The sequence below is a fragment of the Podarcis gaigeae genome, assembly GCF_964106915.1.
Source record: "Podarcis gaigeae genome assembly, chromosome: 7".
Classification (NCBI taxonomy): Eukaryota; Metazoa; Chordata; class Lepidosauria; order Squamata; family Lacertidae; genus Podarcis; species Podarcis gaigeae.
This window is the reverse complement of record NC_139683.1, coordinates 26,283,412-26,427,590: the sequence shown is the minus strand read 5'-3', so window position 1 is coordinate 26,427,590 and position 144,179 is coordinate 26,283,412. Positions and strand designations below refer to the sequence as shown.

At 42.2% G+C, this 144,179-nt stretch overlaps 1 protein-coding gene and 2 long non-coding RNA genes across 7 annotated transcripts; 1 reads left to right on the top strand and 2 right to left on the bottom strand.

Annotated features, from left to right (window-relative positions):
* The first annotated feature begins 52,864 nt into the window (after positions 1-52,864).
* LOC310848729 lies at positions 52,865-63,630 on the top strand. The gene is made up of 3 exons (XR_014566556.1): positions 52,865-52,930; positions 54,912-55,041; positions 59,063-63,630. It is a non-coding gene; the product is annotated as an uncharacterized lncRNA (long non-coding RNA).
* Positions 61,918-110,525, bottom strand: TRIQK (triple QxxK/R motif containing). 5 transcript variants are annotated; one of them, XM_083748144.1, is made up of 5 exons: positions 109,629-109,755; positions 106,707-106,893; positions 94,210-94,290; positions 73,776-73,861; positions 61,918-64,762 (listed from the first exon to the last, which is right to left on the bottom strand). In XM_083748144.1, exons 3-5 carry the CDS (start codon positions 94,268-94,270, stop codon positions 64,649-64,651), a joined length of 261 nt encoding a protein of 86 aa, XP_083604270.1. In that variant the 5' UTR covers positions 94,271-94,290; positions 106,707-106,893; positions 109,629-109,755; the 3' UTR covers positions 61,918-64,648. The 5 variants fall into 5 exon arrangements, with proteins under 5 accessions (XP_083604270.1, XP_083604272.1, XP_083604269.1 ...); XM_083748146.1 differs by lacking the exon at positions 106,707-106,893 and adding an exon at positions 98,559-98,690 and having other exon boundaries at positions 109,629-109,647; XM_083748143.1 differs by lacking the exons at positions 106,707-106,893; positions 109,629-109,755 and adding an exon at positions 110,092-110,525.
* On the bottom strand, positions 82,773-93,860 carry LOC310848749. Its single transcript, XR_014566580.1, has 2 exons — positions 86,133-93,860; positions 82,773-82,904 (listed from the first exon to the last, which is right to left on the bottom strand). It is a non-coding gene; the product is annotated as an uncharacterized lncRNA (long non-coding RNA).
* Positions 110,526-144,179: the final 33,654 nt, after the last annotated feature.

Genomic DNA, 144,179 nt, shown 5'->3' with positions numbered 1-144,179 from the left:
CTTAGGGCAGAAATTCCTAGATCTCAAAACAAGTCATTCTCCACTGGTAGTGGCTGCAGCAAGGGAAAACGAACACATCAATGAACCTTAGAATTGCCAAATGATTTGCGGAGTATTTTGCTCGAAGCTTCACCCAGCGTTAAATTTTAGCTTCCCCCTCCCCCTTGTGCCCCCTTTAAAATGCGGGTTAGTGTTAGTCTTGATTTCTATCAATAGTGTATGTGTATTATATGACAGATGTATTTTGCCAGTTGTGGGTTTTTTTTAAGAAATAATAATAATGGTTTCACAGTCTCTCCCCTTGATTCTTTTAAACTTTCTGCAGAAGAACTGTGGTCAATAGCACACTCTCTTACAATGTGATGATTATAGACATCTATCTTGCTGGAAGGCAAATTGATTCAAACATGGGGAAAAAACACTTTAGGGGCGCTGGCTGGCTTGTTCTCTGAGCCAGCCTAGTTCAGCTTACAAACACCAAAACGCTTCTTGAATAAGAAGTGATCGATATCAGGCATCGTGTAATTTTGGTTCAAATCACCTGACTATGTCACAATGCTCATATCAATTTAGTTACTTTTTCTCGGTCAAATGACAGCTTAACCTTGGATTGACTAATCCGTTTACATGCTAGAGACACCTATTATGTGACTACAGTATCTGAAACTAAAACAGAATAGGAGAAGCTACCTTTCCCAAGCCAAGTCAATGATTGATATAATGATATTTCATGGTATATATATATATATATATATGGAGGTTTTGGTGTCCTCGGGTGTCTTCCCGTGTAAAAGTTGGGGTGTCTAGGCGACGTTTCGACGAAGTCTCACTCGTCATCTTCAGGCTGGTGCTTTCGGCTTCTTGTTACTGGAACAGAGCGGGATCTCAATGTTTGAGTTCCTATAAATACTGTAGAGGGGGTGTGGTGTCTAGCCTCCAATGTTCTGGGCAGAGAGGAAGTTCCCAGGCTAGTGTGCCTTTTCTTCTTTTGTTCCTTAATTACTTGAGAGATACCTTGAGTGATTTCTTGAGTGATATCCTGAGTACCACTTAGGTGGGTCATTAGGTGTGGATTAGTTGCTAAAGTCTTTGTGTCTTGACCTCTTGAACTTTGTGAAGAGTTTTCCTGAGAAGATGGCTGTATTGCACTTAGTTGTGCTTTGGCTTGGCTTCGTGTATAGGGGCGAGCTGTGGTTTTGTGGCTTGTGTCAGCCAGATCTGTGTAGGGATTGCAGGGGGGTGCAGCATCCGGAGGTGCCACCATGGATTGGCTACTGGATGGTGTCAGTAATTCATCTGTGGAGAGGGTCTGGGTTTGGGTCTGGTGTGGTTGATTGGTGTTGGCGTTCTGTGTGCCTCTGGATCTGGTGTCAGTTTTTGTGGGGAGGGCTAATTTCCAGATGTCTGGCAAGCGGGATGTGTCGTCACGCTTGTTCATGTTGTGAGGGTGTTTCTCTATCTCGATGGCTTCCATGATTATTCTCTTGTGGTGATGTTCCGTGTTAAAGAGCAATTTGGAATCTGCAAAATTAATTTCGTGTCCTGTTTCTTTCATGTGTTGGAAAAGAGAGGAAGTTTTTTCTTCTTTTTTGACGGCATTCTTGTGTTCTGCGATACGTGCATTTATTCGTCTGTTTGTTTGTCCAATGTACGTGGCTGGGCAGACTTTGCAGGGTATTTCATAGATCCCTTGGTTTTCCAACTGGATTTTATCCTTGGGGTTTCTGAGGATATTGGCTATTTTTTGGTTGGTGCAAAAGGCTGTTTTGATATTGTGTTTATGGAGGATTTTGCTAATTTTATCTGTAGTGCCCTTGATATAAGGAAGGAGGGCCATGCCATTGTTTTCTTCTGTGTCTTGGTTTTTGGGGGGTGTTTCCTTTTGGATTAGCTTCGTAATCCTGTTTTGCTGGTATCCACTGGCAATTAACACATTTGAGAGATTCTGTAACTCAGTTGTCAAGTGGTCTTTGTCAGCCAGGCGTTTGGTTCTGGAGATGAGAGTCTTGGCTACGGAGTTTATTTGTGCAGGGTGGTGGTGTGATTGTGCATGTAAGTAGCGGTTGGTGTGTGTTTTTTTCTGGTAGATAGTGTGTCCTAGGGAGCCATCAGGTTTTTTGTAGATTAGGACGTCAAGGAAGGGAAGTTGGTTGTTGGCTTCTATTTCCATAGTGAATTGTATTTTGGGGTGTAAGTTGTTGAGATGTGTGAGGAAGCTATCCAGTTTTTCCTTCCCGTGTGGCCAAATTACAAAGGTGTCGTCAACATATCTGAGCCAAAGTTTGGGTTTGTGTTCTGACTTGTCTAAAGCATTGGTTTCAAAGTGTTCCATGTACAGGTTTGCGATGACCGGTGAGAGGGGTGATCCCATAGGTGCTCCTTCTATCTGTTTGAAACGTCGAAACGTCGCCTAGACACCCCAACTTTTACACGGGAAGACACCCGAGGACACCAAAACCTGCATTCCTGTACCCGTGAAAATCTACGAAAGCAAATATATATATATATATATATATATATATATGCAGGTTTTGGTGTCCTCGGGTGTCTTCCCGTGTAAAAGTTGGGGTGTCTAGGCGACGTTTCGACGAGGTCTCACTCGTCATCTTCAGGCTGGTGCTTTCGGCTTCTTGTTACTGGAACAGAGCGGGATCTCAATGTTTGAGTTCCTATAAATACTGTAGAGGGGGTGTGGTGTCTAGCCTCCAATGTTCTGGGCTAGACACCACACCCCCTCTACAGTATTTATAGGAACTCAAACATTGAGATCCCGCTCTGTTCCAGTAACAAGAAGCCGAAAGCACCAGCCTGAAGATGACGAGTGAGACCTCGTCGAAACGTCGCCTAGACACCCCAACTTTTACACGGGAAGACACCCGAGGACACCAAAACCTGCATTCCTGTACCCGTGAAAATCTACGAAAGCAAATATATATATATATATATACTATTTGCAGGAAAACATATTACACTGCCCACTTTATTGCATATTGTACAATTGTACAATTATTGTACAGTTAGGATCACCTTCTCAAAGGAAGATTTCGAATAACTGAGTTGAACCCAAGATTGGTCACACTCAGGGAAGTCAGTTCTGGCAACTCTCAGCTGGGTGCCACTGCCATTCTAAGAGAAGGAGGGAGGTGTTCATAGTGTGTTCCAGCACCTCTTTTTCTAGACAATTAGCAATGGTCTTGTTCATAGTCGACCCACTGAAATCCATGGGCATGACTAACAATCTCAGTGGGTCTGTTCTGAGTAAAACTAAGTGAGATACAATTCTTTGATTTTTCCTATGCTAGGGAAAACTGACGTGAAAATATCAAAATGCACATTAAAACAATAGTTTTTTTTGTTCATCTGAAATGCTACAAAGCGTAGAAAAGGACAGAAAATATGAATAATTCCCATTCAGGCAGTTCATTTCTTTTAAATGATTTAACTTTTCCCATGAAGGAATTATGAACCTCCAGAAGTTCAGTCAGTTGTCAGCAGTAAAGCAACCTGCTCCCTTCAGAAATGAGCGGAATACACTCTTACATCTCTTTGAGGTGGGGTTTGGTTTTTTCATTTTTGTTTTAGAAACAACCCCTGAGTCACAAGGAATGTTCCGGTACATGACTTTGTTCACAGTCTCAGAGTCTGGAGAATTTTCTCTCCTCATAGTAAAGGGATTTTTGATCCTGTAATTTAAAGGCAATTCAGCAAATTATGGGCACGAAACAAAGAAAAAAACAGGGAAGCAAAAACAACTCCAGAGTTGTTAGTTTACTGTTCAAACAGATGTTTCCTTTTCCAGTTTTAATATCAGCCAGAAGCTGATATTCTAATCAGATGAAGTGTTTTCTCTGTGTGAAGGAGGTTGACTTGGGGCATGGTGTGACATTTCAGACTTGCCGGAAAGTACGTTTGGACAGAAAATGCACACTTAGAAAGCAGGGGTGTTGGTCTTTGGAGGAAGGTGCAAGGTATAAATAATAATGATAATAAGTGGGGAACAAATAAATAGACAAATCAGAGTGATATGGGGGGCTCCTCTCCATCCTTCAGTCGAAGCATGACGTCAATAAACCCCTTTTCAGAATTATTTAACAGCAGTAGCTTATCAAAACCAGCTTTATTTGGGAACTTGCCGTTCTGATTCAGACTGAGAAAATCACTACGGCAAGCAGTGTGAGTGAAAATCTATGCTGGATAGAGAAAGAAAGAGACAAGGAAGGAAGAGGGGGGTGGGGTGGAGAGAGAGACAGAGAGAGACCAATGCCTCTGGGGTCAGACAGAGCAAGGCCTTGGAGATTCTGCAGAGCAATGAAAGTCACTTTGAACTCGATTCCAGAATAACTGGAAACCAGACAAGGTGCCTAAAGATAGGGGGGCGGTCATGTAGTGCTGTTGCCTTGCATATGAAAGAGGCTAAGCAGCTGCAGTTAAGAAATACTTCATTCTACAGAGCTGGGATTTGGGCAAAACCTTGTGGTACGAAGAACAATAACCAGGGTGAGATGAGATGAAAGCCTGCTTGAAGTTTCAGGGAGGAAAGAACATCAAGGTTTCCTAAGCACAGGAGAAATTATAGACCACGTCCTCCTCTGGAAAATGTCAGCCAAGCTCAACTGAGGTCTGCATCAAACAGAGCCACTTTGATTCATGCCAGTTGAAGATATTAGACACTCACAGGCTATTTGAGAGGCAATGGAAGACAGTAAGCAGGGCATTTATCCAAATGAAGATGTAACACACAGGAATGGGAAGGTAATTCAGGGGAATGGCAGGAATCTGCACCATTTTGAGGAATAACTGGTATGGAACACCTGGCATTTAGCTGGGATTCCTGCTTTGCAGGGAGTTGGCAACTCTAAGATTCTATGATTCTATGATCTGCCAAGGCAAGGAGTCAAGTGCCTGGGTAGTAACCTCTTGGCAGTTGCATTTTACAATCTGCTACCAGAGAAGATAAAGAAGCAGATTTTATAAATCTAGTAGTGTGATTATATTATTCTGAGTTTTTTGGGCACCTCACAACAATTTCACCAAATCCTGCTCCCTTTAAACAAACAAACAAACAGTGAAAAGAACAGGAAGTAAGATTAACTAACTGATATGTTGTGAATTGTTAAGACTGGGTTGATTTAAAGTTGTGGTATCGATATATTACAGAAAGATCCATATGCTGATTTTTCTGTAGTTCCTGGGATCTTAAAGGATGATGGTTACATCAGTTAATAGCAAATCACTCTGTGCCTCATGTTAGAACTGAGCCAAAGCATTTGGCAGCAATGGTTTTTATTGAAAACTGGAGGGAGAGGCAGGGCGATTGGAAATGAAGAAAGCAAAGCGATGGGAAGAACATATTTCATGGGTTCCACCACCTTCTTTTCCATCAATGCCTCTGTGAAGATGTTACAGCAGTGATAGCCAATCTTGGCCCTCCAGCTGTTTTGGGGACTACAACTCTGATCATCCCTAGCTAACAGGACCCGTGGTCAGGGATGATGGGAACTGTAGTCCCAAAACAGCTGGAGGGCCAAGTTTGGCCATCACTGGGTTGCAGCCTTTCTCTAACCCATGGGGATGCACAGCACTGAAGTGATGGCCCAAGCATGGGAAATGTCAGGAATCCCAGATTTTGAGGCAGACAAGAAGGTGAGGCAATGGAGGATCAGCACCTTGGAGAGTGACCAAGGTGTGGGTTTCAGGACCTGCAACTGAGACAGAACGTGCAAGTTGTCTCAGAAGTGTCCTGGAGCAACTGGCAGGTTTTTATTGCCTGCACTAAGTATTTATTGACTAGAGGCCCAATCTGCATGCTGAATTTGACTAGTTAGTGAACTGGCGCCTTATTCTGATGCTATTGGCTTCTTCTTGGTCCTACTGTTCCAAGCTGTAGGGATATTTACTCAGGGCTCCTCTGATCCTTTGAGGAATCTGTGGACCAGTCATTGGAGTCTGGTGGCAGATGTGTCTCAGATTTCAGGGGAGGAGTTGGCTATGCGTGAGATGGACCAGGGAACAGAGCTGTGCACCAGATTCAGACAAATCCCAAATCCCAAAAAGTCACTACTGCTTGTCCCAGTAAGCTTCCCAGCCCAATTTCTTTTTCTTTTCTTGTTTTAGTTTTTCTCCTTTCCCTGAGTACAATTACTGAAATGCCTCCCTAGTTTCACAGCCCGTAAATGGAGCCAAGAAAGCAGGAGCTATTTTCAGCTCAGTACTAAGAGGACTCAATCTTGAATGCGTGAACCACCTCCATCCACAGTGTTCTGCTGAAGTGCTATGAGGTGATGTGCAAAAGAGATAAATGATGGGCATTTTGCTTTCTCCCACTTTCTCAACTTTCCAGTGCTAAATTCATTTTGCTGCATTTCTGCGATTTTATTTTATTTTAAAGTCCTTGTGGAAATTTGTCAGCATCTTAGCATGCATTTCTCTAATATACACATAATATACACTAATATACCCTAATACATATACTTTTGTACACTTTGGGGGTGGGACAAGAACAGCAAATTTCAAAGGCTTTTTGTTTGTGCATTATTTGTGAAATAAGTAAATTTGTACTAAAAAGTGAACTGAGCCACAATAGTTATTCTATGGCTGGTGCTGGATTTGTGATAGTTTTTTCACCCGTATCAAGTCACCAGTTAATATTGTAACTGACAGAGATGAGCTAGAGCAGGCTTACTCAAACTTGGCCCTCCAGATGTTTTGAGACCACAATTCCCAACATCCCTGACCACTGGTCCTGCTAGCTAGGGATCATGGGAGTTGTAGGCCAAGGTTGAGGGAGCCTGAGCTAGAGCAACTACCTCACTTCTTCGTACCTATTAAGAAATCAGAGTCGTTCTACCCTTCAAGGCCCTCAGTCACCTGGAGGTCCTCCTTAGCACGATGCCTTAAAATGGTGGACCTGGTCTGGACAGCATAGGTCAAGTTCTGAAGGTAGGGCACGGATAAAAAAAAACGTTTTCCAATTTATGAATCCAGTCTTTGGGCAGCCCAAGGGTTATCCAGGGAGATCGTGTTAAAAATTATATTGCTGGCAAGTTAGCAGTGAAAGGATGGTTTAAATGATTCATCCCTGATTATGCTTGATGACTAATGAAATTAAAAGATGACTTCTGTTAATGGAGCATGATGTCTCGGTGTCACAGGAAGAGTAGGAAGAAGGCATGTGTGGCAGAATGCCAAAGAAGATGTCAACTCTCTCATATTTCACTTTGCAAGTGAAAAAAATCTTTTATTGCCAGTTGTAGAAAACTCTTGTAATTATTGCCAGTTGCAGAAAACTCTTGTAAGAGAATATGGGAAATGTGGAAAGAAATGACAAGATCATAGGAATCTTTATAGCATTTGATTTGTTTGCAATAACACTTCTTGCTCAAGGCAAGGATGTGAAAAGTATTCCAATGTGGTGGAAATAAACACAAATACACACACAAATATTTTGCATACTAAGGCTTCCTGAGAATGAAGATTGTCATTCAACACCATAAACTGTGTTTCAAAACTTTCTGGAAATCCGATACTCACACACAACCTTTATAAAGGGGCCATGAAAGGAGAATGCAGAGATGAGTTCTTCATGAGTAGGTGGCATACTAGAATCTGACCGGTGGCTTTGACTGAAAAGTGCAAGCAACAGTTTAGGTTGGCTTTGAGTGACCTACAACAGAACACCTTCCTAGGAAAATAGTTTTTCCTTCATTTCCTATGTGGATTCTAATAGAGTTAGCCCTCATCCTCCCATTCTGCAGAGGTCTTTTTCGAGAGATTCGCCTACTTGCTGACAACAGGAGCTAACATTGTAAGGGTTTGCAGAAGAGCTTGGCGCGTTTGACTTTTATGTATTGTTGCATTGTGAGCGACGGACTCTGTAACCCAAGATTTGAACGTTATTCATTAAGTTTGTATTACCTTTGAAAAACATCTTTTAAAAAGGATGCAAGTAAATGCTAAATAAAATAAAATAATGCAACGTGATGAGAGGCAGTGTGGTATTGTGGTTAGAATGCTGGGCTTGGAGCTGAGAGACCAAGGTTCAGATCCCTGTTTGGTTATGCAGCTCAGTACCTCTCAGTTGTGGGGATTGTTGTGGGGGTTAAATGATGAGGGGGAGAACTGTGTATGCTACCTTAAGCTCCTGGGGGGGGGAATGGTGGGATATAAATGCAATAAATAAATAACAGGTGACCAGGGTTTGAAAAAGAAAGTCAAATCCCCACCACCAATGGTCATATGGTGTTAGTTGCATACTTCTTTTTCAGTGACCTAGATGAATATCTTAAGCTGGTAGCAATCATCATGTACAAATCTAATAAGCTATTTTTAAAGGTACCTGGATATTTAAGTGATGGATCTACCCATTATGTTTCAGTTAAAGTTGCCCTTTTTAAATAAAAAGAAGGGAGGGAGATCATAACAAAGCTAGAAAGTTCATAAAATAAAATATCACAGCCACCTAGGATAATTAAAACAAGTGACGTAAATGGTTTATGTATTAGCAGTATATAAATCTTCTTGCATGAACGTTTGTGTGATCTTCAGCCAGCACTGCTACAGTTGTGGGTACTTCTCTCTGGAACATGACACAAGTGGATACCGATCTCAAAATGAAAATGGAAATCTCTAGGCCATTAGGTCAGCGCCATTCTAATGATGACATTAAGCAGAAAGTCTTCTCCCCCTCCATTCCTGACTCTTGCATGTAACAGACTTCTTCCCTTCGTGTTAGCACTAGTCATTTGACCAAGAGGGTACCATAAATTTGAAACTTGGGAATCCTTTGTGATGGGGAAGGAGGGTTTGGGGAAATCATTTCCACATTGTATTTCCATATTCAGAGCAATTGTTAAAAATAATAACATGAAACTAGCATGATGATCTGGAGGCCTCTTATGCACCAGTAGGGCGGCCATATGGACTACATTACAGAGGACAGCTCTCTGTTTGAGGGAGTCTTCTCTTTGAAGGACTGTCAGATCCAACTGCAGCTTAGAGATAAATAACCCTAAGAGGGGAGAGCAGTGGCCTTGTGTCTGTCCATCAAAAGCACCAAGACAGCGGCCAGAGCAAGCAAATGGGTCATCTAGTTACACTCTCCCCCAGTAGAATGAGATATACTGCATTTCAGTTTCAGATATTGTAAGCGTTTCTAAATCTGCATATATACACACATAATGTTACACAAAAACAAAACAAAAACCTGCCCTCATGCATTATGGTCTTCAAACAAAATCATCCCGAAGGTCCAGGCCACAGAGAGGTTAGGCTGGCCTCAGCTAGAGCCAGGGCTTTTTCGGCTGTGGCTCCGATCTGGTGGAACTCTCTGTCACAAGAGACTAGGGCCCTGCAGGACTTGACATCTTTCTGCAGGGCCGGCAAGACAGAGCTGTTCCACCAGGCCTTTGGCCAGGGCACAGCCTGACTCCCTCCTTTGGCAATCTTCACAGAACTTTAGCCTAATGGTTGCCATCAATTTGAGTTGAATTAATTTTAATGAAATGATTTTAGAATGTTGTATTATTTTATTGTTGTTAGCCACCCTGAGGCCGGCTTCAGCTGGGGAGGGTGGGATATAAATAAAAATTATTATTATTATTATTATTAGTGATGCATTTTGGGTGCAATGAGCAAGGGGCCTCTCTATATGCCAGGCCACTGGCGAGTTGGCAGCAGAGGCAGTAAAAATGTGAAATTCCATTTCTTCCAAGGCAAAGTAATATCACTTTGAACATATGTGAATGAAAAGTTCATCTCCATTGAAAACTTCCTTTTTAAAAAAGAAACAGAGAGCTGCAGGGCACCAGTTGCTCTGCGATGATAATTTACACATTTTACACAGTATTGCATTGCTATCCCTTAGCAAATGCATAGTTGCTATGGCAACCACCATATCATATGATCTGAATGCTATTTCTAAGATTTTATTAAAAAAAAATCTTAAAGGACCAGACTACATTTCCTAAAAAGACTAGAAAGAGAGATTGTAAGGCACATGTTTGTTTTTTTTAACCAGCAGCAACCATTTTAAACCAGCTTTGTTAGTCTCTTCCCTGAGATGTGGAGTCAAGGTCAAACTCTGCAATTGGTAGAGCTGGTCAATAGATTTGAAGGGGTACTATTTGCCCCTCGCCAGCCCATTTCAAAGTGGCACAAGGGGCCTGTGGACCTTCAGATGATGTTGAACTGCAACTCCCATTGACCATATCATCAGGATCTGAATTAAAGGTAAAGTTAAAGGGACCCCTGACCGTTAGGTCCAGTCGTGGCCGACTCTAGGGTTGCGGCTTTATTGGCCGAGGGAGCCTGCGTACAGCTTCCGGGTCATGTGGCCAACATGACTAAGCCGCTTCTGGCGAACCAGAACAGTGCATGGAAACGCCGTTTACCTTCCCGCTGGAGCGGTACCTATTTATCTACTTGCACTTTGACGTGCTTTCGAACTGCTAGGTTGGCAGGAACTGGGACCAAGCAACGGGAGCTCACCCCGTCACGGGGATTTGAACCTCCAACCTTCTGATCGGCAAGTCCTAGGCTCTGTGGTTTAACCCACAGCACCACCCACTTAGCTAAAATGGCCCCCTAAAATCCTCTATGCTGTTATTCATGGGAAAGGAAATGTGAGCAGAGGGTGGTAACTTTTCAGAATATTCATAGACAGGGCTAGAGTTGACTGATATGTGTAATACTCTGCATATCTCCACCTTGCAACCGAAGACTTTAATTTTGTTTGCCTCCCCTGAAACAAATTTTGAGGACTCCCACAAGAATGTTAAAGGAAGAGGCTTTAAAACAGAGCAAAAACTAAACAGGGCCAGCAGTTCTTTACTGGGCAGCCATTTCTAGAGCAGAGAGACCCAAGGCTGCATTTCTGACTATATTGGTCATCATAACTGGAATGGAAGAAGAAGAAAAATCCCCCCTAATGAAAAACATGTTTTCAACATTTACCAAAAATAAATAAATTAAAAAGAACAACCCGAAAGCTTGGAAGGCTTCAGCATCAGAAATCTCATGTAATCTTTAAATGCTTCTATAATTACACACATCTGCATCATTGTATACAGATGTTTGCGATTATGTGAGTGTATTATTAGAACAAGGGAAGCAAACAAAGCGGAATACTGAGCTCGCCAGCACGTAACTGGCCAGCGTGACAGTTCAGAGAAGCAATACCTTAAAGGAAGTTCTGTTTATCTTGAGTAGGATTAACAGGGCAGAACCCTAACCAGCTCTAACACAACACCTGACTGGCCACATAGCCATGGCTGATTTGCATTTATGCTGGGATGGCTAGCCACGAAAAGAGTTCTACAGAATGTTATAGATTTGCTGGATGGAACTTGTAAGTGAGCACAGCCAATCAGTCTTTATGACTGGTCCTTTGTGTGGATGAGCCAAAGATAATATTTGACTGCAGGGCTGGGAAACCTGTGGCTCTCCATATGCTGTTGAACTACAGCTCCCATAAGCCCCAGTCAACATGGCCAAGGGTCAGGGATGATGGGAGTTGGAGTCCCGCAAGATCTAGAGCGCCCCACCAACCTCGCTCTTGCTATAATGCAGGGTTTCTCGAACTTAGGTTTCCAGCTGTTTTGGATTACAACTCCCATCATCCCTAGCAAGCAGGACCAGTGGTCAGGGATGATGGGAACTGTACTCCAAAAACAGCTGGAGACCCAAGTTTGAGAAACCCAGACAATTAATTGTTCATAAATAGTGATGCATGAAGAGCATATTTTGCAGCAGTCATGCCTCTTCTTCTTCTTCTTCTTCATATCAAGGCCTTTGATTGGTTTCATGTGTAGGGTTATTGTGCTCTGTGGTCACAGCCATGCCATCCATTTAAAGCACTCTTATGTCTCTTTAAGAGTTATGGACTCCCCCACAGAATCCCAGGAACTGTAAGTTTTTAAGCATGCTGACCTCACAGATCTACAGTTCCCAGCACTCTCAATCAGTGTTTTTTTCTGGGGGTATGCAGGGGTATGCATACCCTTAAACATTTTGTGAATCTTTGTACTTTTGTCCATTTACTTTATTTATTTTTCCCAATTTGAACAATAAAATTGTGATTTTCTTGAGTCAAAATGAGAGTACCCCGCAAACATTTTTAAAGAAAAAAACCACTGTCCTCAATGTACTACATTTCCCAGAATTGTTCATGACTGTTAAAGTGACATAATATAGCTTTAAACGGACTATGTGGATGAGACCTGTAACCTCTTAAGTTCCTTTCCTTTGCAGATTTTGATGAGAAGAATTGTTTGAGCTGCCTTTATTCATCCAGATTGTCTGCTACTATATACCCTTTTTGGATATATACCTGCATGTCAGATATTTCCAATAGATATATTTAGCCATATTCAGGCTTCAGTTCTGAAGTTGCCTTGGAGTGCCCTGGAAGACATCTCAGCTTTTGTGGGCTAATTTAAAGTGGTCAAGGGATGCTAGTGGTTTGTTTTGTTTTGTTTTGTTTTGTTTTGTTTTGTTTTGTTTTGTTTTGTTTTACTCTCAAGGGATCAATGTTCTAATGTGCTGCTTTCCTGGCAATCTCTAGCCAGGCTGGGGAAAATCTTGAACCACAGTTGTAGATTTTAGTCTTCTTTCTTTCTTTTGGTTAGGGGTTCCAGAATTGTATGCCTGTCTTTTGTTACCCTTTATGGTTTTCTAATCCCACTTCAGACATTCAGCTTGGACACACGGGGGCAAAACTGTATTTTTGTGATTGTTAAGTTTTTTTAAAAACTGTTTTTACTGCTGCATTTTAAGTTGCTGTTGCTTCATTTTCAAAACCTACAATGAAGTTACGATAACAGTCTGGTGAGAACTTTAAAATAAAATGAAAATGAAAACTGTGGGGAGAAAAACCCTGGGTTCACAGCCATTACAACAGAAAACAAAGTGCATTCTCAAGAGACTACACAATAATAAGTTACAACAAAAACCAGCCTGATAAAAAAAGAATACAAAGGAAATATTATGAATACCAAATAAAGTCATATCTCATCAGGACATGCCAGCCCCATGATTGACCTGTCATATAAATAACAAATGGCCACCAAATTGAGGGAAATTCCATAGGTTTAGCTACACCCTGAGATACTCTTAATATATCACACACACACCCCAAAAAATAAGGATACAGAAAAAATGTGATAACTCCTTCCAGCCCTGTGGTATGATATGAGCAACTACTATAACAGAAATTGTATGTGTTCCATATTCAACCCCTCGAAGGATTGATAAAAGACATAATTTGGGTCTAAAGGCACCAATACACCTTTGAATACCATATGCTGAGAACTGTAGGCGAGGAGAGTGCTGCTGTGCTCATCAGTTTGCAGAAATCCCATGAGCCATTGTGGGTACAGAGTGCTGGAGACGCAGGTGGTGCTGCTGTTTAAAGCACTGAGCCTCTTGGGCTTACTGATCAGAAGGTCAGCGGTTTGAATCCCTGTGACGGGGTGAGCTCCCGTTGCTCTGTCCCAGCTTCTGCCAACCTAGCAGTTCGAAAGCATGCCAGTACAAGTAGATAAATAGGTACCGAAGGTAAACGGCATTCTGGCATCCGTCAGTGTCCCATTGTGCCAGAAGCAGTTTAGTCATGCTGGCCACATGACCTGGAAAGCTGTCTGTGGATAAACGCCGGCTCCCTCGGCCTGAAAGCGAGATGATCGCCACAACCCCATAGTTGCCTTTGACTGGACTTAACCATCCAGGGGTCCTTTACCTTTACCTTACCTTACAGAATGCTGCACTAGATGAGTCTTTGGCCTGATGCACCAAGGCTCTTCTTTGGTTGTTTTGTTGTTGTTGTTGAATTCAGCTTTCCCCAAGCCTGGTGCCCTTTGGTTGAGGCTGATGCGAGTTGTAGTCCACAACACCCAGAGGGCTCCATGTTGGGAAAGGCTCGTTCAGTGTGCATCAGTTCATTCTGCCCATTGACACAATCACTGGTGGCATTCTCCTCCTCCTCATTTTTTATTCAGATCCACAAGCTCAAGTTTGTTTAATGGCACCACAGAAGCATCTGTTACCGAAAACGCTGCAGCCCCTTGTGGGAGTGGCCACGTAATTCTTCAAAAGCACAGTATGGTCCCCATCAATGCAAGGCTGCACAGTGCCCTGCTTCTTCAATATCATCCTGGGAGAAACCATGTGAATAATGCCGCTACTGTCTTCAGGATCAAGATGGAAAATGAAATGAGACACTCTCGGCTTTCATCTCGATCAATTAAATTTTAATACGTTACAAGGCGAGATAGCAGCAGGTTGCACTATTCAATTTAATGTGCCTGTTCAAAATTCCACAGTAGGCTTCCCAAAAAGAAAAAAGCACGTCAGTCTACAGTATATAGAATAACTTTCTGTTTGAGCCTCTTTTGGTATAATGTGGCATTTTGTTTTGCACGAGGCTGTGTTATGAGAGGCATGCTGTAAAAATGTAGAGATGTTGCCAATAATTAGGCAGCTGGGTGGCCCACAAATCTTCTCCATTACACTCTTGTTTTCTTGCCAGTTCTCCATGTTCTCTTCTGAAAGAATGTTTTGTTTGTGTTTACACAGCCCTTGCAGGCAGAATGAATAAAGCCCCTTTCCCCCCTCTCCCAGCTTTCCCCACTTCACTTGGAAGATCTTTCAGCTTTCACATTTATAGACTTTGAAAGAGACTGAGCTCGGGAGAGCCTGGTTTGATCTAAAATTTAGCTTCTAGTTCATCTGGGCCTCATCTGAAGGGGGTTTGCATCCCATTCCCAGCACCAGGACTCCAGCATCGTTTGTGACACCATGAGGCCCCCTGAAGGACCTCTTGAAGAACATGCAGAACTTCCCCTGAGGACTGCCAGATAAATCATTTTCTCACCATTCTCTTCCTACCTGACTCCAACTCTCCCCTTTTCTGAAAAGCTCTCTCCCTACCTGGAATTTCTGACTCATGAAGTTAAGATAGAGGGGTTCTTGCAAACCCATATTTTAGATGAACTTCTGTGGAAGTCAAAACAAAAAAAATTCCTTCCAGTAGCACCTTAAAGACCAACTAAGTCAGTTCTTGGTATGAGCTTTCGTGTGCATGCACACTTCTTCAGATACACTGAAACAGAAGTTTCCAGACCCTTCTATATAGTGAGAAGGTGGGGAGGGGTATTACTCAGAAGGCTGGTGGGAATGGGTGATTGGCAGATAGCTGTGATGAGCCTGTTGACGACTCTTAACGACTGCAATAGGTCTTACAGGAAGAAGCAAGGGGTGAAAAGGTGAAAAATGGCTTTGTCATGTATAATGAGATAAGAATCCAAGGTCTTTGTTCAGGCCAGGTTTCTCCATGGTTTTAAGTTTGGTGATAAGTTGTAATTCAGCAGCTTCTCTTTCCAGTCTATTTCTGAAATTCCTTTGTAGTAAAACAGCTACTTTGAGATCTTGTATAGAATGTCCTGGGAGATTGAAATGTTCTCCTACTGGTTTCTCTGTCTTGTGATTCCTGATGTCTGATTTATGTCCGTTTATTCTTTGGCGTAAGGTCTGGCCTGTTTGTCCAATATAGAGAGCTGAAGGACACTGTTGGCATTTGATGGCATACACAATGTTAGACGATGAGCAATTAAATAGTCCCGAGATGGTATGTGTGATGTTGTTGGGGCCAGTAATGGTGTTGTCCGGGTGTATGTGGCAGCAAAGTTGGCATCTGGGTTTATTGCAGGCTCTGGTGCCAGTGTCCGTGTTAGGTCTGGTTGTAGTATTATTGTGGGTTAGGAGTTGTTTAAGACTGGGTGGCTGTCTGTAGGCAATGAAAGGTCTTCCTCCCAGAGCTTGAGAAAGAGAACTGTCATTGTCCAGGAGAGGTTGTAGATCTCTGATGATGCGTTGTACTGTTTTAATTTGGGAGCTGTATGTGATGACTAGAGGTGTTCTGTTATTTTCTTTTTTGGGTCTGTCTTGCAGCAAGTTCTCTCTGGGTATCAGTCTGGCTCTGTTGATCTGTTGTCTAACTTCATCTGTTGGGTATTTTAGTTCTAAAAAGGTTTGCTGTAGATCTCTTAGGTGAGAGTCTCTGTCTGTAGAATTGGAACAGATGCGGCTGTAACGTAGTGCCTGGCTATATACAATGGACTGTTTGGTATGTTTGGGATGGTAGCTAGAGGCATGTAGATATGTTTGTCGGTCAGTTGGTTTACGGTATAAGGTGGTGTCTATGTGCCCATCCTGTATTTTTATAGTAGTGTCCAAAAAATGTATTTCTTGCATAGATTGATTCATAGTTAGGTTGATTGTGGGGTGAAAATCATTGAATTTCTGGTGGAAGGTGTTCAGGGTCTGTTGACCATGTGTCCAGATGATAAAAATATCGTCAATGTATCGCAGGTACAAGAGAGGTTTGAGTGGGTAGGAGTTTAGGAAAGTGGAAGTGTATCTCAAATCCTCTTGTAAGATTCCCAAATGCATTGATTAATGGAAGTATGATGTTTATTTACTATTAAAGCACTTATGGTAAACTCTACATCGAAAAGTCCCAGGGCAGAAATGCTCAAACAAAAGCAAGTTAACAACATAAACTGACATGGTATTAAGGTTAAACAAAGAACAATGAAATGAGATCCATGATTCAAGCAGAAAAAGAGGCAGCAAACAGGGAGTCCGATTTCCCAGTGCTCCTCATTCATCCCCAGAGACTTGGGTAAAGAGGTGCGCCTTCACCTGGCCGTATCATCTTTGCTCTCAGCACAAAGTGTGGTTTGGGACAACGTGCAGTGCACACCAGCCACTCACAGCCCTTCAGGCATATCTGAAGGAGCGTCTCCACCCCCATCATTCAGCCTGGACACTGAGGTCCAGCACTGAGGGCCTTCAGAAGGTTCCCTCACTGCAAGAAGCCAAGTTACAGGGAACCAGGCAGAGGGCCTTCTTGGTAGTGGCGCCTGCCCTGTGGAACACCCTCCCACTAAATTTCAAAGAGAACAACAACTACCAGACTTATAGAAGACATCTGAAGGCAGCCCTGTTTAGGAGAGCTTTAAATGTTTGATGCATTACTGTATTTTAATATTTTGTTGGAGGCCTCCCAGAGTAATATATGATTTCACAACTTTCCCCCAACTGTTAAGTTCTGCATTACATTTGAGCTTTGACACAACTCAAAAGCCCCTTCTGAAACTATAGTGGAACTGAGTGCAAATGTCCATGTTATTTGCTTCCCAAAAAAAATCTGTTTGCGAATAATATGGAAATGAGTGCTGAACTTCTGCTATATTCCACTATGGTTCCAGTATATTCCACGATAGTTGTAGGGGTTTCTTCTTCTTTTTTTCATTTACAAAAATTGAAATGAAATCACTACCACTACTACTGTTGCTTCTGGATTCAAAGAGAGCAGTGCTGCTTTGATGGGAAAGTGGATATCTACATATCACGGACATACCATTAAACTTGTCAGGTGCTACTAGGCCTTTTTATTCCATTCAAGCACTTTTCCTTTTATTGCCTACCCTTTAACAAGATTATGGAAATGATTTGGCAGTAGTCAAGCTGTAGCTATAGATACTTGTTCAGAGTAAATAATAAAAGCATTTTATCAGAATTGCTGCCATTTTTCAGTTGAGGGAGGCATGTGTTTCATAAATACGTTTCCCTCCTCTGTGCCCTGTCTTAGGTGAACCATCTCTAATTTCGTTACATTGATAGGTGGCAGTTGTAGCTGGCTTCCTAACCACATTAACAGATGAATAAGGTCGTAATTTTCAGAGCAGTTTGCAAATAGGGACAAAGTGGATTGGTATGAGATTGCAACCTAGTAAGAATGGATTTTGCAGGAGACGATGGGAAAACATGTTAGTTATGCAGTAATTTGATATATAAAATACACCTTAAGCAAAACTAATCTGGGGCAGGAAATAAAATCCACACTGTTCATATGGAAACTCTCTTGGTAAAGTATAGCCTGCAGACAGGGTTAGAGGATTAGTCGACTCCTCAGTCAATCGGCCATAGATTGCGTCTACAAAATGCTACCTATCAGACTGTAGAAAACCTTAGCAGTTTAGGTATGCACCTAGATAAATGGTTTCATAAACTTACTTAGAATATAAATTCAGTTCCATGAAGCAGCACAGTCCCCACATAGGGAATTAAAGTACACACACATTTGCAACAGGTTTTGAGAATCATTTGATTTTCAAAAACTCTCTAAAAGATTTTAATCCCAAAGACAAATGTTTAAATTTTTCAGATGGTAGAACAGGATGATGGACTCATTGTACTGGGAGGTGAGAAATACGCATACATGCTTTTGTCCAGTGAAATATAAGCTTGTCTCTGTCATCTGAATTCAAAACATGTCCCTATAATACTTTAGCTGAAGCAAAGATAGAAGGTGTGCCAGTCCCTATCTAGAGAGCCAGTTAAACACACGCTCCACTCAGAAGATCCTGCAGGCGGGGCATATCCTTCATTTATGGAGGAAATGGAAAATGTGATTTGTATCAGGCATCACTGCCAAATATTTGGGGCTGCTCCTCTCCCCAAGCCAAGATTCTGTAATGCAATATTTCCTCAACCTGAGGTGGTTTTGGAAGAAGTACACATTGACAAAGAGCATGGAGCTGCCATTAAAAAATAAATAAACCCATCAATTCCTACACAATGCCTAACTTAACTTATGCCTTTTCCTGTCATCGTTGCAATATTGGTTTCCTTGCCCCATCAGCAGCAGCCAATGATGTAGAACAGTGGCTTGGAGTAGAATTTACCAGATGTTGTAGAGAGGCAGGCAGGAGGGGAAGCCAAGATGGCAGCCCTCTGTTCCTTGTCCAATGGGCAGTTCTGCCCATACTGACGCACACTCATTTGCCCTTCTTCACATAGTTAAACCATGGAACTCGCTCCCACAGGGGGCAGTGATGACCACCAATGTAGAATCATAGAGTTGGAAGAGACCACGAGAGTCATCTAGTCCAACCCTCTGCAATGCAGAATCTTGTGGCCAATGTGGGGCTCAAACCCACAACCATGAGATTAAGAGTCTCATGCTCTACTGAGTGAGCTACAGTAGCTTGGACGGCTTTCAAAGAGGACTGGACAAATTAGCAAAAGATAAGGATGTTGTTGTTCACATTTATAACTCATGTTTTGTCCAACAAGCTCAAGTGGTATACACAACTCTCTCCACTCTCAATTTTTTTGCTCACAACAACCGTATGAGTTCGGTTAGGCTGAGAGATTGGGACTAGCCCAAGGTCCGTCAACGAGCTTCACAGCTGTGGGGATTTGAACCCAGATCTCTCAAGTCCTAGTCCAACACTCAAACCACTACACCACACTGGCTCTCATTGCCTACTAGTCCTGAGGGCTAGCTGTGGTTGGAGGCAATAATGCTTCTGAATACCAGTTGCTGGAAACTACAGGAGGGGAGAGCGCTTTTATGCTCAAATCCTGCTTGCTGGTTTCCCATAGGCATCTGAGTAGCCACTATGAGAACAGGATGCTGGACTAAGTGGGCTTGATCCAGCAGGCTCTTCTTGCTTTATTAAGTTCTTACATGGTCGTAATGTGGCAAGTCTCAAGACATGTGAATCTGACCAAAGAGCAGCTTTCCAGTGGGTAACATTAAATTCCAAAAGTAGCATGGGATCAAGCAAAGCCACTGTAGCTAGTAGTCCCTGATAGCCTAATCTTCCTTTAATTTGTCTAGCCCTCTTTTAAATACATCCAAGCCAGTAGCCATCACTGCCTCTTGTGAGAGCAGATTCCACAGTTCAGCTATGCACTGTGTTGTTGTTTTTCCAATCTGCAAAACGCACCATCTCAGTTGCCCAGCCACCTCACACTGAAAACTTGCCGGTGCCGGCAACTTAGTGAGGAGACAGAACTGAGCAGAATGAAGTTTCCCTTATTAAATTGAGTTCTAATACACACAGAAGTGTTTGCTACATGCCTGGAGAGGACAGAAATGAACAGGAGACAGTGTTATTAAGTGCTTATTATTCAAGCACTGGTACTAAGAAAAAAACTAACAACCAGGTAGCAAAATTCCGCCTTTTTATGTGCAGACACGGGTACAACTGACTTTGCTGAAGGTGTTGTGTGTGCTACAATTTCTCTTCCTGCACTTTGGACCATATCTGCTTCCATCATGACTTATGGAGACAGGAGACAGGCACCCAGCTTTGTAGCAATATTCACATTTTTTTAAAAAAGGGTTTATATTCTACCTTTCATCACACATGATCTTGAAGAGGGTAAAATATAAAGTAAAATATAATATATAAAAACATACTTTTAAATACAGTAGCTTGTATCCATCCTGCCAGCAAAGCTGTTTCTGTTTGAGCAGAGACTTCGCTCCTTGTCTCCTCCCCCCTCCACACACACCCTAATTGTAGTAGATCCCTGTTTCTCTCACCGAGGGATATAATTCCCAAAGTACTTTAACAATCAATTACTCTTCCCAGGGAACTCTGGGAATTGTTGCTCTCCGAGGGTCTCCTCACAACTCACAGTACCCTTAACTGACTACCGTTCCCAGGATCCTTTGGGGCAAGCCATGACTGTTTAAAGTGGTATGATACTGCTTCAAATGTATAGTGCAAATGGGGGACTAAGACAGTAGTGGAGGAACTGCTAGGAACTGCCTGCCAGTGGTAAATGCAGCTCGTAGCAAAAGCGGGTGGGACAACAGACAAAAGACAGAGGCTTCCACACAGAGAAATGGGGTGTGGTCAGGGAGTGAGGGAATGGTCTCTATTCAAGAACCAGAAGAGCTTGAAGGGCCCCCTGGCCTAAGACACACACACACACACACTCCTGAGAGATAGCGACTAGTTCAGCTTATTATCTGAGTTGGGATTTGAACCCACAACTCCATTTTTGACACATATTCTCCTTTGCTTCCTACATTTTATGCTCAGAGGCCTAGGAGGTGGCCAGCTGAGTGTCTTATCAGGACCTGTAAAGGCTAGCTTCATTTCTTCTCACGGATATGCCACCCATCCACACAACCAGGACAATCCAGTTTCTCCTTTCCTTCCACAATTGCAAGATCTGACAATCAAATTGTGACTGTTGCCATGTTGTTTAGTCAACTTTGCTTCTGCCCCAAGCTGGACCTGACACTCTGCTCCTGGGATGCTGCGGTGCCTTGACTTGCTTATCATAGAATAGTTGGAAGGGACCCTGAGGACCATCTTCTCCAACCCCCTTCAATGCAGGAATATGCAGTTCTCTCATAAGGTGTTATCAGCGCCATGCTCTATCCAACTGAGCAATGAGGGGGTTCTTCAGATTTTAGGCCAAGGGTCCCCAAACTAAGGCCCGCGGGCCCGATAAGGCCCAAGGGACTTGTTGATCCGGCCCGTGGCAGGCCCCCCCCCGCCCGCTGCCACCACCCGCTCTTACCAGTGCTGCGCTGTGCAGCTGCCCACTTCCAGGTCGGAGGAGCACCGGAAATAGCTTGTGAGAATGCTCAAGCATTATTTGCGCATGCACAAGCGTTATTTCTGGTGCACATCTGAGTCAGAGGAGGCCCGTGCACATGCACACAAGCTATTTCCGGTGCTCCTCCAACCCGGAAGTGCGCCAGAAATAGTGTGTGCACACGTGTATGGGCACGAGCTCCCCCGCCCTCTGGCCCACTGTGCAATTGGTGCTGGAGACACCAGCCCAAGGCACAGTAAGTTTACTGACCCCCGTTTTAAGCTCTTAAGAACAACTGAAAAATACACTTACGACACAGGATGCTCGCCAAACAAGCAGGGGACTTTAAAACCTCATTGTTTGTGCATTAACTAAAGTGTAAACAACAACACCACCATTATTCCATTATCTAGCATTATAATGAACCTAAAGTGCCTACTTCATAACTATTGTCGATAGGAAATGAACCAAAGCGACAACTTTAATTGAAAATGTGAAATATAACTCTTAATGAAATGAAAACATCCTTTCATCACTCTAGGACGGGAGTAATGCCCTGCTACTTATTTTGCAAAGCGAAGAGTTAAACACATATTGACGCTTGAATTAAGAATATGCGATAAGGGTCACAAGCAGAGGTGGAACGACTATGAAAATTACCAGCTTTCGATTAGTAAAAAAATATGTTGCCCCTTTTAAGAGTCTGTTGTAAAATCTGCTACAGTTGGAAGGAAAACCATCACAGAAGACAAGCTCCCACTACTTATAAGCTGCACGCTCCTCTGTGACAGCAATTAACATTCTGAGTGCAGTTGCCCAGTGTCAAGAGTGCTTTCTCAGCGTATTACACACTGCCTTGCACTTTTGCATTACAAGATAACCGATTTAAGTGTTGTGTGAATAACAGCCTGGTTTTAATATATGGAATGATACAATTCACGGAGGACAAGCCTATCAGTGGCTACCGGTCTTGATGGTTATGTTCCACCTCAGAAGCAATATGCCTTTGAATACCAGCTGTTGGGAAACTCAGGTGGGAAGAATGCTGTAGAGGTCAATCCAGCTTTTGAGTTTCCATGAAGCATCTTGCTGGTGATGTAAGAACAGGACGGCATAGATGGGCCTCTGATCTGATCCAGCAGGGATCTTCTTACAGACTTACAGATTATATATGGGGCTTGTCAACCTGGGAAGGTAGCCTATCCAGGAGAAGGAAAACTCTGATCCTAAACCTCCTCTGCCTAATGGCTGTAAACGTTTGTCAGAAAAGCTTCAGGAGTAAACCCCAATGAACCATGGGAATGTTGTGGATAGTAGGAGAGGATACACTGATTAAATATTATCCTTCCTCACTCACACTAGTGAGCTGGTAGCAGAATACATTCCCCTGTATATTTCAGGAAGCTAGTTGGTAGATTCGTCTAAATCTCTTGAGTTAAGCAATCCAGTCTGGTTTGCCCAGATTGGATTTGTTCCTGGTAAATTCTCCTTTGTTCCCTCTTAAAAAGAATAAAGACACAACACTCTTTTCTTAAAAGAAATAAGAAGTTTACTAACATTCAGTTCACAGTATGATCCTGAAGGCAGGCTTTAGCTTCTGGTTACAGGAGAGAGTGTGGGTTTATCCCATATGGGGGATTGAGCCCATGTGCTGCTGGCTGAGAGCCAGCACACAGCAAAAGCATCAAGATGGTATAAAGCAAAGTGAGAGAAAGATGGCTGCATGACCAGCCCTTTTATGGGGTCTCCCAGGGTCATGCCCATCTACCTGGTCACATGCAGGGGGAGGATGCTCCAGACCAGGTGTCACAGGAAGTCCTCCTAGCTGGAGTAACATCCCCCTGTGTGTCCACTCTGGGCAAACAGGAAATGTTGCACTTGACTGCTTATGTTACATCGCACAGGAACAGCCTTGAGGGATATCTCTGCAGGAGAAGGAAAGGCTAAGAAGTAAACCGTACACAAATCCAGAGTGAAGTCCCAAAGACGGTTGGATGGCGTATTGTATGCCTCCTTCCGGCAACTCCTGCAGCTAAGCTGGTGTCAAACATATTACTCTGATTTCCTTTGGACCACATCACTGAGGTTGAGGGGGTCTTGACATCTGAGCAGCCCAGAACCTCCATATATACTGCCCAGGTTGTGCCCCAGAGAGGTCACTTTGGTGCAGCAAACATTGCCATTTCATTTGCTGCCTCAGGGAAGATATTTGGCCCATTATTCCATTGTCAGAATCCAAATCTTATAAAGCAGGAGCTGATTTGTTTTTAAACACTCCAGCTTGCCACTGTAGTTGGGATTCCACTCCCAGAAATGCTGCCCGCAATACACACAGTGGCAGTCCCATTAAAACAAACTTAAATGTACAATTTAAATGCCCCTCTCTCTTTTGTGTAGCAAAACCTTTTAAAAGTAACATTGCTATGGGTTGTATCCAGTGCTTTTTGGGTGGGGGTAAAAATTGAGGTGCTGGTACCCATTTATGGATAAAAGTGTCATGAAAGCCAGCAGAAAAAGGCTGCCAGGAGGATCAAAAGGAAAGGTACCGGTACTCCATACCAATGAGTACTGCCATAAAAAATTAGTCATAAGTTAGTCATGAAACCCATTACTTTCAAATGGGTCTGCACTCTGAGTGTGACTTTAATACAGCCCAATGAGATTCCGTTCGTTTATGTACGTGGTTAAACTTTGTGATCTAAGGAGGAAAAGCCTGGGGAGATCTTTCAAAAACACTGCTTTCTGTTCCAAGTTCTTCTATTTTAACTTTCCCTACCAATTTCCACATGAAACAAAATATCTAGTCATATGTAAGTTAATAAAGTGAACACAAGGGAGACGTACCTCCAAATTAGAGCCAGACCATGAATAATGGAGCAGGAATCTGCCTGGAACAGGGGACCAGCTCTTGACAAAGCCTGTACTCTCTCCATCTCAGCCCTTTGGGGGAGTTTTATTTTTGCAGGGAGGGGGTTCTGGAAAAGCTTCAGGAGCTACAAGAAAAACTTTCAACCTGACATACCCTCTCTGGGTGGAAATGGCTCCTGTTTTAATTCAGCACAGATGTGCATGTGCGTTTGTGTCTTCTTTAATGAAAGCGTTATGGTTACGCAGCTGCACGGATGGGACAAACATTTTTTAAAAGGGATAAATTATTCAGAATGCTTTATTTGCTTCATACAATTATTCTTAACCTTTGCCTGAGTATACCCTAAAGCTGACTACCGTGCCATTTACGATTGCTTGTCTCTTGCATCTCTGGAGCTAATCCTGCAACCTCTTATTCCATTAACATCAGGGGGAACAAAGGATGTTCAACACCCTCATGCAGGGCGTTAAGCACCTTGTAAGATTGAGGCTGCTGGAAATCAGGGTAAAAATAAAGAGGGAGGAGAAAAAATTAAAGGACAGAGGGGTTGTGAAGGACCTGAAGAGGAACCTATAGCACCGTAGCCTGATCCTTTCCCAGGAGAGTCACCTTCCTCTCCTGCTTTCCTCTGATAACTTTTGGCCTCACTTCTAAGAATGCCGTGTGGTTTTAACAATATTCACACACAGAGATTCGCACACCCAGCCACGATCCATTCCTTAAAAGCATCTTATTCCAAGTCTCTGTCTTGCACTATAGGAGGGTCCGCTTGGCTACGTCCCAACAAACCTGACTATATAAGAGGCAACACCTGGCTTTGTTGTTAGAACATGCAAAAGTTGTGAGTGCCAGGGTGGAGTAGTGGTTACAGTGTCAGACTAGGACATTGGAGACCAGGGTTCAGATCCTCACTTGGCCATGTTAACGGAGAAATCTGAGGGCTCCCTTAGACAAAAAAACAAGGACACCAGCCAGGAATACCAGAGCAAAACAGCAGCCAGTAGGCTTGGTCTTTATTGAAGACTGTCGCGACAGGACTCCCACCTGCCACAAGGTGGGACAAGATGGAAGCCCTGGACAAAAGAAGACCCCAACTTTTATTCCCAGGCTTTTCCTCCTTAGATCACAAAGTTTAACAAGTTACATAAAGGAACGAAATCTCATTGGGCTGCATTAAAGTCACACTTTTATTAGCTACTAATCCCCCATGCTGCACCCCTAAGACTACATCATAACTACACCATGACTACACCATTGACACATCACAAAGAGGAGGGGTTCAGGGAGGAGTTGTGGTGGTAATCTGAGTGTCTTGTCACTGGTCCAGTTCCTCCTTTCCCCCTCCCAATGATTACATTCCTGAGGACAAAGAGGAGTTCACTGTTTCCTGCCCCCAGAGGGAAGGGCTGGTCACTGTTCTTTGTTTCAGTCCGTACTGAATCCACTTCCATATGCAGGTCCTTTGTGAGTGTGTTGATCTTCTGTCTAGGACCATCAAGGTTGGCATGCCAACTGGGTAGGGCTCACTGTGGACATGTTGGTACGCTTGGGGGATTGTGGCTGCCTTGTGTCATGTCTCCCCCCTTTGAACGTCCTTTCTTCATGGTGTAAAATAAAAGTGGAACGGTACAGATCCGATGTACGGCTGACTTTCTATGAATTTATAACAGAAGCGCCGCGTAGGTCGTGTGTGAGTGTGTGTGTGTGTGTCGTGTTTGTACAAACTGAATGATTTGGGGGGGGGGGGAGGTCCTGCAACAGCCATGAAGCTCACTTGGTGACCTTGGACCATTCACTGTCTCTCAGCCTAAACTTCCCCACATGGTTGTTGTGGAGTTTAAATGAGGAAGGGAGAACCATGTACGCCAACCTGAGCTCCTTGGAGAACAGGGGGGTTGTAAATGCAATGAATAAATAAACAAAATACTTCAGGGATAGGGCTCTCAAGAGGCTGCCCGGGCCAAACAGAGCAGTACAACACCCCCACTCTTGGACATTCAAATAATGCTGTCTTTCTTTTTATTATTATTATTTAATCCCACCAGTTTTCTGTCTTGCCTCTTCCTCCCGAAGGAGTTCAAAGCAGCTAACTACATAAATATACTCATAAATTTAAGAATTAAAAAATAATAATCAAAAGATCGTTACCCATGGTTTGAACATCGGACAGCAACGAAGCCAGTGACAGCACTTCTTGTATCTCAAAAGGCCTGAGCAGATTAAAAGAAAAAGGAAGAAAAGTTATACTCTTGCCAGTAAATGCTCATTTCCACTGGAGATTTGGAATTATATGCCAGGGAATTCTGCAAGGTTAATATTTGTTGACATTTTTAAAGAATTCATGTAAAAGGCTGACAAAAATCCTCTCATAAACTTCAAAAGAAATGCAGACAATCGGGTGCTGTCAGAGCGCTCAATTTTTTTTAACAATAGGAAGAAAAGCCAAAATGAAGAAGAAGAAAGATAAAAGGAATACGGACAACTACAATAAAATGAGACTATGTGAGCAGAAGAGGTTTAAAGTTATTCTCCAGAAAATTGCTCCGAATGAATTTCATCATTCTTGTTACAAATGTGTTTTTCTGACACTTTAATTATGAAGAAACTATTCCTGAAACACACAAAATGAGCCGAAGCTGCCATACATTTAAGTAAAAGGCTATCACATCTCCATATTACCAAATTCACAGTGCAATTCAAATTAAATGGCATTTTATTGTGGCGGGATGAAATGAGCATTGCAAAAATGAAAAAAGAGAGAAAGGGGTAATATAGAAGTACAAGGAACATTCTAATCATTTTATTTCATACCTTCAAAAATAAGAACTAGTGGAAATGAGAAACTAGGAACCACCTTGCAAAAGTAATGAATATATTGCTCTCCATATAACCACATACAAAAAAGAGCCTTTATCTGTTTGCAAATGGCCCAATATGCACTGTGGAAATATAATGATGAGACCCTCATTATCTGTGGTGGGTAGGCAACAAGTTTCTATTACCTGAGTGTGCCTCCTGTTTAAATAATAATACACTGACTCATCCATATGTTCAGCTCATTGTACTGTTGAACACCCTTGTCCAGCCTATTTAATACTGAATCTTACCATGGTAGTTTTGTTCCAGAAAGGAAAGCCAGCAAGTACATTCAAAATATTTCAATTTCCTTGTTTGCGTGTGTATTTTGTGCAACGGAGTGCTACCACCAGTAGCGGCTGGCTGAGCAGAGTGCATGGCAAAGGTCACTTACCAGTAACTGAAGAGGAGAGGCTATGGGAAGGTTGGCATAATGAGGGCACAGTGGCAGAAGCATCTGATTGGCTCCCAGTGAGAGCCAGTGTGGTGTGGTTAAGAGCGGTAGACTCGTAATCTGGTGAATAGGGTTCGCGTCTCTGCTCCTCCACATGCAGCTGCTGGTCACCTTAGGCTAGTCACGCTTCTCTGAAGTCTCTCAGCCCCACTCACTTCACAGAGTGTTTGTTGTGGGGGAGGAAGGGAAAGGAGAATGTTAGCGGCTTTGAGGCTCCTTTGGGAAGTGATAAAGCAGGATATCAAATCCAAACTCTTCTTCTTCCCACACTGCTTCACATACACCCCTCTCATTTCCCAGTAGTAAACTGGGGAGGCCAGATAAGCAACAAGGCCCCACCCCAACCTGCTAGCCCCTCCAGGTTACCATTTAAAATACTGGTGTGAAGTGGGAACCCCATGAAAGGGGGAAAGTATCCAACCTAGCCTGACTTAAAAAAAAAATAATTCTGTGATTTTCTCCATGCTGAACTGTCACAAATAAAGCACTGAACGTCTTCCGATCACCTCATTCACCTGCCAGAGCAAGGAAAAGTTGTCCATTACTCTGGCGCTGTGGCAGATCAGTGACAAGACATCTGCAGTGTGACTCCTAAGATATGGTGCTTCTCACCATACAAAGCAACCCAGATCCTGAAGTAATCATCTGAGGCTCTTCATGAGAGATCCAGAGGGTGGCAACATGAGAAAGGGCCTTTTCTGTGGTGGCTCCTGGTTTGTGGAATGCTCTCTCCAAGGAGGCTCACCTGGCACCTTCTTTGCATATAGTTAGGCGAAACATTTCTCTGTGACCAGGACTTTGGCTGATTAACACTCTATGGCCTTTTAAATGTGTCTGTGGGAGGCGAGTTATTAGTTTGTTTTGTTTTGTCGTATGTTTTGTGTTCTCATTTTGTATTTTTGTGTTGTGAGCCACCCTGTGATCTTCGGATGAAGGGTGGTATAGCCATTTAATGAATAAATCATCACTCAGGCTCTGGGGGAAAAGCTGTTCTCTGTGTGAGGTTGGGGCTGCATGGATGCGTTGGCAACAGTACTTAATTGGCTCCACCAGTGTTCTCATGCAGTTTCAACCTCATTGCTACCTCACCCGTTCTTGCCAGCTCTGCCATACTAAGAAAGCTGTTCCTGAGGTAAACACAAAGGCTGTTCCTGTCAATTTCATCCATATCCCCCCCATGGTGTCTTTTCCACTAGTTTTAAATATGCCTTCTTAGGAGCAATGTTTCCCCCCACATCTTGGTGATGAAAGTTTCACTTGAAAATACACTGTTGTCTTTTTAAGAAGCCAAGAGCGCCATTCTTACACAATGCCTCTGATTTTAGTTAAAAATAGCACGTTTAGGCTGCAATCCATGGGAGCAAGACTCAATTAACACAATCAGACTTCGCTCCAAGTAAACATGCAAAGGATCAATTCAGTTCTCTGCATTTTCACATCAGTTGAGATTTATTTATTTTTTAAAAAAAGAAAGTCCTCATGAAAATTCATTAGCATTTCAGTGCCTTCAATATTCAAGGGTGTAACTTTTTCAGAGAGCACACCTGTCGTTCATCTGTCACAGCTGTATCACCCTTGCCTTCTCCACTTTCGACTGGACATTTTTGTGTGTGCAATTTGGCCTGATGTACATATTTTAGCAAAGCAATTTTTCCTAATAAAATGCATCTGTGTGTGTTTATTTTTTGTTAGTAATTGATGCATTTATGTGCACATTCTACCGTATTCTGTGCGTTTTTGTCCATGTTACCCAGCTGGAGAATGGCTCTGCAAAATTCAGGTAAGTGCACTTTTTGAAGAATGGCTGTGCTTTTTTTCACATAAAATGTGAATTTCGTATGTCTGCTTTTAAATGCGAATGGAATCAAATCTCTAGTGGGCAATAAAGTTTTACCATTGTGACTGTCCCAGGTTTGAAGTGTCAAAGGAGGCGTCTTTGTTAGCATTGACCTGCCACCTGGTGATGTCACAGAATTTGCCAATTACGTCCTGGCTGCTGTGACCCATCACTCATTGCCTGGAAAGCCTCAACATCCTCCACCAGGCAGTAGAGCTTTCACACCTCAACTGAAATCCCTCGACTGAAACCCCACAGCAATAAGTCAACCAGGCAGATGACGCTGTAAAACCTAAAAGAAATTCTTCAGTGTAATCCAATCACTGTTTACTCGCTCCAAGGCATGTTGCCTTCCTGTTTCAGGGAAGGTAGTCCGTAAGGAAACAACTATCAAATTGGAAGGGCCATGTAAACAGAAGCACAAGTCTCGGAGCCATCATTTATCAGTTAAGGTAGCCATGTATCCTCCTTTACAGAAGGCAGTCCACTAATACAGTAGAGGAAGAGATGCACTTGGGAAGACAAAGAAGGGGACAGATGAATGTGTTGTGTGGCAGGAGAGAGTGAGGGAGGGAGTGTGTGTGTGTGTGTGTGTGTGGAGAGAGAGAGAGAGAGAGAGAGAGAGAGAGAGAGAGAGAGAGAGAGAGAGTATGTTTGTCTTGGTATTGGGGAAAGCCGCTTGGTGTAATTAGAAGAAAAAGAAGAGTTTGGACTTGATATCCCGCTTTATCACTACCCTAAGGAGTCTCAAAGCGGCTAACAATCTCCTTTCCCTTCCTCCCCCACAACAAACACTCTGTGAGGTGAGTGAGGCTGAGAGACCTCAGAGAAGTGTGACTAGCCCAGGGTTACCCAGCAGCTGCATGTGGAGGAGCAGGGAATCGAACCCGGTTCACCAGATTACGAGTCAACTGCTCTTAACCACTACACCACACTGGCAACAACATCACTGTGTGTGGTGTGTGGCAGGGGGGTTTATATTTTGCGGGCTTACAATCAGAGCCAGCAGAACATACCTGAATTCCTGGGGTGATGGAGAGTAGCAATGGCTGTACTCACTCTCATATTGTGTTAATCTTCTGCAGAAGAATGATCATCTGTTCGAAAGGCTGTCTGGTCCAAGTCCTGTTCAAAGATGAAGAACCATAAGGAGGGAGATCAGAGGTGATGAAGTTGCCCATCAACAGTTAGCAGCTGGTCTGCAGACTGAGTAGGCACACAAGTCACAATCTACCCTAATATGGTAAGATGTACTGTGTTTAAATTATAGTAATTATTTCTAAATTTGCATAAATATGTATAAATTGTCATTGAATGATATTGTGCACATCTATAACCACCTCTCTCTCTCTCTCTCTCTCTCTCTCTCTCTCTCTCTCTCTCTCTCTTCTGATGCATTTCCTCTCTTTGGGCGAGGTGCAACTGGTCATCCTATTATCAGCTGAGAGAGGGCTTAGAGAAGGACATGGCTGAAATGCACAATGTGGTGTCCAATATGAAGTTAACATCCCAGAACCCCTGCCTTTCTTGTACATTGTCTAGGCAGTTCACACTGATTTTCAATTCTCACCTCAGCTTGTTCAAAGCCTGCCCTTATCTGAAGGCTGAACAGCGGCCAAACAACAACCAATTAAGAAAGAAACAGGATACGAGCCATCAAATCAACCTTTTCACACAGATCTTGGAAAATTAAGCACAATCCAAAAATAATTCAACCATAAATAGCAAACTTGAAGAGAGGCCTGCTTAGAGGAGCGAGGTAGGGTGAAGGATGGAGAAAGTTCTGCATGACCCACACTGAAGTTCCAGAGTTGAATCTGCTCCAGGTTTGCAGTATGATGATATCTAGAATATTATTAATCATATTATGTAACAGAGCCAGCCAGTACTGCTTGGAGAGATCCATTGATTAGAATGCCCTGAACTGGCCCTGTCACTAGGAAGAGGGAGTCAGTTCTTAAACAAGGCAGCTATGTATGGAAGTAGACGTTCTTTCTGATATTTTGGCCACAAGCCTTGTGAAGTTACGTAAAGGCACCTTGAATTGGACCTTGATGTGAACAGGCAGACAATTGAGCCCTTTTAAAATTGGCACATCATTAATAAACCAGACCTTACCAGTCCAAACTCAAGCAGCCATATTCTATACCAGTTGAAGCTTCTGAGTTATCTCCAAGGGCAGGCCCACATATAAGGTATTGCAGTAATCCAACCAGGAGGTTACCAGAACATGGATCACTATGGCCAAACTGTTGTAGAAATGTCTTGTGCGCAGGAGTGTCTCCCATTTACTGCAGCTACCACACACTAAACCACACAGCAGAAAAAATTGCATGCTGCTCTAGGTGTGTATTGTCCTGGGACACATTCCTAGAATGGATCAAAAGCATGGGGATTGTTGAAACACTTGCCTTTCACATAAGAAATACTCAAGCTCAGTCTTTAGCACCTTTAGTTAAAATGGTCTCACGTGAGAAAACTAGGTGTAGCCGCTTCATAAGCTATTGCATATATGCTATACAGTGGAACCTCAGGTTAAGTACTTAATTCGTTCCGGAGGTCCGTACTTAACCTGAAACTGTTCTTAACCTGAAGCACCACTTTTGCTAATGGGGCCTCCTGCTGCCACCGCGCCGCCAGAGCACGATTTCTGTTTTCATCCTGAAGCAAAGTTCTTAACCTGAGGTACTATTTCTGGGTTAGCGGAGTCTGTAACCTGAAGCGTCTGTAGCCCGAGGTACCACTGTACTACATATGCATATAGTTAGCCTCCCATCTTGAATTAGGAGCAAGGGATTTCATATAAGGTATTTTAACTGGCTAGAAATCTGGCACCTCTCTGTTTCAAAACTTAAACATTGAATAAGAGACACACAAAAAATCCCTTTTGTAAAATGCTTGGGAATATATATTGCAGATATGTTGAGCCGTAACTGTGACCTCCCCCATACGCACCCTGCAATGCAATTATTTCATCAGTGCTTTCAAATATAAACAATAAAACAAGAGCACATTAATCAAAGATATTGATCAACCTCAAATGAGAGCCTGTGTGAATACATAATTGCATCATAAATCAATCAGCCTTTCTATGAAGCTACAAATTCAATATTGTGCTCAAGAAACAACAATTATGAGTATCTAAATGTTTGGCTGAGAACTGAAGTGATTTTGGATTGAGGAGCCTTTTTTTCAAAGAAATTTGTGCCCTAACAGTCCGATACTTTTCATCCTCTGACCCATTCATCTGTTCCTTCCATCTTATTGCCAGATCCTGCAAACTCAACCTTTCCCTGCTGGTGGGCAAGGATGTCTGCATCTACATGCATTTGCTAAGAGTGGTGGGTTGCACTCTGACCTTACCATATAAAGCTAGCTCAGTGTGTGCAGGCTGGCAGTTCGCAGGGCACACAGATGGGGAGGAGGACTGCTGCTGCTCTTATGCCCCCCCCCCACTAAAACACGTTCCCAGCTCAAGTGGAGGGGTCTATGGTTATTTATTGTGTGGCTGTTTTGTATGCTGTGACTGCTATGTTGTGACCTGCCCTGAGGTCTATGGATGAAGGGTGGTATAACAACCACAACAACAGGGGAGACAGGCAGTCATAGACTCATTCAATCACCCACAATGTGGGAAGCCCATTGGTTGGCACCACCAAGCCATTTTCAGTGGGTGACCTTGCAATTTTGCTTGTTTCTGTCAGGAGCTCAGCCTACACTCGAGTCGGACCCTGGCAGAGACACATGCCCAGCTGGCATGTTCTCTCCCTCCTGGTTGATCGGTCTGGAGCTTCAAAAGCTTCCTTCAGCCCAAACATCACCGCGACCAATGCCAACCGACACCGGCACACTTAGGGATCTGCAGAGACTTCGCAGCTTTCGTGACAGACTTCAGGAACTCAGCATTTTGGCTAATCTACTTTATTTACATATAAACACACACGGAGCACTGCAACATGGCTCCCTCTCTCTCTAGCATCAGACAAAGGACAATAGTCCCACTTCACAGAACACAGTAACACAAACATCCTGTCTCTGTCACTTCCCGCTCTGTGGAGTCAAAACATATACCGTCCTGTGATAGACAACAATCCCGTGACTGCAATCATGGAGCAGGAATTCTAACAGTTTCTAGCAACTCCACACTCCTCCTCAGTCTCCTTTCCACACAGATATCCCTATGCGCCAAATCAGCATGCCAGAGGAGCCAAGTGTGAAGACTCTTCTAAGTGACTGAGAGGTTGCTATTTCATGTTGATTGGCTCTTAGAAGGCAGACTGGGGCCCAGGGGGAAAAAACACAGAGTGTCAATGACTCCCTGTGACCCTGGAGGACACCTTTGTCATACACATAGCTCAGGGCATGGTGCTGTTTTCCACTGCCCTGTCCTGCCTCCTAGGGTACGTACCCTCTTTTGACACCCCCACTCCAAAATCCACCATTGGCATCCTTCACAAACTACTGTTCCCAGGATTTTTGGGTGAAAGCCATAACTGTTTAAAGTGGTACAGTACTGCATATGGGCCCTCCATCAGCAGTTCATTCTGTCCTGCTTGCAGGGGTGCCAACTTGAATAAAATATGGGGGGTATATATGCCCCACCCCACATGACATGGTGTACACACACCATTTGAATTCCAGTGCCCATCAACTTTGGGGGACAGCCCCCTCAAATATTTTATGGGGGGCAAAGGGACCTTGGGCTCTAGGAGTTGGCTCCTATGCCTCCCTGGACACCTTTTGGGGCCCTGCCCTTTACAAGTTGTTTTCTTAAATATTGCTTGTAATTCTGCAAACCTTGGAATTTCCCCAAGCCTATTGATACTTCCTCTTGTTCAAGGGGCTTCTGAGAAGCTCAGGTCAACTAAAATTCCGAATGAAATTCAAGAACTTCAAGGTGATCTTAGCTCTAGCAAAGAAATGTTTCCTTGCTCTTCTACGCATGTTTGGCATGCTAGAATAGCATGTGTGTTTAGCATCACAAATAAAAATGCCAAACATGAGGCGCCAGGTGAAATATGTCAGTAGCTCACACCTCTTGGTTTTTATTTGGAGAAGTACTAATTGACACAGTTATTCAAAATCTTTTTTTAAGTTGTTAATTTGCATGGGCTATGCATCTGTTTATCTCTTGGTGCAAATTTTTAAATCACTGTAAACTACAATTATCTCAAATTAGGTGTGGAGAGTTTCCAAGAATAAATATCCAGTTGGGCTCATTTTATTTTCTCCCCAAAAAGAAAAGAAAAGAAAAGAAAGCGCAGCTAAAATGTGTGCACAAAATGGCTTGTGGGTGGCTTATTTGTGAAAGAGTCACTTTTTAACAAATTATGTGCTTTCAGAGGTGGCTTAACCACTAGGTAAATTAGATGGCTGCATAGGGCAGAAAAATTAAAGGGCAGAAAAATTCAAAAGGTGGAAAACGATAGAGCCAGCAATCGCCAATCCTGATAGCCTTTGTTATCCAGAATCCTGGGGAAATGGAACCATTTTATCCTGACAAGCCTCCTGAGTGGGTCTTGCAGGGAGGAGAGGGAGATCCTCAGAAACAATGTCTTCATCTGCCCCAGCTGTAACAAAACATGTCTCTCCCATATCGGTCTCTACAGCAACTTTCCAACAGCTTGACTTCCCCTGCAAAGGCACTCTCCTCCGTTCTCTCCTGAGTCAGATGGGTGCCAACCAACTCAGCCTTTCCCAAGATGGTGCTGTCGCAAATTATTGTTGGAATTACAGCTCCCATCATCAGCCCAAGACAGTGATAGCAGTGGGTGGGGATTGGAGGGAGTTGTGGTCCAAAATCTCTCAAGGGCAAGCCACTTGAAGAACCTGAGAAAACCCTCACCTTCAAGTCCTGTGAGAGATGCATGGCAGACATATGCCTGTTCATTCAGAATTAACCCCCGTTTTGTCCACAGCAATGGCGCCTTCTCCCTTCCAAATAAAGGATGTTTAGAGTTGCAAACTCTCTGAAGGCAACAAGGGGGCAGTCTTCAGCCCACTGGTGTGGTTGTGTTGTGAAGCCTCTGGAACTCACCAAGACTCACTTTACCAACTGCACTGGCTCCCGGTGGAGTACAGGGTCACGTTTAAGGTGCTGGTTTTGACCTTTAAAGCCCTATGTGGCTTAGGACCCTCGTACCTATGGGACGGCCTCTCCTGGTATGCTCCGCGGAGGACCTTAAAGACCACAAATGACAACACTTTGGAGGTCCCAGGTCTCAAGGTGGTTAGATTGGTTTCAACTAGGGCCAGGGCCTTTTCATTACTGGCCCGACTTGGTGGAACGCTCTGTCACAAGAGACTAGGGCCCTGCAGGACTTGACATCTTTCCGCAGGGCCTGCAAGACAGAGCTGTTCCGCCTGGCCTTTGGTTTGGACTCAGTCTGACCCTTATGTTTCCCTCCCCTTATGGTTTTGATTTATGGGCTACTTTTAAAATGAGGCTGCATTTTAAATTGCATTTTAACCTGTATTTTATATTGGTGGGGTTTTTTCCTATTATTTTTTTTATTGTAATTTTACTGGTGTTGGCCGCCCTGAGCCGGGGAGGGTGGGATTATTATTATTATTATTATTATTATTATTATTATTATTATTATTGCTTAAGGGAGTGCAGCTGGTGGTCGCAGCCTGCCCAGTTCAGAAATGATGTTTTTTACAGGTGGGGGGAATGTAAACCACCCCTGCAGGTAGGAACACCACTCCTTGTGCTGGTTCTCTCATACTGAGGCCATCTCCATCTCCTCTCTCTTCACTTTGTTATGCTGGGCGAGGGGGGGGTTGCATGTCCCCCACCCTGAGCTGCTGCCAGTGTGCCTCTGTCTTTCAGTGGGTAGGTTCAGTAAGTACCAATCTTTCAGTACCCAATACAGTGCCCAGTACCGGCACTCCAGAGTTTGTCTATAGGGCAAAATACTGCTGTGTGCATTCATCGTATAACAGTACTCACAGATGATCACCCAACGGTTGGAGTGCGTCTCAGATGAGATTTCAGCATTGTGTATGAAACCAGTCCAAGCCAATAAGTTGCAAAACTGATACGTTCCAATGGTTTTGGATCACAGATCTGATCAGCCCCAGGCAGAGCGGTCACCTACTAAATCAGATACAGATAGGTAGCCGTGTTGGTCTGCCATAGTCAAAACAAAAAAATTCCTTCCAGTAGCACCTTAAAGACCAACTAAGTTAGTTCTTGGTATGAACTTTCGTGTGCATGCACACTTCTTCAGATAGCTTCTTCAGATAGATGGTATCTGAAGAAGTGTGCATGCACACGAAAGCTCATACCAAGAACTAACTTAGTTGGTCTTTAAGGTGCTGCTGGAAGGAATTCTACTAAATCAGAGTTGGCCAATATGGTGCCCCATATTGATTAGCCCCAGCCAGCCTGGCCAGTGGTCTGGGATGATGGGTGTTGTAATCTATCCCTGTACTAAATAAACAGTGAAGGAGGCGAGTTCTCCATTTGCTCGCAGCACTATTGAGTATGGTGATTTTCTTTGAAATGTAAGGATTAAATTATTTATGCATTTTATAAAGCTTCCTTTTCTATTATATCCGGCTTGCTGTGTATAGGCTTAACTGAAACGGGTCTTGCTTCTTTCTCTCCCCCTTAAAAACACACACACCCCTGAATGGTATAATTCAAAGCCTTTAAAATATTGAGGAAGTCTCGCTTCATGTGTCTTATTTTTGTATTTCCCAATATTTCCAGTCCACTTTTCAGCCCAGAAACCTCTGAATGCATATTAATAGAAAGGCAAAAGAAAAGAACAATTTAACACAACGTACTGAAAACAGTAAAATCATAAGCACAGCAGGCTAAACATTCAAAGGCTTTTTTTAAAAAAAAAAGCACACATGAAAGCAACACAGAGCAGAACACTGTTAAAAAAACATTCAGAATAAAATCACAAGTGCTACTGCTCAGTTTAAAAAAAGAAAACCACCTTTAAATGTAAGAATGAAGTTTTGATTTGTCTCCTGAATATTCACCATGAAAACACCATGTGGGTCATTTTGAGAAGGAAATTCCACCTGCCCAGTGCCACCACTGAAAAGACCCTGTCTCCAGTTGTCACTCAAACTGAAGTACACCAGGCCCCCTTGGGAGAACAGCCTCTGAGAAGATTCTCAGTTCTTGAGGAGATTCATCCAGAATGCATTGGATATAGAAGGAATTTCTGATCATGTCAGATGATTGTCCCCTTCATTGCAGATTTTCAGGTGGTTGTTAAGACCATAGTCAGCCAGGTTTGGGGTTTCTTTTAATACCCTCCTGCTTGTGGATTTGTTTTGTTTGGTCCATACTACTGCTCTCAGTTTTCATGATATTGCCACTTCCAGACAACCTGTTTATTGACCTTCCATCCAAAGATAAACAATGTTGACTATTTATTGAGCATTTGTTCTGATTTGTTGGCAGGGAGATAATTCGACATAGAATCAAACAATTATTACCCCACTCTTTCTAGTTCATTTCCCATCACTCTCCTTATTGCAAAAAAACTGATTTTTTTTTTGGGGGGGGGGGAGAACAGATTTGTTGTGCAAGAGTGCTTGCACACCATGAATTTGCTGGTATGTGATTGAATGCCCCCCACCCTCAAAAATAGCCACAACCTGGAAGCATCCTTTGATTAATAAATCACATTTTGAGGGATAGAAAACATTATACATAGGGTTTTTTATATAAAAGTAATGCATAAACCAACGTCCACAATCTATGTAGAAAACATATTTAATTCCGTTTGTTCATTTATTCAATTCCAATTGCAGCATATCAGCATGAGCAAGTTAAGAGTGCAGCCCTGCACAGGTGTACTTCTAAATGCCCGTTAAGTTAATGAGCCTTACTTCTGAGTAGACACACACAGGATTGCACTGCCTATTTTCATGGCCAAAGGCAATTCAAAAGCCAAATGGTTTAAACTAACCTCCCTCCCTCAAAACGAATAGTTACACCATTGATGTGAGAATGGCCCTAAAGGAAACAGCAGAGCCAATCGTTTCACCCCATTCATTATCTTCTTAGTAATCTATCCTATTATAAATCCAGCTCTTTGTAGACTTCAGACTCTCTTTTTCTTCCATCCCCCATGCCTGGAGCTAAAGCTATTGCCATTGTCCCTCTCTCTGACAGCAAAATAGCTCTCTGTTTTTTAAGAAATCTGAGCCTTGGTAAATTACAGAACAAAGGTGGAGGTTGGCTTAGTGAAGCTGTCCACTAATTTAATATTTATTTCAGTTCAATCTTATGTACGTCTACTTAGAAGTAAGCTCCACTGAGCTCAACGAGACTTACTCCCAGGTATGTGCATACAAGATTGCATGCAGCATTAGGAGATTATCAGCCTTGGACTCAATCAATTAATCAGCCACTTTTAATTATATTTACATATTACTATATTTCAGTATCAGGGCTTTTCTATATTGAGAAAGCTCTGATCACACGAGGACACCTGGCTTCCCATCAGCACTGCACTTCATGAGAAATAATCATGGGATCTAGGTGAGCCACATGATCAGTTCTTCGATACGATATCTTTATTGTCATTGTCCCATACGGAACAATGAAATTGAAAATCTACATAAAACATTCAAAAACCCCTAAAAACTCTGAAACCCCATTTTAAAATACACTATACTATAGAGACTCCTTATGCTGCGTTTAGAACCAGAATTGCATTTGCGTAGAAACTGTTTCTCAGGTGGCTAGTCCTGGTCTTTATAACCCTATACCTTCTTCCGGAAGGCAGAAGCTGAAAGAGATCATTTCCGGGGTATCCTGCGCTATCTCTGCAGCTTTCTTATGGCACCTGACAGCATAGATTCCATACTGTTAAGTTGTGGGTGAACATATCAGACAACACAGTGATTCTTCAAACAGCTCTTGTTTATTCACAGGCCAGAACAGAACTGAACTGAAGGGTTCAGTCAGCCTGCTTATATAGAGCTCCAGTACAACGTAACTGTAACAATTTTCTAAAACTATCCAATCACTGAACGCCACTTTCGATCCCTTATTTGCATAACTATCTACAGTTTCCCCTGCTGGCCCAGGGTGAGAACTTCAGTACATAACACATACCTTACCAATAGAATGTGGGGGTCAGTCACTGGGTATCGGGTTTCCATAAGCTAGCCTGCCACACTGAATATCATACATTAACAGTGGCTGTAGAAAAACTGACGCTCTGAGGTTGGCCTCCACATCACGCTAGTAATTTATAGAAGCTCTGATCATGTGGGTTACTTCGGGTCTCTTGATTATTTGCATCTCTGTTAGACAGATAAACATGTGTTGTCCTCTGTCAATAATCCCTCAGCACTTAGGAAGCTTTATAGTTAATTCCAGCGGAAGCCAAGTTGTGGTCAGAATGATTTATTGCCACAATCAAATTCATTCACACATCATGCAGTCTTTATCTAACACGTTCTGCTGAAAGCTCACCCATATGCCCTTGAGAATTAAGCTATCTCGCGAATAATTTCTGAAGATTTTCTTTTCTGCTGCAATTAAAAGCCCATTTTACATACAGTAGTCATCTCATTTTTGTAATTATTTTCAAACAGTTGCCAGTTGCTTATATATTTATCCTGGAGCCACCTTACTATTCCCTGCTGGAACGCCGCATATGCAGAAATGAATCCTTTGAATAGTGTAGTGACAAATTTTATTCTGATATATCTATCTGGAGCCTGACTAAATCTCATTGGAATTAATTTGGCAGAAAGTCTAAATCTGTGTTCTGTTCATTGTTGGGTAGAGGAAGAAGAGATCAATTAATCAGTATATCGAGCAGCAGAGCAAGGCCATTATATTATGGCCTGATAGTCAAATGACTTCACACATGTATCCCCTGTATCTGACACCCTTGTATTTGGGGATGGAGGCAGTTCAAAAGATACAGCCAACAAATGTCTTTGGCAGCATAATACCCTAATCTAAAATAGGGATGTGGGAGACGGTGCAAAAGGTTCACATTTGAAGGTGAATCGACCTAATTCACAATACGCAAACCAAAACACAGTTGTCCTTCAAAAAATTCTGAATTTTTCAGCGCAGTTCTCCAGCCAGATAATGTGTACAAAAAAATTATATACTAGGGTGGAGAGCACATGAAATCCATATCGTTGCCGGTTCGTTTGTGTCTAAATGTAGCTAATTACATATGAAAGTACAGTGTAGGGGAGGAGTGTAATCAATTAATTAAAAAACTAAATACAACCAAAACCAGATTTTAAAAACTCAAAGAAAGTCTACCATCAGCCAAGTGTTGCTTATGCATAGCAATTTATCCCATGATAATGGCACCCAAGCAGTAAGCCAAATTTCAAGTGCCTTAAATAAAGGGTACTTAGTAGCACCCATTTTAGCTTTGCCATGACTATGCCTCCCTGGCTTATTTGGACCAGTAGCAACCAGAATCTGCCCTATTCTCATGCAGACTGTCAGGTAGCATGGCCCAGTGATCCTGCCACTCAAAAAAGTACTATGGAAAGCAACCTGATCCCGAGGGGGTTAAATAACAGGCCTTCATTCAGAGGAAAATTTTAAATGGCAGAGTTCTTAAAATAGCACTCACAAGCATACAAATTAGTCCTTGAAGCCTGACTTTTATTTTTAATGAGTTTCCAGGTATGATTGCAACAAGCCTCCTATTTAACAAGCAGAAGCTGATATCCCAGCTGTGTAATGTTCGAATGTCCCTCAACAAAAGAGAGTTGAGAGAGAGAGAGAGAGAGAGAGAGAGAGAGAAAGAGAGAGAGAGAGAGAGTGAGAGAGAGACTGCATACAAAAGGATAATGAAAGGATCTATGTCAAAGTTCGCCCACCGAGCACCTGCACATCAGAGACCCATGAAACTTTTTACCACCTTCTTCCCTCCCAGATAAATACCTGCTACCCAATGATTCTCATTGCCGGTCTCTACATACCTGGTAAATTAACCAAAACTGTTGCTTGAAAGCCTGGAGGAAAACAACAGTGGCCACACAAGTGACCTCGCTTTGTGGCGAAAAGGCAAAACGATCTGCCTGGGAAGATCTAATTAGAAGCAATTAGCTAGTAGCCAGGTGAAACAGGTCACACACGGACTGCTCCCCTCCTCTCTCTTTGCAGTGATCAATAGATGTAGTTCTTTAAAATATTTTTTTATTATTAATTTGCAAGAAACAGTCTGTAAGCACCAACACAACATTATCAAAGCAATTAGTTTCCCCTCTCCCACCCCTCCCCCAGAACAAAAGACGGATACAACAAATTTTCCCATAAATCTATATGTGTAGTTGGCGGGTGCCAGTCATCAGGATGTTCATTTGAAAACAAGTGCCATTTTTTTCAGAAAAATTGTCCATAACAGTAGCGTCATTCAGGGTGTGTACTATCTTAGTTAGTTTCTCAGACAAAGAGATTGTTACCATTGTGTGATGTGCAGATGATCAACTCTTTTCTGGGTTGTTGTTGTTTTTACTATGAGCAATCATGCCACTACCAGAAGAAAAGTGATAAGTTCCTTGCACAATAATTGAAGTTGAGAGTCTTTTTAAATTGTTAATAAACCTAGGTATGGGTTGCATTGTACATCCTGATATTTAATTCTGCTTATTTCTGTCTTCTTGAGGTAGATGTGGTGGGTTTTTAATTTACTTGTTTTTAAATTAAGAGAATAAAATCAGCTATATTTTCACATGAATTATTTTATGTTCATTACTTCAATATTTATGTGCAATTTTATTTATTTACTTTATTCGAAAACTCAAAGCTTTGTGTCTCTCATTTCCCTGAGTGTTTCAGGTCTGTACAAAGACCCATGAGAGTTGTACACCCACACAGTTTATGCTACGACAGCAGTTGTATAATGAAAATGGGCTGGTGTCTGTTTTTCCCCCCAATTTAAATTAAAGCTACCTTTAATTTGCAATTTTAATATACTGTAAAAGATTATTATACAGCAGCAAGCTTGCCAAAGGAGATCTTTAATTTTAGTGTGAAGAAGGTCTTCTGTGAATGAATGTGACACCAGAGAAGGGAAACAGACAAAATCAAATGAAACACATTATGAATGTATAATAATTTCATACACCATAAATTCTTCTAAAGAAAGTTAGCTTTTCAAAAGAGAACTTAGCTATGGCAGACTTTCATGATTCCCCCACCAAAAAACCCTAACCCCACCCAGTAGATAAGAGTTGCTATATTTATTTTTTTAAAAAATAAAAAATTACAGTGTAGTTTTAAAATACAGTGGTACCTCAGGTTAAGAACTTAATTCATTCCGGAGGTCCATTCTTAACCTGAAACTGTTCCTAACCTGAGGTACTACTTTAGCTAATGGGGCCTCCCGCTGCCGCCGTGCAATTTCTGTTCTCATCCTGAAGCAAAGTTCTTAACCCGAGGTGATATTTCTGGGGTAACAGAGTCTGTAACCTGAAGCATCTGTAACCTGAAGCGCCTGTAACCCGAGGTACCACTGTATGTATTTTATTGGTGTTGGGGTGGCAGTAATATTATACAGGCATGTGCATTTCATAAGACCCTTTCCCAGATACGACATGGGATGGAGCAGGAATTTGGTTCCATTTGCATTTTCCTGCGAACTTACATGATCTGCACTTTCCCAAACAATACACAAACTGTTTTGGAACAAGTTCTGTTAGTAAAGCTTTGGAACCATATTTTTGGTCTGGATAATTCCCCCCCCCCCAAGAGTCAGTTTTTATTCATCCTATGCTTCAAGCTGTGCAATATTAATAACTGCAATGGAGGATGCTGTCCCATTGGCAGAATTGAAGCAAGATTCAGTTGCTAATCCAGTACATGGAAAGGGGTGGGCAGGTTACCAACTTGTTTGGGTTTTTTTGCCTCAATGTCAGGGACCGTGCTGAGGAGGGCTGCACTAAGGAGGAATGGTGGGAGCCTCCCCCCCCCCCCCCGCTCCAGATCTGGATCCTGAATCTTCCCAGGAGCAGGAGGACAGTATAGATTTGGAACAGTGGTTTGCAGAGGGGCATTGTTCAGAAGGCAGAAGCTGGGAAATACTGGATGGGGAGCAGCTAGGAGAAGAAACACTAGGAGAGAGAAAGTTAACAGATTCACTGTCTCTGGAAAGCATTCATCCGCTCTCCCCAAAGTCAATAAGAGCTGAGAAAGTGGCAGAACAGAAAGCACACAAAGCACAGAGGGGACAGGCTCAGATTACAAAACGTAGCAGTGACATGGAATAATAGGGACGTAAGGGGGTGGGGTAGACAGTATCTTAACAAGCAGAGACATCACCTTGCCAACAAAGGTCTGTGTAGTTAAAGCCATGGTTTTCCCAGTAGTGATGTGTGGAAGCGAGAGCTGGACCATAAAGAAGGCTGATCGCCAAAGAATTGATGCTTTTGAATTATGGTGCTGGAGGAGACTCTTGAGAGTCCCATGGACTGCAAGAAGATCAAACCGATCCATTCTGAAGGAAATCAGCCCTGAGTGCTCACTGGAAGGACAGATCCTGAAGCTGAGACTCCAATACTTTGGCCACCTCATGAGAAGAGAAGACTCCCCGAAAAAGACCCTGATGTTGGGAAAGATGGAGGGCACAAGGAGAAGGGGACGACCGAGGATGAGATGGTTGGACGGTGTTCTCGAAGCTACAAACATGAGTCTGACCAAACTGCGGGAGGCAGTGGAAGACAGGAGTGCCTGGCGTGCTCTGGTCCATGGGGTCACAAAGAGTCGGACACGACTAAACGACTAAACAACAACAAGGGGGGGGGATTCTTAATTGGGAGCACTGCCATTTCTAGGCATGTTTTTTGTTCTCTCGTTGTGATTATTAAAGCTTTTAACTGGTAAGACGACTCCTTTTCCTTTGTTCTGTTTATCTCCTGCCATGGAGAGAGGAAGCTGATTTCCTGAAGCCTGACACTCAAGCAGCAAAATTTCTTGGGCTGGTCTTGCTTCAGAAATTGACAGAAGGCTCCTGGCTATGGCCTGGGCTGGTACCAAGGATGCTGATCCTGAATGCCAGCTTTGATTTCCCCTAGATCCCATGGGGTTACCTGCACGTGGCATTTCTCTTTAAACCTAAAAATCACTTATTTGCACCATTTCCCATTCAGCTATATGTACACGCATGCAGATGCCAGATTCCACACTTGTGTAGCCCTCGACTTCACTGGGATTTAAATAACCTAATGTTGCACGGGATTGCAGCCCGCAATTATTTCCCGACTAAAACAGTTCAGCTATTTTATTCTTTCAGCATATACTGTGTAAACACTATTTATTTCCATTCTCTCACTTTTAAAATTCAGTTGTCAACCAAGCACTGAGGTGCTATAGTCAACTGGTGCTTCAATTAACACCTTATTAACTTCCAGCAGTTTAGCTGGGAGCACTGGACCTTCCCTTCGATTTTCTAATTCGAAATTATACATTACATCATTCTTTTAAATGGTACTTTCCCAGCAAACGCCATTTGGCAATCTGCACACAGCTATTCTTTATGCCAGTACATTTTGCATCCTTCTCTGGAAAGAAGTTCTTTGAACATTTCTGTTAGCGTTGCACAATTATGTGTATGTTACAAAGTATTATGTAAAATGCTCAATCTACCTCCATTTGTATTTGTCATGGGCATGCTATTGTAAACCTCCATTTAAAAGAAAATGAATTCAAGGGCAGTATAAAATGTTTATTCTATTCTGTTTTGAATAAATGTAGGTCTAGGTACCATAGAACACTTTTAGAATCAATGGTTTTTTTGGGGTGAAATCATAGGCTATGGCCCCTTATTTGTCATAGTCTTCTTTAGACTTTCATAATATTTATAAAAGCAATTTGTGATAAAAGGGTGGTACTCAATGATAGTCCTACTCCAAGTAGACCCACTGAAGTTAATAAACATGACTTAGTTTCATTAAGTAGAGTCTTTCTGAGCAGGACTTAGTGGAATACAACCCATAGTTTATAAATAGTTTCCCACCAATATTTTGGATTTTTAAGGGGGAAGGGAGTTTCATAAATGTCTGAGAATTGAAAACCTGCCTTCAGGTTCATATACAGCATATTCATATTCAGTTAGAAGAGGGGACCCTAAATTAATGGGGGGGAAATAGCCAAAGATGTGGGTGACGCCTTACAGGGTTGTTGTAAAGCAAAGGGGTGGGGAATCTTTTCTGGCTGATGTACCAGATTTTATTCTTCTTTATCCCAGCAAGCCAAGTGGGTGGAAGCACACAGTGGTCAGTCACCTGACACGATATGTTTGACTGTTTGCAAAAGGGCTTTCAAACAGCCCCGTGCTGCTCTTTGAACCTCCCATTTTCAAAGTAGTTTCAAACAGCAGTGTGAGTCTCTTTGAAAGCCTTCCAAGGAGGGGAAAATCTTTAGCCGTGGTTTCAGTGGAAATTGCTTTCCGCTTCCAGAGCAAGGTGTGACCTCACTACAATGGTGCCCCCTACCTATAAAACCCAGCTAGTATGTGCTCTATCTTCTGGTGGTAGCCAAAAACAGTTCCCTTTCTGCCAGCCTTTGGATAGGCTTTTGAATATTTAGAACAGATATGACAGATGGATGTCTTAATGATATGTTTTAATTGTATTTTCTGGTAATTTTGTTTTTATATTGTTGAGATCTGTTCTGGCATCACTTGTGATGAGGGACAGAGTATGAAGTCTAAAAATAAAAAATAAAGTAATAACAACACTCTTGTTTCCCTTGGTTGTTTCCGTATCCGCATATTCCAACGAGTGTCAATAGTTTTGTTAGGAATGGTCCTTGTTATGGTGGAAGCGAGGAGAGTGACAGCTTTTAGCATTATATTTAATAGGCATGGTGGCAAATGTATGCTCTCTAAGTTTTGCTCCAGGGGATTTGGAACAACTCCTGTAGCTGAAATTAAGAGGGATACTAAATGAGCTCTGTTGACATCCTTTATTTCCAACATAGTATGGGGGACTTTTCTTGTTGTTTTGTTCCTAAAGTTATATGTGAGAGGTATTTTAATATCTATCATAATGGCTGCTTTAGGGCAGGCATCCCCAACCTTCGGCCCACCAGATGTTTTGGACTACAGTTCCCATCATCCCTCACGACTGGTCCTGTTAGCTAGGGATCATAGGAGTTGTAGGCCAAAACATCTGGAGGGCCGCAGATTGGGAATGCCTGTTTTAGAGCTTCTGTTTCCCAGAATTTTATATGGTCGATAGGAACCTAGTGTTTATCTGACGTAATAGGAGGAAATGTCTAGTAAACCGAAAACACATTTCTAGCCTCTTTTCATTGCCATACCTTCAAAACAAGCCTTCCCAGTCATAATAGTTTTGTGATATATATGTTAGATCATTGGTGCTGATATCTGTTATTAGTTCTGTCATGAGATCTGCACTCCACAACATCGTCACTCCATAACAGATCAGGCTCTCAAGACTTTCCCTGGAAAACCATAATCGGCTAGGTGTGCAAGAATGGTTGCTTACCATTTCAGGTCTTTATTTTCCACCTGATATTCAACATTCCATAGCATGCTCAGCCCCACCCATCAAAAAATACAATGGGGAGACTGAAACTGCCTCAGCCCCTAGGAGTCTATGTCTATGTTAATGTCTCATTTCTATTGAAAAGGATATCAGGAGCCAGCCAATTTAATTGGATTGTCCCACTCAGGCTTCTGTCACACCACAAACCTATCACGGTGTCAAGCAAATCCAGTGTACACACAGAGATTGAAGAAACATCTGGGTTGATCATAATTCCGTCCCATTCCCTAGTCATGTTATCATTCACCTCATGGTCAGGTTAAAATAATAATAATAGCAATACGAGAGAGAGAGAGAGAGAGAGAGAGAGAGAGAGAGAGAGAGAGAGAACGAGACAGAGGGCAGCTGCTCTCAACTCAAAATGCACAACAGTGGAGAACCCCCTCAGGAGAAGTTCTGACACCAAGGACTTTTACCTCATTGACAGCACAACACAGCTTGTCTGCTTGGCTGCTGCTCTCAGAAAAAGAAATGGCAAAGGTTCAGGCCGTTAAAGGCGTGATTGATGGGTGCTGTCAGTCCCTACCTGTCAGCCTGCTGTAATGGCAGGAATGAGCAACCCTCCAGGGACTCGGCCCTTTGCAACACAGCCACCAATCCCTTTCGATGAGAGTATAATATCTGGTTGCCACTCCCCTCCCCCGCAGCAAGTGGCAGGCTGCTTCACAGGCTGCAGAAGAACAAAATAAGTCACTCTAGTCATGGTGATGCCAGGAAAGAGGCTTCCTGTGGGAGTACAAATAAGTCACTTAGAACACACAAGGCAGAAGGTTCGGGACAGATAAAGGGAAGCCTTTCTCTACATGGTATATTATTACAGAATTCATTGGCATAAGATGTGGTGTCAGCAGCTACATGACTTAAAGGTAAAGGTAAAGGGACCCCTGACCATTAGGTCCAGTCATGGACGACTCTGGGGTTCATAGCTGTCAACTTTTCCCTTTTCTTGCGAAGAATCCTATTCAGAATAAGGGAATTTCCCTTTAAAAAAGGGACAGCTATGCTGGGGTTGTGGCGCTCATCTCTCTTTATTGGCCAAGGGAGCTGGTGTACAGCTTCCAGGTCATGTGGCCAGCATGACTAGACTGCTTCTGGTGAACCAGAGCAGCAAACGGAAACGCCGTTTACCTTCCCGCCGGAGTGATACCTATTTATCTACTTGCACTTCAATGTGTTTTCAAACTGCTAAGTTGGCAGGCACAGGGACTGAGCAACGGGAGCTCACCCCAAATTCATAGAGGATGGCACTTGAAAGGCATTTATTTTGCATTTCCTTACATATCCTGCCTTCCTTCTAAATCTAATATTGAGATAAAAAATCTCCATTTAGGAGGCTTGTTGAAAGAGGGACATCTTCAGCGGGCTCCAAAAAGGAAATGCCTGTCTGATAGCCCAACATAGCTCAGTTGGTACACCATGAGACTCTTAATCTCAGGGTTGTGGGTTTGAGTCCCACACTGAGCAAAATATTACTGCATTGCAGGTGGTTGGACTAGAGTTGTGGTCCCTTCCAGCTCTATGATTCTATATATAATGGGAGGGGTTCCAAATGATGGGCAGCTCCACACTAAAGGCCAGATTCTGACCTGGTGAAGAAAAGATCTCTTGCTAGGATGGTATTTGCAGGATTCCCTCTCCTGCAGAATGAAGCGATCAGTTAGGCATGTGAGGGATAAGACAATATCACAGGTATCCTGGTTCTTAGCTGCATGGGGCTTTGTACACCAGTCCAACACCTTGAATTTAACCCGGTAGCTAACTGGCAGACAGTGTTGTTATTTCTTGGTTACAGACTGCTGTTAAATCGCAATACCCATGGGCCCAAAACATAAAATGCAAACCCAATGAATCAGGAAACAGTCATCTTAAAGCAAAAGCATGTTGTTGTTGTTTAGTCGTTTAGTCGTGTCTGACTCTTCGTGACCCCATGGACCAGAGCATGCCAGGCACTTCTGTCTTCCACTGCCTCCTGCAGTTTGGTCAAACTCATGCTGGTAGCTTCAATAACACTGTCCAACCAACTCGTCCTCTGTCATCCCCCTCTCCTTGTGCCCTCCATCTTTCCCAACATCAGGGTCTTTTCCAGGGAGTCTTCTCTTCTCATGAGGTGGCCAAAGTATTGGAGCCTCAGCTTCAGGATCTGTCCTTCCAGTGAGCACTCAGGGCTGATTTCCTTCAGAATGGATAGGTTTGATCTTCTTGCAGTCCATGGGACTCTCAAGAGTCTCCTCCAGCGCCATAATTCGAAAGCATAAATTCTTCAGCTATCAGCCTTCTGAGCCTTCTAATCCAAAGCATAATTCAGCTCAAAAAACCATAATACAGCAGGGAATAAAAACATTCTAAGTCACAGTCCACCATCTCTGGATATTCCAAAGGTTTTGGTGAATGGATACATGAATGGAAGTTCAGCACTGAAGATGCCCTCTGCGTCTCAAGAGGCAAGGAATTCCATAAGAGAGAAGGTCCTGTTCCAGGCCACCAATATAAGCAGGACTTCCTCTGAAGACCTTAAAGACTGAGCGGGCGGATAACAGGAAGAGGTGCTCCTTCAAGCTATTTGGACCCAAGCCATTTAGGACCTTATACAATAACCAACTCTGCGCTACAAAGATGCAGAAGGCTGGCAACATCAACCCCACCATTTGGGAATCCCTTGCAGACCACAGTGCCTAGATACAGGCAGTCAGGACACAGTAGTGACCAGAGGAGGAGTGCAGAAAGAAGAAACGCCATGGTACATCTGCAGCAGCACAACCAATCTGCCCAAGCTGCAACAAAACATGACTCTCCTGTGTCAGGCTCTACAGCCACAGCAGGTGCTGAGACCTTCTAACAGTTTGATTTCACTCCTCCATTGTCGCCCAAGACAGAAGGAAGCCAGCAGAAACATCAGAACCTTGAAATGAATCTGGAAGTGTATCAGCATGTGGTTCCCAGGCATTGACAAGACCTAGACTTTCTTAGGATTCAGTAAGGAGGTGGCTTCCTGTACCCTGAGACTAGGCATCAAAGGCAATGCACCAATTGGAGACAGAAAACAATGAGGAATAGCTTTTGTTTGCTTGTGGGCTTCGCCAAGGTGTTAAGCTGGCTACAGTCAGAAAGAGAATGCTGAATGAGATAAACTTATGGGTTGATCCACCAGGAACTGTATAGCATGTCCTAAGGATATTCACCTGCCTTAAAAAATATATATCAAGAAAGAGCACCACAACCAAGAAAGAGCTTTCATGTAGAAGAGTTAACTCTACAAAAGATTCAGGCAATAGACATTCAAATTCAAAGATGTGCTCCAGTGACTTCAGGTATTTCACAATTGTGAGTCTTTAGGGCAGAAAACCATCTCATTTTTATGTCTGCATTAAACCATTACCCATCTGGTGCTCTTGAGGTAGGGTGTAGCGTAGATCAGAAATAAACTTTTAAAACTGAGAATAAAATACCAGCGGAAGATCTGTTTATTCCATTGTGCACATATCAGAAGCAATCTGTGAGTAGGGTTTTTAATCATTCTGATTTCTCCTAAACTCAGGGTAACCATTGCAGCTGCCCAGCCAGCTCCCAGAGTTGTTGCTCTGTGGGGTTTTTTTTGGGGGGGGTTGCAGCCCACTAGTCTGCACATCTGGATTATCCTGCTTTAAAAAGGAGCGTTGAATTTTGAAAGATACAAATAAGTCTTGCATCAAAATGATTCCACAGCTCCCTAAGTTAATTAAATGCTAATTTTCTAGTGAGGTGACAACAATGGCAGGGACCTGTTATCAGCATGGTAGCTGGTGCCAGCAACCAATGAGAGAGCTTGTGCTATTATTAAACCCCATTCCTACATTAATTAATTACCTTCACAGCTGTATTATTCAGAAGTGGGACAGCAGTGTGGATGGTAGTTAAAGAGGAAAAATATACATTATTAGCAGTCATTTGTGATAGTTATTGTTTCTATGACCTTGTTGTTCTCAAAACCTCTTGTGTGTTTGCATTCCTGTAGTGCTGCTTTAGAAAGAGCCATCCAGGGAAAACTCTCCTAAGTATAGGCTTCCTCTTGCTAAAGCCATTTCCGCAACTTAAGAACTGGGTACATGAGTGGAATGTTAATTAAGGGCAAGCTATTTCCCTGAAATGTGTGCATGTGGGGAAAATAACTGAGGAAGGACCTCTCCCTCATTTCCCTCACAATCCAGGGGCAGGGACAAGGTAGATGTAAGCTTATCAATCTGGGCTGTCAAAGGCAAGAAGACCAGCCCACCTTCTAAACAGCAGAATAACAAGTGACCAATGAAACCAAATTTAAGATAGCAGAATGCAATAATAATAATGCATTGCAAATATTTGTTAAGATTAAATAGGCAAGAACAAAAGTTAACTTGCAGGTCCGTTGTGTTACGGAGAAGAGGGCCAGATCAGAGACTACAACTTTTCTACAATCACCTATGAACTGTACTATTCCATGTATAAGACGAGGTGTTTTTTTCTTAGAAAATTGTGCGTAAGTGACCGGCGGGTGAGAGATTTTCGGCAACCCCCCCCCTAAAAAAAAGCTCAAGAACTCTGTGCAATCGTCCCCCACAAAACTCCACAACTCTGGGCAATCTCCCCCCATTTTTCTAATTTGGAGTCCCCCAAAATAGGGGGCATCTTATACACAGGGGCGGGTTATACATGGAAAACAACAGTATGTCCATTAGAGAGTGGGAGAGAGATTGCATCTTATCTCTCCACCCGCTCTGTGCTGGGATGCACGAATCACACCAGTGGCATGCAGTGATTTTTTTTCATAGGGGAACAGTTAGGGCCAGAGGCACTGACTTGCGAGGGCAATTGGGGTGGGGAATGCGAGCCAGACCTCACAACGTCTCAACGTCACATGTATGAGCATTTTGCCCCACTCCCTAAGCCAGGCAGAGGCTTCCCAGGCTTTGGGAAGGAGGTGCCATGCTTTAATACTTTAATACTCTAAGACAGAGGGCCTTCTTAGTAGTGGCACCCACCCTGTGGAATGCCCTCCTATCAGATGTCAAGGAAATAAACAACTATCTGACTTTTAGAAGACATCTGAAGACAGCCCTGTTTAGGGAAGTTTTTAATGTTTGATGCTTTATCATATTTTTAATATTCTGTTGGGAGCTGCCCAGAGTGGCTGGGGAAACCCAGCCAGATGGGTGGGGTATAAATGATTATTTTATTTTATTTTATTTTATTATTTTATTTATTTTACTGGGAACATTCAGGGGACAAGCCTAGTCCACTGACCGCACACCACTGTCTCACACTAGTTCTTGTCTGTGTCACTTTTGCATGTGTTCACTCATTCATCTGTCCCTGCTTGTTTCTGCATTAATCTGTGAATATATTAATCTGTTATATAGGATTTTTACTAAAGTTTTTCATAATACAATACAATATAGAAAACTAAACTAAACTTTAAAAGCTACAAAGAAATGCAAAAAGGATAAGTTGAATATGGAGTCCTTTCTGAAATCTTACTGCCCACAGATGGTAGTAGGCCTTCCCAGCTCTCACCTGGGATCTTCCATTTCTCCTCCCAGCCTCTCACTCTGGGAGACCAACTTTTTCCTGCCTCCCACCCAGGGCCCTCCATCAACCAGCTACCACCCACACAGAGTCAGCATAACCAACTAAGGCAAACAGAGTTATGTAAATTGGATAATATATGCAGGCAAGCCCACATTAGCCCTATTCAAGGATACAACTGCATTATGTATAAAGACACAAGGAGAAGCAAAGGTACCCTACTTTTCCATGTATAAGACTATGTTTTTTCTTTAAAAATCATTATAAAAAGTGGTGGGCGTTTGATTAGTTGCTGTTGCAGCTGTCAGTGGCTATTGTGCATGTTATTGGTTGCTGTGTCAATGGGTGGTGTTGATTGGCCGATGCTTTGGCAATTGGAAGGCAATTGGCAGCTTCTGCCTGCGATGGGACAGGCGGGAGGCGGATTTTGTGATGCATGCGGGTGAGTGATTTTTGGCAATCCCTCAACAATCCTGGGTAATCCCCCCCCCAAAAAAAATTTCAACAACTCTGTGCCATCTCCCCCTGTTTTCTTAAATTTGAGTCTCCAAAAATAGGGGGGCGTCTTATAAATGGGGGCGTCTTATAGACGGAAAAGTATGGTATATTGCCAAGTCCTGTCCCCTGTGACACATCATTGTCACACTGTTTAGAGCCCTCCAAAAATTTGAGGGTGAAGGTCTGAAGAAGGGAGCCACTACTACTTATAGAGGCTCCCTCCACAATACAAAACCCTAATTGTGAAGGGCTCTAAATCATATGGAGAACCCTCAGATTCATGGAGGGCTCTAAAATGTGTGGGAATGATGAACTGGAGGGGGTGGGGCTTTTTTGTTTCTCGATGCACAGGGAGGAACCTAAATAGGGATTTTGTCCGGGGCACTTGGTTGGGATATAGCATCGTTTTGGTCCCCCCCCCCCAACTTTAGACAGAGTGGAAGAAAATAAATCAAGTTCTGCTTCCATTTCAATCAATTGCAAAATGATGCTATGTGCTAATGATATAACAATATTTGCCCCAGGGAATTTTTAAAGAACATTATTCGCCTGGTTTCGACTGGCACATCTAGTTAAACTGGTGGTAAATGCTTTCAAACCAAGAATGTTTTTCTATCTATTATCTTAGCAATACCAGTCCAGACATCGTAAGCAACAGGTAGGGCACACCTGTAACAATTCCTTGGAGTGCTCTACGCAGCAGATGTAATGATGTTCCATAAATGAATTCAAAAACCTGCCAGGATAATAAAGCTGTAATGTGAAAATCATGCTTGAAACTCTTGTTTTGTTTTTTATATATATATATATATATATATATATATATATATATATATATATATCCTACTTGCTTGTTCAACTCACATAAATATTTTTGAAAGCCTCTTCTTACAAACTGCAACAGAGAACAAGAGCAAGCATCTGATACACCTTTATTAATTCATTCCTATAGCTGCAGTGGCATTGCAGGTCTGTCTTATTTGCCCCAGTTCCTAGCTGCCAATATGATAATTTGCATTTATGTACAGGCAGCAACCGTTTTAAGCGTGCCTGATATGGGGGCAACTGCACACGCAGGTATTGCACTGAGCCCGGTAGTGACATAAAAATGCCACAAAAAGGGGATGAACGGGCTGGCGCAGAGGCGAAATGAGGTGTTTGCAGGCTTTTTCAACAGTGTTCCAAATATACACGCTTTCACTTAAACATGCTGTGCCTTGGAACCTAACCCTCACATAAACTGGGAGTTGCCTGTAGCACATTTTCTTTTGAGGCATCTGAGAAATGAGACGTAAGAACTTTGTAATTCTGGGATTAAGCTGCTTCTGTCACTACCTAGTTACAGATGCCCTTGTATTTTAAAATAACAGAAGGTGGTTGGGATGGGGGGGGGGAGAAGATTTTCCAACGTAGAGTGAGATTGTAGCAGTGTTGAGCAATGATTATTACATTTTGTTTCTCACTGGCGGTTTTATTAATTCTTTTTAAGGTACTGATTTTGGCAGGGTTTGTATCTTCTTATGAAACCGTCTTTCGTGCAGATGGCATCAAACTAAAACATGCACAATCAGACCCTGTATTTTAGATATCCACCTCTTCCTAGATTTATTGAAAATCAGGTCTGGTCTGGTCAGACACAGACGTGGAATCTGGAGTGAAGCCAAACTGCATAGTTTTGACTCAGGCTGGTCTCCATTTTTTGATTATATAAACAGGGAGAGTCATACAAGTACTCCACCCAAAGCCCTCATTGCAGATGGGCTATATACACTCATCTTAAAACCTTGGTTATATATAACTGCATCTCTGTAATTTGTTTTTTATATATATACTGAATACGATTTGTGTATAGTTCTGTTATTGTATGGTTAAGTTAGTTTGTGCATGTTTATGATATATCACTAAAATTATTATTTTAAAAAAAGAAAATCAGATCTGACCTTGGCCCATATTAGGCAATGATGATGCCTTCAAGCCCTGGCATGCAACAATCATATCCTGCACAGATGGACTTCACAGTGGGTAATGGACCACACCACCAATCCTCCACTTCCAGTAAGTAATTCAAAGTGGAGGAGATACATCTGGGAGAGCATTATTCACTGACAAGGCAAGGACTGACACCATAGACATTGGTGATGATGCCATTGCTAAGGCCCAGAAGCTAGGGTCCTAATGCAGACCCAGTATAGAGTCCAGGAGGGAAAAAAATCAGATCTCCAGGTACCAAATCAATCCAGGTACTCTGGTTGATTTATGGACAGTGAAATCCAAACCACAGCTAGGGAGTATCCCAGGACCTACTGCTCATGTCAGCAGCAGGGACATTGCTGTTGCGGTAACTCTGGACTGATATAGCTGAGGGGCCCAAACTGAACTCCACTCAGGGAATGGAACATCTTAGGATTCAGCAGATCCATAACTGCCTGTGGTCTGCCTCCATCCTGTAATTGCCAACTTTGGGAACCTACACTGGCTTTTGACAATGGGGACATTGCTGGTGATAGCTTCTCAACTGCCTGGCTTCAGTGAATGTCTCCATGATGATGGAATTCCCTCTACCTCCAGCAGATGGGGTTGGCCACTGGATCCTAACCCCATCTAGCAGCACAGATTTGGAGATTTTTGTTGTTGTTTAGTCGTGTAGTCATGTCCGACTCTTCGTGACCCCATGGACCAGAGCACGCCAGGCACTCCTGTCTTCCACTGCCTCCCGCAGTTTGGTCAGACTCATGTTTGTAGCTTCGAGAACACCGTTCAACCATCTCGTCCTCGGTCGTCCCCTTCTCCTTGTGCCCTCCATCTTTCCCAACATCAGGGTCTTTTCCAGGGAGTCTTGTCTTCTCATGAGGTGGCCAAAGTATTGGAGCCTCAGCTTCACAATCTGTCCTTCCAGTGAGCACTCAGGGCTGATTTCCTTAAGAATGGATACGTTTGATCTTCTTGCAGTCCATGGGACTCTCAAGAGTCTCCTCCAGCACCATAATTCAAAAGCATCAATTCTTTGGCGATCAGCCTTCTTTATGGTCCAGCTCTCACTTCCATACATCACTACTGGGAAAATTTGGGGATTAGTCTCCCTCTCTTCTTTATTTGCATTTATCCAGCCTTACTATGTGGTATACGCGCATGCACACACGCACGAGTTGGACTCAAGTAACTTTTACTCAGAGCAGATACCTTGGAAAGTTAGTCATGGTCATTAATTTCAATGGGTTTGCAAGTTAGTTGAATACAACCCTATATATTTTCATTTTATGCTCATCTCTTTTGTTTTTGGTAGTGTTTTATGCTTGGTTCCGAGGGGTGTTTTTTGGGCATTTGTATTGATTTTTGTAAATCGGCCAGAGAACTTGGGTCTCAAAATGGTGTAAGCAAATAAGTGATCTCTCTCTCCAGTGGCATAGCGTGGGTTGTCAGCACCCGGGGCAAGGCAAGTAATTTGCACCCCCTAACCCGTGGATTTGCGCCCCCTAACCCGTGGATTTGCGCCCCCTGACCCTAACCCCCAGATGTTGCACCCAGTGCAGCCGGCCCCCCCTGCTATGCCACTGTCTGTCTGTCTGTCTGTCTGTCTGTCTGTCTGTCTCTCTCTCTATATATATATATATGTCAGATGACGTGGGTATGGGTGAACTCTGAATTGGCTGCCCACCCCAGGAAAAAAACACTTTTTTGTTTTCTAATTCCAGTGGTTTCTAATTTACATCTTGAGTGCCTTTCAGCATTCAGCAGCTCTCTCACTATTTGTAACGTGTGTGAGTGCTAACAAGGAGGAGCAGGAAGGAGAGAAATCAGATGAACGTGTTTGCCAATGTAGAGTTTACATTTACGTTACAGAACAATTTAAGTGAAAATGTGTGTAATCCTCACCTTTGGAGTTTTCCTTTAGGTGCCCACCAGCCATCCATGCAAGGAAATGTGTGCGTGTGGCGGTAACATTTAGTTTCTTGTTTCTCAGCAACTCGAATGAGTCTGGAAAATGGGTTATTTATACCAAGCAACAAAAGCACAGGCCATTCTAGATAATATAGATCTGCCTCTATGTCCTGCTCTGAGTAGACCCAGTGGGCTTAACTTAATCATCACAGAGCTACCATTACCAATAAAAAAAAAAATTCTCAGAAAGCTTTACAAATTGTAGTACTGTGGCAGGAAAAGAGGTCTATGAAGAACTCTCAGCACCCATAACAAAATGCAGCTCCCATGATTCTTTGGGGAAAGCAGTGACTGTTTAAAGTGGTGTGATACTGCTTTAAATGTGTGGTACAGATGGGGAAGACCTTTGATTTTAATAGATCCACTCGGAGAATGACTTAGCTTGATATAACCCCAAAGTTCTGTTTGTAGAGTTTGACCTTCAGAGCTACCTACTAAAGAATAAATTCCGTGTTATTTGCCAAGGGTGATGTAATTTTGCAACCAACATGAATGCAAACTTGCATATTTTTTATTGTTTGCATAATTTGTTCTTTGGCTAGACAGGGGAAGAAAGTAGCTCCACATGTCACTCCAACCTACCTGCTCAGTTGCCCTAGTGACTTTTGAGTTTCTCCAGGTACAGCCCAGTTTTAAGTCACTAAGTTTCTCCAGTTGGTGGCTACTGTGCTGTGTAACAAATCCTGTGCTTCTACATATCCATGGAACATACACAGCTTCAACGAACCCCAGAGTGTTCATGCTCCTTGATGCAGTAACAGAGCAGAATCCAAATTCCTTAGATGCAGGCAACCTGGATATTCCTGCAGAGATGCAGGTGCGTATGGGCTATTATACTCGGTCTCTGTGTCTCCTGCTCCTGTTTCATTTGACTGGTTCTCTTTGTCAGCAGCTGCAACCAGTTCCATTCACCCTGCCAGCTTCAGCGTAAGCCAACTGCAAGGTCAATTTTCACTTTGCTACAGAGGAGTTGCAAGGCAGTAAAACCTGATCATGTGGCGTTTTCCATGTTACTAGCACATGTCATCTTGTTTGGCCCTTAGTGTTCCAAGTATATACATGCATGTGATGCATATCATTCCCATAGAAAAAGACCCACTCTGGTCTCTCTTCAGATCGTATAAATCTTTCGCCTTTTACTGAAAAAGACCCACATTAGTACAGTGGAAAGATGACCAGACCTAAGGAATCCAGAGTTCTCATCCTATCTTAGCTATGGCCTCACTGTGACAAATTTATGTGCATGCATCTATTTTTGAATCTCTCACATCTGTATCACACTCTTCTTCCAAATCCTTCAGGTCACCCACCTCACTACTCACATGCCTGAGAGTTATGCACATTTCTGCTCTGCTTGCGAAAAGTTCTGTAGTCTAAAAGCTGACACCAACATTGCCTCAAGAAAACATATCAGCTGCACTACTCCTTGTTCATGCTAAAGGGTGTAAATGAGTTAAATGTTAATCAAGGGGGTTAAGTGGTTTTAACTACAGTACAGGAAGGTAATAACAAAATACATACTTTTTAAAAATGTACTGGATTGTGTGTTTATCTGATACGCATAATTTACTGTGGAATCTGTTTGTAATTGGTTACTATATATACAAAATTATGTTGTTATGATGATTATTGGAACAAGTTTGCTAGAAAAGGCATTTCCCTCTTGAAACAACCATTCCTTAGGCTCACCTTCAAGCACACACATTCTGGCAGAAATGTGCCATCCTTTAAGGCTTTCCCCTTGCTGTCATGCCAGAAGCCTTTATAAATGTGAACTGAGATGCCACTATTTCCTGCTGAAAGCAAGGCTGTTTGTAACAACTGTCTCAAGAGTTCTCACTGGCTTAATGAGCTGGTAGCTGCTTGTTCTGGAAAGGCAGGCAATCATATGTGTCTTTATCTGTTCATTAATCTTAGCCATTCTCAAGCTGCTCTTCTCTGGCAATTCTTTACCTTTGTGCTGCATCGCCTCTTCCTCAAATGCCACCGAGTTGCGATAAATAAAAGCCGAGAGTTCCAGGGCTCTTTCGTAGCATTATTAAATCTAATAATGAACCCAAAATGTTGGCAACCTATCCTGAGGAGATTTCCTTATAATTGAATGTTGTTTTTTTGCCTCTGCCCGGTGTCATTTCAGGAGCTAATGCCTTCAGAAAGCTGATCTATAGAGGTGTACCTCAATCTGACAATCTATTTGTCATCGAGAGCTTAGTCCAGAAAAGCAGGCACACTAATTTAAGTGCAACTTCCAGCAGGTCCCCTATTGCGCTGCAAAAAGATGCCGTGGTAAACTGAGTGTTTGGCTTCAGAATTCATGAAGAAATCAATTTTGTAAACATGGAAAGTCAATGTGCAGCTGTCACACTGTAGCGTACAGGGTACTCCAGGATAAATGTACTCTGGGATAAAGGGTACTCCAGGATAAATGGCTTGAGAACGTCAGCTCTAACATGTCTATTAACCACTGTTTCATTGCTTGAATCCATAAATGAATAAATCCATTTCCTTACTGGGCTCCATAATGTCTATTAAGAGCTCATTAAACATTTCCAAAGAAATACTTGGTTGCAACAGTGGTCCCGGAAAAGGGTTTCTCGAAGTACTAGGAGAATGCACTCTCTTTGGGGAGTATTGTTGTACCAATTGGGGGCAGAGTTTGGCAGGCCTTGCCAGTATTTGTTAACACATGTGATTTGTCAAAGTGTGGGTGCTGACCGCCACTGCCCCCCAGGAATGCTGAGATGAAGTCACAAGCTTTTGACTCATTAAGGTCTTAGGAATAACACTTACAATTACATTAAAAGGTTTATCCTCCATTCAGTGAGAGAGACACCACTTCAAATTGTCCAGGAAATAAGCATCCCAAATGCTAATATTCAGAGATGTGTAAACAATCACTCAGTGGATCATTCATTACCCTCAGGTGAGATGCTAGGGACCATTTGAAAATTAGCAGGGGTGGCTCTTTTCTGGGGGAAGGGCCAAAGATCTGTGGTAGAACATCTGTACTACATGCAGAATGACCCAGATTCAGTTGAGAGTAGGGTTGAGAGACTTCTGACTAAAACCCTGGAGAACTTCTGCCAATCAATACGGGCAATGCTGACTATATGGACCAATGATCTGACTCAGTGGAAAGCAGTGTCCTATGTCCCCTCCCTTTTAACATTACAGGTACTATATGTTACAAATGGCTTAATAGAGTCAAGTTCAAATAGGTGAAATGGTTTATCTATTATTTTTTGGTCAAGAAACTTCTGGACTTATTTACAAGGCTTCTGTCTAAAACCAAAAGGCAAGTTTCCCTTCCTAAGTTCTTTTCCTGATTTCTGTAGATCCAACCATAACTGGCTATTGGCTGGTATAAAGGCTAAACACTTTGACCCTCGAAGTATGTTTACTAGAGGTATGTTCCACCAAGTTCAGTTCAACTTTCTTCCTAATATGTGCCCTTCGGATTGAAGCCTTAGCAATCCCTATTTGGAGGGGAGTAAAGTGGAATGTTGATACATGAATTCACCTCCACAATTTCACCAAGTTAAAAATTATTCAGGGTCCATGAGGTAAACACAGAGAGGGGGGAAATAGGACAGTGTTTTAATAAGTATATGTTTGTCTTTGATTTAACATGCAAAACAAACTGAACACAATTATACAATAGTCCCGAAAGTTACAAGTTTTTCGGTAAGGTTACCAGATGTCCCCGTTTCCCAGGGACAGTCCCTGGATTTACAAATCAGTTCCCTGACAAAATCCATCCATTCTGACTGAAGTTGAAAAGTGTCTCCGGATTCATTAAAAAAAAACTGGTAACCTTATTTACAGGCTATTGCAGCTCCCAGGTACTTGTCTGGTACTGGTAATTGCAGTGCTGCCCAAACTGGCAATAACTGATACTGTTGTCTCAACTGGGGACAGTAAACAGATTGGCCCATTTTAAAAAAATAAAAAGGCTCCTACCATGTAACTTTTCACAGTTGTGCATGTTTATTCATCCAAACAAGCCACAAAATAATGCTGAGGCATCTGTTTGAGAGACACTGGAACCTAACATTTTGGCTGTCTCTTCACAAATTTGGGATTCAGTAAACATTAGCAAAGAATGGTACTGGTTAAGGGCACTGACATGACATATAAAGTTCCTTTCCCCCTTCTTGGAAACATTTTAAATCTATATGTTATTATATAAAACATGGCACATTGAGGTTAAGTTAAACGGTCACATAAAAGGATATGCATTCAAAATATTCTTTTTTCTGATTTAAGTACAGTTCACACAACTTATCAGACCAGTGGTATGTGGTAAAGGAAGTGCTTTTTTCTGGGGGGACGCAGACCCCTAAACATTTTGTGAATCTTTGTACTTTTGTCCATTTGCTGTATTTATTTTTCCTGATTTGAACTGTAAGATGGTGATTTTCTTGAGTCAAAATGAGAGTACCCCTAAACATTTTTTGGGGGGAAAACTGGATAAAGGAACAAGCAAACACCCTTCCATTCCCATTCCAAAGAAAGCTGGTGCCAGGGCTGGGAATTGCTAGGCATTTGTCATGGCCCATACCCCTTGGAGAACTATTATGCTCTGAAACGGCTTGATTCTGCTCTCTTCCTCCTTGTTAGTTCTGCCTGTTCACCTGCCCTCTCTGGCATGCAAGCAATGACAAAAGGGAGGAGATGGAGAAGCAACATCCATTTCCCTTGGGCTCACTGTCAGGCTGGTGTGCCGAAAAGTGAGTGGGCAGGGGTGCATTGGAGAGGAAAAGGAAGGACCATAGAGAAAGGGGTGCCAACTCAAGAGACAACACTGCCTCCACCATACAGAGAGCATCACTAGTGCACTGTGCAAACACTTGATCTCATAATTTTTCCTCCACAGACGGGAGAAATCATGCATGCTGGGTGCCAAAGTGCAATGATGGTGCCAGTTCTCTAAGTTGCATGAACCAGACCCTGGTTTGTTTATTGTTCCGTTGAGAGGGGAGAGTACACAAATAATCATAGCCAGTTTATTCATTTGCCAATTTCATTCTCACAATTACAAGCAGAATTCACTACAAAAAATTGCCAGGAAGCAATTCCAACACTACCTCTCTCTCTCTCTCTCTCTCTCTCTCTCTCTCTCTCTCTCTCTCTTTTGCAATTTCAGTCAAGTACCATATTATCATTTCTTTAGTCATAAAAAACCTGAATTATCCTGCCAAAAGAAGTAAAACTTTACATGTAAAGTGACCAATTTTTCAGTTTGGATTGATCTGCATTATGTTTCCTGTTTTTGGAATGTTTTCATGTTGTGTCTTTCAACTTGGATGCATTATAATAGCTGACTTTCAAAATCTTTATGACAAACAACAGCGAAAGAAACACCTATGATTTGGTCCACAGACTGAGCAGAGTAGCTTTATGGTCAGGATGTTAAAATGAATTTCAAGGCTTCAATAAACATACCAAACAATTCTCTATTAAGCTTCCATATCCTAATCAGCACTAGGGCTTCTCTGATGCCCCATTAAAATGAACGAACCATGTGAACAGCATCATAAATTTCCCAACTATCAAATCTGCACAAATTCATCACAAGTAAAAAAAAAATTGCAGACCTTATCATATACTCAGATGCATTTTTTGTATTATCTATTTTTCCTTGGAACTGAGGTTAGGGGAAAAAAACCCTTATACATTATATTTAGAATTGTATCATACAAGAAAGTATTAAGGAGCCAGGATGTTTCAAATTTACTGGGAATTTGTATGGAAAAGGCTTGTTAACCATTATTTGAACTTATGAAAAATGACTGCCTAATTGCCAAAGAGATTTTTTAAAAAACAACCAGCAACCATGTATCTTCCATGTTGATATTGCAGGAGCAGCAATGGTATAATTAAAACAGAATTTCAACTTTATATTAATGAAGCAATGCGCTAATTAAAATCAACATCGACTGAACTTTCTATTTACATTCGTTAAGATAGCCCAAGAGGCAAGGAACTCTGCTTCAGAGGCATATGTGAATGCTTGAGCTTCTGTCATCCAGGTGCCATTTCTGACAGAACACATGTGCCTTGAACAGTTGGCAATGAATGAAAAAGATGACTGCTGATATATATGCACAAAGGAGCCAGGGTGACACTGAAAATAAACTTGCACCAAAAAATATTTTTTTAAAAAAAGGAATAGAAGGGTTCTTCTAAACAGAGAGGTTTGCCGTGTGATTGTATGTATAGATGTGCTACAATTACAAATTATTAAAGCATGCTTATTTGGGAAGTGTTTCTTCTGGCAACTCTTGATAATTTGGAAGCTTTGGATCGTAGAGTTTGATCAGAGTTGACTCCAAGTAGCTTTTACTGAGTCGAGGCTCTCCATATTCTATACAAACATCCATTGAAAGCCACAGCAGAAAATGCTTTGATGGTAGACGTTAGGTCCCATTGGGAGAGGGAAGAGCAGTGTAGTGACCCGTCTGTTTCCATTAGCTCTAATCTTAAAATATTTGATTACACTTCTCTCGTCTGGTTCTTGGTTCTCTCACTGATGGCTATACTTGAGCACAGTTTAATTTGCTGTTAGGAAATAAATCCAAGTATATCAACTTGTAGGCCAATACCATAAATTACCTTTAATTATTTTCTCGGTTAAAATCTGCTTTCATTGCAAATAGAAACATGAGGTGGTTAACTCAAGGTGATCTTTGCAAATTAGTTTTTTTTAAAATCCCCCTGAAATTAAGACTGCTTGTTTAATATCGACACTTGCAGAGGTTGCAATCCTATACACACCTATCTGGGAACAAGTCCAATTGAACTCAATAGGCCTTACCTATTCATGAATTGTCCATAAATTGTGCTGTCCTGGTTAGCATCCTCTGGACTCTTTTGAGCTCTGGATCTTGGCATTGGGCTGTTTTGCAGTTAATAACAATGACCATCTTCCAGCCAACATTCAGCATTTTACAATCTCCTTATTCTGAATGGGATTTAAGCACGTTTTACTCTCTCACTGAAATCAATGCAACCTATGTGTGTTTTTGCAGCATCGTGGTCAATGGTGCAAGAGGGTACACTTGATGCATTGATACGGAGAAGATTGTGCTGGTGTGGTCAAATCCCTCTTCTCCAGCTTGTCTACACTTTTTGCTCGCAAAGTCAAAGTAAACCTTGGCATACTAATACTTGCTCTCATTAATTACTGGGTATGATCCAGCTATAGTTAAGCACATTTAAATTCTCACTGGTATTAGTCTAAGAATTAAACATATGCTTGAACCTTTCCTACTGCCTTTAATGCAACTTAACATTCTTAATAATGGAAGCATGCCCACAGACAGCATAGACAATGTAACTTCATCCAGTAACATCCTGTTTGGTTTCGGTTTGTCATCCTTTGAAAATAACAAATTAATTCCAAGATGAGTCCAGGGAAATCAGAGTCTGCCCTCCAACATGGTAATGCTCATAAATGTAGGAAATTGTATTCCGGAATCATATATTTTCCAGCTCAAATTATGAAACAAACTATGAAAAGGCTCTATATCATTGAATAAGCCAGGTTGAATAACAGAGGTTTGGTCAGTGGGCTTCATCATTAAAACCCGTAAGCCTTGCTACAATATTTCAAAAGTTTCCAAAGTACAGGAACTTGTTCAAGTTATGGCCACCTCTGTGAAGAGACGGCTTGTTCATCATCATCTTTTCTAGAAAAAAAAGCTTGCAAAAAAGACATCTGCTAGTTTTCATCTTGATCCAGTTCAAGGTCAACCTCTTCGGACAGGTTAAGATAAAAGAAAGCATAACATGCTACCAGAAATACCAATATAGCTCCAAGGATGAGGCTGACTTCCTGTAGCAATGATAAGATCGGGGTTGAAAGAAAAAAAGTTAGACAAGTCATCATTTCAGTTTAATTAAGAACAAATGATATTTTTCATTCATAAATACATTAACACTGTATGCAATTTACTCAACACATTGTAAATTATCATGGTAGGAAACTTACCCTGTAATTTACTCAAGCACAGTCTGATGACCCTCCTCATGCAAGGCCCCACAGCAATGAGCTACACAGTTTACTTAACCAATGTCAAAAGACACTTTAAAAAACAATAACCGTGAACAAACACCCTGACCAAATAATGATATAATCTAATCTGAAGGCCACTTTTGGTTTGTTGGTTTGTTTTACCACATAAGCAAATCTAACCTTCCTCATGATCTTCAAATTTCTAAAGGGCTTTCACATGGAAGATGGAGCAAACTCGTTTTCTCCCGCTCTGGAGGCATCAAGCTACAAGAAAGGAGATTCCGACTAAACGTCAGGAATAACTTTCTGACAGCAAGAGTGGAACAAGTCTTCCTGCACTCGCCTTCCTTGGAGGTTTTTCAGCAGAAGTTGGATGGCCATCTGTCATGCATGGGGTCCCTTCCATCTCCACAATTCTATGATTTGGTGGTTAACATGCATTAACAGTAAGGGCTAAAGCAGATGTGATATTAATGCACACATCTTTAACACACACATCTTTATTAGTGTAAATAGCTGTGGGGATGAAGAACAGCACGGGATTTTTGTAGGTGAGGAATTCAATTCCTTTCCCCCTGGCACAAATCTGATGACAATCTCCACCCCTCAAGCTACTGCTTTGGCCAACAACTTCTATTAAGGCCAAGAGGACCAATCACTGGGGTGGGGCTGGGGCTTTTCACTGGAATCACAGCAGAAGCAAAGGCTTCATTTCTCTCTCTTCACCCACTGTGGTCCTAATCTTCTTCAAATCTCCCCTTTTTAAAAAAAACTGCACGTTTTTTAAAAGTGCATTTAATGTCGCTTCTAGTCTGGTTATCAGAACTGAATCTGGTGACCATGCGGCTAAAGAAGAAAGATTACTGTATAACAGGCTTAGCAAGTGTTTTGCCCAGGACTCTGAAGAGGGACAGAATTCACAGAGTACTTTAAAGGTATCCAAGTGCCCACCAGCAGCATCACACATTTTTAACAGCACCCTCTTCCTAGGCAATATATGTGAACTTTGAAAGTTCCCTATCTTTTCTGGGAGCTGGGAAGCAACCTACCATACCGATTAAAAAAAAAATGTTAAGGAAACCCCCCAGGCACTTGGAACTTATTCTGTAAAATGAGCTTTACAGCTCTCTAAATTATAGCCCGTGTCTCAAACTTACTGCAGGAAGAACGTGGGGGAGGTGGACAAAGACCAAGGCTCTTCCACCTTCTGAAAAGACAATTTAAAGCTAAGAGCCATTTCACCCAGGCAGTTTCATTTAATGCTCGAAGGCTGTGACCTGACACAACGAGGCCTGGCTTTAGGGTTGACATGCATAAATGGGGCCTTTGGGAGGCCGTCTTCCTCATTTGAACGGCATACATAATTAAGGCCTCTCTCACACACATGTGTTTGCACATTGTGTAACTCAGGCCTACTTTATAACTTCGAGCTGGATTTAATAATTTCATGTAGCATGCAAGTTCTCTCTCTGCAAGCACTTCTGAAAGTACTCACGTCAGAGAGAAAGCAAAACAGTGTCATCCCGAGAAAGAGTTAACGTTCCTCTGTCAATTCTCTCCCCCGTCGCAAACTCCTCTGGAACACACTTCATTTGCATTTACATGAATCCGCTTTATATTTTATCAGTATTTCATATCCATAATTCAGTATATGCCACTGCATACACTTTTCAAATATTATCGCTTCTTGGGGCGAAGATTTCTCAGTGGATTGTCATTCTGCAGGTAGCACAAATTTCCTTTTCCACACAAATAATGCGACTCACAGGTTTGAAACAACAACAACGCCATTTCAAAACTGTTGGTGTGCTTTTGTTCCCAACCCATAATTATAAGGATCGTCAGGTTAGTCTAAACTTTGGGATCTTCTTTTGGTTTTATCTAACGGAATTTCAAAGAAAACAGCTTTGTAAAATTTGTTTTCAGAAAGCGATGGGAATAAAAAAGAAAGCAAGAGATGGGGGACTGCAGGCACACATCTTCTCTATGTCAAAATGCAATGGTCATATAAGGCAGAATTCATTCATTTTCTTGTATCTACTACAGTTGTGCTCCTAGACCTATCTGGGCCCAGCAATACTGCTTAAGGGGGTCCTGGCAGGATGACCTCAGGTGGTTCTCCACTCTCTGGGTCGTTTGTAGTCTTCTGATTTCTTCTATCATTGCTTGCTCTCCTCCTCAGCTTCTTCTGTCCTGCAATCTGATAATTAGGGGCAATAGAGAAGGAAGGAAGGAGTCCCCTTCTCTTTACTTTGTCAAAAAAAGGGGGGATTTGCTACACCCCAGAAGGTTAGAGGATAATCCAGAACACACTTAGTGAGGCAGGGCATGCAGGTCATTGCAGGAGGAAGGAAGTTCTTGCCATAGATGGCTTCCCTCATTTTTCTGCTGACAAATTCCCTTCTAGCAGCTGACAATCACCATTAGATGCTACCCTATGTAACAAGCACTGCTTGTTTTTAAGGGGAAAGTATGATAGAACTGAGGGGACGCAGGTGGCGCTGTGGGTAAAAGCCTCAGCGCCTAGGGCTTGCCGATCAAAAGGTCGGAGGTTCGAATCCCCGCGGCGGGGTGCGCTCCCGTTGCTCGGTCCCAGCGCCTGCCAACCTAGCAGTTCGAAAGCACCCCCAGGTGCAAGTAGATAAATAGGGACCGCTTACTAGCGGGAAGGTAAACGTTTCAGTGTGCGGCTCTGGCTCGCCAGATGCAGCTCTATCACGCTGGCCACGTGACCTGGAAGTGTCTCCGGACAGCGCTGGCCCCCGGCCTACAGAGTGAGATGAGCGCACAACCCTGGAGTCTGGCAAGACTGGCCCGAACAGGCAGGGGTACCTTTACCTTTACCTTTATGATAGAACTGTATGATAGAACTGTAAGAGACGTGGGTGGCGCTGTGGGTTAAACCACAGAGCCTAGGGCTTGCCGATCAGAAGGTCAGCGGTTTGAATCCCCGCAACGGGGTGAGCTCCCATTGCTCGGTCCCTGCTCCTGCCAACCTAGCAGTTCGAAAGCACATCAAAGTGCAAGTAGATAAATAGGTACCGCTCCGGCAGGAAGGTAAATGGCGTTTCCGTGTGCCGCTCTGATTCGCCAGAAGCGGCTTAGTCATGCTGGCCACATGACCCAGAAGCTATACGCCGGCTCCCTTGGCCAATAAAGCGAGATGAGCACCGCAACCCCAGAGTTGGCCACGAACAGACCTAATGGTCAGGGGTCCCTTTACCTTTATGATAGAACTGAAGAAATTCACAGTAAGGATAGTGACTCTTAATTTTTGTTGAGTAGCAGAAAATTGATTCTGGTTTTCAGCATAAGATAAGGAGTTTGCAGAGTAGCTGGATGAATCCTTTGCATCTGTCTTTGCAGATAGGACAGATCCCTTTGCTTAAACTTTTTCGGAAGGAAGACCAAGGAGCTGAGGGAAATGGGAGTTAGAAGAGATGGCTGTGTTGTACCTTCGCTGCTGGAGGCAGTAAGCCTCTGAATACCAGTTTGCTTGGAATCAGAATTGAGGAGGATGCTGCTGCACTCAGTTTCTGCTTGTGGGCTTCCCACAGACATCTAGACTTGACAGGCCATTGGCCTAATGCCTTTCTTTTAACAGGAAAACTATTTACGCATGGAGAGGTTTTAATAGACATAGGAAAGCACATAAATTCTGCAGTCTACCACAGTCATCCTGCTTCAACAACACAGAGTCAAAAACACTGGATATTTATTGCCCACAAGTTACTGTGTTGACATTATCAACAAAAGATAAAAATCACTCATTGGGGAAATTAAAAAAGTATTAAATGGCAATGACTAAATGAAAGTTTGTTACTTTCAATCCAGCATAAAAATGATAGGCAATCAAAATGTGACAGGATAGACTAATTAGCATGCCAGTTTTGAAATTAAAAGTACCCTACTGGGGTTGGTTTAGAAAAGTTTAGGGCCCGTTTTGAAGTAAGGGGGGAACCATACATTTTTTTAAAAGACTAAGTTTGTGCAAAATGCATCCCTGGTGAAAACTCAACCAGTCTACCTGGGTAAATAATAGAAAAATAAGCAATAATCAAGATTATTATTATTTTAAGAATAATGTTTAATTAAATTAGTGTTTCTGAAACTCTATGAAATCAAAATGTCGTTCTAAGCTGAATTGATCTTCTGTGCCCCCCAAATCTAAAAAACTTCGTATTAAGCACCTAAATATTCTACCTTATTCTTAATATGTCCCGTTCCTACTGCTCCAACATACTGCTGCCTCAAATGTGATGAATCTTCAGTATGGCTATTTCCTTCAGTACAGATAGGAAAATGAATGCAAATTGTGTATATGTTACCACAGCTTGCTTATAAATATAGCCCATGGAAATATTGTACTGGCATGCTGGCAGAGAATGCAAAACCCTGAAACTGGCATTTAGGTCGCAGGCATTCGATTTCACACCATTTTTCAGCCCAGACACGGAGGTCCAGCTCCGAGGGCCTTCTGGCGGTTCCCTCCCTGCGAGAAGTGAGGTTACAGGGAACCAGGCAGAGGGCCTTCTCGGTAGTGGTGCCTGCCTTGTGGAACGCCCTCCCATCAGATGTCAAGGAAATAAACAACTATCTGACTTTTTGAAGACATCTGGAGGCAACCCTGTATCGGGAGATTTTTAATGTCTGACGTTTTACAATTGCCAGATGGGCTGGCTATAAATAATTATTATTATTATTATTATTATTATTATTATTATTATTATTATTATTATTATTATTATTACAGTGATACCTCGGATTACATACGCTTCAGGTTACATACACTTCAGGTTACAGACTCTGCTAACCCAGAAATAGTACCTCGAGTTAATTACTTTGCTTCAGGATGAGAACAGAAATTGTGCCGTGGTGGCGCAGCGGCAGCAGGAGGCCCCATTAGCTAAAGTGGTACCTCAGGTTAAGAACAGTTTCAGGTTAAGAACGGACCTCCAGAACAAATTAAGTTCTTAACCCGAGATACCACTGTATTTAGGTGCAAGGATACCCAGGTCCTTGCACAGGTTGTATGAGCTAATGTGCATTGTGGGAGTTGAAATTAAGGTACAAGGGACTGCTGAATTTAGAGACTGTTTGGATTAACCCATTGGCTAGACTTTCATATCACAGCAAGTTGGTTCAAATGCAACATTCCCAGTCTCCCAAAGCGAAAGTTTCAATAACCAAGAACATGCTACAGGCTTACATCCTTCTACTTCCTCCTCTTTTCAGTTACTCATATCCAATTATTTCCTCTTTAACACAAACCACACTTTGCTACAATATCCAAACTAATAAGCTGTTTTTCCTTCCTTATACTCCAAAGAGCTAAAACATAGCCAAGCCATGCTTTGCAATTCTGGTTTAGAGGGCAAGTATAAACCATTATTTTCCTTTACCTTACCACCACAGTGGTACCTATTTCTCTACCTGCACTGGTATGCTTTCAAACTGCTAGGTTGGCAGAAAGTAACTTACATTTTGCTCTCATCTGGACACAACTAACTGAACCTGAGGACATGAGGGCAGAGAGACATAAGGAAATGGCTTGCTCATGCAACACTAAACAATGGTTTGACTTTACATCAATACTTCAAGAAGCTTGCTTCTCATTCAGTTGCCAACCAAGTTGTACAATCAAGTGTCCAGAAATCGTGTGAGGAGTGTGCATATGTGACTCAACCCTATGCTTCAACACTGAAAACACAACACTGAAGTATAATTCTGCTTCTGCAAGATTTCCTTTTACTCTCATTATCAATTTGCACAGTACTTTTCACATGCCACATACTGCACAATCTTTATCTTCTTTAACTACCATCATCCAGCCAGGGTAAGGAACACCTATTTTACAGATGGCAACTGAAGCTGGAAAATAGTTCTTTCCCAGCAGCTCTGCTGGGAATTCTTTATATGTTTTTTACGTTATATTTGCTATTGTTCTGCTTTGTAATTATGAAATTGTTACTATGCTATTGTTTGGCTATGTTAGTATGAAACTGTTACTATGTTACTTGGCTGTGTTATTATGAAATTGTTTTTGTAGCATTTGAAATGTGTTCCTGTGTTGTTGTTGTTTTATAAACCACTTTGAGCATGATTTTTTTGTGTGGAAAAGCGCTATACAAATCTAAAGAATGAACAAATGAATTCAAGACTCCAATATATACATTGTTTGAGGCTATCCTCAACCCTATGCTGTGAGGCCACTTGTCCGGATAGCTCAGTTGGTGGATCATGAGACTCTTAATCTCATGGCTGTGAATTCAAGCCCCATATTCGACAAAAGATTTCTGCATTGCAGGGGGTTGAACTAGATTACCCTTGTGGCCCCTTCTACGATGTAAAATTAAATCAGAAAGGTAAAATTAAATCAGAAAGGGACAGAGAAAATTGCATAACTTGATAGGTTAATAATCTGCCTTTTAAACAAACAACAAAAACGGCAATCTATTTTTTCCCCATTAAAACCTGACACACTGCACTAACTTAGGAGACGATATTGTGAAAGCAGACCACATTGCGTGGCAATGCTTGATCGAGATCAGCTATCAGAGAGCGAAAAGAAACCACTGTTTCGTGATTATAATAGCAAATTTTGGAAGACAACCAAATACATCATCTGGCGGCTCAACAGCTGTTACAGCATGGTAGTAATACCTTGCCATTTGCTGTAAGCTATAACTTGGGGAGGGCGGGAATTGATTTCTCATCTGCCAGAAACAAGGAAATGTACTTCTTTGAACATTACTGACATTCTTCTCATTAGGAATAGCTCATTTTTGCATCTATTTTTCCTGATCTGCATCCTTCCCTCAGCATGGGTTGCTAAGCTGATTTTATGTTAATTTATTTTGAACCAAAAATAAATCGAGAGGAAAGTATTGGAAGCAATTTAAACAAACTACATATGTTTAGCCAAACTCTACGACAGGGTCATGTGTGGGTGTGAAAATATTATAAATATCCTTCATATTATTATTTATTACCTTCACTTGTTCTCCTTCCTTTCTTTAAGTTTTAAAAACAGAAGTTCCAAAATAATTGAGTCCACCAGCTTCCTTGCTGGGTCACAAGAGAAGGCAATCGTTTTCCATGCTGGACAGAAAGATGAAAACTGTAGGCTGGATATCAGTTATACAGTGGTACCTCGGGTTGCATACGCTTCAGCTTACACACATTTCAGGTTACAGACTCCGCTAACCCAGAAATATTACCTCGGGTTAAGAACTTTGCTTCAGGATGAGAACAGAAATCGTGCTCTGGCAGCGCAGCAGCAGCAGGAGGCCCCATTAGCTAAAGTGGTGCTTCAGGTTAAGAACAGCTTCAGGTTAAGAACGGACCTCCAGAACAAATTAAGTACTTAACCCGAGGTACCACTGTATGTATTTATGACAAAACTGTAACCGTTTACAGTAATATCTAGAGAAAAAATTCCATCATGGTCAACAGTCAGGGTTCTCTCTCTCTCTCTCTCTCTCTCTCTCTCTGTGTGTGTGTGTGTGTGTGTGTGTGTAGGTAACAGTACTTGCCATTCATGCTGGCTCCAGGGGGCTAAGGCACTACTGACCCCCTCTATGGTTTTTTTGAGGGGGATAGTCCCTCCCATTGTAAAAACTGGACACAGAGGGACATTAGGACATCACGCAATGTAGCTCATGTGGCGTCAGTACATTGTGCAACATCACACACGCGAGGTCAGAACGCTGCATCAGGGTCCCTCAATGTGGTTCAGAAGATGGAGCTTCTGGTACTCACTAGTTAGGAGTTCTGGCACCACATATTTTGCTGCCTTGCAGAAGCCATTTTGTGCTGACCCCCACTTTTATCAAAGCATGGGTACCAGTACATTGTGGGGTTTTTAACCAAAGAAAGCACTGATGTGCAATAATAATGAGGGCTACAATCCTACGCACGGTTCTTTGGGATTATGGCCTCCTGGGACTTACTGTTGAATAGATATGAGCCAAACTGGGATAGCTCATTTGGTAGAGCATGAGAGTCTTCACCTCAGAGTCGTGGGTTTGAGCCCCACATTGTGCAAAAGATTCCTGCATTGCAGGGGGTTGGACTAGATGATCCTCATGGTCCCTTCCAGTTCTCCAAGTCTATTATTCTATGCTGTAAAACATTCACTGTCTGCCTATGGGAGTTGTTTTAAAAAATTATTCCATGACACACAGTAGTTGACAAGAAGCTTTAAAAAAAAAAATGCTGCCTATCAAAATTACTTTGCAGCTTTATTCTATGCACCCTGCATAGACAAAGAGAGGATGGCATCACCGAAGAAGGGGATTTTCGTAGCAGACCCTAAGTAGCTCTTCACTGCACAGATTTCACTGTATGCTGAAGAGAGACCTCTTCGCCCTGGCCTTTGACAGTGAAGGTATTTTGTTTTGTGGGACCCACCTCTTTTGTTGAATTTATACCCATCTGTTGCCTTTGGAATGGCTTTCCGTGTTTTATAATTGGAATGGTTTTACAATTGCATATTTCATCGTTGCAACTCGCCCTGGGACTTTATGGTGGCGTAGGGGCAAGAGATCTTAAAAATAGGTAAACTGAAGCTTAATTCATAAATAACAAAATGGGACTGATTCCTAAGCAGAGCCGTGTCAGATTGCAGCCTCCGAGTTTCAGTTATTCCAGCTTGGCTGTAGGTTAACGCAAAAGAAATCAGTCATGAATATTTTAGATCCTGGCATTCCACTTAGGGTTTTGAAGTGTCATAAACAATATCTTTCAAAGATCAATATTCACACAGGACATCTATGGGGAAAAGAAACTCAACATCTCTAGGATGTTGGTGTAAGCTATCAGTTAGATATACCTTCATGCCTGGCGCAGTTTTCTTGGCCTCTGCTTTTAATCTTGTTGCTTTTAACATTGGCCTGGTTTTCTTGTAATCTTGTTTTCCTATTGACGGGGGGGGGGGGGAGAGAGAGAGAGAAGAAGAAGAAAAAACAGTTACTGAAAACACTCCATGGTAAATGAGGGACAATTATTTTAATGTCTGCAGCATATCCAAATTTTCCTTTACAAAGCACAAAAAGACCACTGTATGTTAGAGCTGCTTGTAGAGTGACAAACTTTGAAATGTTTGCTCTAATAGGGAATACATATGACAGTATAATTTGAGCAATTTATTATTTACAAATGGGCAGCCTAAAAGACTGATGCTACGCCACATCATGCCACATCCAATGTAGAAAATTAAAAAGGGGAAGCCCATGATGAGAAAAGTTTGACGCAATTGAGAACAATTGTGCATAGTATTTGCATGGGTTGTGGGGTTAATTAGGCATAAGATAAAACTCTTACTTTTTCCGCGACAATTTTCAAGAGTTCGTAACCACTCCGCCTGTAAATTGGAAGGTTATTAGGCCTACACCCAAATTCAGTTCTAGAAAAAATAAAAAGCACTTCCTGCCTAGTAATAACAGGTTTTGGCCATGTTGAAATTGTTTTCACAGTATCCCTTTTCATGCCTCATGTCACAAGACTGCATTATGGCGGCTGGCTGGCAGATCAGTGTTAGATTAGCTGAAAGCTATACTTTGCAGCCTTGTAGTCATTAAGGGCTCTGATCTTAAGCAAATGCATTCAGGACTACTGCTAGGCCAATGCTTGAGAGATTGTTTCTGCTGCTAAAGTTACTGTTTTGGGAAGGGTGGTGGAAAACTTACCTTCCATACTTATGCACATTTTTACTGCCTTTTTAGTTTTCCTACTCTGCTGTGGCCTGAGTGCCAAAACAGACCAACAAACCAACCTCGAAAGGGCTTTTTCACTCTTATGGGCAGATCCACACCTTAGATTTAAAGCACATGACTACTCCAAAGAATCCTGGGAACTTAAGAGGCCAACTAAGTTTGTTCTTGGTATGAACTTCCGTGTGCATGCACGCTTCTTCAGAAGTGTGCATGCACACGAAAGTACATACCAAGAACAAACTTAGTTGGTCTCTAAGGCGCAATTACCAATTTTTATAATTTTATTTATATATTTCTACTGCATCAGACCAACACGGCTACCTACCTGAATCTAGAATCCTGGGAACTGTAAGGGTGTTGAGAATTATAGCTCTATGAAGGGAAAACTACAGTTCCCAGCTTTCTTTGCTGGAGGGGGGAGCAGCTAAGTGTGGTGTGACCATCAGGGAGTATGTGGTAAACATTATAAAGCCATGTAGCCATATAGCTAATTAGACACAGCTATAGGATGATGTCACTGAGGGCAAATGAAGCCCCACCACCATTTTCGGTGAGAGGGCAAAGAAGGAACTTATCCCCTTTGCCCAACTGAGGCAACTGAGGTGACGCTCCTTTCCTTGCCCCTCCAGTTGTACATGCTTACAAATGACTTGGGGCAGAATGTGGATGAATCTACAAAAGATGTACGCCACACCCCAATCCCCGTGTGCGTTCAGGGAAATGCCTGGATGATGCTTTGGTCTCCTGGTTGCACTGCGCTCCTACTCTTCCTGCGCAAGAGCTTTCTTGTCCTACAACTGTGCCCAACATGTGGTTGCTTCGGCAGGGAATGGGGAGGAGATGGGACAATGCATGGGTGAACTATGGAACTCCCGCAGGAGGCAGTGATGGACACCAACTTGGATGGCTTTAAAATAGGGCTGGACAACTTCAAAGGCTTAGCAACGGCTACTAGCCACAATGGCATACACTTCTGAATACCAGTTGCTGGAAACCACAGGAGGGGAGAGTGCTCTTGTGCTTGGATCTCGCTTGAGGGTTCGCCACAGGCATCTGGTTGGCCACTGTGAGAACAGAATGCTGGACTAGATAGGCCATTGAGCTAATCCAGCAGACTCTTATGTTCTTATGACACCGGGAGCAGGAATAAAACCATGGCCTCACCCCTCGCCATACAAACACATGTTCTACATGTGAGTAACGCATAAACAGGGCTTATGTTTTCTCTCTGGTCATTGGAGATGCAAGTTGTTATTGTTGTTGTTTTTAAGCGACTCCCAGTCCTTAAAAAATATAGATATATCTACGATTAGGGGAAACATTTTCCTTACTGAGAAGTCTCAAGATGCATTTCTCTGGTGATCTGTATTATACCAGAGGAGCAGTGGAGATTTTAAAGTCTAAAGCATGGGGAAAACTGTTCTTTTCTCAGAGGAAAGTATGGTCATCATGGAATAAGGGGGAAAGAGTTTACATGACTAGAGCTCCCCGCCAGTCATTATGATATTACCATGTGCTATGCAATAGTAAAGGACCTGTCAGAATTTCCATTATGAATTGACTGAGTTTATATGCTCGTAAAAATTCACTCCAGGGTGAAACTTGGCTTAAAAATATATCTGAACCTGTAATACTCTTTGGAGCCAATTTCAACTAAGACATGCAGCTGCTAAAAACTTTTACTTGCGAACAAACTGCAGACATTTATTCACATGGGGCTTTGAACACAGATTTATAAGACTTTAAGAAGAAAACAAGGGGAAAATAATTGTTTCACTTCAAGATCTCAGAAAGTCTGAAATATACCCTCATGTCTACACTGAAAATGAAAGGTGGGACAACTAAGACGTGATTTACATCACAGAGACCTGCTGTTTCTAGAGATCAGCCAAAATTAAATAGGTGCAGCTTTGGGAAAGCAGAGGGAATGGTGTAGATGAGCTATCCTATGAGCTTGGCATTTCCTCAGAGTAAATTTGAGTACAACCTTACTGTAGATATTTTGGAAGCACAGTGGTGCAAGATGCAATGGGTGAAAAGCAGAAGAGCTCAAGTATATAGATGATATAGATGTTGATAAAATGTTAGAAGGGGGTTCGTTCATCTTCCCTTTCCCCTGGGTTTAGGATCTAATTTATCTTGTGGGTTTTATGGACAATGAACTAATATACATAACCAACAATTCACTCTGGCTTTAGACCAATGTGCGCTACTACTAGCTAGATGGTGAAGTGACCACCTGATTGTCCTGTCTTGGAAACCGTATCTAATTTTATGCCTAGGTTGCCTGAATAACTTTTACCATTCACTTCATCTGGCTTTGCCATGCAGCCAACTACAAAGAGCAGTGGATGGGCGGAGCCAATTTTCGCTTTGACCAGTTTTGGGAATGGACCGAGCATCCCCCTTGCCCTCCAAGCATAAACATGGAGAGCCAGGCATCCCTGCCATCTCAATGAGCCACTCGTCTTTGAGGCAAATGTGTGGTGCAGAGCAATTGTATGCAGGTACCATTTCCGCGAGGGACGCGAGTGGCGCTGTGGGTTAAACCACAGAGCCTAGGACTTGCCAATCAGAAGGTCACCGGTTTGAATCCCCACGACAGGGTGAGCTCCTGTTGCTCGGTCCCTGCTCCTGCCAACCTAGCAGTTCAAAAGCATGTCAAAGTGCAAGTAGATAAATAGGTACCGCTCCGGCGGAAAGGTAAACGGCGTTTCCGTGCGCTGCTCTGGTTCGCCAGAAGCGGCTTAGTCATGCTGGCCACATGACCTGGTAGATGTACACCGGCTGCCTCGGCCAATAAAGCGAGATAAGCGGCGCAACCCCAGAGTTGGCCACGACTGGACCTAATGGTCAGGGGTCCCTTTACCTTTACCTTACCATTTCTGCAACCATGTAAACTCCACCAAACCCATGACTGTAAGTGCAGTTAAAGTGGAGTGGCATGTGACCTGTGTCATAGTAAAGATGACATAGATTAAGTGCACATCAGAGTGCATCAAAGGTAGAGACAATAATGGATTATTAATATTTCTGCATCATTATGCCCTAAGAATAACTAGTTATTTCTCAACAAAGAAAGTTTATCGATCCTCTTCAAGATTATATTCTAGCAACTACCCATTCCAGAGGAGAACCATGAGCAGAAATAGGACTGCGTCTGAGAAAGTGCCTTTAAAATTTCAAATGAATTGAATTCGATGATCTATATGACTGTTTCCCTAAAACTTACCTCGGTGCAAGTTAACAGTGACAATATTTGCAGGCTGAAATTGAAGTCGATATTAACAACTGAAACTCTCTTTATTGCAAACAATCTATTTTAATAATGACTCTACAGCTGGTAAGTCTCCAAAACAAAGCATCTGTGATTAATTTACCACTCTCCTTGCTAAATGCTATAGCCAGAAGAGAAAGTACATACCAGAGAATACAAGTCTGAATCAACTGTGTGTAAAAATTTACAAAGGACATCTGTTAAGTCCTTGGTAATGAAAACCACATTTTAGTATTGGACTTTTTAAAAACACCTCTTTAAACAGCTGAACTCCCCTCCCCCCCCAAAAAAATCCCAAGATAACCACCTGTACTGCAAAAATGGCATATGCGCCCCAGAAGTTGCCACCTGAAATATCTAGTTTATATAAGCAATGCAAACACCTTTGACTGTTGCTAGCTGGAATGTAAATTCACGTTAATTTAAACTAGCATCAATTATAGTGGAGGATATTTTCAGAGCTTAAGGTGGCGTGAAAGGGGTGCTGGCTGCTGTTCGTGGTACATATGTATACTTATCCCTGTTTTGCAGTGAGACCTGTTGGTGCATATGGCGCAACCACCCCGCTTTGAGTGGGACACCCCGGATTTACAGAATCTTTAAGTTTACTATGAACACTTTCCTCCCTAACAGATTTCCCACATCTCGCAGGGCTGCGAAGACTGCGTAACTCTCTTCTTCACAACCAAAGATGGACCAATGCCAGGGATTTAACCTGGAAACTTCTGCATGCACTTTTATGTCCTGCGTGGGACTTTAACTCTCATCAGTATCATCTGGCATGGTTAAGTGTCACAGATGATGGCAGCTGGAGCCTAAAACAACCAGAGGGCTCCAGGTTATGGAAGGCTGCTTGAGAATATCTCAGAATGACCATCAGTAGAACGTGAGACTCTTAATCTCAGGGTTGTGCGTTCAAGCCCCACGTTGGGCAAAAGATTCCTGCATTGCAAGGGGTTGGGCTAGATGACCCTTGTGGTCTCCTCCAGCTCTACCATTCTATAATTCTGTGTCTACCTGGAGTCCACTCCCAATACTTTATTGCCTAAGGGTATTACACTTACTCCCATTGGTACAGCTACAACTCCCATTAGTGCCGGTTCTCGGTAGCAGGTGAATTCATTTTTGCCAAACTCTAGCTAACAACGCTGCGGGGATATAAATATTTGAACCTTGAAATATGCAAGCGTTTCAGCAAGTTTACTATTGGGCTTAACCAACTAAGAGTATAGGGCTTCTTTTTAGTTAATAATGGGGTCTTCATCTTTGCCCTTTGTTTGTTTTGCTGTCCAAGCTCATTATCATTTGTATGCCCGGTTATTGTTTTATGAATGTTCACATTTCAGAAGCTCCTTCTATGTCCCACCCCCACCCACCCACAGACTTTCCAATATCCACCCTCATTATCATCATGAGGCAGTGTTGCTCTTCGCCTGCATTTGCAACTTTAAAAATTAATGCACTCCGATTTTCTGAATACTGTGAAGCGTAAGCTGCTTAGGAGCACATTATGCTATCAAGCAAGCACATTCTTTCATAGAAAATACAGCTGGTTCTGATTCAAAGACGTTTCTTTTCACCTGCAAATGGACTTGCTTCTAACTTGTTCCTCGATTCATTGTCTTTTATGGGTGCCTGCAAATCTTTAATTGTCTTTAATTCAAAAACAAAAGTAAATTCCGTTCTTTAACTCTCGCAAACATGTTCAATCATAATTCCTCCTGGGATGATTACCAAGTTCTATTCACTGCCTGATCTTCAAACAAAAGTCCATAAATTTATTGCCCATTTATATAGACCGCACCAATTATGCCACAACTGAATGGCAGACAAGGAAGAGTCAAAATATTTGAAAGGAGAAGTGTGCAATCTAAATTTAATTACACAGGCAAATTATTTGAAAATGAGTTATTTACTGCATGCCAAAAACTGACAGATAGTAAAAGAAATCAACATTACAGATTTAAAGTCCCTTTCAGCGCTTTCTCTCCAATTTGTAACTGCCAAGAAACTGCTGCCCTGAATATTTTTGTGCTGGTACCACAATAATAACTAAAACAAAAACATTATATCTTTCCCATAGTTCAGTACCATCACAATAATAAATGGTACTGAAATGCAAGGAAATGCAGCATCAAAAACACTGAACTCAAATATCCTTGTTACTAGAATCTACAGCAACCCACTTCCCAATCCAGGTGTGGCTGGCCACCTTCCCACTTATCAGGACTTTCAAAAGACTCCTGTATAGTAGGGATGGACAATCTATGACTCTCCAGATGTTGGACTCCAATGCCCAGCCAGCATGGCTAATGATAAGAGATGACAGGTGCCCCATCCTATAGCCTTATAGACACAGACAGAAGCTGGATGGCATATCTCTGCATCAGGAGCAGAAACTGACCTTTAAAAAATACCTCCACATGCAGAATACCTTGAAACCTTAGAAGAGAAAGATTAGATGTCCACAGTGTCCTTTATTTTGAATCAGTTATCCTTAAACCTTGACATACATTTTAAAATGCTAGAGGGGGAAGGAAACATTGACAGCATTACGGAAGTGTTGGGTGGATTCAATATCACCCACTGCCAAGCTCATACGTACTTCTCCCTCTTTTCTAATCCTCCATTACAGCCATTTAAACATGTGGTATGAAAGAGATAAATTTAAGCTACACGGAAGGGGAATTCGAAAGCTGCAGGGCCTTCACAGGTGTTGTTCCAGCAAGCCTGTCTGTTGCTTTCTCTAGCCATAATGCCTGGGCTAAGCTAAACTGTGCTGCCGCGGCCCTGCCAATTTCAGCTGTCCCTCAAGCAAGAAAGCGCAGAAACTATTTTACATTCAATCAGCAAGCAAAAGAGCCACAATCTAATTCCCAAGCTGGCACGATAAATAACGCTGATACCTTTGCATTAAGACGAGGGAGTTGTCCGGGAAGTAGTAGGAATGTAGAAAATGTACATTTTGTCGTGAAAGCATTTCAAAAATCGTTTGGCCATGCATGCAACCAGACGCCGTTAAGTGGTTTGCTCGCTATCGCGCCATAAATCCCTCCTTTGCATAATAGGAAATAAGGGCGCTCATTTCCCTCCAACTAATACAAAATGATACGAAAGGCTCTATCACACGGGGAGCTGGGATATTTAGAATATTAATTGAAAATTTCAATTGTAAAAAAAGTGCTGCTTCAAATAAAAGGGCTCCCATTTCATCATTGCTCAAGTTAATAGCAAGCCAATTGACTGCAACATAAGCAGCATTCATAGCGGTCTTCTGCAACATCTTACGATGAACATCCCTGGTATAGAGAGCTCTCCCCACCCCCACCCCTGGCACACGGGGGGGGGGGGCGGGAAGAGGAAGAGAGGTTTGCTTTAATACCATTTCAATTGCTGCGATTAAAGATGTTTTAGGAGTCTTCAGCTAACGGAAACATTTTGATATATATTGAATATAGTCAAAGCGTTAGTACTCAAAAGAGAGAGCATGGGAACCCCCCACAGCTCTTCACTTTTTTTTTTTATTCAGGTTTAATGGTAGCTCAAATCACTGGCCATTTTTCAATCTTGAGAGATGGAACAGCTTGACACTAATAATACATTTGCAAAGGACACATCATCATTTAACACAACATTAAGTGCTCAGGAACAACTTTTTTTTACAATAGACACAACGTGTTCTGAGCTCAGGGTTGACATATCATTACATTTTATGCTACAAAGATAATCCAGCCAGCCATTCATGAGAGGTAAATTAATTTTCAAGCAACTGTATTTCAGCTTTAAGCCAACAAGAAGGATGCATTAAAGTGAATAAGTTTATTTTATGCTATCAGCAAGGGTTTCTTTAGCCTGAATAAAAGACTTTCTTGAGTATACCAGTATCTATACCTTCAATTATTTCCACTCTCCCTGCAGTTTCGACTCAGAATTCTGCTTGTATAAGTTAAGCTACAATTTTAAACCCATAAAGCAGCCATCTCACGCAGGCTGAATGAACACGGGAGGCAGAAGTGATACAAGGAGGTGGGAAATGAAGAGCGACTTCATATACTGCAGCCTCTGTAGGGAGGCTGCCCAAACCACAAATATGCATAGTGGACCAGAGCGTTTGTAAAACTTACTGAGTGCCAGAAAGGTGGTGGGAGGTTCTCTGCAAACCAATCAAGGCAGCAGATATGAATGCTTTCTGCATAATTGCAGGCATGTCCAAGCCAGCTTGATCAGACCAAGGGGAGCGGGAATGGTTTTTCATCAGAAATCTCAATGATCTTCACCATAGCTGCTACTGGCATTGGGATACTAAGTAATTTAATGTTCAATATCCACGTAGCTTTTAAAGATCCAGCTTTTACTTTTGTGCTGCTTTCAAACCTACATTCACTAGTTCATGGGCAGGTCCTAAGGGCCTGTGGCATCATTTCAGCTCTCCAAAGGGAGGTCCCTGGAAATCACTTCATGCAAGGAATGATTTGCCACGGTGCCCTGGGACCAACAGTCCAGTTCAACTGGACTGCAGAGAAGCTGTAATACATTTCAGATAGCATTCCTGTAGTACTGAGCTGAAGAAATGTGAGTGGAGTGCACCGTTGGTACAGGAATGTAACATGGAGCTTTCTCCACAAGGATGTGTTTCAAATGACAAGATTGCAAGTATAAAGACTGAAACAAAAGCAGAACAAATTGAAACTGAGAGGAACTCAGCTCCTATAAACTGGAAGGGCTTGGTCTTTTGAGATATTCGGCCCAGAACGTTTGCATCTCAGAGCTATTCAGGAAACAACTGGCGGGAAAATTTGACTTCCCAACTAAAGTTGACCACCTTATAGCAGTAGTCTTTCTTTTTCTTTTTTTAATAAAATACGCCAGGCTGATGCATTGATACTTTAGAAGGGACATGCTTCTCCAAATATATCATCATTGTTTGCACATGCCATGCTAATTAAGTATATTCTAAGAGCAGCACCCCCTTCATGGATCACTGCCTTGCCGTGGCGAAGGGGCTTGAAGAACTCAGAGAAGCTATGAACTATGCCGAGCAGGGCACCCAAGATGAACAGGTCATAGTGGAGAGTTTTGACCAAACGTGATCCACCTGGAGGAGGAACCGGCAAGCCACTCCAGTATCCCTGCCAAGAAAACTCCATGGACAAAGACAACAGGCATATAAAAGATATGATGCTGGAAGATGAGCCCCTCAGGTCGGAAGGCGTCCAACATGCTACTGGGGAAGAGCGGAGGGCAAGTACAAGTAGATCCAGAGCTGATGAAGCGGCTGGGCCAAAGCCGAAAGGACGCTCAGTTGCGGATATGCCTGGAAGCGAAAGGAAAGTCCAATGCTGTAAAGAAAAATATTGCATAGGAACCTGGAATGTAAGAACCATGAACCTGGGTAAGTTGGAGGTGGTCAAAAATGAGATGGCAAGAATAAATATTGACATCCTGGGCATCAGTGAACTAAAATGGATGGGAATGGGTGAATTCAGTTCGGATGACCATCATATCTACTACTGTGGGCAAGAAACCCGTAAAAGAAATGGAGTGGCCCTCATACTCAACAAAAGAGTGGCGAAAGCTGTACTGGGATGCAATCTCAAAAATGATAGAATGATCTCGATACGAATCCAAGGCAGACCTTTTAACATCACAGTAATCCAAGTTTATGCACCAACTTCTTGTGCTGAAGAAACTGAAATTGACCAATTCTATGAAGACTTACAAGACCTTATAGAAGTGACACCAAAGAAGGATGTTCTTCTCATTATAGGGGATTGGAATGCTAAAGTAGGGAGTCAAGAGATAAAAGGAACAACTGGCAAGTTTGGCCTTGGAGATCAAAACGAAGCAGGGCAAAGGCTAATAGAGATCTGTCAAGAGAACAAGCTGGTCATCACAAACACGCTTTTCCAACAACACAAGAGACGACTCTACACATGAACATCACCAGATGGGCAGCATCGAAATCAGATTGATTATATTCTCTGCAGCCAAAGACGGAGAAGCTCTATACAGTCAGCAAAAACAAGACCTGGAGGTGACTGTGGCTCAGATCATCAGCTTCTTATAGCAAAATTCAAGCTTAAACTGAAGAAAGTAGGAAAAACCACTGGGCCGGTAAGATACAGTCTAAGTCAAATCCCTTATGAATACACAGTGGAAGTGAGGAACAGGTTTAAGGATTTAGATTTGGTGGACAGAATGCCTGAAGAACTATGGATGGAGGCTCGTAACATTATACAGGAGGCAGCAACGAAAACCATCCCAATGAAAAGGAAATGCAAGAAAGCAAAGTGGCTGTCCAATGAGGCCTTACAAATAGTGGGGGAGAGAAGGCAAGCAAAATGCGAGGGAGATGGTGAAAGATACAGGAAATTGAATGCAGATTTCCAAAGAATAGCAAGGAGAGACAAGAAGACCTTCTTAAACGAGCAATGCAAAGAAATAGAGGAAAGCAATAGATTGGGAAGAACCAGAGATCTGTTCAAGAAAATTGGAGATATGAAAGGAACATTTCGTACAAAGATTTCCATAATAAAGGACAAAAGTGGAAAGGACCTAACAGAAGCAGAAGACATCAAGAAGAGGTGGCAAGAATACACAGAGGAATTATACCAGAAAGAAATGGATGTCTCGTATACCCCAGGTAGTGTGGTTGCTGACCTTGAGCCAGACATCCTGGAAAGTGAAGTCAAATGGGCCTTAGAAAGCACTGCAAATAACAAGGCCAGTGGAAGTGATGGTATTCCAGCTGAACTATTTAAAATTTTAAAAGATGATGCTGTTAAGGTGCTACACTCAATATGCCAGCAAGTTTGGAAAACTCAGCAGTGGCCAGAAGATTGGAGAAGATCAGTCTACATCCCAATCCCAAAGAAGGGCAGTGCCAAAGAATGCTCCAACTACTACACAATTGCACTCATTTCACACGCTAGCAAGGTTATGCTTAAAATTCTACAAGGAAGGCTCAAGCAGTATGTGGACCGAGAACTCCCAGAAGTGCAAGCTGGATTTAGAAGAGGCAGAGGAACCAGAGACCAAATTGCAAACATGCGCTGGATTATGGAGAAAGCTAGAGAGTTCCAGAAAGACATCTACTTCTGCTTCATTGACTATGCAAAAGCCTTTGACTGTGTCGACCACGGCAAACTATGGCAAGTTCTTAAAGAAATGGGAGTGCCAGATCACCTCATCTGTCTCCTGAGAAATCTCTATGTGGGACAAGAACCTACAGTTAGAACTGGATATGGAACAACTGATTGGTTCAAAATTGGGAAAGGAGTACGACAAGGCTGTATTTTGTCTCCCTGCTTATTTAACTTATATGCAGAATTCATCATGCGAAAGGCTGGGCTGGATGAATCCCTAGCCGGAATTAAGATTGCCGGAAGAAATATCAACAACCTCAGATATGCAGATGACACAACCTTGATGGCAGAAAGTGAGGAGGAATTAAAGAACCTTTTAATGAGGGTGAAAGAGGAGAGCGCAAAATATGGTCTGAAGCTCAACATCAAAAAAACGAAGATCATGGCCACTGGTCCCATCACCTCCTGGCAAATAGAAGGGGAAGAAATGGAGGTAGTGAGAGATTTTACTTTCTTGGGCTCAATGATCACTGCAGATGGTGACAGCAGCCATGAAATTAAAAGACGCCTGCTTCTTGGGAGAAGGGCAATGACAGGCCTAGACAGCATCTTGAGAAGTAGAGACATCGCCTTGCCAACAAAGGTTCGTATAGTTAAAGCTATGGTTTTCCCAGTAGTGATGTATGGAAGTGAGAGCTGGACCATAAAGAAGGCTGATCGCCGAAGAATTGATGCTTTTGAATTATGGTGCTGGAGGAGACTCTTGAGAGTCCCATGGACTGCAAGAAGATCAAACCTCTCCATACTGAAGGAAATCAACCCTGAGTGCTCACTGGAAGGACAGATTGTGAAGCTGAGGCTCCAGTACTTTGGCCACCTCATGAGAAGAGAAGACTCCCTGGAGAAGACCCTGATGTTGGGAAAGATGGAGGGCACAAGGAGAAGGGGACGGCAGAGGACGAGATGGTTGGATAGTGTTTTCGAGGTTACCAGCATGAGTTTGACCAAACTGCGGGAGGCAGTGGAGGACAGAGGTGCCTGGCGTTCCCTGGTCCATGGGGTCACGAAGAGTCGGACACGACTAAACGACTAAACAACAACAAGAGCAGCACAGCATTGCATATGTTAATGCACTGGCGGCCATGATAGGAAGATATTAGATGTGGAAAATAGTGTGGGAAATGACAAAAAAGCCCATCATGTTCTTCAAAGACTTATTCAAAAACTGAAACATTTAACAGAATTGACAGGAAAGAGATCTCTTCTTGTATGCAGCGGTATTATCTCCCACTAAATTTACTTGTGAGGAATAATCTCCCCAAATCACTCATAATTTTAGCACTCCAAAGTCTTCAGGGCACTTGTAATTCCACACTACTTCGCTTCAACATAAATGCCACCTGACAGGTCTTAACGAAAAGATGAATGACATCAATAACAGCTTACACTAAAGAGTAGAGGCTGTACATATTTATGAGCAACTGGAGCATTGGACCTCAGGTGAAATGAAATAATGAACAACAGTTATACCAGGAAATATTAGCAACCAGCTAGATTCAAAGGTATCCGTGTTGATGTCAAGAAAGGGGACTGGAATTCCCAAGCCACTTAACTCAACAGCAGACGAACTGATTTAAATAGAACACTTTAGAGCAGAGGTAGGGAACCCCAACCCACAGGCCAGATACGGCAGCCAAATTTCATCAAGTCTTCTGGGTCCCCTTCTCACCATCAGCTGTTCAGCAGGGAGGGGAAAGGGCTTTGATGTGGTGCAAAGCACAGGACTGCAACTCCTTTCTCTGCAGGAAGATCAAAGCAGAGTGGGAAATGTCTCAGCAGACTTGCATTCCTTGCAAATATGCAAAACGTGGTCCATATATTTTGCAACTGCATGCATAACATTTGTGGGTTACAATTTCATCTTGAAGCTTGAGACTTTAACTAGCTATAAGGCAGGACTTGGCAATTCAGCTGTGCATTGACTTTATTTGCGTTCACTTTTCAGTATTGTTGAGGTGGGTATTTCTTCTGGCCATTTGCAGAGTCAGAACAGAAAAAGGGTCTTGCAAAGCAGCCACTGGGAACTGTCTCCCTGCACACCATTTCTGTTTGAAGTAGCTGCACAGATGCTACAGTGAAGGAGTAATGGATCAAAGGAGAGAAACAATCTCTGTCTTTTATAACAGGAGGGCCCACACCTTGCCTGAGCCTTTTGCTTATAATGAGGACATTTTTAGCTTGCCCACTTGCAATTTTAATTCTGTTCGTATTTATTAACTTCCCCATTAACACGTTTCCCATTTTACATGGGGGCGAATTTCATTGGCTTTATTTACTAAGCTTTTAAAAAGCAATCATGTTTGAAGGCTTAATGATTGTTTCAAAGAGATTTTACGACACCCCTTATAAAATTATTATTGGTCCTTAACCTTCCAAAGTACTTCTAAACTGCACAAAACACTGCTTCACCCATATATGACGGGCTCTCTGGATTTGCTTGCAATGGTTTCAAAACTTCCTGTTCTCTTACAGTGGGGCACAAAAGCAGAAATCAACATGCAGTTTGTGGAATTTGTGGCTTTTTTAATCAAGTGTTTGGTGACTTTGAGAAGTAATTGGGAGAACCTTCCCAACCACAAGCTGGGATAGAGGTTTTTAAGCCTTGGGTGCTCTCTTAGGGCACCTATGCCACCATATGAGTGAAGAGAACACAGCGGCAATGAGCTGGGGAGACAACTCTGAAGCAGGATGGTTTCAGGACAATCTTACTCGGAGGCTGTTGGTTTGGTCTTTGTTTCCTCTCCATCTCCGCTCCCCATGCCTTCCCTCGACTGCTGGGCCTTCTGGCTCTCATCTTTGCAGTTTATACATTTACCACACTGAAGTTTTAAAACAGAATGATGAACTAATGCTCATGTTCACTCTCCGTGATTTTTTTGCATTGGCTGCTACAACCCTCTTTTGCCTCTTCCTTCAAATCTTCAGTCTTGAGTTTCGTCTCTCTCTATTCTGCTCATTGTTACATTACTCCTCTACACTGGGCTCCCTTCTTCCCTCCTCTCACATTCTTTTAAGATTTCTATTGCCTTCCAGCGGTCTTCAGTCTCTTTCTTCCTCTTCTGCCAACTCCTCCCTCTCTCCATATTCCTCCGCTCTTCCCTTCCTCTTCCATGAACCCCCAAAGTACATTTTTTTCCTGCTACTTCCTGACATTTGGAACTTCTTCCTGCCATCTGGCTCCTCCAACTCATGTGTGTAGAAACACCAATTAAAAACTCACCTTTTTCAACTCTGGCATTCTCAAACTCATCTCCCCCCCAAAAAAATTTCTGTTGATTTGCTGTGTTTGTTGATTATTATCATTTCTAGAGCATAAGCTTGAGGTTGGGATCTGTAGCTTTTCTTTGGATCCACGTGCAGCACCGAAAGCTACTGTGTTGCTCTAGAAATAAATAATAAATGCAGGAGTAAAAGATCCACTAGAATTCTTCTCGGCCGTAAAACACAGAAAAGAGGCTGCCATGACCTCCAACCCTGATCAGCAGCCCGGACTCTTGACAAATAAGGAATCAGCTGAATTGAGGAGACAGTGCAAATTGTGGGGGCAATCCAGAGTCTGTCAGTCAGGATCCCTTGGGCCAGAGAACCCTAAATAGCACCCCTTGAGCCAGATCCCCCGAGGAACCAGTTCCTGAATGCCACTGCATGCAGTGCACAAGGCAGAAACTGAAAGAGAATTGACTCCTTTAAGGCTGCCTGTTCTTCCTTTGCCTTTTCAGATCAGTGATTCCAGAAACCTTTCTTCAAACCATCATGTGACAACTAACCAGTTCAGAGTTGGGGAGAACACTTCTGAGTATATACCTACTCGTCACAACTCCCAATTTAGGTGGACCAGGCTCGCCATCTTTAAAATACTAATAATAATAAAAAACAGGACAAAAGTAGTCCAGCTGACTCGCCCAATTAAAATTAATCCAAGTTGCATCAATTGTCTACTTTCTGAAACGTAACCAGGTAATCAAACAGTCAAGTAGTCCTTGTAAAGCATTTGGACTTTGTTGGATACAAGGTGCTACACATATGAAAAAGTATTAAGTGTAATTATTGGTTCAATATCATAATGTATTGCAAGAGCCATCTCCCTGATGGCATGTTATAAAAAGGCTCATAAATTATATTTACTACTAGTATGGAAAACAATTGCAAAAGAACCTCTTTCAAATTGACTCTTGCTATTACCGGACTTCAAAATCAATTTCTCATTTATAAAAAATTAGTATTAAATATTTATAGACAAATGCATAACGATTTCACTTTCTGGAATTAAACACAGGCCACGGCAGGGCACACGCACAAAAGCCTTATTAATAAAAAATAAAAAATGGTCAGCTTTCAAAATCTTCAAAGCCAGTCAGATGAATTCATGGAGAATAGGCTTGTGATCATGACAGTCAAGATAGAGAAAACAGACCCTCCACCTAGCTGTTCATCCCAAGGCACAATAAAGAATCTATTATTACAGTGTTGAGACTGGAATTGTGCTCTATGAATGTCACATGTTGACTTTCTTATTGTTTTGTCATACGACAACTAGCCACAAGGTGCAGGTAGTGCATACTCAGTACTTCTTCCCAGCAACAACACACCCCATTTGTCTATAACCTTTTTGTGAGGATTATACATCCCTGCCTTCTTAATGTCCCACATCATCCTCAAGCCCCTGCATGCTACCTACTAATCCATCTCTCTAACCCCCATGCAGTAAAAAGTCTGTATTACATGTGTGAAGGATGCACACATGCCAAACTAATGCAACATTTTCTCTCCAAATTTTATTGATTTCCAACATTCTATAAACTAGTCCTTCCCCCACAGCAGTTGGGATCATTTGTGACATCACAGCAGCTTCAGCCAATGTGAGAGTGGGAAACTGGCAAGAGGCATCAGGCACTTAAAAAACGAACAAAAAACAAAAAAACTCAAAGTATATATATTGTGGTTCATAAGTTTTATATGACTGTAAGATACATCAGTGACAATCAGGTATTTATTTGACAGGCTAAAAATACTGTACTGTTAAAAAGTGCCGTGCTGGAAACAAGCACATTTCTGCTTCTTTAACCTGTGTCACTTTGATGGTTTTACTGTTTTGTGCTGGGAGCTCAAGGGATGCATGACAAAGGTTAATAGTTACTACAGTCACTCAGCATGAATTTCCTATTCACTTCAACAAAAGGAAACAACCTGTTTAATTCATGATCGTATTCTTCCATTCTTTTGAATTGTACAGTTGGCTGTGATGGAAATAGCATCCATTCTCTTTAAAATAAACTAGAATAACACACATGGCAGAAATACCTCGGAACTTCGGATGTGTTCATTTGCAATGCAAGGAATATAGTCCAGGTTTGTGGAAGACATGCCCGTTCTTCTCTTTAACGACTTTTCAAAACTGAACACGGAGGTAGCAGAAGGAATCAGGAAGGGGCAGTAAGCACCCTCTTTTTCATGTCACCCCAATCCTCATAATGCCCCAGTGTGCTGCTTCCATGCACAACTGTACACAAAGGAAGGGAGAGAGCAGGAGCTCCATGGCTAATTCTTCCACATGTTGGTAATGTATGTCTACAAGGAATGGCTGTAGATTAATGGTAAACCAGTTGCCTTGCATGCAGAATGCATCAAGTTCAACCCCTTGCTTCTCCAGGAAGGGCTGAGAATGACTCCTCTCTGAAATTCTGGAGAACCGCTGACAATCAGTGTCAACAACACTGCGCTAGTAGGACCAATGATCTGATTTGGTATAAGGCAGCTTCCTACATCCCTATGGGTCATGCTCTTAATTGGTGTTGGAACCAAGTACATACTGCTCTTATCTAATCTTTCTGGAGAAGCTGAATGTTACCAGTGGAGCATGGAGTTACTGCTGGTTGGAATATGTGACAGCCCACCTCCAATGGGAGGAGAAAACACTGTTGACACAATCCCTTTCTCCTTCTTCTAAGGTAGAAGCAGAAAGTCCACATGACAGTGATTTTTCAGGAGGATACGTGTTCAAATTTAAACAGGAGAAGGTCTTTTTTAAAGAAAGGAAGATATTTATGTATTCAGAGCAGTTGCAGTCCACATTTTGCATCCCCATTACACTGGTGATGGCGGAGGTGGTTTTCAGGTTAATAATAATATATCATAGAACGTAATCAGCATCCCAGTAAATAACACACTTGCTTAACTACAACAGTTGTAATGAAGAAGAGTTCATGGAGAGAACTTCCCTGACTTGAAACAATGGATTAAAGACAAGCCTTGGCTGTCTGTAAATTGATTCTCAGTAGTTAATGAATATGAATTTGTGCTACCTAAAATAAATACCTGACAGCACAGGCTTTGGTTCTCTTTACATAGTTTTTCTTCTTTGGTGTGACTACTAAAACCAATCAATTAATGATAAATTGAGATACTAATACTATATACCCCCCCTTTTGATCCAAAGGTTTTCCCCAAACTTACAAGATGCCTTGATATTATCTAATATGTGCCAAAATGTAAGAGCAGGCAACCAGTTCCATTCTGAATGCCTTGTGGTGCATTTAAGTGTTGTGCAATTAACAGACCATTTTTGTGGTGTTTTGCGATGATTCACAACTTTACACCCCCCAAAGTCTAAACTAATTTGGTAAGCCTCTTTTATGTTTTCTGAATTCAAATTATTAATGGCTGCAAATCCAGTGCAAAAGTACTTATTCAGCCATCTTTACTAAGAACCAGCAAGTCTGCCTTACTGTGCTCCACAGCATTACCTTACCATTGTGTTAGCCTTTTTTGTGTTGCTGTTAGTTATGTCAGTGAAGTTCATGATTAAATAAATTATCATTATAATTACCTGTCTCAGAATATGAACCTGGACTGTTCATAATGTTTGGTAGAATGACAATTCAAGCACCTATTTCCCTAAAAATTCTTCTCCATTTCAGATTGTAATGAATACCGCAACAGCAGCATTTCAGCTTAAGAAATGCTCCCCACCCCCCGGTATCTGAGTCCTTAGCTCGGCCATCAGACGCCCAGAAAACTAGGGCTTGATGTTCATGGGAATTTTGTGCTTCAGGTTGTCCCCAATCTACTGTGTACAAACACGATATTCTACTTAGGGATGACACATGAATTCTCCTGATTCAATCTCCATTGCAAGTACTGCTGTTCTGTTAGCACGGGAAAGTATCCTAATGCTTTGTGGTGTCTAATTCTATTCAATATAATTCCCACAAGGAAATAAAAATAATCAGTGGCTGGATGTGCAAGCTCTGGAGCATGCAGCTCAGACAGAGGAAAAAATAGATGCAGCTGGCTATGTAACAACCCAGAAAAGTTCTACAAGGGCTGCAAAGAGACAGTTTGAAACTGACATGCTTGAGTTCAGAGAAGTCATTTCACAGTAGAGGTGAAATTAACTAGCTTGAGCCAATTTGGCAACCCCTTGCATTCATTGCAGAGGCAGGAAGCAAGTATTGTATGCAAACCCGAGAAGGAGCAATCAGGGTTGAATTTTCCAGAACTGACTGCTGGTTGTGCAAACCATTGCACAACCAAGTGGGAGGGTGGGGAGGAGGGAAAATACTTGAGGTCATTGGTAAATTCCACGGAAATCTGAAACACCCTACAAAGCTTCCATATTGGAGATGATGAAGGGAATGAAAACTCTGCAGTCTCCCTAATTCCACTATTGTAACTGAAGAGGTACCTGAAGGAGTTAATGCACAGAGACTAAATGCTGTTTGGATATTTGGAGTAGTTGAGCAGAAAACCTTTCTGTCTGCTATCCACACACAAAAAATGCCAAGGTGGTGGTGTGTGCATGCCATATAAACTCTAGCTGATGAAACCTATGGTAATTGAGGTACCTAAACAGATAATGTGAGAACAAAGGAAGGTTTTGTGTCTATTTTTAAAAAAAAGATTTTAATTCTCGTGATAGAAAATTGAAGCAGAGCTCAACAGTCTATACAGGAGAAGTAAAAGCAATGGGCCACATGAAATCTACCCTGATCTAGAAGTCCTTCCCCATGTGAATCAGAACATTCATTCTTATTTCTTTTTTCAGTTTGACTTGCCTTAAGTGAGGGCAAGTTAGGCAGAAGAAGAATATCTAGTAATTGATGCTCATCACTGCAACAAACTAAGGCAAATAACTTGTGTTCCCTGGATTCAACCCTCTGGAATGGCCTGCAAGCTATTTGGTTTCAGACTGAAGGCCAACTCTCATTCAGATGCAGATGGAAAAAACAGTGTCAGAGTTTGGACCTGCAGTGAAGCACATGTGTGATTAATTGCACCCAAACCTCTGTTTTTCAGTTCCAGTCCACATCCCAGCACACCTTTGCTGAACAACTCACTGTGCTGATTCGGCTCATGCTGGGTCGCACCATTTCCGACTGCAAGTGGGGAATCACACTGTGAATGCTCAATCATATACAATGGCTTCTCTACAAATGCAAAACAATGCCTCGCCTTCTTCCCGGCAACTATTTCTAAATGTGCAGGTACATTTTTTGTATGAGAATCTAATTTACAGCTTTCAGTCTAATGCGGTACAGCCCACCAAGAGCAGCAGCATATGATTCTCTGGCTAATGTGCTGTAGCAATGCAGGATAATGCCCACACGGGAAACTGAAGAATTGGATGCACAGTGAAGCAATCACATGTTCACTTCATCACAGGTCCAGACTTAGTGTGAATGCAGCCTCAATGCAACAGATTCTGTATATTCAAACAACGAACAGTTCAAGCCACCCTCACCATTAATCAATTTGGTATGTGCTATATCTAACTACTCCTCTTTTAACCGAAAGAGCCACGTTATTACACTGAGTTTCACTTTGCCTCCAATACTTTGAGTTAATCTGAGAGCACATCATATCCAGTGAAACCATTACAGCAGGGTGGTTAACCTGTGGCTCTCCAGATGTTGTTGGTCTCCACATCTCATCGGCTTGAGAGTAATGGCGAATAGTCAAGAATGATAGTCCAGCAACGTGCATTAGAAAGTTGAATCAGTTCAAAACATGTTGTTAGAAGGCAGTTAAAGTAATCGGCTTTAGAACTCACTATCTTTCCTACAGAAACGTAGCACTCACAAAAACTAAAAAGAGAAACAAATAGATTAAGTAAAAAGGGAAATGTTTTACCTATTTGTTTTCTGTGCTGCTCAACAGGAGCTCTTGCAGAAGAAGAATCTTTTCTACCCATTTTTTATGTGTCCCAGAACTCTGTAAGGAAAGAGGGAAAGAGTTTATCAATATCTATGGTTGTAAATGGTGTGAGTCATCCTGAATGCTGTCCTTGCAGCAGGGCAGCATACCAATACATCTAATAATTGACTCAAGAAATAACTACACAGATGCACACACGATTCTATGATTCCAAGTGGGTGGAGCAATTAATGTAAATTTCACCTTTATACAGTACGTTAGCTCCTACACACCCCTCACAGTCCTCCATCAGGTAAGCAAGGGACTTTATCAGAGTCCAGGGACACACCTAGAGGAAATAGTGTTTTCCTCTAGGTGTGTCCCTGGACTCTAATAATGTCCCTTGCTTACCTGATGGAGGACTGTGAGGGGTGTGTAGGATGTGTGAGAGAGACAGTAGGTAGGTGTGGCTGGGGAGAGGATCTGACCTGGGGAGAGTCCAGAGGATCAGTCAGAGAGGCTTAAAGGTAAAGGTAAAGGTACCCCTGCCCATACGGGCCAGTCTTGACAGACTCTGGGGTTGTGCGCCCATTTCACTTAAGAGGCCAGGGGCCAGCGCTGTCCGGAGACACTTCCGGGTCACGTGGCCAGCATGACAAAGCTGCATCTGGTGAGCCAGCGCAGCACACGGAAACGCCGTTTACCTTCCCGCCAGTAAGCAGTCCCTATTTATCTACTTGCACCTGGGGGTGCTTTTGAACTGCTAGGTTGGCAGGCGCTGGGACCGAGCAACGGGAGCGCACCCCGCCGCGGGGATTCGAACCACCGACCTTTTGATCGGCAAGCCCTAGGCGCTGAGGCTTCAAATCCCCCCCCCCCCATGGTGCCTGAAATTCCCCATTCTTGATCTAACTCAACGCATTTCACATCAACAAATGCGACACAGTCCTTCACTATAATTTTATAGACTACGTGGCTATTCATCATCAGCTCTCTACAAAGGCACACTACAGGCTTAAAAGGATACTGGAAGATAGTTCAGTTGGTAGAACTGTAGAGACTCTTAATCTCAGGGCTTTGGGTTAGAGTCCCACGTTGGGCGAAAAGGTCCTGAATAGCAGGGAGTTGGACAAGATGATCCAACCCTACGGTTCTATGAAAACGGGTTTAACAGTATCTCCCTCCCCCTTTTCTCAGGAAAACCTAGGAATGTGGTTCGGTCGTGGGCGGGGGCTACAGAACTGCTAGAATCCCAGCCACATTACAATTCCCTGGATTCTTTATGGGAAGTTATAACAGTTAAAGTGGTATGAAACTGAAGCAGGTTCATAATGTAGATGTGACCCGTGTAATAAAATGAAGGCAATAAGGATAACCTCCTCACCCACCCATCCTACACCTCACACAGAGACCTATGTGTTTGTCTCCCCCCCCCCCCGTCGAATCTGCAATGCTGCCATATTCCAGATGACACAAAACAGGAACAAAGGCTAGTAAAGTTGATGATACACAAAGTTTTATGTGCAACATCCAGTTCACAGCTTACTTTATTTGCTTGAAGAAATAGGGTTTTTTATTTGCCTTTTGCTAATTCAATACCCTTGGAACGTTTGCAACAAAATGTCAGCAGTGAAAAAAGACTGCACTTTTTGCAGCTGCCAGTAAACTATGAAGCGAAAAAATAATATCTATTTTGTTCTTTAAAAAAACAAAACAAAAAAGTTTGTCCTAGTTAATATGAGCCACAGAGACCCTCCTGGATGTCTGTGTGGTTCAAGCTGTCACTGATTTTGCAGTAACCAAGACCTCTAAAATTGCTGTGACTTTTCTTTGTTCTTCAAAGCTGCGCAGTAATCATCATTCATTTCGACTGCTTTGATGGTTAGATAGCAAACTCCCAAGAAACCCAGAGAGACATTAGCACATACAGCCACAATGTCTAATAAGACAGCTATTTGCATAAAAGATCAGCCACAATTTAAAATGTCTTGCAATAGATGTGGAAAGGGAATAACAGATCTATATTAGCATGTACGAAACCGAGATTGTTTTCACAATTTAATTCCCAGGGGACCATAGCTCATCACCTTCCCTTGTAGAAAAAAACCACACCAAAAACTAAAACCTGCATTCCCTGAGGAACTAACTTGCTATGAGCCCAAGTTAAACTAAAATATGGATTAATAAGAAAATATATTCATTATTTATGAATCCTGCTCAGGAATGGTCTTCATTGTATCAGTTTTTTACACCTCATGAAATACTTTGAAAAGAAAACTGTCAGCCTTTCATTAAACTAAAATGGTTTCCGTAAAATGATGCAAACCACTGAGGGTTGTTTTTTTAAGTAAACAAGAAATGAGTTCAATCCTTTCCCCGCTGTACTATTACCAAAGAGTAATAAAAAGATGGTGATTGAAACCGAAACAATAATTATCTTTCTTTTCCTTTTCCGGCAAAGGAGATTTGAGAAGCAGCTTTTGGAAGGCCTGAGTCAAAATATAATAGGAATATTATTTATGAAAGCTTTATGCAGGTATGAAAAGCTTCCTGAAGGTCTGTATAGGGAATGAAAAGGCTTGCCCATTCAGAGTGATGGCAATGTCAGTTCAGGAAACATAACTATCCTCTGAATAGGCTTGGTGATGTTGTCACATGGCTTTATCTGACCAGCTGTATAGTGTTCTGTTATCACTCTCACTTACATGATCCCTGACTGGCAGAGATCACTCTTCCCATGAAGACATGTGATTTTCTTACATTGCTGTGGGGTCATGTAGGAAAAACTTCACGTGTTGTTCTTGAACCTGAGTGTCCTATTATCAGCACAGGGGGCACTAATGTCAGACTATAATTGGGAAGGCCCAGAATAAAATCCCTTCTCAACCACGAAGCTTGTTGGGTGACCTTGAGAAAGTCACTATTTTTCAAGGATAAAATGGAGAGAAGGAACCATGTACAGTGGTAACTCAGGTTAAGAACTTAATTCGTTCCAGAGGTCCGTTCTTAACCTGAAACTGTTCTTAATCTGAAGCACCACTTTAGCTAATGGGGCCTTCCGCTGCTGCCGTGCCGCCAGAGCACGATTTCTGTTCTCATCCTGAAGCAAAGTTCTTAACCCGAGGTACTATTTCTGGGTTAGCGGAGTCTGTAACCTGAAGAGTCTGTAACCTGAAGCATCTGTAACCCAAGGTACCACTATATGAGCTCACTGGAAGAAAGGCAGGCTACAAATATGACAAATAACTAAATCTTGCCTGCCAATGCTTTCACCCCCATAAAAGCTTCTCCTGGGGTGACCTAACTAGAGATAAGTCCCATGGCTGTGAAAGCCTGTTCCCCTTATAATCCAGTACAGTGGTACCTTGGTTCTCAAACTTAATCCATTCCAGAAGTCCGTTCCAAAATCAAGGCACGCTTTCCCATAGAACTTAATGTAAAACGGATTAATCCATTCCAGACTTTTAAAAACAACCCCTAAAACAGCAATTTAAGATGAATTTTACTATCTAACAAGACCATTGAGCCATAAAACGAAAGCAACATTCAATGTACTGTACTATAAAATAAGTAAGACAGTATTGTAGATGAAAAAATTTAAAAAAAAAATCTTAACTACACTGATGATAGTCATTGTTTGGATCAATCAATCAATCAATCAGTAGCTGAACTGAATTTCACACAGTCACAAAAACAAATTAACTGAAAAAGCCTCAAAAACAAAAACGCAAAACAAATAGCAAAACAAAAGCGCCAAACTTAATTCATTCTGGAAGTCTGTTTGACTTCCAAAATGTTCAGAAACGAAGGCACAGCTTCTGATTGGTGCAGGCGCCCCAGAAACAATAGTCAACAACCGCATCAAACATTTGGCTTCCGAAAAACGTTTGAAAACCAGAACACTTACTTCCAGGTGTTTGGGAACCAAGGCATTTGAGTATCAGGGCATTTGAGAACCAAGGTACCACTGCACCTGGACCATAGTCATTTAAACACTATAGCAGCAGTGGTAACAGCTGACCCGCAGCCCAGGCTTAACCTTCCAAGTAATTTATCTCCCACCCCTGCCCGCCATTTTGCCTATGGTGGTAGCAACAGAATCTGCAGCAGGTACAAAAGGAAAACTGCACTGTCTCTTACTTGCTCCCCATGAATCATGCTCTGAAACATCACACACTCCTTTAAAGCCAAGTGCTTTCCTCAACATGTGGCAGGGCATAATTCACTGCTGAATCCCTCTGGTTATTTTAAAGGACCTATATGTCAGATGGTGAATTCTATAACCAGCTTAGACATGGATACATTGAATCATGACCTATGTACTTTTTCAAGTATATATTTCTGACCTTATTGGGATTCTCATTTCAATAGCCTGGGACAGTCTTGGTGAAATCTTAATGTCCAATCAGGTGTGAGTAATGCAAGTCCGTCCAGAAATGATGAGACCCTTTAATTTTGCACAGCAGATTGCTTTTTCCCTACCATTGCAAATGGAAGAATAGAGTTTGGTTCACTTTAGAAAAAGTTATATAATTTATGCACAGCCTCGCCTCTAGGAGAATATATTTGAGCTTGCCACTCATGAAGTACCCATTATTTTTACATTTTAAGGAAATTTATCACCTTGTTCCTCACTATCTCAGGGATCACACATTCCCATTCATATATATAGATATATACAGTGAATGAGTAATATAATAAAAATGAATATAAAAGCTATAAACTACATGGCACTGTGCTTTACACATTTATGGTCCCATATAAATGATTAATAAGAATAATAAGGTCCAACGGGACTTCCAGTGTACATAGCAATATCTACTGGCACACAAAATTTCATGAAAATTAGACTAGATCTTTTATAATAGATTTCGGTTCCTCAATAGTGGAAGATACTTAAATATTAATACCAAATATTTTTTTGATCATAAAGATAATGAAATCTTGAAGGCAGTCCTTCATTATATAGAAAATGAATTAAGAATTTGCGCTAACCAAATGAGGAAAGTTTTTAGACTATGGTCCAGCAGCTAATGCAGAAATAAGGGGAGAACAATAGCTTATCCCATGGAATAGAACAAGCCATTGTTCCCTCTTCTGCAGAAAGATCAATTTTAGTTAACCACAATGGCAGGTCAGTAAGGGAATAAATTGCCTGGTGAGCTATGGAGTTTCTTTCTTCCGAAAATTTCAAAAGAAGGTTGGGCTATCATCTATGTGTAATTAACCTCTAGAGCAGCATAGAAAAAATAATTTATGAAATTCATACTCAGATCATTCTTATTCCAAGCTATTATGGTGGCCAACAGCTTAGCATACTTTAAAAAAAAAACAGACCTATTTATGGGAATCTAACCATGATTACTGGTCATTTTAACTAAGTGTACCATCCATTTTTAGAAGCAGTGACCTGTTGATTATCAGGTGCTAGAAATGAACAGCAGTAATCATCAGAGGGCTTTCTTTGTGTGCCACCTCCACGAGAGGTCCAGAGGGTGGCAACACAAGAATGTGCCTTTTCTGTGCTAGCTCCCAGTTTGTGGAATGCTCTCTCCAGGTAGGCTTGCCTGGCGCCTTCATTACATATCTTTAGGCACCAGGCAAACATGATTCTCTATAACCAGATCTTTGGCTGATTAACATTTATGGCCTTCTCAGTGTGTTTGTGGGATGGGGGTTATTTGGTTGGCTTTCGGTTTATCATGTATTTTGTGTTCTCATTTTGTATTTTTATGCTGTGAACCCCCCTGTGATCTTCGGATGAAAAGCAGAATACAAACATAATGAGTAACAATAGCAGCGGCAGCAGGGATTGGAAAACATTATCATGTCCTGGTTGTGGAACCCCCAGAAACATCTGGAAAGACACTTTTCAAAACAAACAAGTGCTGGACTAGCTGGGTCTTAGCCTGACACCACACGGCACAACTATTATGCTCTTACTTCATTGTCAAGGGAAAGTGTTGGGTTTGGTGGTCCATGTAGAGTATCCAACTCTGTGTATTTAAATACACCAGTAAGATAGGTAAAAGACTGCCTGTGGGAGCTCAACAATGGCAAATGTGAGGCATATCATGTTGCAATTTGAACATATTGCTGGGAAACTACCACGTCTTACATACAGAGCATGGGCACAGAAGATACCAAGTTCAATTCTTAATGTCTCCAGTTTTCTTTTTTTTAAGGAACAAATGGCCGATGATGAGAAAGACTTTGTTTTTCCAAGAGCCTGCAGAGCTACTGCCAATCCAAGTAAGCTATATATAGGTCATGATGGACAAAGAGTCTGACCTGGTGTAAGACATCTTCCTCAACTCCATATAAAAGATAGACAGTAGCCGTGGAGCATTATGTGAATGCTGTGTGAATGCCATTTAGGCAGTGGGAATCAGAGATAATCCCCATTATTCAATGATGTGGAAATCAGCGATAAGCCTCACAGTAGACTACCATCCTGAGCATTGCTTTTTTGTGGAGGAGGAGAAACAGTCATATACAAACAACAAGCTATGAGAAGTAGGCACAGCATATGCAGGATGCTGTGCATTCCCAAATAATCCTGAGTGTAAATAAAGCTAACCTTTTCCAGACAGTTTAATTAATAAGGTTCTAGTGCATCGATAAAAAATAGGAAACAATGTGCCTAAAATGAAGCAACAATATTTTAGCAACGTTTTTTTTTCCTTGGTAACATCTACAATGTTATAAATAGGGAGAAAGTGTGTGTGCGTGTTTTGTGTGTAATTATATATCAATCACATATACACACACAGCTTGCACGCCAACAACACAAACATTATGCTTTTTCCATTAACAGGAAAAGCATGGTTGATGCATTCATAAATGTTATTTAGCTGTCGTTTCCTCTTTGCAAAGCAATATTAGAGTTTTCAACATCTGCTACATTGAAATAGGGAGGGCTTGATCCAAAGACTTGCTATGCATGCATATGTGCTCACTGTGGATTATTTCAGCTACCACACTTGCATTCTGGATTGCAATGACAGCTGTGAGGGGCTTCAGTAATATTAAAAGCTCCTTCTATGACAATTCCATTTTAATCAATAAAAAAGTTAGTTTTCCAATTGTTGTCTGTACAAAAAAAGGAAGAAAAATGTGCAAACAGCAGTCTACCCAACTGTTCGGCATGAAACAACCCACTCCCAAATTCCTGTGTTGGAGCAAAGAACTGCAAGGGTTACTAGGATGGGTGACAAGCATATTTGCTAATATAAACATATTGATCTTTTTTTCTTTTTTCTTTTTGCTGTTTTGCATTGACTTACAGGAGGTGTACGCAAATGTACCTTTAGGCTTCATCAGTATAAATCTGTGAACAACATGCCTCGCAGCATTGCTGCCAGACATGTCACTGCAATTGTTTAGGATCAGAGTGACGAGCTCTGTGGACACCCTGCAGTTCCTTTGGATTTCATAACAATGTAGGAAGGGTCTTGCTAGATCAAAGGAAAGGTCCACCTTGTCGGGCATGCTGCTTCCCACCTTGGCCAACAATGATTATTCACCACTTGTTAGCAATGCCGTTTTCCTCCTTCTGCCGGGCAAGGCTGCATGTTAAGCACAATAGTTTTGAAGATCGCTATGCTGTGGGAACTCTTAACCTTGGGACAACCCAAGGACTGCATGTTCTCTTACTGCAACTTAAATTTGTATTGTGGGGGTAGGAGGGATATCAGCTCTTCTGCATGTTCTGCTCCCCTCAGGGTTTTACGGGTTGGAGTACATGCAGCCAGCTTTGGTGAAAAAAATACCAGGCGACAGAAGATCCAGCAGGATGATCATATTATGTAAACAGCCTGAGCACAAATACAGAAACTGTGCCATGTTGAGTATTATTAAAAGTTAAACTGGCAGAGTTCAGGAATCTGCCACTGTTAGGCAATATAAAAATACAGCACACTTCCATGTATATATATATATTTTTTAAAAAAGCTACTAGAGGTAATTATTTCTTCTGCCCTAGTGATTAAGGAGATCAGCAGCAAACATGATATGGAAACGGTTTAATTCCCTCTTTTATCCTTAACACTCACAAACCCCTTTTGAATTTTATTTCCTTTGATGCAGGAGGGGAAATAACTGAAATAAAAGCTGTAGCAATAAAGGTCATCGATCACATGTTTTCAAAATCATCTGAGGCTTCTAAAGCAGTTCCGTTATCATAATGATTTTTGCAGGGTTCCAGTCTATGGGTCATCAAGGCTGCCAAGGTGCACACATCGCACCATGTTTAAAACATCAAAAAGAAAGTGTATAATCATTTAAGTTATTTAATGGAGAGAAGATAAATTTTTGTAGCTCTTTTGAGTTGTGATTCGTTGTATACTACACACTGGGAACAGCATAACTTTTCTTCACATGCACACACACAATCCCTTTGTCTTTTTCTTCACATGGCATTCATTCCACATTGGAAAATTACATATGAATTAAACAAACACAACTTTAAAATTATATCATCACACACACAATATTCAGTGTTCCTTCTTTTGTTTTCATTTCTTTTTCGCTTATTGTTTTGCTTAACATCAGGGGATGAGTCAAAAGAGGAAGGTGGGTGGGTTGTGTTGAAAGTTATGGTTTGTTAACCAATGCTGTGGAATGTTAACAAAACTTTGCTGCATCATCATCATCATCATCATCATTATTATTATTAAAAGCTGCCCAAAACAATCCAGTTCATTCTTTGACCACCATTGGTAGTCAAAGGCATCATGCTACCAGGTAGTTGTTAATTTTAAAAGCCTCCCGTGACAGTTCTAACTACATGGAAAGAAATAGGAAGCTGCTTCCTATTGAATTAATGAGAATTGGCTCAGTAGTCTAGGATTTCAGACAAGAGGCATTCCCAGCCCTACCTGGAAATGAGCATTGAACCCAGAACCTTCTGTATGCAAAGCAGATGCTCTGCCAATGAGCTACAGCCGTTTCCTTGTCACTCATGGTGACTTTGCACCTGCCCTGTGCATGGTCTACATATGCAGAAGGAGATGGAAGACTTCGAGGACAGGAGACTTGACCACTTTAGACTATAGGCTTGAGTTATGGCGACAGCTTCATGAGATATACAAGCCCGACTTCCTGACTGCCCCCCATGTTAGTCCTTCCCCCATGCAGCTTTCTAAAAACAGCATGTGGCATGTTTTAAGCACCAATCACATGGTAAGTGGTTATCCATTTCTACTTGTGTTTGACAGATAAGGGATTTCCTTATGGATTGAGAAATTAACTTCAATAAAACTTTCCCCAAGGTTTCATATGACATCCTGTTCACTAAACTGCAGAAGAGTGGTTTAGTAGGCGTTGCCATGAGCACAGCAGAGCACAGTAATGGATTGCCATTTAAATCAGAAGAAGGCCTCATCTGACCTCTTGAGGCTTTTGCACCAGAACAGTTTTCACACATGTGTACCCAAATGGCCACCCTGCAAGATGAGCTTGTTTCCTTCTCAAAGCAGCTTCCTATATCAGAATCAAAACACTGTACAACACTGAAATCCCACAATAAAATTATCAACACCAATAGCAGAACAGCAGAACATGAAAATAATTTAAACTATAAAACACTTTAAAAAGTCATAGCACCATTATCTGCCTAAGTCCCCAAGCCCATTTGAAGGCATGAATTAATGGGACCATGTGTAGAATCAAAGAATCGTAGAGTTGGAAGGGACCCCCAGGGTCAGCTTGCCCAACCCCCAGCAATGCAGGAATCACAGCTAAAGCATCCATGACGGATGAGTAGTATTCTACAGATGTGGAGCCCCATCACGGATGCTCAGGTGGGGACATTGTTGGACGCACTGATCTTATGCTGCCAACACTTGATCTAATAAGCTAATACCCTTCAAGGAATGCTGTGTGATTTTACTGCATGTAAGTAAACCTGTTCCTAGTGTTCCCATGCTCTCATGCCTTTTCTGGTACAGTAAAGTGAAACAAAGAATCTTAGAATTGTAGAGTTGGAAGGGACCACAAGGGTCATCTAGTCAAACTACCAGCAATGCAGGAATCTCAACTAGATCATACATGACAGATGGCCATACAATCTCTGCTTAAAAACCAAAAAGTGCACTCTTTGACCAGGACAACTTAATCGTAAACCAAGATACATGTGTATTAAAAAAAGATGTAGAGGGGGAAATCCCAAACAGTAATCCAGTTAGCTATTTGGAACCTGTGAAATTTATAATACTTTTTCCTTCCTAATCAATACAGGAGTCTGAAACTGACATCAACCCATTCCTGACTGTTCTATAAACTGATTAGAATTCAGAGGGAATTAGAGCGGGGGTACTTATATCGTTGGGCTCTTGCAGATGCCAGAAAGAACTCCTTCCGTCAACTTCAGAAGGCAACATGGAGAACTTAGTAGAGGGCACCTTTGCACCAGGTGTGGGTGTTGGGGGAGTCACAAGAAAAGGCACTTGCCACTTGTGAGTCAATTAGTGGAAGCCTGCGCACTGCTGTGTTTAGGGAAAATCATTCTGATATTGGGGGGGGGGGTGATGAAGCTCAGGTGTGCCAATACAGCTGTACACAGAATGCTTTTTCAGTTCACAACAGTCTCATGGCAGCTCTCCAAGTCAAGGCTGATAGATTTGCTGCAGACGACAGACTGGGCTGCCAGATGTGCCTTATTCTGAAGGATTATCTCTTATTCCAAAACATCACAATCCTATAGAAAACAACACACATCCTTTACTCCAGGCACAACAGCTCAAGAGTGTTTTGTTACTAAAACTGTGATCTGCCAAACCTAACTATAGACAAACTGGTTTGCACTCCAGAGTGATGTAGAAACACAGCATTTTAATTTTATGTATGACAGCCAAACTACATACTGCCTGAAAACATGTGTGATGATCGCCTAATAGCTATTGCTCTTATTTTGCTGTAAAAGCCATTTCATGAGCGAAGCACTGGAAACTGAAAAACAGGGCGTGATTAACCCTTTCCCCACCCCAAAAGCCCTCCATTCTTGAAGTTTTCAAACACCTGCTGGGAATACCAGTTTGGTAGTGGGGAGCTGCTTATAATCACTACCGTGCTCATGTCCTGCCTGTGGGTTTTCCATAGGTATCTGGTTTTCTACTGTAGGAAATAGGAAGCTAGGCTAGATAGGTCTTTGGCTGATTCAGTAAGACTCTTCTTAGGTTGACACACATCTCAAAGCAACTTCTAGGCCAAAAAAACCCCCATACCATTACATGTGTTTCTATGTAGTGCATTGTTCGGTCCTGAATGGCAACATTTAGATCAGCGACAATTCTATGTTGTCGTTCTAGGGTGTAATTTGTTTTGTTTTGTCTTCTCTGTTTATCCTGCAAGACCCCAGTGAGGCAAGATGATACTGAAGAAATGCTTTGCATTTATTAGATGTTTGCACTCTTTTTTCTGGGACCTCACAGAATGCTTTCTTTCAAGCAAGGCCTGATTTGTATCAATGTTTCTTCTTCCTATTCCTCTATATTCGATAGCAAGGTGAGGAATAGAGATGTGGCTTCTTTTACTTCTGAACACCAAAGACCTCACTAACATTATTTTAAGGGCTAGTTGGTTCAATGAATGTTATTGTCTCATTCATTGTTTATAAAATCTAAACAAACACCTATACCAATCCCCATACCCAAGATTCCTGTTGAAACTGTCTACTGTACTACAAATTGCACAAGCAGGTATTCAAATCCTAATGCAGCTAGAACAGTAAAAGTTAATGATTGCCTCCTCCCGGTCCACCTCACATACAGCTTGGCATATTTTCCTTGGGACATCCAGGAGCAAAATGGCAAATGGAGCTAACATGAAATAGCAAGAACTTGCATGCAGAACATGCAGAACTTCTAAACTTCATACCATCCCCCTTCCTTGTCAAAGCTAATGCTTTCACTATCACATCTTCATAGGCACTAAATTTGCTGCTAATGTGCTGAAAAATTGCTTCAGCTCAGGTTTCTATTTACAATTTGCCAAGATCATCGGCTTTGTAAAGAGAAACAAGGAACAGCCAAAACACTACACTAAATGTTTGGTAACTGAATCCACGATCGGACTCCTGGGGCATTTCCATCATACAACCCAGAAATGAATAGACACAAATTTATCATAATCTATGGTTATCAGTTCCAATGACATTCTCTACAGCACTACATGGAATCCAGCTAACACAACATATTTTACCTCCACAGCTACAAAAGCATTTCAAAACAGTACAGCTAGATACTCTTAACAAAGATTTGCATACTATGTTCAATTTGAATGGGCATTCATTCATAGATTCTGAAAAATATCCACCCCTAAAAATTCTCTCAAAGTGCTTTTAGTACCACACATTCTCATTAATATGTCAAAGTAAAAAATCTCAAAATAAAAAGATTATATTTTGCCACTGAACAAGAGATGGACTGTATACTGTATCTGCACCATTGCCTTACTCTTCATTTATAACTGTTATTATATTTGAAGATACTGACCTGAGTCTTCTGTGGAATGTTAATCTCAGAGAGTTCCACGTAGGCAGATCATACAGAATGAGCACAAGAGCAAATAAACTTGGCCAATAATAATACTGCCGAACTAAATGCTTTGTGTGGTCATACCAGGTATTTCTTAAAACAAACAAATCGGGGTGGATGCAGAGTGGTATGCTTATGTGCATACCTGAAAAGAAGTGGAGAAAGGCTTCTCTTAGAAATTGCTGCTTTAACCTAGAAATTCATTGCCACTATGATGCTCAGCCCTTAACCCTGGGTAAAGCTATAGTTCAGCAGTAGAGCATCTACTTTGCATGCATAAAGTCCCATGTTCAATCCCCGGCATCTCCAGTTAAGGCAGGGAATGTCCCATCTGATATCTTGGAGAACCACAGCCGATCAGTGTAGAAAACACTCAACTAGATGGACCAGTGGAGAGACTCAGTATAAGGCAGCTTCCTATGACCTATGTTTTAAGTAACATTAACAAAACAAGCTTAGGCATATTCATATTTGACTTCATTCTCCGTTTAAAAAAAACAACCCACTACAGCTGCCTGAAGTCTTATTTACAGTATACTAAGGATTGTTTGATTCAGTAAGTTTCACTGAAATCAATGGAACCTAAACCTACTTAGGATCACACTACACAATCTTTTTTTATCTTTGCATGTGTTAATCCTGAGTAATAAAGTTAAGCCTTCTTATTCTACTTTGGTTTTAAATTCTTATTTTCATTGACTTCCAGCTGAACATTCACAATTTGCACAGAGCGGAGGAGCATCTTCTAGGACTACTAGCAGGCTGGCTTTTTTTTTTTAAAACAAGTTTGCATGTTTTTCTAATGGCCAGACCAGCTACCAGCACAATATTAAACTTTAACTTTAATCCAATGAAAAATTCGTTTCCAGGTGCATGGACAAATGTCTTAGGGAAGGAATGGGTGTGGCACTACTTATCACACATTAGAACTTTGCTTCTAGCAGCAAACTTGCACATTGCTCCATCCACATTGCCCAGCCCACCAACCTAACCACCAGCTTGGCCCAGGAGCAACATCAAAGGCTACCACCCAACAATAGGAGTGTGGAGGTTTTGCCAAGCCAACACCATGCAGACTGACAGCAGCAGCACTGGTCAGTACCAGTGGATGAGGAAGAAAGGCCACAGGGCAAGGCTCAGTGGTGGAACACATGTTTTGCATGCAAAGAGTTCCATATTCAACTCATGTCATCTCCAGGTATGGCTGCAAAGGACTCCTGCCTTAAAAACAACAATCCTGCAGTCACTGCCAGTCAGTGTTGGCAATATTAAGCTACATGGATCAGTGGTCTGACTTGGTAGGAAAGCAGCTTCTTGTGTACCTCCACAACTGAGATGGCAGAGGACTGAGTGTTGTGGGTGAGAAGTGTGAATGTGCCACTTTGTGAGGCATCGTGTTGATAGGTTGAAAAAATAAATAAATGTGGCACCTTGTATGGACTATGATACTGCACACTTGTCACTAGAATATAGTTTATTTCTTGTGGTTCACCACTAATATTTGACCAGTTTGGTCCATGACAATCTTGTGGCTGAATGAAGCCGTTTAGCATCAGGAAATCTAATAATTTCCTTGCAGTGAGAAAAAGCTGCCAAACACACACACACACAATCAAACAAGGTTAGTCAGTGTCATTCACCGAGAGGAACTTGGCTTTCTTTTTTATACACCACAGTTTTTAGGAGGACATAAATGCAAAGCACCCTTAGGTCCCAGGGATCCATCAGGTGGGGTGGACAATGTGCATCTTCTGCAAGTATGTGGAACCTCTGTGCATCCCTGCGGCAAATCAGAAGAGATCAGCCCACTCCAGCTCAGCTGTATTGTTTTTTAGCATTCCCTCAAATTGTGAGAGGTACATGAGCACTAACTATGCCAAAACACTTGGCAGGTCTACAGAAGGTCGATCGCATGGTCAGAGTGACATGAGCATGGCTGGGAGATCCAACCGGTTCTAGGCAGTGCTTTTCTTCTGGGGGGACTCATGGGGTACGCATAAACATTTTGCGAATCTAAGTTTGGCCTCATTGAGGGGCAGTATTTCAGTATGAGTAGGAAAATGAGAGTACCCCTAAACATTTTTAGGGGGGAGCACTGGTTCTAGGTCAGGAGGGAGGGAGCCATCATCATCCAGAGGATAAAGGTAAAGGGACCCCTGACCATTAGGTCCAGTCGTGACCGACTCTGGGGTTGCAGCGCTCATCTCGCTTTATTGGCCGAGTGAGCCGGCGTACAGCTTCCGGGTCATGTGGCCAGCATGACTAAGCCACTTCTGGCAAACCAGAGCAGCACACAGAAATGCCGGTTTACCTTCCCACCGGAGCAGTACCTATATATACTTGCACTTTGATGTGCTTTTGAACTGCTAGGTTGGCAGGAGCAGGGACTGAGCAACGGGCGCTCACCCCGTCGCCGGGATTTGAACCGCAGACCTTCTGATCGGCAGGTCCTAGGCTCTGTGGTTTAACCCACAGCGCCACCCGCCTCCCAGTCATCGAGAGCATAGCTGTCAACTTTTCCCTTTTCTTGCGAGGAATCCTATTCGGAATAAGGGAATTTCCCTTAAAAAGGGGAAAACGTTGACAGCTATGATCCAGAGCCTCCACTCCAAATACAGTCCCCATTTCCTGCCCTCTCCGCAATCTTGGCGTCAAAGGGAAGCCTGCAACTAAGCAGGGATGATGTAAGCAGGTCGATGATGGGCCACGGGATCTCACAAAAGAGACCTGCGCTGGGTGTCCAAGAAGCAGCTAACTGGACCTGTAATGACTTTAAACGGGGGTGGGAGGACGACAAGCGCACCCTAAAAAATGATGCTGAAGGGCAAGGTTGACAACACACATCCCCTCATCTTTCCCCTTTTTGTTTCCCTGGCTTACAGCTAGTCGCTCTTCCTCCTCAGCTGAGATTTCTTCCTCTCCACTCCAACCTCCCCTACCCCCCGGGCTACCTCACCACCCTAAAGCAATATGGCCACCGCGGCGCATTTCAACGCCCTCCCCTCCGAAGACAAAAGGACGCGTGGACTTCGAAACAAACCAAGATTGGCAGCAGGGCCTAGCCAATCGCGAAGCCGAGCCCTTCCGCGGTGGCCAATGGGAGGCAAGGAAATCGAGCTGGGCAAAGCGTCCCTTGAGCAAGCCCCGGCCTTCGCCAGCCTGGCGGGCGGGCGCGCGAATTCCTGCTAGGTCGGCCGTTAGCTGGGGGCTGGCCAGGCGCGTGCGCTCGAGTGTGGGAGGGGCCGGCTGCGCCGCGGCTGTCAATTCTCCCTCCGTTCTGTCCCCTCCTCGCTACCCCCCACCCTGCGCGGATCCCGCCAAACACCGGCCAGCGCCTCAATACCTTCACTGAACGTGTCGGCTCCGCCTCCTCCTCCTCTAATGGCGGGCGGGTTCTCCGTGTCCGAGGGACGCCCCCCCTCGTTCGGGCGGGGACGGGTCCGCCTCTCCCTCCCGTCCGTGTCAACCCAGCCCGATGGAGGAGGCGGCAGACCTGACTTGTGCTCTGAAACGGGGCAGGTTGAGGACAGAAATAAAATCACGAGGACAAATAAAACATGCAACTCAATCTCTACTGAGAACCGTTTTCTTCTAAGCACCCCCTCGCCTCCCAACAGAACTTGATTCCTTGTCCAAAGACATGGAGAAACCTTCCCCAAATATGTGGAGGGCGTTGTAAGAAAAACGGCCCTCAGCACATGCTCAGAGGCACTTCGCCGGCGCCAGAAGAGGGTCCCGGGCAGGGCCGGTGCTATCATTATGCAGTCGCCCAGGGCACAGGCTGAGGGGCGGGGGGGGGGGGAGGTTCCTATAGATCAGCTTAGGTCATGTCCTATAAATATCTAGTAAGATTTCACTTCTGTTGTACATTTTGAAGAATTTCTATTATATCTGCCAGACATCTGTTTTTGAAAATTGAAGTCGGCAAAAAGTAATTTGGGGGGATAGCAGGCTGGCGGGCGTAGAAAACAGCCTGGCCCAGAATCAGGGCTAAGCCTTCATTAACCCTCGGAAGTTCTAATGATCAACGTTATAATATAAAGTGGTGTCCAGCAGTGTTTTAGAGTTTTTATGATAACTACAGTCCCGGGGTGGGGGAGCTTTTGTTCTGTTTATTTAAAAAAATGTATCAAATGCTTAATATAAAAGATGCCAATATGATGGTACAAAAATAAATATTGCACAGCACATAATAATTTAGAAACAATGTAATAGCATGTAATAAATAAACTACTTACAGTAATACTTATTATTATTATTATTATTAAATGTATAGTTTTAATTACTGTATTGGATATTGGATATGGTATTCCAGGGGAAGTACGTTCCAGGTAGCAGGTGCCACTACATTAAAGACCCTGTTCTGGGCAGCCACAAGCTGAATTGCAGGAGCATGTGGCACCATCGAGGAAACCTCACCAGATGACCGCAGCTACCATGCAGAAGCCTTCCCAAAGTGCCCCATGTATTTCCCCTCATATATCAGTGAATATTTACCTCTCATTCCTATGGGGGGAAATGCCTTGGTGCAAAAATGGTTCTCCAGCCCTGACACTGGATGGTCTGGTCCTTGCCGATACAGATGTCAATGAGGGTGTACACAGTGCATCTTTGTGTAGAGATAAAAATGGTATGTTTTTGTGCAATATCTCCACACACAGCTGTCTATATAATGATGGCTGCATCATCATAATTATTATACAGAGTATACCTAAAATTTTCTTTGTACTGTTGAGAGATGAAAAGCAACACAGTCGCTACCCATGGGTTTGCAGACTTGATAAACACAATGCAAAAAGGATGGAGGGGGAACGAAAACAAGAAATGAGTAATAATTGGAAAAGGAAAATGGAAGAGAATGACTGTGTTTGTAGGAAATAGGCGGAACCCTGAACAGGAACGATCCTTTTAGAAGGGAGGATGCAACACACATTCTGTTGGAGGGCTCACTTGTGATTACTAGGAGACAGGCACTCTCCAATGGCTTATTAGTACGCATACATGAAACAAAAAAATTCTTTTTTTAACACCATACAAGATTATTCCTCTTGTTGTTGTTTAGTCGTTTAGTCGTGTCCGACTCTTCGTGACCCCATGGACCAGAGCACGCCAGGCACTCCTGTCTTCCACTGCCTCCCGCAGTTTGGTCAAACTCATGCTGGTAACTTCGAGAACACTATCCAACCATCTCGTCCTCTGTCGTCCCCTTCTCCTTGTGCCCTCCATCTTTTCTAACATCAGGGTCTTTTCCAGGGAGTCTTCTCTTCTCATGAGGTGGCCAAAGTATTGGAGCCTCAGCTTCATGATCTGTCCTTCCAGTGAGCACTCAGGGCTGATTTCCTTAAGAATGGATAGATTTATTCTTCTTGTAGTCCATGGGACTCTCAAGAGTCTCCTCCAGCACCATAATTCAAAAGCATCAATTCTTCGGCGATCAGCCTTCTTTATGGTCCAGCTCTCACTTCCATACATCACTACTGGGAAAACCATAGCTATACAGACCTTTGTCGGCAAGGTGATGTCTCTGCTTTTTAAGATGCTGTCTAGGTTTCATTCACACTTCTCTTGCCTGATGCCTAGAAAGCATGGGTCCGATAAGCTTTCTGCTTGCTTCTCCAGGAAAACCTCCTATCTGCAGCTGAATCAGAGCAAACATCAGTCCTTGGAAAACCCGACTGACTGATGTTTGCTCCGATTCAGTGGTAAAGAGCAGGTTTTCCCAGGGGGAAACAGCAAGAAAGTGGAAGTGTATGGATGAGCCTTTGGTTTCAATACTCAAGATCATCTGAGAAATTAGCTACCGCTTAACATCCTTTAACCACCCTGTCACCCACTGGATGGCAAAAGCTCTGAGCTCCTTGTAACTTCAGTGTAAACTTTTAAATGAACGAGCATTGTAATCTATATGTGAATACTGGCCACTCCTGATGCTAATTCTTCTATGTGCAAAAGTGTGATTTTTTAATGTTTGGTGTCAAGGTAGAGTTTACCACAAGTTTTTTGGGGTGGTTTTTTTTAAAATGCATTGACTTTGATTAGTCGTGTTGAGGATATACGTTGACCTACATAAGTTTATTTCAAGGTCGGGGGAAACCTAAGGCTTCTGCTTTCTTGGAGAAAGCCTTGCATGCTGTACAGTGGTACATGCATAGGTACTATTGACGTTGAAATTGCAGCACAAAGGGAATGACCTACTGCTGTGATTCCATTCCTTACATCTTCATGAGTATCTGCTGGACCTTAATGACTGTGTCAAAAGGTTTATATCTTTGTTGATTCTGGATAATTTGAAGAAGCATGAGTTAACTTTGTGATGCAAACACCTGTCTATTATAAAAGGAAGCTCATTCAATGTAGGCTTCCAACCAGCCTTTGGAAAGCTGTCCTGTTCAGCCACCTAGGCCTCTCTCCATTGGTGAGGGAAGGACAAAAGGCTCCATATTCCATTACCCGGACTCTGAGCCATCAAGTCTGCTCCTGCCCGCTCCCCACTTTCTCTCTATTGATTTAATAGCATTTTGCTAAATGCTATCATCCATACAGATGTCTGCCATCATTTTGTTGACATAGCGAGTCAATACTTCATTAAATGTTACCTTTCAGCTTTACCCTTAATTGGCTAAAGTATATGTAGTGTTTTCATTATTTATGTGACTGTGCCATTAAATTATGCGTTTTAGAATATAAAAAAATAAAAGGTTTTGTTTACATTTATTATTATTGCTCTGGCGTCAACTTTTGGATTCCTATGTAAAGAAATTAATCTTCCTTTGGAGGGGGAAATGGGAGATGACAAGCACTAGCTCCTGCTGCCTCGGGGACATAATTATGCTCACAAATACAAAAACAGAAAAATCATAAGCTCAACACAGTTGAGACTCTTGAAAGTTTCATCTCAGCATGAAGCTATGTTTTAATTATTATTTTTGTCTGCATTGTTCAGATTGTCAGTGCACCAGATAGAATAAGTGCTTATCCTAGTTAATTCTTCATGAGACTTGTGTCACTGGAAGAAGCATTTAATTTATTATTTTCTTCTTCTTCTTTCTTCATGCCAGTACTGACAGAATTGTGTTTTACAGCTGGATTCAAAGCCTTGCAATATCAGTGGAAAGATTCTGAAGCAAAGGTTTGGCCAGAGCTAATTCCAAAAGACCGGGATACAACCAATGAAAGTCTACAATTAGGGTTAAACTAGACATTTGCTTCATTGTGTAGGATGCAGCTATGTATCTGCTTTCCCTTAAATAATTATAAGTGCAGGAGTGTCTGTTTCTTACTGGGAAAGCAGCACATGGGAGGGAAAGGCTTATATCTTCATTCCCCAAACATTATCAAAAGAGACTTTGCCTCCCTGTCTGCATGGCTAAGAGCGTTAAGGTGCTTCTAGGTGGTTATTTATCATGTGACCAGTGTTCCTCACACATTGAAGTTTTTGACCTGTCCACACAACACAATTTTCATCAATATGCCAGCCTGTATTCCCCCCTTCCAGTTTAATCCAGATTTACACTTTCTTGGGAAAATCCAGTGTTAAAAAACTTTGTTGCCAATAGCCCATTTGCAATATCTCAATGACCTGTTAACCATAATAAGCCACTATCTGGAAGTGCCCATTGATTGTCTAGCTGGATTGGAAAACGTTTGTGGCAGAAATGTGCTCCATTACTATAAATTAACATCTTACTCGTCTTCTGAGGAGTTTAGAGCAGTGGTTTTTTTTGACTCAGAGAAAACAGTATAAGTTAGGCTGAGAGAGACTTATCTGCCCAAGGTTATCCCATGTACCTCTTGACTGAAGAGGGCTTTGAACCAGGTGATTCTTGCATCTAGCTCCCAATATTGCAGTTCAACAGAAAGGCTGTGTTTGTGGGTTGGCATCTTTACCAGCTGCCAGACCCTGCAGTGCCTTCTGCCCCCTTTCTCTGGAGGGAAAAGCCTGGAAACCAGACTGCATCACCAACAGCCAGACACCAGAAGATGCTGCAAATCAACAGAAGGGCAACTTTACTGTCAGCCAGATCTGGAGCTCATCTGCAAATCCTTCTGCTCCATTCTTCTGTAATGACTTGTCTGTTCTGACAAGAAGAAAGGGCTTCACACGCACACACATATCTGTAATATATTGCATGATTGTGCAGACTTTAACTGTAAGCTACTTTGGGAGCCAATCTTGCATGGAATGCACAGAATCATAGAATTCTATACAGTGGTACCTCAGGTTACATATGCTTCAGGTTACAGACTCCGCTAACCCAGAAATAGTACCTCGGGTTAAGAACTTTGCTTCAGGATGAGAACAGAAATTGTGCTCCGGCAGCGCAGCAGCAGCGGGAGGCCCCATTAGCTAAAGTGGTGCTTCAGGTTAAGAACAGTTTCAGGTTAAGAACGGGCCTACCAGGCATGTGTATGAAAAAGAAAGAAAGAAAGAAAGAAAGAAAGAAAGAAAGAGAAAAAGAGAGCAGTATTTTCGTGCACATGCATTTTTCTCCTGGTATACCAGAGTATATTAATGCGGACCATAAAACCCCTAGTATCCAAACATCTACTACTCTTGTACAGGGTTGGCATCTCCTCCTTCCGCCTGCCGTGGGTTTTGTATTAAACAGCTTCCTGACGTTTGGAAATTCCACAGTTGAAGCTTTTCCCTGTCTGCCTGTTATGTGGCTGTTTAAAGTGCAAGAGCCCTGCCAGGGGGGAAAGGTGGTGCAACAACTCACATTTTCTGACTCTCATATTAAAAAATCATGTGTAGACAGAATATTGCTCTGTTGGTCACAGTCTGAAATGTGAAAGTTCTTAATTAGGAGTGTGAGGAGAAAAATGCATGTGCACAAAAATACTGCTTTCTTTTTCTTTTCTGTTTTAAAGAAATGCCTTATAATACATTGTTTAAAATCAGAAATCATACACATGTCTGGTAGGTGTATATATTCACTCTTGGGAAGGGAGAATCCTGTGATATTTCAAGCTGCATGATAGAAACTTTCTATTTCCAAAAGTGGCTTGCCATAGGGCATGGCAGAGATCCAATTTGGAAAACAAAGCACCCCAAAATGCCTTCATTTTGTGGGGAAATCATTGTATGAACCTTTGGATCCTGACCAGATCCCTCCACTCTCTTCCAATTGTGTGTGTGTGTATTGCCTTTATACATAGGAGACGATGCTATGGGCCAAGTGCATAGCCTTTAAAGATGTCTATTTTCCTAGAATGAATGTTTTTACTGTTGCAGTTTTATAGCCCATAGCCTTTCATACCCCTGTGTTAATCATGCAAGTGATATCATAAAAAGTAACTTTCGGTAAGTTTTAATCACATATATTTTAAACCTCAAAGAGTGCTCAGGCAATGCATTTTAAAAAGCCACTAGTACACTGCGGTAGTGTGTGATGAGGAGATGCTACATTTATTTTAAGAGAGAGAGAGAGAAATCTGTATTTCATTTGTTACCCTGCTAACTTCACTTTAGGTAATTGCATTCAGCTTTATTATTGCCCAGAGCAATAACTGATTGTTAGTTATTGAAGTCTGAAATGATTTTCTCATCTCCCAGGGGAATCTGGAGATTTACATGGTGCACAGCAGTAACTAATAGATATAATCTGGTCATAATGTAGCCAAAGAATGTGTTATTTACTTGTTGAGAACATGGATGTTGAACATTCTAACATTTCCTCAAGAAGTGGAGCTGATTGTACTCATGATATGTGAGTTTTGTACATACTGTTCATTGCTTTTTTTTAAGACTTGAAGATACTATCCACCACTGAAAGGTATGTCATAAGCAAAAATGCATTTTGACATATGCACACTTACCCGGGAGTAGCTCCTATTGAATTCAATGGGACTGACTTCATGCTAGACATCATAGGATGAAAGAAGTTTGTGACGCAGTTTGTACTTAAATAAATAGATTTGCATTTTTGTATCAATCAATAACCGACAGTGCAATACAATAAAATTAATATGTTAACATTAGCATTTTTTTATAATTTAGCATGTCTTATTAACACCTTAATATATTAATAAGGATCCATAGCCAATGAAGGATTTGCCATGCTTAAGACATTGAAATCAATGGACACTGAAATCATCAGCCCCACCCATCATGGTCGATGGCCAGGGATGGTGAGAACTAGACTTGAAGAACATCTGAAATATCAGAGGTTCTCCACTCCTGGTGTATAGGATCACAACTGTGCACCTTTCGTTGGATTGTGATCTCATTTTGATCCAGTGCTGAAATTATTTTATTCTTATATCTGTTCATGCAATGTATATGCTACTTAACCATAGTATAACTCCCCTGGTAAACGTGCTTTATTAAACCAGCTTTTCCTCTTCATAAATGTTTTATGACAATATCAATCCATTTCTTTTGGAGATATTATGGAATCCATTCCTCTGTGGTTGCTATGGGGATTATTTATGTGCATGCTTCATGTGAAAGCTAATGAGTATTAATACCTTGAATGTAAGTATCATTTTCCATTCTGCCCTGTATTCATCGCATGCAGCAATGTTTCCATTTCGCTGCAGTTTACTCTTCCGCCCAAAAACTACATTACAGTATTTGTCTGCTGTGACAAAAGAACCTACACTACACATGTTACATTGTCATTACGTTATTCCACCCCATTAATTTCAATGCCAAGAAAATGCAATGCGAATTTCTGGGTGCCGGGAATGAAATCAATTACATATCATTTGTGGAAGGGGCTTTGAGGTTTTTTAACAAACAAGCAGTGTATACATTTTATAAAACATGGCATAAATAAACAAACAAACAATGAATACTGATCATATTCACTAGATTAATATCCATTCTGGACATACAATGAATAAGTGAACGTCTGCAATTTTCACTCCCATTTCTGTTTCTTCCAGAATTCTCCAGCATCAAAAATTTGGATAGAACATCTATACAGCGGAACCTCGGTTGTCAAATGTAAAGCGTTCTGGAAGACTGTTTGACTTCCGAAACGTTTGACAACTGAGGCGCAAAGGGCTGTTGGCAATTTCCATTGAGAAAATGGAAAAACACACAGTGGAAGCCGTTCAACTTCTGGGACACGTTCGAAAACAGAAGCAATTACAGTGGTACCTTGGGTTAAGTATTTAATTCATTCCGGAGGTCCGTTCTTAACCTGAAACTGTTCTTAACCTGAAGCACCACTTCAGCTAATGGGACCTCCTGCTGTTGTGCTGCCAGAGCATGATTTCTGTTCTCATCCTGAAGCAAACTTCTTAACCCGAGGTATTATTTCTGGGTTAGCGGAGTCTGTAACCTGAAGCGTATGTAACCTGAAGCGCATATAACCCGAGGTACCACTGTACTTTTGGGTTTTCGGTGTTGGGGTTCTGAAATGTTTGGCTTCTGAGATGCTCGAAAACCAAAGTTCCACTGTATTTCACACATATACACAATAAATATAACTTTGCCATCGTGCTCTTGCATTTCCTGTACATCCCCAAGCCAATCTTCATTAATAATGCTAATGTTAGAATAGTGTCACTTTTTAACATGTGTAATTGCAAAGGTTTGTCTGTCTTTGCTTTTACAATTTAGCTCTTCTTTGCCTTTTATTACGATTTTCAGTAAGTGCAGGAAAATTGCACCTCTGGAGCACCTGTGCCCAGTGAAGAAAAGGCTTTGTTCTGCCTCTGCAACAAGCTAAGCCCCGTCACAGAGCAATCCTGGAGCCATTTGACCAAAGTAGTTCAAAATAGTCAACTAACTACAAATGAAGTCACCTAAATCAAACCAGGAAGGCTCCAGCGGCTAATGTGACACATTATTCCATGATGGACTGCAGATAATGTACACTAAAACTGTCATGTATTGCACTGAAGTCGTTCATCATGTCAGTCCTCTGTTGGAAACCCAGTCAAGCCATTGCTACACAGGAGGATTTTCTTTTAAAGTCGAGGAAGCCTTGCAGGTTAAATTAAAATTCCTCTTCCTCCCCAGAGCACAGTCCATCTCTACTTTCACATATATCTTCTCATTAACCACCCTGCCTCTTCAGTTGTACAACAACACCAGTGTACTTGTATACTCAAAACACAGGCTATGGAATTCAAGCACAGCACAGAGCTTACTTGAATGGCTGGATAGTTTCTTTCTTCTTATCCAGCATTGCACCAGCAAAACACCCTCTAGCAGAGCTCTTCTCAGTGGTAAAAGGGCAGGTGGGTGTTGTTTTTCGGAGGGTGAGCCGTTTCAACTTGTTATGAAGTGTTATGTGGTAATTTGTATTTTGTATTTATACTTGTATTCGTTGGTTTTATAAGGCTGGGTAATATTCTGTTGTTGTTGTTGTTGTTGTTGTTGTTTAGTCGTTTAGTCGTGTCCGACTCTTCATGACCCCATGGACCAGAGAACGCCAGGCACCTCTGTCCTCCACTGCCTCCCGCAGTTTGGTCAAACTCATGCTGGTAACCTCGAAAACACTATAATATTCTACAGCCATTTAAAAGTGTTTGTGGGAGGGGGGCAATTGTTTTGTTGTTTTCAGTTTAACTATTTACTTGTGTTTTTACCTTGTGTTTTTATCCTGTCAATTGCCCTAAGATCTTGTGATGAAGGGTGGTTAACAAATCTAATAAATAAATAGTAATAATAGTACCCATAAAGAAGGCTGATCGCCAAAGAATTGGTGCTTTTGAATTATGGTGCTGGAGGAGGCTCTTGAGAGTCCCATGGACTGCAAGAAGATCAAACCTCTCCATTCTGAAGGAAATCAGCCCTGAGTGCTCACTGGAAGGACAGATCGTGAAGCTGAGGCTGCAGTACTTTGGCCACCTCATGAGAAGAGAAGACTCCCTGGAAAAGACCCTGATGTTGGGAAAGATGGAGGGCACAAGGAGAAGGGGGCGACAGAGGATGAGATGGTTGGATAGTGTTTTCAAGGTTACCAGCATGAGTTTGACCAAACTGTGGGAGGCAGTGGAGGACAGAGGTGCCTGGCGTTCTCTGGTCCATGGGGTCACGAAGAGTCGGACACGACTAAACGACTAAACAACAACAACAACAATAATAGTATTTTGTTCTTGCTCTTGCTCTGGCCACCCAGATGTGGAACCATCTTGGCTTGTGATATGTCCCCCCCCCCCCCGCATGGATATAAATGTTCATGTACAACCCACATATGAGAACACCATGGTTAAATCAGGACTGAGGCAAAGCTGTCAGTTACACCATCTTGTTTGAATTACTGTACAAGAATCTCTTTGAGTTTGTTCCCTCCCCCCTTTAGATGTCGACATGTTGAACATACTCAATGCATTTATAATCTGCATGCATAGAGCAGTGGATTGCAAGCTTGAGTAATATCAGCCCTGAGAAGTAACTGACCCATGTTAACCCAACTTCAGTTTGAGCCCAATTTTTGATTTGCTAATCTCTACATGAGGATCGAGATCAGTTTTAATTGGTTGAATACCCATTATTTTAGAATGTTCAGTTTTGCAGTCAAACAAAATGGCTATCAAAGTGCACACGGGTTTTGGTAATGTATTAAACTAAGAATGACCTAACTTACTTTCATTTTATTGAACCCTATATATCATGTGACTTGTCAATACTGCATATTCCCTCTAAGACAGGTTGCTTATTTTATATATTGAGCCCACAGACAGGTTTTATAAATAAACTTAATATGCATTAAGCAATGCTGACAGTACTGTGAATAATTTATATATTGCATTACATAATTTAGATTGCAATATCATTATAGAAAACCCAAAGCTATCAAAAATCAATTTTTAAAATGAATCCTTCATTGCTGTCAGAGATGCTTGAAATGTGAACTAGATCCCATTAGTATAAGATGCTCCAAGTTAGTATGATTTTGTATCATTTACAAAAGGTATATAATTATTGACAAAAATAAATATTTAATCACCATTCAGTTGAGCATCCACAGCATCGACCAATGAATAAACTGGAACAGTTTAAAATATGGCCTTGTTCTCTTTACAATATGAATTGTTAAGTCCAAGTCTGACTTTTGAACAAAGTCAACAGTCCTGTTATTTACCTTGCCTTGAATTTATGCATAGCTCTGCCCTTGGAGCAGTTCAACACTGGGGTATTCCCATCCACGGACCACAAAAGGAGTTTGCAAGATCATAACTTGCAAAACAAATGAATCAAAGATTTTAATTGCAATGCCAGAGAGACCATCAAGCCACAGTGTGCTAACCCTGTATGTTGTCATTTGAAACTAAGACAGTGGTCTTATCTTCACAATTGTACACCAGGTAAAGACTTTTGTGGACATTCTAGGTGGATTGACTAGTGTATTATATTAGCAATCATAACATGAGTGGTCTGTAAAAGAGAGGTCCATAGGCATATACACTCTCCAAGAAATTGTCAATAAAACCATGTAAGATTATGTAACCATGGAGCTTATAAGGTCAATAAAAGTTTGCTTACACTGTATATGGAGTCAGCTCTTAACACCAATAACAGACAAGAAAGGACTGTTACACATCTCTACTCTGCTTCCAGTGATTGTTTCTCTCTCTGAGTGTGTCTCAATTTCTGCCCAGCTGCTCCCTCTTTGACTGAATGGGTTGGTTGAGTCATTCATTATGGGCATAAACTATACCAGGCATAGGCAACCCCGACCCTCCAGATGTTTTGGGACTACAATTCCCATCACCCCTGACCACTGGTCCTGTTAGCTAGAGATCATGGGAGTTGTAGTCCCAAAACATCTGGAGGACCGAGGTTGCCTATGCCTGAACTATACACTGAGCATTCCACTGCAAACCTCTTCCATGTAGGTTGAGTGGCAACAAAGTGTGGCAAATTTTGCTTGGTGCATGTAATGGCCTTGCTCATAACATTGCCTTTGTTTTGCACCTGTTCTTCAATTCTACCTTCCAATACATTCCAGCCTATGTCATCCTGGCAATATCAACCTAGTCACCACATGGTCTAGAATAGATATGTGAAAGAATGTCTTCATGTGAATTTTGATGTACACTTAGATCACTTCGCTCCTTACTACAAGCTGCTTGGCCTTCTGAAATTATAAAAGAAGGAACAAGAAGCAAGTTTTGCTTGTTGGTGCTGTCACTGCATTGTGGAATTCCTTACCTAGGGAAACTTTGCAGGCTACTGTGTCACTCTTGAACAAGGCAGACACTTGAGCCAAAATGTGGTTTCCTCTGTCATGTTGATTTAGTCCCCGATAATGTTTTACAAACTATTGCTGTCTATCTGCTCTTCTGTGCAGTGGCAGAGCTTCATGCTCTGGCACCGAGGGGCAGAGAGCAGGGCGGGGCAGAGCTGGCGCATGTCCTGGGAGCATGACACACATCCTGGGGGCATGGCATGCCACCTGTAGGGGGGTGGTGCCCAGCGCAGGTGGGGGGGCAGCCGCAATGGCTCCCCGCCAATTTTGCACTGCCAGGAGCGGTGCGCTCGCCTCCCCCCCCCCACCTCTTCCTCTGCCAGTGCTTCTGTGCTCAGTTGTCAGGCTTCAGGGAATAGGCTTCCTCCTCCCCATGGCAGTAGATAAGAAGATCAAAGAAAGGAACGTCTTACCAGTTAGAAACTTTAATAATCACAGCAAGAGAATAAAGAACACATCTTCTAGAAATGGCGGTGCTCCCAATTTAGGATCACATCCCCTCCGTCCCTGTTAATCTATGTCACTCCTACGTCTTGTAATCTGAGTTTGTACCCTCTGTGCTCTCCATTCTGAGACTTTCTGAGCTCTTCCTGACTTTGGGGAGATCGGAGGAATGATGGCCAACGACTGTGAATCTGTTAACCCTCTCTCTTCCAGTGTTTCTTTTCCAGCTGTTCCCCATCCAGTATTTCCCAGCTTCTGCCTTCTGAACTATGCCCCTCTGCAAGCCACTGTTCCAAATCTATACTGTCCTCCTGCTTCTGGGAAGATTCAGGAGCAGGAGCAGGGGAAGAGGTGGCTCCCACCATTCCTCCTCAGTGCAGCTCTCCTCCAATACCACAATAGCATTTTTACTAGAGAAATCACATTCCCCTCTTACTCAGAGTGGCTGTTTCATTTCACATGCTCGCTCATAGTAGTCACAGAGAAATGTGCACCAGTTGTGGTGGCTGCATATTCTACTTTAGCAGCAACAGTCTCCAGTTTGGAGGAGTCATCTGTCTCAGACTTGGCATCCTACTGGTCATGATGATTATGTACAACCAAAGACCATTGGTGGAGATCTTTAAAAGGAGTGTTCTCTTTTGTTTTAAGTCCTACTTATGGGCTTCTGCTTGGCATCTGGTTAGCCACCCCAAGAACAGCTTGTGTTTTTTATCTGGTCACAGTCTTCCCCACTATGGCAAAATGTATTGTATTATGTTTCAATTATAGTAATTATTTCTAAATTTGCATGTGCAATGTGCAATTTTTATGCAAATCTATATCCTCTTTTGTCCTCTTTTGGTGATTCAGTTCTTGGTTTTTGACAATGTGTTGCTATCCTAACACCAAGGCATAATTGCCTCCCGTCTTCTCTCCCAATGTTCATTTTATTACTGGAAATTGATCTATTAGAAGTATGTATTTAATTGCACCATTTTGGATTAAATAAAATGGAGGTTGCCTTTTTATTTTTAAAAAAAGAGAGCTACAAACATTAAAGGATTCCCCTTCCACTCCAAGTCCCTAATGAATTACTTAGTGACCCATTCAACTGCTAACAAACACAATATTCTACTGTGAAAGTGAGGAAAAAAGCTGTCTAGAAAATTGTCTGTTGTTTTTATTATTGTAAGAACTGGCCCACTAAACTTAGCACAGACTCAGAGGTCTCTGTGAGAATCCCGTGATTAATGAGTTAGCCATTAATGTCGGTAGATTGAACAACTAAAATCTGATTATATTAAAGTGCTTCCCAAACATTAGGGTCACATTAACAGTTTATTGAAACAAGCTGATAAAATTTTAAATGGTCATCTAATTCCCCAGGGCTCCTAATTGTTGCATGATAAATCACTCTGTAGAGAAATCTATTACATTGTTCCAAATGAGAAAATGCAATTTACTGTACCATTAGTGGGGTGGCCAAAGCATTTCTGTTCTTTGCTGGGAGATTTTAACCAGAAGATGACAAAGATTCCATGTGTGTGCTTGCTGCACGAAATATCCTCAGGGTATCAGACATGATAGTAAATTCATATTTCCTAACGAGATCTATCCATGTAAAGTATATTTTATTATTTGTACCCTGCCCATCTCACTGGGTTGCCCCAGCCACTCTGGGCAACTTCCAACAAATATAAAAGCATAATAAAACATCAAACATTAAAAACTTCCCTATACAGGGCTGACTTTAGATGTTTTCTAAAAGTCAGATGGTTGTTTATTTCCTTGACATCTGAAGGGAGGGCGTTCCACAGGGCGGGTGCAACAACTGAGAAGGCCCCCTGCCTGGTTCCCTGTAACCTCACTTCTCACAGTGAGAAAACCACCAGAAGGCCCTCAGAGCTGGACCTCAGTGTCCGGGCTGAACGACGGGGGTGGAGACACTCCTTCAGGTATATAGGGTATTAAGTGCTCAGCTTCAAAAATGTAAGCAAATTAATCCAATTTTTCCTCCCACTCCCACAAGGCTATACATTCACGCTTCTTTACTGGACAGGATGTAGTTCAAAATGAAATACAATGAAAAGTGTATGGCGGTGGGGGGTAGTTCCACACATCAAAATGACTGTCGGAAGTGCAAAACTGAGATTACTTCTGTGTCAGCCAGGTAATTTAAAATATCAGTTTTATGTTCAATCTATATTTAATTTTGCTTAATGTTAGGAAATAGCTTGGAAATTGTATTGGCTGTCTTTTCAGAGGGTGCAAACTGACACCCTAAATGTATCAGGGAAAGAAGATTCCCTTTCCTGTTGAAGATGACTAAAACCGAAGCTTTTTTTTATTATTTAATTGATAGCCGAAGTAAGTACCATTTGAAAGCATCCTCCAAGCATCTTTTAAAATGTCACTGATGGCATAAATATCACAATAACATTTAATTAATGTTAAGCTGGCACATACCCAAGAAAAATACCATAAATGCTGACATTCCCACACGTTTAGTATGGGAAATAAAGCAGCAACTTAAATTAAGGTAAGAGCCATTTCATTAGTATCAAGATTTTCTTGTTCAGACTGCTACAGGGTTGGAGAAGCTGTGTGCCTTCAGATGTTGCTCAACTGCATTCCTGTCACCTTATTTCCACTTCCTGCTGCTTTCTCCCAGGGAAAACTATTCTTTAGTGTTCAATCAGAGCAAACAGCAATTTGGGTTTTTCCTGGATTTCCCATTGTTCTGATCTATCACTAAAGATCGGGGTTTCCTTTGGAAAGGAGCAGGGCTGGGGGGAAACCACTCTGACCCGTGCCTAGAAAGCATGGGTCCAGCGGAAAACCACTCTGACCTACGCTTTCTAGGCACAGCACAAGGAGAATTTTGACAAGGTCTGAGAATTGGCAGTGCAGGTTGGGGCTGATGGGAGTTGGAGTCAGTCGACACCTGGAGGGCCACAGGTTCCCCATCCCTGGACCACATTATGAAAGCTCACCTGTGTAAAAAGCTACTGAAGAAGAAATATTGAAACTGAAATTGAAATACTTTATTGTCACTTGTACAACATGTATACAGTGAGATTACACGAGTACCCCCCCCACTCAGCTCTCTTAGTCTTAACTCCCTTCGTTTACTGACGCACACACACCAAACCCAAAAGTGAGTTGCCCTGTTGTTATCTTTTCATTCAGCAGCCTAATAGCCCATGGATAGAAGCTGTTCTTTACCCTGTTGGTGTGACTAATCATGCTTCTATATCTTCTGCCTGAGGGCAGGAGATCAAGAAAGTGCCGGCCAGGGTGTGAATCATCCCTGAGAATTTTCCTCACCCTCCTGAGGCAACATTCTTCTGCTATTTCATCCAGCGGATTCACAGGACAGCCCATAATATCTTGTGCTGTATTCACCACCCTCTGTAGGCACTTTCTATCAGATGATGTCAAACCAGCGTACCACACCGTGATGCAGTATGAAAGGACACTTTCTATTGTTGACCGGTAAAAGGAGATCATCAAATGTTGATTGAAACTTGTACATGAGCACAATCTTGCTGAAACAAGGCACATTCGTTACAAAAGCCATAGGAATTTCACATAAGAGGAGAAATGGAAGCAACCGGGGGAGGAAAATATCCACGCAAAATATCCACAGAGTTCTAAAGGGTTTTGAGGCGAGAATAATTGAACACATGCCCTACTGGTGTTACGGGTTTGCCTAGTATAAGGTGCAGGAGATCTCAAAGCAAGGGTCCCAGCAGCCATGTTTTGACATAGTCACTCCTGTGCCACCAAACTTGAGCCTGACCACTGTCTCACAATGGTTTTTGCCTGGGTTGTAACACATTCCTGGCCACCTGTGTGAGCACAAGGACCATTCCTGGTCTACCAGGCCCTAGAACAGATTTAAAGTATGCACGGTGGAAAGGGCTAAAGTTACATTGTGCAAGCAAATTCTTGTGCTAACGGAACAAGTTACTTAATGCTACACTGGATACAAGCCAGGCTGATTTGAACTATGAACATAATCCAGTTGGAAGGACACCTACATAAACCCCAGTGACACGTAGACTTGCACAAAAGGATTCCCATCTCCCCTCGGTTGATTGTGCCAGTGAATTGTACCCTACAGTAATGTGTACATTCTGGGTGGGGTAACCATTTGGATTTTTCACTGCAGACACTGACATATCTTGGGCCAGTCCTGGGTGTCAGCAGTGCCAGGCCATGTGCAGCACATGATAAATGGATACCAATAAAAACCACACTTCCGTAATGTTTTGTTTTCTCTGAATATTTATTCCAAATCCTACAGATTCATGGTGCTTTTAATACTATTGTCACCCCTGAAATAAATCACTGTGTGTACTTCCTGTGATCTTTTCAGAAGGCAATAAAACAGATTGTTTTTAATGGCTGTTCCAGCAATGAAAAATATCTGTGTTAGGTGGAAACAACAAATTGGATGCTTTTTCAATTCCTTTTAATGGCGCGAGGATCTTTGCGGCATGCTGTGAAAAATATTCTCTTAATGATAGGCCTGTGGCACAAGTTAAGGAGTCATCAAGAAATAAACGCTCGGCTGTCTGGTTGGCAGCTTGGTGTCCCTTAATTGAAGTATTATAAGATTCTGTGAAGAATAAACCCTCCGGGGCTTTGTAGCTAAATGGCATGGACACCTCCGATGAGACATGTAGATGAAGACATGTCAATAGAATCTTCACCAATTTGCTGTAATAGGAGGGACTGATTAATTTTGTAACCACAACCGTTTCTATTACATAACCTAAGGAATGATTTAGACTTTATCAAGGAAGTCATTCCTGCCTTTTTTTAAAGAGACTCCTGCCCAGAGTTATTCCTTTCCGAAGTTGATAGATTTTTCTCCGAAGAACCTCGGGTTTCGTTATCAAAGGACTTCGGAGCCTCACTCCATTTGCAAGCAAGTAGCATTGCAGCCCAAACTCTTTGTGACTTTTAGGAACTCAGGCACACTTTGGTTAACTTGACATTCTGGTTTTTTTCTTTTTCTTTTTTAAAGTAGCTTCATATCTTCTTGCAGTGGAGAAGCCATTTCTTATATACATTTTTAATGTCCGAAAAAGGAAATTGAAGCAACTAAATCAAAAGTATATAGCTGTATATTTTTATCTCTTCTCTTCCTCCCCCTCCCTTCCCCAGGCTATGAAACCGCTTTTAATATTTTATTATAATTGCCCGTGGACATCTAACATCATTTGGTTACACATAATCAACTAATGCTTTATGTTTCAGGACTGGATTTAATAAAACATGAATTACCCCGTGTGATTGGGGCAAAGCATGCTGAGGTTTCTCTGCATTGTTTTTATACTTGGAGCCAGGCTGCATTTCATATGCAAAACTCCAAACTAAAAGTGGCATTGTTTCCTTTTGTGGTGGAGCTTAAGACAGCAGCCATTTCTTCAGGGTGTGCAGCTTACACAAATAGAGGGAGTCGGACGACACAACTGCCAGTTTCTGTACTCATAACAATACACTCGGCATTGGAGCACCAGCCTGTGTATATTCATTTCTTGAGGACTGTGTTGTGAGGGAGTGTATCTTACACCTAGCACACACACAAAAAGGAATCTTTACTTATGGCCTGTCCCAGTCTCTGCATACTGGTTTTTCAAGTGGTCTCCTCTGGGTTGAGATAAAACATAGAAAAGATGTGTACAGGATATCAGGGGCGTAAGAAGTGGGAGGCGGAGGGGGCTGTTCACCCCGGGTGCCACTGGGGGGACGACAAGATGACCCCTGTTAAGTTGTGGGCGAACATATCAGACGACACAACGCTTCTTCAAACAGCTCTTGTTTATTCAAAGGCCAGAACAGAACTGAACTGAAGAGCTCAGTCAGCCTGCTTATATAGTGCTCCAGAACAACGTAACTGTAGCAACTTTCTAAAACTATCCAATCACTGAACGTCACTTTCAATCCTTCATTTGCATACAAATTATCCAATCACTGAACGTCACTTTCGATCCTTCATTTGCATAGCTATCTACTGTATCCCCTGCTGGCCAAGGGCACGCACACTCAGTATGGGCGCGCTCACTCGGTGTCCGTACGGGCTGCTGCTCTCACGCGCTGTTCATACAGACATCCGTACAGGCTCTTGCACTCGACCGTACGGGCTGCCGCGCATGCGCACTCCATAAAAAAGGTCAAAAACTCTGGGCAATCTGGGGTGTGTGTGTGCCAGGAGGATCTTTGCACCCCGGTGCTGCATAGGCCTTGCAGCAAGAGCACTGGATTGGCTCTGCTGCTGCACCTGAACCAATAGCCTTGATACTTAATCCAAGGCCTGCTGCTTCCCAGCAAAACACAGCAACACACCTGCTGGGATACCAGCACTGTAGCTCCAACCTCCTGAGTGAGCTTCTTCTGTCAAAGGGAAATCTAGTCCGGCATTCCGTTCTCACAGTGGGAAACCCATAAAGCAGGACATGACACTTCAGCCTAGTACTCAGAGACGAGACAATGATAGTCAAAGTAGTATGTGGAACAAGTATATCGCCGAGGAAATACAACTGTCGTAGAGCTCAGTCAAAATTTATCAGTAGACATTTCTTTGAGGAAATTTCTGGGGGGTTTCTTTTTCTCTGTCCTCTAGAAAAAGGCCACGTAGCAGAATTTTCACTGAATATTCCACACCACAATTATTATTTTTCTTGGTGGCTGCCATCTTCCCTCCACAATGCCCTGAAATGATGTTAGCTCCAGAACATTGTGGGGTCTGCAAAATGGCGGCTGGGCTGCCAACACAGCTGCTTCAGAAAAAGCAAAAGGATTAAGGATTAAGGAAGATGCTGCTACTTCTAAAATCATCCATGTTTGTGGTAATCAGTAAAGGAGAGAGTTCCATATTTTAGCTATGAGCCACATGGAGAAATACTTTCATTCGTCTGTTCTGAATCTTCCAACATTCAGGTTCACTGCAGTTTCCCAAGTTCCAGGATTTTTTGAGGAAGAAAAGCTTTTCTCTATCCAATTTCTCCACACCATACACAGTTTCATAGATCTCTATCATGTCCTACGGCCTCTCAGAATTTAACACGATATTTGTGGGAAGAGAAATTGGAGGAAACCAAATTTCTCCACATTTCTCCTGGGGAAAGAGAAATTCTTCAATCGTTTCTTGGTTATGGGCTCACCATTAGCTGAAAAAGGGATGACTTCATGGGATACAACCCATTATCACTACTCAAGGTACTTCATATAACATTCTATAAAGTTTTGAAATTGGAAAGACTTGCCAAAATCTGACCTTTAAATCATTAAATTCTGTAAGGTACTTCTCTTTGGTCTGATTTTAAGTGGCTAGATTTAATTTGGTATGGAGTAACTTAAGAAATGATATCTGTCATATTTTAGTCATTTGCAATATGATCCCTCCTTTTCACATTCACAGCTCATCAAATCCTGCAACTAAAATTAGATTTTCTGATGCTCAAATATTCATTTCGTATGAAATATTCATGCAGTGGGGAGGAGAGAAAAGGGACAAATTATCTTGTACTAAATCCAAATTGATAAACAGGCATCTCTAATGAAGTGTGTATTATATATCTATGTAATACATGAATAACAATTCATATTCACTGGTGTACTTATATAATTCATATACATGCCCAAGAATTCTATGTGGATTCAAAAATATTTTATTTTATTTAATTAGTTAAGTTTTATATATCGTTTAATTGTGTGGGGGGGACCTCTAAGTGGTTTACATAAGTCAATATAGAATATTAATTAAAATACTGATAAAATCAAAAGCTAAAAATAAATTGGCTTAAAGTGCACAACCCAGTTATTTAAGCAGTAAAAATTTCCAAGGTTCTAGCACTTATCAGGGTCCACTTTCCTTTGGAATGAGGTCGCCATACGCTTTTTGCGATTTTGCAATATATGTATGTATTTACAAATGCACTGGAAGGCATTTGCTCACTGGAATTGCTCACTGGAAGGACAGATCCTGAAGCTGAGGCTCCAATACTTTGGCCACCTCATGAGAAGAGAAGACTCCCTGGAAAAGACCCTGAAAGATCGAGGGCACAAGGAGAAGGGGATGAAGAGGACGAGGTGGTTGGATGGTGTTCTCGAAGCTACAAACATGAGTCTGACCAAACTGCGGGAGGCAGTGGAAGACAGAAGTGCCTTGCGTGCTCTGGTCCATGGGGTCACGAAGAGTCGGACACGACTAAATGACTAAACAACAACAACATTATAATTATTATAAAGCACCCTGTGACCCTCAGATGAAGGGCAGTATAGAAAATAAATAAATAAATAAACACATGCAAATCTTCCAGAGCTCCAAATTAGCTCTCTGACCCTCAGACTCAGCTACATTAGTAAAAAAACAACAACACCAGTTTTGAATGTGTTATAAACATCCGACACCAGATGGCAATGAAGAGCAAAAAAAAAAATAATTATGTGATTTTCCATAGTGTTTTTTCCTTTTGTTATGATGATTTAACCTCTGACTTATTTATAGTGTTTTTATCCCCTGAGTGTGGAACTGCCCATCGAAGCATTTACACAGATACCATGAGGACACTCCCAGCCCAGGGAGCCAGGAGAACACAGCAGAAGAAAGGCATAGCTGCTTCCAGAATAGTTACTGGCCATTGTTAAAGCCAGCTGATTTTAACAAGGGAAGGGTTACAAAGCAACTTTTGTTCCCTGCACATCTCTAGGAGATGGTTCTAAGAGATGGTAAAGGCCATCTCCTTTACCTCTTTGATTCCTTTGGCTGCAACAGAGTTGCTGCAGTACGATTGCAGACATTCTTCTTCTTCTTCTTCTTCCTCTTCCTCTTCCTCTTCCTCTTCCTCTTCCTCTTCTTCTTCTTTGGCGATCACTCATAACCAAGTAAGATTGTCTTCCATAAACACGGTTTTAAAAGTGAGTCTGTAAGTGACTGTGGAGGCCAATTCTGGATCCACAAGTCCTTCCACAGTGGGGACATTGGTTTCCGGGAGGGAGTTGCTCATGGTGAAGGTTTGCCAAGCGTGCCTTCCTCTTACCACGTTTCTCCCTTTTGTCCTCAGTTTGAGCATCTTCAAAGTCCATGACACCTTTGGTAAAGACTGTTCTCCAATTGGAGTGCTCACGGGCCAGTGTTTCCAAGTTGTCAGTGTTTATACTACGGGTTTTTTAGATTTGCCTTGAGAAAATCTTTGAACCTCTTCTGTTGACCACCAGCATTATGCTTTCCATTTTTAAGTTTGGAATAGAGTAGTTGATTTGGAAGACAATAATCAGGCATCTACACAACATGACCAGTCCAACGAAGCTGATGTTGAAGAACCATTGCTTCGACACTGCTGCTAGGCCAAGTTCAAAGAGGTACTATTGATATTTAAAGCCCTTAACAACTTGGGACCAGTTTACCTACAAGATGGCCTTTTCCTATATATGCTCACATGCCTGCTTTGATCAGAAGAATTGGCCCTGTTACAGGCACAACAGAATACCCATTCTGCATTTGAACTTGTTCTTGCATTGGTTTAACACTCAATCTGTCTCTACAGGGAGCTCTGGGAATTGTAGTACCATGAAGGGAATAGGGGTATCCTAGCAATTTTCAGCACCCTTAACAAACTACAGCTCCCAGATTTCTTTGTGGGGAGCCATGACTGTTTAAAGTGGTATCATAAAGGTATGGTATGAATCTGCCTGCAGATCAGAAATATTCTATATAATGATGTTTAAAAAATTATAATCTTTGGATTTCCTACCACCACCCCTCCCAAGTTAGTTTGATTTCTGTACTCCTTTTGCAAACCCAAAATCCACACTCTAATTCCGAATTTTGAAATATTTGGAGTATTTGTTTTCAAGCAGTCTGGAAAACTTGCTGAAGTCTATGGAACGGTTCCCATGGACTTTGGTGAGGCTTGGCCCATCTCCATGCTGAGCTCTGAATACACGAGAAAACTCTTGTGGTTACTTAAATAGTATTTTATAGGACCTATTTTAAGCCCTAATAAAAAGTCAATGAAAAATTAAACCGAGAAGTACACTGTGGCTATGCCAGGATATGATAAAGAACAAATAAAATATATATCTTGTTAAAAATGTGCAAGGTTTCTAATGATACACGTTTTCTTAAGGCATGGCAGCACAGCAAAAAGCTATTTAGTATGTAACATGCTTTAATAAAAATAACATGTCTGGCAAGGTCTAAAAGCTTTTGCAGCTGCATGGGGCACTTCTTAGAAATAAAGTTTGTGTTTACACAGGTGCAGCCATATTTAACAAAAAAAAATTATACGCAATGAAAACAGCTGCCTGTCTGTTTTCTTTGGCAAGGCTCATTCCAACTGAAACAATTTGTATCAAACATCTCTCTCTCTCTCTCTCTCTCTCTCTCTCTCTCTCTCTGATACCAATATAAACAATACCCCCAGCCCCCCCAAAAAATCCCTTTTACAGGGTAGAGGTTCCTCCTCATAATTTGTCCGTTAGATAAACTACCAAGCTGAGGTAGCTTGCACTGAAACCCACTGGGGGAGAAAAAGTCTTTGTTTTTCAGGATCTGCCAAGGAAATATCAAGAATGCACTGTGAAAACACAAACACACACAAAATTATCCTGTTGTAGTCACTGCAAAGGATATGAAAGTGGCCCAGGAAGACTAGTAAACTGAATATTTTTGCCCTTAGTGATGGTATGGCATATTACTTCAGTTTCAGAATGGGTGGAGTGGGTGTTTATCCAAAATGTAAAAACACTGAGTCAACTCTCAATTTCTGACTACAGCATAAATGCTGTGTTAATATTTTTCATGTTCTTTTCATATGATGTTCTAGATAAATAAAAACAAGCCAAGATTTCCACTGTCCTAATAACCTGGAGCCCCCTTTTCACTTTTCTGCAGGTATTTACATTTAGAATGAGTCTCCTAGCTCCAGTATTGTTACAGTTAAGTACAAGGCTGGTCTGGAGAATGCCAAATCACTGCAGGAAATGTGTGTGTGTTTGTTTGGAAAAAGAAAGAAAAAGATTCTCTACTCCCATACCCATGAAAGGAAGAAATCTTAAGATATATATTGCTAATACATGATTTAATCCAAACTCCCTTCACATGTATAAAAAAAGAAACACACACATATTGATCCTTGCAGATGCAGCACAAGACTGAAGCAAATGTGCAAATGAAACAAAAGAGAAATCTCATAAAAGAGTGACTTTACATATTTAATGTATATGTGTAAATAGTTAAGGACAGCATCATTTTACTATGGTGCTCATTACCAGTTGTACATAATCTACTAAAAAAATAGAGATTAATGTCCATATATGCTGTCATTTGGGACGCGGGTGGCGCTGAGGGTTAAACCACAGAGCCTAGGACTTGCCAATCAGAAGCCTAGTGGTTCAAATCGCTGCGACGGGGTGAGCTCCCATTGCTCTGTCCCAGCTCCTGCCAACCTAGCAGTTCGAAAGCACGTCCAAGTGCAAGTAGATAAATAGGTACCGCTCCGGCAGGAAGGTAAACGGCGTTTCCGTGCGCTGCTCTGGTTTGCCAGAAGCGGCTTAGTCATGCTGGCCACATGACCCGGAAGCTGTATGCCGGCTCCCTCGGCCAATAAAGCGAGATGAGCGCCGCAACCCCAGAGTCGGTCACGACTGGCCCTAATGATCAGGGGTCCCTTTACCTTTACCTATATTATAGTGGTACCTCTACTTATGAATGCGCTCCGTTTCAGGGTGCCGTTCACACCCTGAAAAGTCTGTAAGTAGAGTGCCGCTACTGTGCGTGCGTGAAGCGCAATAGAGTGCTTCTGCGCATGCGCGCACAGTGAACCCGGAAGTAAATACTGCCATGTTCGTAACCTGAAAAGCCGCAACGTGAAGCAAACATAACACGAGGTATGACTGTAATAGTGGAATTTTCTGGGGGAGCTATAGCTTGTTTAGCTTATACGTAAACCTGGCACTGAATGTCAGCATTTCCTACATTCTTTTTTCTTTTTGGCATCACTTAGTTTCCACAGAGGAGCAATGCCAGGACAGAGTAATGCCAGAATGAAAGGAGCCATATCTTTGGATCCTGCTACGTGGAACAACATGGGATAGAGGGCCAGTAGAGGACCTTCTAAGGTGCTCCAATAATAGACGATGTGAAATCAGTGAGACTTCAGATCTGCAGTGGATTGTGGTCAGGGAGTTTAGAATACAATTGGAAAGAGAGGAAGCATAAACCAACATTTTATGTTAGGGATCAGGTTCCTTGTGTAGACTATACAATTCCCCCCCCCCGCTTCCAACCAGCTTGCTGTTTTAAGAAAGCTTTTGATGAGTCAACCCTTTGATCTTCTGAACAAGTGCAGTTGTGAGTTTGGCATTGCAAGTCCTACAGCAGATTTTACGGAGGGGGGAGAAATTAAGGGTGCATTTAAAACATGTCATACTTTGGCTATGCTTTTGATGGGACTCGCACACTTGAGTCCTTACGGTTTTTGAGCAGGTCTGTAATTTTACCTCCGTTCACTTGGGGACTTTTTATAAGCACCCACAGTTTGTATACCTTCAAATGGATCTTGAGCTCTCAGAACCACTTTATCCATCTGGTGTCCCCTGTCCCTTATACAAAGAAAAGTTAATTTATGAAAAATAATAAAGCTGACAAGGTAAAAAAAAAAAGCCATGCATTTAAAAACATTTGAATAAGATACTTTAGAAGACTTGTCACCATCTTGAAAATTTACAGCCGTCAGCAATGTAAACATGTTCTTGACAAAGCCCAGCAGCTTGCTGACTGTAGAGTTCATCTACACTTTTTCTGTAGGGCAGATGTTTTCATTTTAATGCTCTTCATACTGTAGATTAGGATTATGTATTTTTCTCCCTCCCCCTCTTTCCCCCCCAATAAGAGAATAAACCTGACATGCTACTAATGTCATTTCACACTGTGGGCCAGATGGTGAAAAATGCAAGGCCTGCAGATCTGTTTATGTAAAAGGGTGGGGAGAAGGGGGTAGGATTTTGTTTCTGAAAGACTTTTAGCTCTATCATTTGTTACTTTCATCTAAACACTCGATGATGAATAAAGGAAGAGCCTCTGAACTTCAAAAATAAAAGGTCCTTGAGCTTAAGTGGTTAAAAATGTAACACATCTGTGAAGTGGGGGGAGAGAGAAAAAGTGCTTCCTGTATTCTTGGTTGCCACATCAGGGCACTGAGATCATATTCACATGGCTTTCAGGCAGGCTGTTTCAAACAGCACTTTGGAAACCAGTTCATTCTGAAAGATAAATCTAGCGCTACGCCAAATTTCCGTGAAGTTTGGTTTTCAATGTGAAACTTGGTGCTTGGGGAGCTGAAAAGATCCAGTGGCTACAGGGGCTACCTTCCACTGTTCCATACAATTTTCACTCCAGTATGGAGTTACCATGTCTCCAGTCTGCTACTGCTACCATTTTGTTTTTAACTTGGAAAGACTTTCCCACAGCACAGTCCCAACCAATCAGGGACGAGGTAATGAGTATGATGACCTCATGCCTCCATGGTTCAAATCAGATGTGATACATCATGATGAAACAGGAAGCATCGGAGGAACTGAACATCGCCTATTCCATCGGTAGCAGCACATAAAAGGTGTTGCTGAGTGCATTGTAAAAAAAAAAAGCTCCTGTTTTGCGTGTTTAGACCTTTTAACATCCCCCTTAAATAAATTCAGACAAGACTCAAATTTTGGTTTGGTTTTTGGCAGAATTTAGGCCACAGCTTTATTGATTACATCAAGTGAGTGATTGCATAGGCTCTCGTTCGACTAGCTCCCTGCACCGTGGCAGGTAGTGCTGACCCAGGGCACCAGCATAGGTCAGCCTAGGGTGAACACCTGGAACAGCGGAAAGCCAGGGTCAGGCTAGTCCACCACCCATATGTCCCCCTGGACTCAGGCACGGGCACAACCCCTCTCAGGGTTGACCAAACCATTGAGTCCCTAGATTCCTTTAACGGAATACCCTTCACATAGGGATGGCAAGAGCGTTCCCCCATCCCTATCCCCTGAACCAGAGCCTATCTGCAACCTTACAAGTTGTGACGATTTGCTGCATGGCAGGTGAAGCCCAAATAGCAACTGTCAATCAGCCAAGTGGGGAAAATTCCTGCCATGCCCCTGTCCCAATGACACACGATGGCATAGCAAGGTCAATCGCACAATGCCCTAAATATAGGGAGAGGTGGGCGAGTGTTCAGATGCACTGGCCCAAAGAGGAAGCTCAGGGTCATGTGCATGGGCATATATAGGTCCCTCGATCTGTTTGGCTAGCATCCCATTGGCCTGATTACACCCAGTATCAAGGGACCTACCAATAGGGTGTTGTGGCTATCTAATCGTACCCACCCACAACACAGGGTTTGGTTGTAAGGTCGCACCGCAACACGTGCCCTCTTTGAGGGAGGACACAATTTATATTAAAAAAGGTATACAAGATGTGCACAATGGGGTGGAACCAAACAGCATGCAACACGGTGGTACAGACCGAAGCAGGATGAAATTAGCTTCTTCTCTGCCCACCCTGTTCTATGCTGCAGAACGTTTCAGGAGACTGAAAAATACCTCCTTGTCCCAGGAGGCATTTGCCAAGAAACAGGCAGTGGGGTGGGTTAAAAAAACAACAACCCTGATTTTACATTATGCTCTCGTGTATCACTTCTCACCACTATTTTATTCCAGAATGATGATATTATTATTATTATTATTATTATTATTATTATTATTATTATTAGGTTTGTAGCGTTATAACTTGCTCTATGGTGTCGCCAAGATCATGAAGTGGAATTTTAGAAGTAATTTTTAAAGAATTAACAGCATGGTAGTCCAAATAGGATAATTGACTTTTCTCCAGGTGGGTAATGAATCATGGAGACTGACAATGTTCTATTTGTGGAAGAACAGCAGTTCATGCATAGATCCATAGCCACCTGGCTACATCTATGGAAGAGTTGATGCAGGAAGCCCTCCCCCACCCACCGGCCTGGTGAGTATTTGGCTCCATCCCTCCACAACTGGTTTATCCAATGATTAAAACCACCTTGTCATTAAGTAGGAATGAGCTAGTATCTGAATGTGCATTCATTTTCCTCTTTCGTTCCTATTCATTTTCCTTTTATATCTTATCTTTCCTGTTGTATGACATTATTTTAAACAGTAAAGTGCCTCAGATGCTTTGGCTGAAAAGTAGTGCCTAGGATGTGTATAACACACAAACATACACAATGTCAAAGGGCATTATGTTGTAGGTTTTGTTCTGATTTTAAGGCAAAATCCGGTAATTATCTCTATAATCATTTATTAAAATCAAGAAGTGGCTAAATAAGGAACAGCAATGCCATTTCTTTCTTAACATTTGAACAGCAAAAGAAAAATAAAATCTGCCTATTATCTTTTTCAAGAATCTGACGCGATGACAATGGAATAGAAGGTTGTCACCATGTAATAGCCCCTAACTGCTAGATAAATGCAGAGCTGAAGCAGAGGCATTTATCAAAAATAAACATTGAAGGAAAGCTAGGAGACATTGATCCTGTGATAACGCTCTGTTAAAATGACTATTTTTCCCCCCATTGCCAGATGACTGATGTAGATGCAGTCATTATGTCTGGTGAATGCTCATCTAAAAGTCCTCTCATGGTGCCAGGTCTACGTTGTTAGCTTTGCTGTGGGCCAAACCCTACGTTATGTTAAACTTTTCTCTTTTTTAAGGATGCACAAGCTGGGCACTTTTATTTTGAAAGAGGGAAAAAAGAGTTATGTGGGGCTTTAATGTGGATCACGCTGCTGGGTCAAATTGGGACTCCGGAGTGTGTGTATGAGAAGCATCACATAAATCTAGTTATCTCTGTAGCCTGTTTCAGTAAGCGATCACATGAGCAGGACAGTAGGATGGTGCTCACCCCCCCCCCATTCTTACTGGCCCCACCCCAACTGTCTGTGGGTTGAGGGGTCAAAAGTCTGAAGCAAGGCATCCGCTACGTGATATATGTCACCTCTCCACACAGTTTAGAAACCAGATCATGCTGGTTTCTAAACTGCATGGGGAGTCTATGCCCAGGTTTCTCATTCCAGCCCTTGCTTCAAGTGCATGGATGGGGTGGGTGGACCACGGCCACAAAGGGTTTGGGGGGGGGCAATGAATGCCGCGCCACATTCCCTTCCCCTGACTGTACTGGTGTAACAAGAGATGGCCCCCAAAGGGCTTGTCTCTATTCCCTGTGTCTATTCCTTATCAGTAAACTGGGTAGGTACCGGTATTTTCCAAATTGCCAACAAAGGTCCGTATAGTAAATGCTATGGTTTTCCCAGTAGTGATGTATGGAAGTGAGAGCTGGACCGTAAAGAAGGCTGATCGCCGAAGAATGGATGCTTTTGAATTATGGTGCTGGAAGAGACTCTTGAGAGTCCCATGGACTACAAGAAGATCAAACCTATCCATTCTTAAGAAAATCAGCCCTGAGTGCTCACTGGAAGGACAGATCCTGAAGCTGAGGCTCCAATACTTTGGCCACCTCACGAGAAGAGAAGACTTCCTGGAAAAGACCCTGATGTTGGGAAAGATGGAGGGCACACGGAGAAGGGGACGACAGAGGACAAGATGGTTGGACAGTGTTCTCGAAGCTACCAGCATGAGTTTGGCCAAACTGCGGGAGGCAGTGGAAGTCAGGAGTGCCTGGCATGCTCTGGTCCATGGGGTCATGAAGAGTCGGACACGACTAAACGACTAAACAACAACAACATTTTCCAAATGCTTACAGTCATACCTTGGGTTACAAGATGCTTCAGTTTGGGTTTTTTCAGGTTACGGACCACCGAAACCCGGAAATACCGGAACGAGTTACTTCTGTGTTTCAGCAGTTGCGCATGCGCAGAAGCACCGAATCACAACCTGCGTGTGCACAGACACGCAGTTGCAGGTTGCAAACACTACAGGTTGCGAACGTGCATCCTGCATGGATCACATTCGCAACCCGAGCATCCACTGTATTTCATGTCATCATTTCATGGTTGATGAATATATTCCATATCTTTATACATAACCTATATTTTATGACTTCATAGAATTACAGAGTGGACAGGGACATCGACGGTAATCTATACCAAGCCTACTTGGTGCACAATCGACAACGCAGGGTAGAACAGAAAGAGATATGATGGCCATCTTCAAATATCTAAAGGGCTGTAACACTGAGGATGGAATAAGCTTAGTTTCTGCTGCTCCAGAGGAGAGGACTCAAACCAATGGATTCAAGTTATAAGAAAGGAGATTCCGACTAAATGCAAGTAAGACAGTAAGAGCAGCAATGGAAATGTCAACAGACTCTCCTTCCTTGGAAGTTTCTAAACAGAGGATGGGTGGCCATCTGTCATGGATGCTTTAGCGGAGATTCCTGCGTTGCAGAGGATTGGAGTAGATGACCATTGGGGTCCCTTCCAACTCCACAATTCTACGATTTTAGATCACTTTGAGGTTTTTTCTACAACCAAGCGGTGTATAATATTTATGAAATAAAGAAATAAAATATCCTTGAGATATGTAGCCTGCAGCTGGGCTTACTTCCTCAAGTCAAGCCGGAACCCTCCCTATTAAGTTCCAGACCACTGACTGAAGAAAACCACCATTGAGGTAGACCACACCTGTCAGCCAATCCTCTGCCTGTTTACTCAGAAATGGCTAGTAATGGCAACCACTCCCTGCATAAGTGCAAGAAGATCCTTGCCAGGTCGAGTCAAATGGAACCCACCTACTTCACCCTCTTGTTCTCAAAGAGGCCCACAGGAAGTCCACAGAACTGAAAGCTGGAAACCTGCCACACACAAAACTCAATGGAGAATTAGCTGTCTTGTGGGCCACTGGGGCGGGGGTGAGGCACAAAACCTCAAGACTCTATTGAAGGGGAAGAGAGAACTGAGGGCCATCGCTTGAACCATTTTACAGCAGGGTTAGCTAACCTGTGGCCCTCTAGATGCTATTGGCTTCCCAGCTCCCATCAGCCCCAAGCAATTGTCAGAGATGATGGGAGATGTAGTCCCGAAAGCCGGCACCACAATCCCAGTGGGGTGCCATCATGGCTGCTCCCCCTGTGCTGGGCGCCATGCCCCCGCAGGCAGCGCGTCACGCCCCCGGGACACATGCCAGCCATGCCCCCATCTGCTGTCTGCCCCCGGTACCGGAGCATGAAGCTCCACCACCGGTTGCAGGTCCCACTTGTGGGACTACTTCCTAAGCATGTGTGTGTACAGGATTGCAGCCTTAACCAGCTGAAACAGATGATCCACGCTGCCTGAATAGACAGTGCAGGCAGGGTAGATGATGAGATGCCATTATACATTGTTTGCACAAAGCCTCCAGCTTTCTGCTTTCAAGTCATGACATTACACATCCTGAGCCTCCCTCCCGGACCCCCTCCTGTGCAAAATGTACAAAAGCACAGAAAGATGGTGAAATAACCAAGGAAATAATTTTTTTTCCAGTCAATTGAGTTGTTAATGGAAAAAAGCTGTGTGAATGTTATCTTATAAATTAGAAGATCCCCTCTTTCTAAATAGTTCAATTGAAATCAGCTTTTTGCATTTATCCTTTGGGTCCTTCGGGCTGCAAATGCTGTTAGCTCAGAGTCAAAAAGTCAGATTTTTAAAGGGAAAATGTCAAGTCCTTTTAGGCTGCAACTGACCTTTTAAACCAGATTAGAGATTTGAAGCATTACACACGGATTTTCTACATTTTATATCACAGTAGTTAACGAATGATCAAATGCAGCTCCCAAGAACACTCTTTGTACGAGTGTGACATTTCCAGCCTTAAAAAAAAAAAAAAAAGACACGGCCAGTCTATTTTACAGAAAATTACTCTCAAGAAATTAATCATTTCCTGCCCATCTCTGAGGACTGCTGTACATATAGTTGCCATGCGGAGATTGATTTAATCCAATCAGTCTACCTAGAGACGTGCGCTTCAAGCTCTAAATCGACTCTAACCAGGTTGATGCCAATAGAACTGGCCCCCGTTAACTCAGGTGTTCAGTAGTTTCACTGCCCATTCATTTCAAGAAGGGCAAATCAAACCTCTGCTAACTAGGGCATTTCCAGACGGTGGCTATTTTCAGGTCGGATTCAATCACATACTGGCAAATTCAAATTGCTCATTCAGGAGGTTTTGCACATCAAACCCACTTCTGCCAGTCAGACTTTTTGCCACATGGAAAGTGACAGGGGAAACTGCAGTGGGGAGTGTGGGGTAACCCTTGCTTCGACATATTATTTAACCTAAAAGGTAAAGGGACCCCTGACCATTAGGTCCAGTTGTGATGACTCTGGGGTTGCGGCACTCATCTCGCTTTACTGGCCGAGGGAGCCGGTGTACAGCTTCCGGGTCATGTGGCCAACATGACTGAGCCGCTTCTGGCGAACCAGAGCAGCGCACGGAAACGCCGTTTACCTTCCTACCTTCCTTTATCTACTTGCACTTTGACATGCTTTCGAACTGCTAGGTTGGCAGGAGCAGGGACCGAACAATGGGAGCTCACCCCGTCACGGGGATTCGAACCACCGACCTTCTGATCAGCAAGTCCTAGGCTCTGTGGTTTAACCCACAGCGCCACCTGCATCCCTTATTATTTAACCTACCAGCAAACAAATCAGAAGGAGTGCTCATTAAATGGTCATTACATTAAACAAATGAATGAGAATGAATGTTCAGTAAAGAGGTCATCTAGAAGCACCTTAAGTTAAACCTGTTGTTTTTTAATTAAAAAGGATGGGGAGAGAATACACGACACAACAATTGATCCTATAGTTGTTGAAGAGTATACAGAGTATATTAGGAGATTCAGGTTTACAAAAAAAAAAAAAAGATATACATACTGATGAGTCCCGTTCTCTTCTGCAAGATGTTTCAAAATGAACTGCGCAATGGCATGGCAATAAGCTGTACCCATTCATCTCTATGGAGCTTATGCAGGAAAACTTCTAAGCAGTTGCGGAGTGGTTGCCTTTTTTCATGTTCCGTCTCAATAATCCAAGTGCTTGGGCCAGCCCTGACTATGCCAACTGGGTTAAGGAAATGCTATTTTTGTAGAAAAAGATGTGCCAGAACTGCCTAATTCACACTTTCTGAATCAGGAACCAAAATGCAGCCATTCTTCAGAATTTGCACCTTTCTGAATTTTGCAGTCAGTACTCCAGCCTAGTAATGCATATACAAATGCATATACTAGGGTGATGTGTATATATTAGTGAAAATAATATACAAAATTGCATCACATTACAGAAAACTGCTTTGTGAATATGTGTATATTAGGCTAAGTTGCACACAAGCCAGTGTTGGTATGGTGGTGAGTGTGTTGGTCTAGGGCCTAGGAGAGCAGGGTTCAAATCTCCACTGGGTCATGGAGGTCACTGAGTGGCTTTGGGTGAGTCATTGCCTCTCAGCCTAACCTACTTCACAGGGTGTTTGTGAGGATTAAATGGGGAGGGGGAGAACCACAAACATTAAAATGTTTTAATGTTTTAATGTTGTATTTTAATTTTGTTTTTAAGTTGTATTCATTCAACTTGTTTTTATTATTGGTTGTTAGCCGCCCTGAGCCCGGCCTTGGCTGGGGAGGGCAGGGTATAAATTATTATTATTATTATTATTATTATTATTATTATTATTATTAAAGACCAACTTGAGCTCCTTGGGAAGAAAGGTGGGAAATCAATGAAATAAAATATATGGAGGAAATTCATACTAAATGCTGATGATATGCAAATGTGCAGAACTGAATTTAAGAATGGGAAAATGGGAATCTGAAAGAAACCAGCACTGACAGGTTTGCCCATCACTAGGAGGAAGGGAAGCATTGTTCTCACAAATCCGTACAATGGAAACATAAAAACAGCTTCCACTGCAACCAGTCATATATATATATATATATGCACACACACACACACACACACACACACACACTTGTAAGATGAAGTAAAATGGCCAAATTACCCTAGACATCTAACAGACGCCATTTCTCTGATGCTATTGTCGGTTCTAAAAGAGCGCTTCTGTGCTGCTATTTTAAAGATTGCGTCAGAATTCATCAAAATCGTCTACCTATCACTATAGATATGCTATGCATAATGGAAAATACCTGTAGTGTGACAGGAAGATTAGGTTAAACTGAAGCAAATCAGTGTGATAGTTTTCCATTAGCAGAACTCAAAACAGGATTGTCAACAAAGGCTGACACAGAATAATGATTCCGCTGTCATCTCACACAGAGGAGTGCATAAAGAAAATAGGCATATTTTGATATATGTAACTCCTCTTATTTTTCTCAGTTGTATCGTGTAAGTCAGCAGGTCTATCTATAATTATAATTCACTGAAGGCAAGCAAGCGAGGGTTGAGTGACACTCTTTTCTCTTTCTGGGCAATGGGGGCTTGTATCGAAATTAAACCCTTGACTCTTCCTCAGGCTGGAAATTATACAAGAAAACCCTTTAATTAAAAACCCTTCTACCTTGTTTTTTTGTTTAACTTTTCACTTGAGGAAGTTTTTGATGTTACTCAGAATCTCCCATGCTACAGAGGGATTTGGTCCAAAAACAGGCGTTATTTGACTGTTCCCGGTTGGATTTATTTATTTTAGAAAGGGTTATCATGACTGCCTGTTTCTAGTCTCTCCACCTCATTCACAATTTTATAATCCTCCAGGGTCCCCTTGTGCCTGATAGCTGTAGTGTGGACCAAGTCACAGGATCACAGTGCGTCATGGCAGTGATTCATAGAAATGTAGTATTGGAATGGGCCACAAGGTCTAACCCTCTGCATGACCCTG

Bases quoted from the DNA above. Each gene is read 5' to 3' on its own strand.
- TRIQK (XM_083748143.1), bottom strand. From the start codon at position 94,270: ATGGGTAGAAAAGATTCTTCTTCTGCAAGAGCTCCTGTTGAGCAGCAC. The intron at 73,862-94,209 runs GTAAAACATTTC...CCCCGTCAATAG, and splicing joins GCAGCACAGAAAACAAATAG to GAAAACAAGATTACAAGAAA. The intron at 64,763-73,775 runs GTATATCTAACT...TCATTGCTACAG, and splicing joins AAACTGCGCCAGGCATGAAG to GAAGTCAGCCTCATCCTTGG.